At 43.9% G+C, this 143,430-nt stretch overlaps 4 protein-coding genes across 16 annotated transcripts in view; 2 read left to right on the top strand and 2 right to left on the bottom strand.

The window, feature by feature from the left end:
* The window catches only part of tubgcp4 (tubulin gamma complex component 4), a 13,371-nt gene extending 3,058 nt beyond the window's left edge, over window positions 1–10,313 (top strand). The window contains exons 2-18 of the mRNA XM_080883959.1: window positions 3,839–3,967; window positions 4,064–4,186; window positions 4,260–4,313; window positions 4,388–4,444; window positions 4,732–4,811; window positions 5,802–6,003; window positions 6,080–6,245; window positions 6,333–6,457; window positions 6,554–6,604; window positions 6,688–6,793; window positions 7,089–7,196; window positions 8,122–8,266; window positions 8,353–8,530; window positions 8,819–8,953; window positions 9,043–9,159; window positions 9,238–9,377; window positions 9,490–10,313. Coding sequence (XP_080740085.1) covers window positions 3,839–3,967; window positions 4,064–4,186; window positions 4,260–4,313; window positions 4,388–4,444; window positions 4,732–4,811; window positions 5,802–6,003; window positions 6,080–6,245; window positions 6,333–6,457; window positions 6,554–6,604; window positions 6,688–6,793; window positions 7,089–7,196; window positions 8,122–8,266; window positions 8,353–8,530; window positions 8,819–8,953; window positions 9,043–9,159; window positions 9,238–9,377; window positions 9,490–9,496 — 1,923 coding nt within the window. The 3' untranslated portion in view covers window positions 9,497–10,313. The remainder of the gene's footprint in view (window positions 1–3,838; window positions 3,968–4,063; window positions 4,187–4,259; window positions 4,314–4,387; window positions 4,445–4,731; window positions 4,812–5,801; window positions 6,004–6,079; window positions 6,246–6,332; window positions 6,458–6,553; window positions 6,605–6,687; window positions 6,794–7,088; window positions 7,197–8,121; window positions 8,267–8,352; window positions 8,531–8,818; window positions 8,954–9,042; window positions 9,160–9,237; window positions 9,378–9,489) is intronic.
* Window positions 10,314–10,346: 33 nt separating this feature from the next.
* On the bottom strand, window positions 10,347–29,517 carry tp53bp1 (tumor protein p53 binding protein, 1). 8 transcript variants are annotated; one of them, XM_080883951.1, is made up of 28 exons: window positions 29,004–29,517; window positions 28,307–28,385; window positions 28,137–28,221; window positions 27,989–28,056; window positions 27,787–27,891; window positions 26,404–26,458; window positions 26,149–26,318; window positions 25,913–25,972; window positions 24,986–25,112; window positions 24,807–24,901; window positions 24,537–24,724; window positions 21,734–22,796; window positions 21,446–21,562; window positions 21,174–21,365; window positions 21,032–21,098; window positions 20,132–20,224; window positions 18,972–19,230; window positions 18,751–18,819; window positions 18,509–18,661; window positions 17,864–18,084; window positions 16,456–16,883; window positions 16,086–16,277; window positions 14,573–14,752; window positions 13,622–13,810; window positions 12,290–12,384; window positions 11,881–12,077; window positions 10,772–10,908; window positions 10,347–10,680 (listed from the first exon to the last, which is right to left on the bottom strand). In XM_080883951.1, the coding sequence occupies exons 1-28, from the start codon at window positions 29,181–29,183 to the stop codon at window positions 10,481–10,483; spliced, it is 5,064 nt and encodes a 1,687-aa protein (XP_080740077.1). In that variant the 5' UTR covers window positions 29,184–29,517; the 3' UTR covers window positions 10,347–10,480. The 8 variants fall into 8 exon arrangements, with proteins under 8 accessions (XP_080740077.1, XP_080740079.1, XP_080740080.1 ...); XM_080883953.1 differs by having other exon boundaries at window positions 20,132–20,221; XM_080883954.1 differs by having other exon boundaries at window positions 20,132–20,197.
* Window positions 29,518–36,803: 7,286 nt separating this feature from the next.
* On the top strand, window positions 36,804–99,125 carry map1aa (microtubule-associated protein 1Aa). Of its 3 annotated transcripts, XM_080884186.1 has the most exons (7): window positions 36,804–37,131; window positions 37,825–37,926; window positions 87,785–87,867; window positions 89,390–89,530; window positions 89,649–96,552; window positions 96,640–96,866; window positions 98,733–99,125. In XM_080884186.1, exons 1-7 carry the CDS (start codon window positions 36,876–36,878, stop codon window positions 98,886–98,888), a joined length of 7,869 nt encoding a protein of 2,622 aa, XP_080740312.1. In that variant the 5' UTR covers window positions 36,804–36,875; the 3' UTR covers window positions 98,889–99,125. The 3 variants fall into 3 exon arrangements, with proteins under 3 accessions (XP_080740312.1, XP_080740314.1, XP_080740313.1); XM_080884188.1 differs by lacking the exons at window positions 36,804–37,131; window positions 37,825–37,926 and adding an exon at window positions 52,154–52,162; XM_080884187.1 differs by lacking the exons at window positions 36,804–37,131; window positions 37,825–37,926 and adding an exon at window positions 60,428–60,476.
* Window positions 99,126–105,513: 6,388 nt separating this feature from the next.
* Window positions 105,514–135,630, bottom strand: ppip5k1a (diphosphoinositol pentakisphosphate kinase 1a). Of its 4 annotated transcripts, XM_080885693.1 has the most exons (32): window positions 135,512–135,630; window positions 130,894–131,411; window positions 130,151–130,346; window positions 129,822–129,912; window positions 129,608–129,693; window positions 128,564–128,718; window positions 126,130–126,231; window positions 125,630–125,791; window positions 125,419–125,540; window positions 125,236–125,337; window positions 124,557–124,643; window positions 124,403–124,478; window positions 124,193–124,302; window positions 123,226–123,311; window positions 123,011–123,136; window positions 122,649–122,770; window positions 122,309–122,491; window positions 121,136–121,277; window positions 120,794–121,017; window positions 120,163–120,290; window positions 119,958–120,072; window positions 119,764–119,871; window positions 119,017–119,145; window positions 118,789–118,929; window positions 118,406–118,499; window positions 116,558–116,683; window positions 114,559–114,621; window positions 110,889–110,948; window positions 110,081–110,260; window positions 108,597–108,734; window positions 108,382–108,495; window positions 105,514–107,346 (listed from the first exon to the last, which is right to left on the bottom strand). In XM_080885693.1, exons 2-32 carry the CDS (start codon window positions 131,035–131,037, stop codon window positions 106,724–106,726), a joined length of 4,335 nt encoding a protein of 1,444 aa, XP_080741819.1. In that variant the 5' UTR covers window positions 131,038–131,411; window positions 135,512–135,630; the 3' UTR covers window positions 105,514–106,723. The 4 variants fall into 4 exon arrangements, with proteins under 4 accessions (XP_080741819.1, XP_080741818.1, XP_080741820.1 ...); XM_080885692.1 differs by lacking the exon at window positions 110,889–110,948 and having other exon boundaries at window positions 118,789–119,145; XM_080885694.1 differs by lacking the exons at window positions 110,081–110,260; window positions 110,889–110,948.
* Window positions 135,631–143,430: the final 7,800 nt, after the last annotated feature.

Below are 143,430 nucleotides of genomic sequence, written 5' to 3'. Positions count from 1 at the left end.
ATAAGTCAAAATTTAGAATAGTGGGAGACGTGCATTATCCTGGTTATTTTTTTTGGCATATGTGCTTTTTGTCTTTTTTTAGCAAAGAAAAATATCTTAAAATCATCAATAAAACCAGGGAGAGAAGGCTTAGCGTTCCTCCATTTAGCACAATGGATATGATATTTACTCAAAAGTATGATGATGTTAATAATGTCTGAGACATCCAATGCTAGATGATCCATATAAAAAAAATTATGATGTAATTCAAACAGTGGCACATCATTAATATTTAGGGAAATCCAATTTTTTAAGTTGCACCAAATACATTGTCTGATAGGGCATAGGGGAAAAAAAGATGTTCTAGGGTTTCATTTTCATCAGTACAAAAAGAACACTGATCCACCTCAAAGCCAAATCTCTTTTTTTAGAAATTCTGCCACAGGATTAATTTTGTTTAAAGTGTGTTTCTTTAACTTTAGGTATAGGCTATTTCATAAATTTTTAGTAGGCTTTATCCAGTGTATATGAAATAACTAAATTAGAACCATGCCATGTAACCATTCTGTTGTAACTATGAAATATTTTGTCTTTGAAGAAACTACTAATAAATTTATTATTGCATTTTTATTAAACAGCTGACATTGCCCTAGCAATAAATTTGGGAGCACTGATGAGAAATTATTGTATATCATAAAAATTTTAATCAAATGAAGCAGAGGCAGTGGGACCAGTTCACAAAATTTGTTATATTCTCTTTGAGAACAGTTTAGACAATATTTTTCTGAAAAGTCTGTGTAACTTAGAATGACACCGTTATCATCCAACAAATCTGTTATGAATATAATATTTTTGTTCAAACCAGTCACTCTTGAAAATTGATTTTTGATTAAGTGTTATTACCCTATTATTCCATAAGGTTGAATTATGGGGAGAAGTTGTGGGTAAATCTCATTTTCCCAAAAATGCAACGTCTGTTTTATAAAGTTTGATATCTTTATGGGGATTTTATTTGCCGCAAAATCACATTTCGAATAAATTCTAATCCTGTATACTATTTTATTAAACAAGAATCATGGGATGTGGAGCTAAGTAGAGTCTGGCTGTGACAGACAAGATTTTAACCATTTAATTCTAAGGGTGCCAACCATAAATTCTAATTCTGGAGTTTTGATACCACCTTTATTGTATCCCTTCACAAGCTGAGATCTTTCTATGTAATGGGTTTTATTCCTCCACAAAAATTCGAACACATTTCTATTTATGGTTTTCATGGTATTTATCGTTTTTTTATTTTTATATTGTTTACGTGGCGCAAAAAAGGTTGGGGACTGCTGTACTAGCAGGTTGCTGAGTAGAAATCCTTGTAGTGTTTTGAAATATACCACTTTTTCCATCAGTTTCCTTGTCAGGAAACAACTTCCTGTTCAGCAGAAATGCCTCTGGTTTCAGTAGTGTGTGTGAGAGCGTTTCAGTAGTGTGTGTGAGAGCGTTTCAGTAGTGTGCGTGAGAGCTAAAATTTCAGTAGTGTGTGTGAGAGCGTTTCAGTAGTGTGTGTGAGAGCGTTTCAGTAGTGTGTGTGAGAGCATTTCAGTAGTGTGTGTGAGAGCTAAAATTTCAGTAGTGTGTGTGAGAGCTAAAATTTCAGTAGTGTGTGTGAGAGCGTTTCAGTAGTGTGTGTGAGAGCGTTTCAGTAGTGTGTGTGAGAGCGTTTCAGTAGTGTGTGTGAGAGCGTTTCAGTTGTGTGTGAGAGCGTTTCAGTAGTGTGTGTGAGAGCGTTTCAGTAGTGTGTGTGAGAGCGTTTCAGTAATAATGTCCCTTACGGCACCTCATAATCCTCTACCTAATCACACGAGCCAAGGTCACAATCAGCCAGGGTTTCGGGTGAGCTCATTGTGAAACCTGGCCCCACCCTATCATGTGATTTCCTGAGGTCAGATGGCCCAGGATGTGAGTGGGCGTTAAGGTGTCTGGGAAAGATCTCAAAACTGGATTATAGATGGCAGACAGTTGGTGTCGTAAACCCCGCCTTTGCTCAAAGATGGTCGCTCACAGTGGACATAAATGGCTTCTTTCACTCCTTTCAAACCATCTATCCTCTCTGTCCAAAATATGAACATTGGCGGCCTCGAAAGAGTGACCTTTGACCTTCAGATGCAGATGAACAGCTGAGTCTTGTCTCGTGGAGGTGGCTCTTCTATGTTGTGCCATGCGCTTATGAAGTGGCTGTTTGGTCTCTCCAATGTAGAGGTCTGGCATCATACACTACATTATTAAATTTATGTTTAGGAGTTTTGTCTTTCGGGTGAACCAGTTTGGGTCTGAGCGTGTTGCTGGGTCTGAAGTAATCTGGGATGTCGTACTTGGAGAAAACTCTCCTGAGTTTCTCTGATGCACCGGCTACATAGGGGATGTTGTTGTGTCTGTCTTTCTTATCCTCCCTCGCTGGTGTCTGATCTTCTCTTCTCTGCATCTTTGCTGACTTGATAAAAGCCCAATTAGGATAACCGCGTTTCGCCATCTTACAATGCTGTGATTGCAGCCATTCCCCAACTCTCTCTGAGTGGTACTCATGGTTATTGATCAGTGGTTGTTGATCAATGGTCATGAGAATTTGCATAGTCATGATGAAGGAACTGACCTCCCAACCCATTGTTCCTTCAGTGGGCTGGTTTCAGTCATTATGCAAATGTACTGTTTATAAGATTGAAACCTGCAGTCAGCTGAGACTGAAGACGTCACCTGGATGGTGACGAAACGTTTCTCCCACTGAAAACGTCCAGATGAACAGCTTTTGGAGATTCATATATAGATACATATTATCAGAGTACCTGGGGTCTCTGATAAGAAAAACCCAGGTAGTGAGTTGTGGCTGAAATATTCAGTGTATAATTAATTTATTAGACAAGTTTCAAAGATAATCATTAGGGGTAACACAGGGAGGCAACTGCTCCCAGTCACAGTGTTCAGCCAGGCTGCATGTGTGCCTGACTGTATTGGGAATGCATGCAAACATCATGCAAGCTGCACACAGGTCTGATGTGACGGTGCCAGGCTGTGCAGCATTCTGCTGCCCTCATTACAAAAACACAGCATCCAGTAAATAATCGAATACTAGCAACTCTGTAGTGAACACTTTCAGCCACTTCAGGAAACGGGAACGACGCACCAGTTGCAGATTATGTCATGATGTCATCTTCACTGCACATGTAAGACCTGTGCACATACAGTGTGCTGAGTCACAACAACTGAACGTTTTCACTGCAGACATGTGAAATGGTTAAAATAGTGCAAGTAATGATGTCATGGCTCAGTTCTGCTAAAAAGAAGTACATTGATTTTGTTTATTTGTCATTGTTCATGTGTAATGTTGGGGTAGTGCACACTTATCTGAAATATGGTCAGAGACTGTATAATGTATGTACAGGCAACCCATGGGAACTACGAGCTCAGAACAGCAGGAATGACGGTAACAGTAAAACACACCATGAAAATGCATCACGTCAGAACTAGCAAGAGACATACATAAAATGAAGTATCAGTGTTATATTTTATGTTAAATGGTTATATATTTATCTCTTTATCAGCACTTTATTTTTAAGATTGCTTTGTTGTAGGTTACTATGACAACGCCCTGCAATAAATAAAGTTTCTCTGATTCTGATTCAACTTTATTTAGTCATTTAAAGGACAAAGGAGAAGCGATTTACTGATTTAGCCTCGTCTGGATGAAACTGTTGCATTTTACAGTATTAATAGTGACTGAAATCAGAGGAAAGGAGGCGCGTTGGTGTAATCCATCATTCTAACTTTTATGCATTTCTTAGGCACACATAACTTGTTTTTACGTCACCTTCAGGTGTCCCAGGACCTGCCCTTCCTTCACCCCAGTGAGACCAGTGTCCTCAACAGACTCTGTAAACTGGGCTCAGATTATATACGCTTTACAGAGTTTATAGAACAACACACGGGACATGTTCATCCACAAGTGAGTCCTAAAACATTTATACGTGATGATTTTTTTTCTTTTTGACTGCGTCTTAGACACAGTCTCATTGTTCAGTAATACGTCCCTGCTGTGCAGGAGCATCACAGCAGCCAGCCCAGCCAGACCGGGCTTCATGGGATTTACCTGCGGGCTTTCTGCACGGGGCTGGACTCCATGCTGCAGCCCTACAGGCAGGCCCTGCTGGACCTCGAACAAGAGGTAAAGTCAGGAAAGAGCCAAGAACAGCACCGCGTGTGAGACGAGGCTCATTTCACTCTCTTGTTTGTTTCAGTTCCTCGGAGATCCACATCTGACGATATCCCATGTTAACTACAAGCTTGATCAGGTAAAGACTAAAAAACACATGAAGATTTTCTTCTTAACTAAAATCTAATGCTGACTTGGTTTGTGTTTGTTTAGTTCCAGTTGCTGTTTCCATCTGTGATGGTGGTGGTCGAGACGATAAAGTCACAGAAGGTAAAGCAGAGACACATCCTTACTGAATAAAGGAGAGACAGCAGCACTTCTCCAGCATCTGTTCACTGAAAGTCCAAGAAATGAATACTCTTCTCTCTCTGTTTAGTAATGTAGCATACCAGCATGTTTCCTATGGTATATGGACCATAATAGAATAGATAAATGTGTTGTTATCGTCATGAAAATGGACCTTCAGATGAGCGCTTGGTCACCGTACAGTGAGATGCTCTGTAATGCATCAGGAGGGCCTGGCGTGTTGTAAATACCTCTTGTGTCTGCTGAATTAGATCCACGGCTGCCAGATCCTGGAGACGGTGTACAAGCACAGCTGTGGGGGGCTACCTCCGGTACGCATGGCCTTGGAAAAGTAAGTCTATGTTTATCACAGTTTTAGCGTTGGTGTAAAAATACATACGTTATCCTGCCACAGAGACTGTGTGTAACCCTGTGTCGGTGTTTCCTTCATGAGCTAAACATAAACTCATTTATCCCAGCGAGCTATTCAAATTCATTGATGCTCATTCCTCGTGACCTCGACCCGTGCTTTGATTGCTTATTCATGTGAGAGTTTGTCACCGCTCCAAACTACAAAGGACAAAGCACGTGAACTTCATTAACCTGTGGACTGTTTTTAATGCCTAGTTGTCATTGTGGTGTTGATTGTATTATGGTGCCACGCTTTGAAGGGTTTTCTACAGTGAGTTCAGTACTTCCTCTAATAATCGTTCGTTTTGAAGGTTCATGTGTGCAACAGTAGAGCTGATGTTAAAGACAGATTCAAGTTCCTGAAAGCTGAAGCAGAAGTGCTTTGGATCAGCTTCATAAACACTTCACTGGTTACTTTATGGTCTCAATCACCAGCTTCAGGTTTGTTTAGCAGGATTCTGTGAATCATGTCCTCACGTACACTAAACATGTTACACTTTAAGGCGTGGCTGCTGTCTGCACATTCTTCTCTTTCTCAGTCAAATTTAGTTGTATTTATATAGCACCAACGCCTCAGGTGCTTTATACTGTAAGGTAGAGAAACTCTGACAATCATATGACCCCCCTATGAGCAAGCACTTTGGCGACAGTGGAAAAGAAAAACTCCCTTTTAACAGGAAGAAACCTGCAGCAGAAGCAGGCTCAGGGAGACCAAAGACACACAGAGATGAACACTAACACACAGTGTGAGGATAGAACTGGACGTGGTGTAGTTGTCCATTGCTGCTGTTTCTAAAATAACGTTTTGTGGATGTGCATAAATGTGCATTGTCTTGCATGACAGCACGTGCCATAGAATCAGTAGGATGTTTATACTTTCTTATCATTGAACACTGATATCAGCTATCCTTTTGTTTTTTTGAATGTGCAGGATTTTGGCCGTGTGCCACGGTGTGATGTACAAGCAGCTGGCAGCTTGGATGCTGCACGGGCTGCTGCTGGACCAAAGCGAGGAGTTTTTTGTGAAGCAGGGTCCCAGTGCTGGAGGAGCTGCTGCCAACCAAGAGGAGGAAGAAGAAGACCTGGGACTCGGAGGCTTGAGCGGGAAGCAGCTCCGAGAATTACAGGACCTGGTGAGTGGCACGCACGGACGTGCATCCAGCGCTGAACTGCGAGTGTCTTTTAATGTCGGTGTGCGCTGTTGTGCAGAGGCTCATCGAGGAGGAGAACATGCTGGCTCCATCTCTGCAGCAGTTCTCCCTGCGCACAGAGATGCTGCCTTCTTACATCCCCATCCGAGTGGCCGAGAAAATCCTCTTTGTGGGAGAATCTGTCCAGATGTTTGAAAACCACAACCACAGCCCATCCACAGCTGGTACTGGGAGCTTCTGTTGTAACCTATTGGAGTGTGACCTCTTCTTTTTGTGTGGAACAACCCAACATGTTTCCTTTGTATTTTCAGGCTCTATACTGAAACACCAGGAAGACATGTTTGCTGCTGAGCTGCATCGACTCAAACAGCAGACGCTTTTCAGCCTGGTGGATTTTGAGAATTTGATCGATCGCATAAGGAGCACAGTGGCAGAGGTGAGCTCATCAGGGACAGCATCATTTTTAGCATTAAAGAAGGAAAACTAGCGAGCTGCTTTTACAAAGCCCTCATGCTGTCTTACTGATTTGCAGCACCTCTGGACTCTAATGGTGGAAGAGGCAGATCTGCTTGAGCAGCTCAAGGTTTGTCCTCATCGCCCTTGGTTCTGCATCATAAATCAGCGTGAAATGAACCGTGCTGATGTTTGTGTTTTCTTTGTTCCCAGATCATTAAGGACTTCTACCTCCTGGGTCGCGGAGAGCTCTACCAGGTTTTTATTGACCTGGCGCAGCACATGCTGAAGACTCCTCCGACGGCTGTCACCGAGCACGGTAAATATTCTCAAACAGCTTCCCCTCTCTGCTTATTTGTTCACAGGTAAGTTACACAGTTAAACACAGTATGCAGCTGTTTGTCATGATGTGTTCACGTCTTTCGTGCCGTGCTGCATGCCAAAAAAAAAAGAAGAAAAATCTTAATGATAAAACAAAACATTTGCAAGAAACAGACACATGACTTGAAATGTGTGCAGGTTCTGTGTCTCTGCTCATAAAGCAGCATTAAGGTAAAAGCACACTCAAGGTCAAAGCTCTTGCAGCGTCATATCATGTAATTTCTTTTGCACAGATGTAAACGTAGCCTTCCAGCAGGCAGCTCATAAGGTGCTGCTGGACGATGACAACCTCCTGCCTCTGCTGCACCTCACCGTGGACTACCAGGGCAAAGACGGCAAAGGTGGGCTCACTGGGTCACAGTGCAACCTTTGTTTAGGAGCCCCACTCCTGATGTCGTAAAACTCGGCCTGTGGCGGGTGGCGCCCTCTGCTGGCCGAAACTGTTTTTTCCAAATGAAGCCTTCATGCTTTGTCATCAGGTTAAAGCTGTATGTCTACAGCTGCATCATCTGTCCAGTGTTTTATTACAGTTAATACAAAGAATTTATACTGTGACACAGCTACTGTGTTTACTGATCAGATGTCAGATACCCTTATGGTGTACAGGACAACGTGTATATTTTGGCCTATTTTTGAAGTCATAGCAGAATAAACAGAAACGTGGATCACAGAGTGAATGAAACACAGAAGTACAAAGTTCTCGCTTCACTGAAGGTTCGATATCCCAGCTGTTGGGGCTAAAACATTCCCACAAAGGGAAAACCAGCATCCTGCCCTGCAGATGCATTTCAGATACAACATTCTTATGTTGTGATTGAGGCCAGTGTGAAGACGAGGTTTGGAGAACTTTGATTAAAATAGGAGAGGTTCCTTTTAGATACCTACATTCAAACCGTCAACATGTCATATTTATCATTAATCACAGTCATCCCTAAATGTAAGTTCATATAGGCTGAGAGAGAGCTGTTAGTCATTCCAGTATAAAAGCATGTAAAAGGAACAATTAGTCATTTATTTTATTTTAAATATCAGAGTCAGTGTTAAGAGACTGTTAACAGGACTAATCTACATACAAACAAGTATTTATTTATTTATGAAGCACTTAAATCAAACGCTACATATCAGATGTGTGTTTCGCCACACCATAAACTGCAGACTTCAGGTTTTAAACCCTCCCCCACACACACTCTTACAGACAGTATTCACCTGGTGTACTTACACCTGTTATCTCGAGCTGATGGTTAGTTACTGTGCCTGCTTTCTCAGATGCGTCACTCCCCAGAGAAGGAGCCACTCCTCCACAAGACACTTCCCCTCGCGAGGTTCCTCCCACAGGCTGGGCAGCCCTCGGTCTCACCTACAAGGTCCAGTGGCCGCTGCACATCCTCTTCACTCCTGCTGTGCTGGAGAAGTGCGTGTTTTCACCCCTTACTGCAGCTTTGATGTGTTTAGTCCCAGTGCATCCAGTCACCGTCCTCTCCTCGTGTGTGTGGTCAGGTACAATGTTGTGTTCAGGTACCTGCTGAGCGTGAGGCGGGTGCAGTCACAGCTGCAGCACTGCTGGGCTCTGCAGATGCAGAGGAAACACCTGAAGTCCAGCCAGACGGACGCTGTGAAGTGGAGGCTACGCAACCACATGGCCTTCTTGATCGACAACTTGCAGTATTATTTGCAGGTAACAATGCAGCCAAGAATTTGAAACTACCAGCGCACAAGATTATCATTTAATGACTTTTGCAAAAGGTTTTAGGTGCCATCAAAGACTTTCCAGCTCAGGGTCTGAGAGATTTAACCAGTTCTCCCATATCCTACTTAAAAATTGACTTGTGGCTAAATTAAATGACATTTCCAAGTCTGATGCAATCAGTCTCCATTCCAACTCAAGCTGATGTTAAAAACCATCATAGGAATAATAATTCAAGGAAAAAAGAATCACGTGCTGTTTGAATTATTTAAACTGCAGGTGGATGTGCTGGAGTCTCAGTTCTCTCAGCTGCTTCAGCAGATCAACTCCACCAGAGACTTTGAGAGCATCCGACTGGCCCACGATCATTTCCTCAGTAACCTGCTGGCCCAGTCCTTCATCCTCCTGAAGCCGGTATGAGACGCCAAACAGAAATGATGCTCAGCTGCTACATTTCACCCTCCTTACCTGAGGCCGCTCTGCTCACCTACTCTCACTTTCAGGTGTTTCACTGCCTCAACGAGATCCTCGAGCTGTGCCATAACTTCTGCTCTCTGGTCAGTCAGACTGTGGTTTCACTGGACGACAGGGGAACCGCTCAGCTCGATCTGCTAGTCAAGGTAGCGAATACACACCTTTTTTCCCTCTGTCTGAAACTGTAAAGAGATTTTTGTAATGCCAACTCTGTCAAATTTCAGGGCTTCAGACGCCAGTCATCCCTCCTGTTCAAAATTCTGTCGAGTGTTAGGAACCATCAGATAAACTCTGATCTGGCTCAGCTGTTGCTGCGACTGGACTACAACAAATACTACACCCAAGCTGGAGGCACACTGGGCAGGTAGGACCAGTGTGATCGTCATCTATAGCGCATGTCCAGGTGCAGAAAAATTCAACAGACGGTCATCATGTACCACAGTTAATCTAAAATATATACTTCCTGCTTTTTTCAGTGTTTAAGAAGAGCGCACAGGAAGTTATTTAACCTGCAGAAGAGACTCCCATCAGTGTTCTCCACCGAATCTTTGAACAGCCAAATTACAATGATCACTTTCACTGTAGTAATACTGAACTGAGCAGATAGTTTGGGTTTGTTTTACATGCAGAGATGATCAAACTGCTCTGAAGTTAACATGAGAAGCAAGAAAAATGAACGTCGCTGTTTTTGTAGAGCTCACTGCATCAAAAAAAGACATTTACATGTAAGAGAAAGTCTTAACTTGAGTGGAAGTAGTTCAGTGTGGCCCAAACAACCAAAGGAAAAGTCTGTTTGTTCCCTTTGTCGATGAGATCGTGGAGAACAGTCTGATCTTTGTTTGATAAAACTGTAGAATTGATGTAAAAGATGAGATTGTGACATCACCTGGTTTCTGGATTTGAAATGACCACATACCATATATCTGAGCAAGCAAGGTCCTATTTGTGAAAGCAGTAGGTAGCCCTGAACAGACGGGTAAGACAGTTGTCAAAAATAAAAAAAACGAGTGCTTTTTAAACCATCAGATCTCTGTAAATGCGTGTAGCCATGGCGACACTTTGCTATGCATCTATTCTAATTGACAGATTAGCATCCTACACTGGCAGCTGCCAGTGTAGGATGCTAATCTTTATGTTTAGCTTGGCCTAAAGCACAGACATGGATTCAATGTGCAGCCTGTCATCGAACTACGCTGGATCATGGAGGCAGAGCTCACAGAAGCACTGCTGGATGTAACGTGGGTGAATCCTCCCTTTGACTCTTGTATAAACTGTAAATATTAACGGCTTGTTGCGTGTACCATTTTGTGTGGAGAAAATAAACATCAATGCATTAAAATGAAACAAGGGTCACAATTTATTATCTCATAAAAACGGACAGGATCAAGTTATATACAGCAGAAGCATGCAACAGAACTAACGCTCAACATTTAGCTTGGTCAAAGGCATTTTGCACGTGGGGTCAGATTATGAGGACGACGAGGACGAGGAATAGTCGTGGCAAAACTGAGGCTTGCAATCGAAAGCCAGGCGCTCCCCGCAGATGAGACTCTGGATGAGCCACTCCGGAGACACCAGCGGGATTTCCTGTGATGTTGCGCTTTTCTCGAGCAGCGGCGGACAGGCATGGTCTGTCACCACGAGGTCATACTTGCCAGCAGGAATGTCTAAGGATGGAGCGGGAAAGTGAACGCATTAGTTTCAGCACAGCAGCGAGACAGGGTGCATTGTTTGGACATCACTGTGTGGATCCTGTACCAGAGTCGTCTTTGTCTGCTTGGAACTGCCGGACGGAGGAGCCTCCACCCATGGTCATCAGCTGGGCCCAGAGTTCCACCGGCTTCTCAAACACCAGAAGAGCCCGCAGGCCTTTGAAGGGGCTGCAGCGAGGATGCCTGAGAGACAAACAGAAAAGATCAGAAAGAACAAAGGCTCTGTGACTTATAAACAAGAACACTTTGGTTTATTCCACATGGAAATATCTTAAAGTACCATCATAAAACAATGTCACAGCAGATGACATCACTTAAGACTGACATCACTGAATCAGCTGGGATTCTTACACCTCTGACCTCGTGAGGACGAGGAACAGTAGGAGAAACCAGAATTTTATCAGCACGTTTTCACACTGGTTTCCATTCTGAAGTAACATCCAGCTGTTACATTGTAGCAGACGAGACTTTTACCCCCTAATGTGCTGAAATCTGCCACTTTACTGCTCACAAGGAAAGACGTTTATTAGAAGAGCAGAGATCAGCCATGTGATCCGTTTCATTTATTATACAAACAGGTCAAATGACGAGGTGGGTGGAGCTTGATTTTGCCTTTGAGTGTCAATTCCAATAAAGATTTTTCAAAAGAAGATGGTCGTTTGACTTCTACACTGGTGTTAATTTGGACCAAGTCTGAATCCAAACTGCACTGCTGGCTTCATCAGTAAACTTACAGCATTTGGTGCCCACACGTGTTGTTTGGGGTGGCTGTAGCTCAGGTGGGAGAGCAGGTCATCTACTGATCAGAAGGTTGGTGGTTCGATTCCTGGCTTCCCCTAGTCTGAATGCCAAATATCCTTGGGCACGATACTAACCCCAAATTGCTCTCTGATGCATGTGTGAATGTTAGAAAGCACTTAGAAAATGTGTGTGAATGGGTGAATGCACAAGTTGTGTAAAGTGCTCAGAAGAGTAGAAAAAGCGCTGTATAAGAACCAGTCCAGTTACCATTTGGTTGTTTGTTGACTTTCATGTTCCCCCAATAAAAACAAATCTTTTGATGTGATGTGCAGCAGATGTGCTACATTTCATATGGAACCTTTTATTTTTGCACCGTACCGATAAATAAATCCCAAACAGAAAGCAGCCTCTCACCACTCCACTATGGCATCGTCCAGCCCCACGCCGGCAGGCAGCAGGTAGTTCCTGTAGTTGAGCAGTTTGTTTTCTTTGCAGCAGTCTCTCACCCATATGTGCGACACACACGGCACGCCGCTGGCTAAACACAGCAGGTACTTCCTGGTACGGCAGTGCTGGTCCGCGATGAGCAGGCTCTGGTAAGCTGCCTTACACTGAAAAGGGAATCAAACACACACTCATTTACTGCACTGCTTCAGACTTTAGGTGATGTTTGTAACCACGGAGAAGACCACGTGCATATGACCAGCCACTGATATTGCTTTGGTGAATACAGCCTGGAGCTGGACAGATTTATGGCACAGATATGTGTAACATAAACATATCTGTGTGATCACAGGCACATGCTAGTGTTTTCATTACTTACCTGTTCTTCATTGAAGTTTGGTAGGATGAAGCCTCCGCCCGCCTGCAGCTGGGTTTCTGTGTATGACTTGTTATACGGACCCGTCTGCACATAATCTGAAGAGAAAAGCATGAAAGGAGGCAGGAAGAGCGTCAACAATTGTAATTAGGGCTGAGTCCAGTGTGTAGTTAGCCAGCCGCACATACTCTCATGTTTCCAGTGGTGAATGTTCATATTAAACAAAGCCAGTTTCACATAATGAAATAAGTCTGTGCAAAACGCTCGGGATGCTCTGAACACCCACTTTCAGAGTGTTTTTCTCAGAGCGGATAATTATGTTCCCCTCATCTGTCTGTGAGGCAGCTAAGCAGAAGAAAGCTGCCTGGAGCTGCAGCTGAAACAGACTGTTTCAGACAGAGGATGAACTGAGGAGCTGCACCGAGGTCAGCATAGGACGAGGATTACTTTCAGCTGTGAACCATGTAAACCACAATCAGCCCCCTTTAATATCCCGAGATGCACCTGGCTGCACATTATATGCATTTTGTCATTGTTAGTTCATTGTAGCTCATTCGTGGTTGTTTTGATGTTCCAATACTTTTTGGAAATACACAAAAACATTACTTTGAGTGTTAGCTACCGTGAACATTTCTGCAAACCGTGGAGAAAACCGTTTGTGCAGGTCATCACACTTTTTCTGATAATGTGGAGTCCTGTTCAGTTCAACAGTATTTATATTGCACCAAACAATGACAACAGTCGCCTCAATTTTCTTTATATTGTAAGATAAAGACCCCACAAAACTAGAGAGAAAACCCAAACTATCAGACACTTGGCGACAGTGGGAAGGAAGAACCCTCCGCCAGCACCATGACCAGTTGGGGCGTGAGGGGCACCAGCACCACATAGTGGGAAAGAGGTAATTATGGCCCAGAAATCAGCACCACAAAATGATGGGCTAAACTGGACCCAGTGGTGCTACTGGAAGAAGTTTTACTCACTGTAGTTTAAACTGTGATTCTCCCACAGTGGGAACGAGCCCGATAAGCAAGTTTATGCACCAAATGCTTCTCAAAAATGTGGAAACACAGTGTTATTAAATGCACGATCACTGGGGAAAAGCAGTAAGAGTGAGTGTTCATGTTCATCTGTCCAGGCACATGTATGTGATGATATCACTGCTTCATCAGTGAGCAACACTGCTGCCGCCAACAGAAAACCCTGTCGACAGCTACGTTTGGGCTTCCAGACAAATCTTTATGCAACATTAGTGTTTATGTGACATAACTGAAGGCTCAACTCTGGGCTTTGTCAAAATCAAATCTGGAGGTACCGAAGCAGAATCTGTCTCACCCTCCTCATCCTCGCTCGTGAGCTTATTGGTCAGGCGGTCGGTCTCAGACGACGCGGTCAGCATGAAAGCGAAGCCCATAAAGAGGGATGTGTTCTGGGGCAGCGGACCGTGAGAGTCTTCCACGTCCCCAGACTGACCCGGGACATCGGTGCCACTGCCCGAGGTATTGCACACACCGACCCGCTGAGCTGAGGACGCAAACACACGCAGGGCTTAGAGGTTAAAGACGGGGAACAGTGCTGCACTTTCTTTAAAGGACGAGTTCACCCAAAGCCACAATAAAGCAGTTTCTCACTTATTTTAACCATGGAGATAGTTTCTGATGTATTGTTGTGACGTGGGGAAGAGTTCCTGCCCAGAGAATAAAGCAGGAGTGTAACAGCAGCATCATTCCTCACAGCACGGGAAATAACACACCCACGGTGGGCGCACAGAGCTCAGAGAAACTGTTTCTGTGATGTGGCTGAACTCGCCTTCCCAACGTCAAACAGAACAGCTGTGCTCACATAATGCACCCGTGAAATCCACTTCCCTTCCCCTCCACCCGTGAAGAACACCACGCTAAAACTGCGGGTGAGTTATTCATTACCGAGTCAGTCTCAGCAGCAGAGGACGCACACAGGCCGCAGACACAGGTCTTCATTATGCTCAGTACAAAAATGGCATATTACTGATTTCACATGAACAACAACCTGAATCAAGTCTGCATCAGGATGAATAAAACAGTTTATTACACACAATCATTAAAAGTCATCTTAAAACTGTTAAAAATCAGCTGCTAATCATCAACAGTCCATTAAAACCAGTTTGCATCGCGTTTAAAATCACAACTTTAAAATTCAAAGTTAACTGCAATACCATAAATATATGACATTAACCCCAACAAACCACACACACACACACACACACACACACACACAGCCATGGTCACGGCGAGTCGGTCTTCGTACCAGCTCTGGCCCCCGCCCCCCTGCGCCCTCTCTTGGCCGGCCCCTGGTTGTCCTCTGAGGCCATCAGCTTCCTCTTGCTGGAGGTTCCCGGGGAGCGAGGGCTGTTGGAGGAGCTGCGGTTGGGAGTGTTCTGACCTCCAGGGGTTCCTCTGCGTCTCCTCTTCCCCTCAACCAAGTTATCTGAGGACAATAATAAATATCAGCAAACTGAAGGGAACACTCAGCTTGACACAGTAGCATATATTAGGTTTAAACACTGGTCTCACTATAGGTCTCAGTGTATCTGAAGAGCTGGACGACGTCTGTCTGCTGATGATGCTTTGGACACTAATATGAGCTGTAGGATGACACAGGTAGTCTTTACTCTCGGGAGCAATAACACAGGAGGAGTCTGGCGCAGGAACAGAGCTTCTGTATTAGACGGCCACGCCTGCTTCCAGAGCAAATCTTTGTACGTCATCTGTCTCCTGAACAATTAACCCTGATCTCATCATAACTTACACAGGCAGCATAATCTTAATCGTCATGTTTTGAATGGTGAACCCAAGCCTTAAATGACAGAGGGCGGAGCAAAGAGCAAACACACGTGTCTGATCAGAGGATGGTGGCTTTGTTTGTTGCTGTGGGTTTTATTAAATACAGCTGCTGCAGAAAACGATCACTGTTAGGAAGGTTCAGTGTGCCGAGGAAACGCTGCTCTGGTCTCATTTTTCAGTGCAGCTGTATCAGCGGGCACGAATGAAAGGCGCCATGGAGCACTCCTGATGGCGTTCTGTACGTTCTACCATTACATTAAACCAGGGCTCTCAAAGGTGCCTTTAAGCTGAGTTCAGGATGATGCGTGAACACTCCAAACAGGCTCACAGCCCCCTGAAGCAAACCAAGCTCTTCCTAGTGTATTCTTTAGACAGAGTGCTACATGTATGCAGGACTTCTTCCCAGCTCTCTGAGCCTGCCGTTTACATACTACTGCATTTGCCTGCTGGGCCAAACACACAGACTTCCTGTAGTTACTGCCTCTAAGCATTAAAATAAGTGAGGAACCTCTAAGGCTGCATATCTGAGTAAAAAACTAAGAACGGGACCTCGTCCTTTTATAATGACCCTGTGCTGACCCGACTGTCATCACAGAGGAACGCACGGGCCAGAAGAAGATGCTAACACTGGCTCCACACCATACTGTGTACTGTAACAAACACACTATAACATGCATGTTATTGGTTCCTTCTGTCTTCATCATGGATAAGAATGATTGGCTTTGAAAAGCTCTAAAAACAGTGAGAGCTGCGATCAGAGGAACAGACGCATCAGTCGAGAAGAGGATCAGAAGGAACCTGGTTAAACTCAGGCTGAACTTTCTATTGGTCTGTTTCAAAGAGTTTGACCTGTTTAAGGAGGACGGTAGGTGAAAATAAAATCCGTCTTGTCGAGGTTTAAAACAGTTAAGCACAGTCACGGGCAGAGGCGGTACCACAGCCGTGTGGGTCCATCCTCAGCTCTGCAGCTGCCTCACCCAGACTGATGTCGGAGGCCTTGGCCAGGGGAGTGGTGGGCTCGTAGGGCCCGAGGCTGTGCTGCTCCCTCAGCTTGTTTCCCTGCTCCAGCGACAGGATGACCGATGTCCTGTTGTACCACTGCCTCCGACCCTCCTTCTCCACGCTGTAAAACAGCTCCTGGCCCTCTGTTTTATGGCCCTTAACGACACCTGCACAAACACAAGAACCATCGGTCCTGCATGTTTTAGTCTTTCATGCAACGACCACAGAAACAGTCAGAGCTGATGTCACTGTTAAATCTCCTCAGTCTAAACCAGGTCGAAGAAAAGGACAAAAACCAAAATCACCACAGCGATCTTACTAAACTACGCGCGGTCACTTCCTCACCTATACTGAAGTACTCGTCTTCCAGCAGAGCAGTGACCTCCGTCTCCAGCGGGATGGGATCACACAGCAGGATATCCTTCCCGGCAACCTCACACTCGTAGCCATCGTCAAACCGCAAGCGGAATCTCCCCTCGCCGGCGTCTTTGATGATGCGACCAGAGTAGAAGTAACCATTGGATGACCACTTGGCCACCACTCGCAGGCCGATGAAGCTGCTCCCAGCTGAGCTCGCCGCCTCTGGCGAAGACCTGAGGGAGTCCGAGTGGCTGGGCAGCTCGGGGTCCGTGGGGCTGACGGGGAGCACGCGGCTGTACGGCTCATCTTCTGAGGACGACTGTGGCTGGCCCTGAGCCGTCAGTCTCTGCAGCAAGCCACCGCCTCCTCCCCTTTGAGAGAGAACAGTCTCGTATAAAAGGCCTGTGTTGTCCCTATCCAAGCAGAGATGGAAGACATTCCACAGATTCATTTTAATGGAATCAGTGAATATCCTTTAGCTTTAACAGTACGCACAGTGCTGTTTTGGACCTGCTATGTCAAAATAATCCTTATTTGTTGAAACAAACCACGAGTATCTTTAAAGCAGCTTTTATCCAGCTGGAGGTTAGCAGACAAACTAGCTTTCTGTCCCGTACCTCAACTAAAGCTTACAGTCTAATCTGCTGCTGTCTGTGTGGCATGGGAACACTTCAAGAGCATCAGCTACAAACTCTGCAAATGTGATAACACGCAGCACCCCATCTAGCCCCAGATTAACTACGCAGGGTAAATCTGCACGAGGCAGGTTCACGGCGATGCAAGCCGTGGACCTGAATAAGGTTTGAGTGAGAAGAAAATGAGTAAGAAAAGGAAAAAGTGTTATTAAGGTCGTGCAGCTGGCGAGGGCTCAGAGTGTTTCCTGTCCATGGTTTCTGTAAGTGCAGAGCGAGCCTCAGAGAGGACTCACCTGGACAGGGAGGAGCGGGACGGGGGTCGGCCCCTTCTAGCCCTTCCTCTGGGGGTCAGCGGGACGAAGGCCCGGGACCCCAGCGTGCTGTAGCCTCTGTTCAGTGTGACCACTGACCCTGCCCTGTGACCCCTGTGACCCCTCTGTTGATGCCCACCTCCCCTCCTTGGACTGCAGACACACAGAGGGGACGAATGGAGCCGGTCAGGTTGCACAGGCACCGATCTGGGGACACTTTGAAAAGTCACTTCACTGTCAAGTGAGAGCTGTGCAACGACCCCAGATCTACACCTGTGACAACACGGACCTGTCGCAGGCAGGGATCAGTGAATCACTGAGAAATCAGGGTGTTAGAGTCACAGCAGGTGAAGAAGTGACACAGCATGCAACTAGTGCAGAGAGAAAGAGCAGGAAGGTTGAGGAGAAACGGTAAGAACTTTGGGACGGTGGAGGATGAGGAGTTACCTCGTGGATTTGAACCCTCTGCTCGCTGGAATGATGAAGTCTGGTCTGGTGAGGCCCATACTGCTGCTGGTTCCCCCGGAGCTGTGCTGCAGGCTGGACGCTTTGGACGAAAGCGAGCTGATGTCCCCCAGATCACCAGAGGTCACAGAACTGCTGCCTGTGCGGCACGGAGAGATGTCGCTGTCCAAGACCTGACAGTCCACCACGGGCTCCTCGCTCTCCTGGACACGTCGGGCAGTGACACGAACACGTTAAACAGCCAAAATCCATAAATACATTTTCCTTTAAAAACAAAGAGGCCTGATAGTGAAAGAACCACGGATGTCTGCACAGGATTGCATGGCAGTCAATGCTTTCCTTCTCGTTCTGGAGGCTGCAGCTCGTGCTCATGCACACTCAGACCCATGTGATTTTTTAAGAAATGAATATTCAGCAGAAATTAAACGAACACTGTGTTTGGACAAATGATGCAGATTTTAATCACGGTGATGTTTCTCGATAAAATCACATAACTGTGAATTGCACAGCAGTACTGCTCTCTGAACTGTGCAGAGGAGGATTGCATGAACTTACAGCCCTGACATGTTCTGACAGACAGCAAATACAAAAACACAGGCTCCAGGAATCAGACCCAGAGACAGTTACCTCGGTGACTTTGCGATCCACCTCTTTGCCGTCCTCATAATACACATCGGTAATGATCCGAGTGACGGTGGTCCGCACTTCCTGGATGGTGCGCACGTGCCTGCGGTGAGAGGGAACGGCGGTTCTTCTAAAGGACGGGGACTCGGGTTCACCCTTTCAATACAAAAGAAATTGAAGAATGACAAATGAACGATAGAAACGCGTGGTTGATCTCTTCGTCCAAAGAGGCTCAGTGTGCGTACCCGGCCAGCTGGGGAGCGAAACCCCGTTGCATCGAAGCCGGTCTGCTGGGAGACTGTCCGCTGGCATGTCTGAGCACACAGGACAGACTGATTAATATCACAATAACATCAAATAGATTAGATAGAACTTTATTAATCCCTCGGGTGGGTTCCTCTGGGAAATTCGATGATGGAGACCACATTTTTATTCAACTCTGCATCACTGATCCTGAGTTGCATACCTTGCTGGGCGGTGTGGAGGTGATGGTGTTCTCAGAGGCCGGCTGGGAAACCACCTTCTGCCTGACTGTTGTGCTGCTCGGGGAGGTCGGCTCTTGAGCATCAGGCAGTCCTCTGCTGTCCTCAGGCGGCTCAGCAGGGGCGAGCGCATCCCGCAGGTCCTGCTGCGGCGCGGTCGATACATCCTGGCTGTTCGGCAGACTGTTGCATTTCGATACGGACGCCTGAGAGCTCCTCTGTGGTGAGGCGAACAGTTCCCCCCTGGAAAAGACGGTACATAACTATGGAGCATCTTACCAGTGATCAAATTACAGGTCAGCAATCCCAACGAGAACCTTTCTGCTTTTAAACATTCATGTTTAGCTTTTCTAGTGGTTAGTTAGTCCAGCAACCACAAAATACTTCTGTTCACTGCTTTTCACAGATTTGCTGAAAACCTGTTTGTACCAAAGGCTCCAAAAGCAGTGTCACACACCAAATCGTTACCTTTACTTTCCAAAGGTAAACACATGGCATGGACGCGTGTCTTTTCTTAATCAGTCGACTGATAACGAGTCAGAGCAGCCCTAATGTTTCCACAAAGGATCACAGCAGTGTGGCTGTTCCACTACGTTTGCAGAGAACATTCAGCAGAATGACCCAACTTTGTCACACCTTACCACTCTCCATGTCCTGAGAGAATACGCACCAAGTAGAAAAAATAACCACTCAATCTCCTCTGGAAACAAAGTAGGTCTCACTGTCACATGCACACGCAGGCTCACAGCACGAAGCCTATTTCTGTTCTAACACACACTACATCAGGGGACAAATCCCAGGGTCAGACAGACATGTGAAGGACTAGATGATTTATAAAGTGGGAACAGATAGTGTCAGGATGACACAGGACAGCCAGTGTGGTGAATGCTGTCATGTGCATGTGCTAACATTAACACTGGGCAAATCACAGGCTCAAAATGCTAACAAAAGTGGGACAACACTGCTGTGAGCGTGTGGCAGGCTTTTCCCTGCGGACCTTCATGCCTGCAGTGCAAAGTCACAACATTTATCCAGACATATGAACCTGTAATGGCATTCCTTATTGACAAGCACAGTGAAAGGCTTAAACAGTGTCAATCTTTATGCATTTATCTGCCTCTGTGAGACTATGATGTGAGCTTACCTGACCAGTGTAGTGTTTCCTCCAGGCTGGCTGTCCTCCTCCACCTCCTGCTGTCGGTGCACCTGCCTGACCCGAGTGAACACAGACGGGCTGCTGGAACGTCAACAATGGAACAACAAACCTTTCAAGTTTTATCCTCACGCGCCGTAGCTCAAAGAAAACGATTTCTTTAACATAGTAAGCAAACCAACATGCTTGATATCCAGTCACTGCACTGCACACTACCTGCATACGGTAGTGTGCACTACCTGCACGCTCCTCACCGGTCACAAAAGGTTGAAACACTGTGTGTGTGTGTGTGTGTGTGTGTGTGTGTGTGTGTGTGTGTGTGTGTGTGTGTGTGTGTGTGTGTGTGTGTCTGTCTCTCTTCCTGCCACACAATATATGCTTACAACTGTATAACCACATTTCCTGGTTATCTAAAGGTCATCTCCCCACACCCGTATACGGCTTAACTCTAATGGTTCACCATATGCAAGCATAGGCGAGCCCCTAAATGACCGGGGGTGGACATCCCTCAGAAGATAAGGAAACCAGAATGTCACGTGGAATGTGCCTGCAGTTAAACAGCTAATTACCTCCCACAGCATCACAGATGTGTCGGGGAGGAGCAGAAGAATATCCAACCATGCAGTTTAAGGCACGGTTTCCAAATTTAAGTACAACAATGGCAACATTTAACAATTTGAATCCAACATAAAGTTTTGGTGCATACTTTTAACAAAGTACTAAGTTAAAAATGTTATTTAGAGTTCAATCGATACGACGTGAGCACCTCAAAACCTCAAACTACACTGGGAGATGACACAGAGACAGCATGCACAAGTGGATTAGACTGAAATGAGAAGAAGACGACAAATGAAAGAATTTAATTAACGTGCTGAGAGAGCGCCAGCTTACCTGGTTACAGCCTGGGAAATGGTCGTAACCTTGGTGACAGATCCATCCTCTTCTGGTGGCGTCGGCTCTGGGGAAAGAAATGCATCGCTGAGCGTGCGGCAGCGAGACACTTTTTCACAAACAGCGTGGAAGGAGTTCTTACTCTGCAGGCTGAAACGCTCCGAGCTGCCCTCCTCAACGGGCGTCACCAGCTTCATCCTCAAGCTCAGCTTCCCGTCACCTTTGTCAGCTGCGTCACCGCCACTTCCACCCAAAACGATATCGCTGCTGGCCATCACCATGTCTGCAGAGACATCACCCACTGCATCAGACTTTTCAGAAAAAGAGCTGATCTCTGGAGGAGGGAAAAAAATAATATTACTAGGACCGTGTTATGTTCTTTGGCTTTTGGTGAACCGGTGTGGTGCCACTCACCGATGGGAGTGCTGTGTCTCAGCGTCTGCTTCAGCTGGTTGATCAGCGGTGGCGTGGCGCCGACAACAGGTCCAATCAAGTCTCCTTCTTTAGGAAGGGTGAAGTGGAATGAAATGTCTGTAGCAGAAACACACGAGTAGAATCAGGTTAAAGACAAAGATAAAGTAATTCAACCTTTATAAGAGGCCTTTCAGTTCTTTCTAACAGACACTACTGGGTTTTGGGTTTTTACTCTTTGGACACGACTCTCTGCTTACTCTGCAGAAAACACATCTTCAGAACGCTCACCTCCCGAGCTGTCGCTCAAGCTCTTTTCTTTGAGGGCCTCTGGTTCACAGCCCACCCTCTCCGTCTGGGACAGCCTATCGGGAGCTGAGTGCGCCTCTTTCTCCTGAGTCTGGGATTCATGGCCATTGGTAGAGACTGACACTTGGCCTGTGATTGGTTGAGAACTGTGAGTCTTTGATTGTGACGCCACCTCTTTCTCACTGTCTGTTACACAGAGGATGCTGTCCTCTGCCTTGTCCTCAATCTCCTCGTCCATGGGTTCAGGAGACAACAGCTGGCTCTGGGAGAGAACCAGACCCATTCCCGAGGTACCCTCGGCGTTCTCCACCTCCATCGCCACCTCCTGATCCTCCTCTTCACCTCGTTCGTGCATTGAGTTTTTGTCTGTCTGGCTGTTGCACCCCACCTCAGGCTGCGGCGACGACGATTCCACAAAGGGACTTTTTACAGTTCCTCCTGACACATCTGCATCCACAGCAGATGTTTGAGAAATCATAGACTGTGAAGGCAGGCTGCAGGGCGTAGCGTCTGAGGGAGTCTCCTGCACACAGCTTTTACCTGTCAGATCAGCAGAATCAAACTTTGGCTGCGAGCAAGACACCATGTCAGCACAGCCAGCATCTTTGCTGTCAGCCTTCACATCGTTTACATTCACATTTTGTACATTCAGAGAAACTGCTGATTTCTGGGCCAGATCGGTCGCTTCAGTCTCAGCACATTCAACGTGGCGCTTCGGTGATTCAGCAGAGGACAACACTTTGGAGCCGGCGGCGGCTTGTGACTCCAACGGGACGGCTTTACTCTCCTCTCTCTGATCGTGACACGAAATCACAGAGTCGCTGGTGTCGACGGCAAGCGGCTCCTCCAGTTCCTCTATCTGAGTGGCTTGGCTGTCCTCCTCAGCGGTGAGCTGATGACAGCTGCAGCTCTCTGTGTTCACAGAGAGCTGCAAAGGCAAGGTGAAGGGAGCCGACTCAAGATGCTGAGACTCTGTCTCACAAGGCAACGACGCTGACTTTTCATGCGTTTGTGCATCCTGGCTCTGCGTCGGAACAAATACGTCCTAGAAACACAGAAAATCATCAGAGCTGCAGCTAAACGACACGTTTATTCACACACTGCATTAAGTCTATTTAACTATTCATTTTCTACGCATGCACCAACGCATTCACCAAAGTTTCAAAGTTAGTCTGCATTACTGTGCAAAACTTTTGAGTCACCCTTTATTTTTTTATATTTTACCAGTAAAACTGGGAAGACATTTATCGACACGCGTGCAAACGTAGCACATATGAGGGAAGAAGAGCTTTTGCTTTATTTTACCAACACAGCCTCAGCTCTCTTAGGCATTCCTGCTTTTTCTAAGCAGTCTTCAGCACTACTTCTCCAGGGTTTGTTCTGCTTTCTGTCAAAGTGATCCCACACTGTGGTGAACTGTGGACTGGCAGTGTGCCTGGCTACACTGAAAAACCTGAAGCCACTGTCAGTCAGATGCTTTCCATGTTCATAATTCCACCTGGTTTGGCAAAATCCCTGAAACGCAGCCTCAAACCACGTCAGAGCCTCCACCCTGTTCTACAGGTGGCTGGGCTGTAGGGTCACTGCACACCCTCGCTACACATTTACATTCATTTGAACCAGAAATTGTGCATTCGTCACTTTCCTGATTTTCAGCCCAGCCTTTGTGTAACTTGGCTTATCTCAGCCTTCCACTGAGACCGTTCCTGACGAGGCTTCACTGATCAGCCGGTGGATCTAATACAGAGTCACACGTGTCTCTTAGGTCCTGCGTCAGGCATCTTAAAACATGACTTTCAGATGTTCATCTGCTGCCGATAGTCTCAGACCTGCTGTCTCTTTTGTCCAGTTTCCTCAGATTATTTTTGGTGCACATCACGCTGGGACATGAAACTTGAAACAGACTGTTATCATTGGTATTCTTCATAGGCTCAACAAAAGAAAATGATGGGAACACATTATGTGTTTCTGTGACAGACTTCTAATAACCAAGTGGCAAAAGATACATTAGACAACACTGGCTCACCCGTTAAGTTAGGAGCCTTTTATGCTTGAATTAATCATAGGTTAATGTTATGAACTAAAATGAGTGAAGGGAAGGAAAAACAAAAACAAAACCAAAAAAAACAAACAAACAGCAAATGTCCAAAGAAACCTTTGGACCTTTAGAACGTCTGGAAAACTGTCCAAAGCTACAAGAAGCTGTCTGCTTGAAAGAACAAGATATACAAAACCCAGATGACTCAAGACTTTTGCACAGTTATAAACCAGAGATTCAGCCTTTAAACTGGACGTTGCAGGATGTGACAGAGGACATACTGCTCATCTGACACAGAAGCAAACTCTACCTGCTGCTCAAACTCTCTTTACGAGGGGCAGCCAATCAGACGAAAGCTGTTTACCACGTCTCCCTTCATTTCTGAGAGTGAAAGGAGGAGCGGCACAAAGACCCGGTGTTAACAACCAGCAGCAGTCCTACACTGAAAGTAACGGTTCTCCTCCTCAGAGGAACAACTACAGTCAACATGGTTTTCTTTATAAGGGCACAAACAAAGTTGGTGCTGAAATCAATGAACTCTTCAACCAGCTGGTCAGCTGACCTACAGCCGACCACAACATCATCTGCTGATCTTTGCATTTTTTATTGATTAGACAGGTCAAACGGTCTTTGTCACTGGGCCTAGCACTCTATCCTCTGACAATTTAATACATCACATATATAATCCATATTTTCTACTGGGAACATTTTAAATAGGCTGCTGAAAGTAAAGAGTGAAGGACATACATGAGAGAACTCGGGCTGGGACGGTACAGAGAGAGTTCGTTCTAAAGCAAAACCAGGGGAACTTTGGGATATGGGAGTAGATGCAGATGGTTGTGGCTTGGGGGCGGCCTCGGTTTCCATTGGCTCGTCCTTTTCTCCTGCTCCCCTGTCATCCGGAGGCAGTGACGTATCCATTTGTGAATCAGCACCTGACAACGCAAAGGGACGTTAGCTTTATCCACCAGCTGATTCCATGTCTGAACCCAAACTGAGATAATAAAGCAGATCTACCATTTTCATCCTCTAGTTCGGTTGGTGAGCTGGGAACTATTAAAGGGGTATGGCTAAAGTTGTCTGGGGTGGGGGCGACATAATCAACAGAGCTCCTAGAGGGGAGAGAAAAAAGGACATCAGCTCATTTTTCAGGGATTTATTGTGTGTGAATGATGCAAGAGCAGCACGCCGCTTACTGGGACAGACTCTCCTGCACCAGTGTTCCCTGTCCCGATAGATGCAGCAGCTGTAGGGTGTGGGCGGGTGTGGAGGTGGGGTGACCCTGCTGCTCCGGCTCAGACACTGTACTGTCCACTGCAGCACCTGAAAGTAAAGAAGCAGTTAGAGTAATTTCAGATCATTTTCTGTTTGTACGAGAGAAACAAATCAGGACTGTTACTCACAGTGAAGGAAGCACAAACTGGGCTGCACACCTCTACTTTCAACAACTTCTCATACAGCGAGTTATTTTTTCACAGTTATTCTGATTTAAACACATACACGGGTTTATATGGGCCTGTCTACTAAGCCTCACCCTATGTTAGGAGCACACCAGCGTAGCTGTAAGGGCTTAGAGATCGCTGAAGACGACTAGAGCAAAGGAGGCTTTGCCATTCAGGGGCATGCTCACTGCGCCAACACGTTCCATGCGTTTGTGATTATTTGTGATTTAACAAAAAACAAACAACCACGTCAGGTGAAACCTTGTCCACGATGATTTCCCTGTAAACTCATTTTTACGCTACGTTCAACATCTGTTGGTTAGCTCGTCACCAACTTAACAGCAAAATGTAAGCAGGGCAAATCATTTAGGTAAATAACTGAGTTATTGTGTCTCTTCCTCACAGTGAGGAACTTTCAAACACTCGTCCCTCCAACAACCCCTGGGTTACTATGTGTGAGGCAGTCAAAGAGCATACAGTCATGTTTGGGTGTGGAAGGCGTGGAGTGAGATGAGAATGAACAAATAAGCAAAATACAACAGGAACTAAGACCCTTTTTTATAGTTAATGATTAAAAAAATATTAAACTAAAAAAAGACCTGCATTTTTAAATAATTTAAATTACAAGGCTGACACAGTACACCTCTGCCAAAATGTGTTTTTCAGTTATCCACAGCCCACCTGTTACAGAAATGAGTCCTGAAAGGTTTGTCCAAATAGCGCTGACTGCCAGACGGCAACCTTCCAAAAAAAAAAACAAAAAAAAAAAACAAAAAAAAACAAAAAAAAACGCCACAACTCACACTTAAGGCCAACATTTCTGATGTGACAGTTTGTCAGTGTGGTCTTAGACAATATGAAGGTGATGGGCTTAAAAAGACAACATGTGTAATCCTTCGAGTGCTACATGAATGTACCTGTCTTGTCAGCATCGAACAGATCGTCCTGTGAGGACAGGATCTCACAGTCCTGCTGGTCCTGCTCAGCAGAGTCCTGCAGGTTCTGCGAGTGCAGCAGGACCTGGACACTCAGCTGCCTGCCTGACTGACCCAAAGACTCTGATGAGCTGCTGGAGCTCACCTCAGACCTGGAGAAGAAAAGAAATTTCAGTGCAAAGCCAAAACACGCACATCTAATGAATGCAGACTTTGAAAGGTCACATGGAGCTGCACCTCAACGCTTTGCTGTCCTGACTTTCTGAAGTCCTGGAACTGATGTTCTGCTCTGCTGGGAATGAAGAGAACATTGATTATTTTGTTTAACTTCATGGAGTCACTGGGAATGCTCTGAAGTAAAACGTAATTATACCCGTAATTATACCCAGCACCCCTCATTCTGCATCCAGAGATCAGGAACGCATTTCTGTTGCAACCATAGACTGTATATAAAGGATGGCAGCACACAAGGCAACATCAATCACCATGTTTGTGAATCCTGTGTCCAAGACTCAACATAAGCATTTTGATCTCTGCTGTGTTGCTTATTTGAAAGCAGAAGTAGGGCTGTTTGCTTCGACCAATAACCATCACAATGTGTTTGTTCAATAACTGCAATTTCCACTATTTATGATTATTTAAAATCAAAATCAAAAAAGGGGTGACCATGGTGATGAATGTAAGAGTCATCTGGACTTGATGCTGTTGACTGTAAAGCCCTTTTAGCAAGGGCAACCATCAGCTCCTGCTGGCCCAAAGTCTTCACCGTGGGATGCACGATGGTGTCAGGTGGGGTAAGGAGACGCACAGCAGCGGCCGAGGGAGCAATAAACAGCAAACAGCTGATCAACAGCAGAGTGACGTGTCACTGAAACCAGACCAGTTGGGCCACTAATGATCTTTCTACAGGTGCAATCAGTGAAATCTTTCACAACTTTTTCAACACAAGTCTTGTTGACTAACGACTGTGTGTCATCGTAGATACTGCTGAACTAAATCATGTGTGTATTTACGTTGAAGACGTGCAAATCGAAAGGTTGTGCTTGATTTACCACAACACAAAAACAAGCATTTAGTAACAAAAAGTGAAAAAAGGACCCATTATCTTGTTTCCACTGGAAGCCAAAATCATGACATCAAAATTTAAACAAAGGCCCAGCGAGATCTAAAGTTGTAAGCTAGCACATAAGGTGGCCAGCTTTGTTAGCAAATCACCTGTCCATGTATGAATCACAGTGAAATAGATGCCTGCTAATGAGTGCTATGAAGTGCTAATAAAATAGTATTTCACTCCTCCTTGGAGACACAGCCATCATTATTTTGTCAGATCATTTCATTAAAAGTGCAAAAAACAGTAAACAAACAACAACAGCACAAACACGGTCATGAACCTTAGTTATGCTGGTCGCATTAGCAGCCCAGCAGACAGATGTTAGTTGCAGCTGTTTGAAAAGCACAGCAGCTCTGCCTCCATGTTTTGCCTGTCAGAGGCACGCCACGAATACGAGGTAAACCAGAGCGTCACCGCCCCGACGCAGAGCGACAAGCAGCTGAATGCAATCCTTTATTAATGTGGATAATGACAGTGTAATACAGACACGTGGATAAAAGTCCTTATACCCAATTTGTTGCATTTGTCTCCGTCTTCCTCCTGACTGTTCACAGCTTCCCCACACAGATCCTGAGTCTGAGAAAGCTCAAGAAAACCAAACTGAGAAGCTTCCCCTGAAACACAACACAACCCGTAGCAGTTACTTCCAAGCACGACATCAAACAGACCGGCAGATGCTTTTGGAACTTAATGTGTTGGAAAAATGCGTACCTTCAGACTGAATACAGTGTGTAGTAGAATCAGCACCGGAATCCATGTCAGCGTCCTCTGGTACACACCTGAAAAATAAAGTGAAACCTTTCATTGCCATCTGACCCTGACCACAATCAAACTGCAAAAGTGGACAAATCAAACACACTTTTTGTTGTTTGGAGGAGCGCAGATATTTAAAACTTGACTGTCCTCCTGGAACACTGAACTGGGGTTGGCTGCAGCAAGACCGTCTAAGAAAGAAGCAAAAGCGCTGTTTTATCTTCATTCAGGACAAGAAACACTTAACTATCTCCCACTACACTGGAAAACACTTACCAGGCTCAGCCTGGCTGTTGCTCTCTGATTGGCTGCCGGTCTGAGAGCACCTGCTTCCTATTGGTGAAGATATTAATTCCTAGAAGAGAGAAGGTTGTAATGTAAATGACAGAAGTTGTCTTTTTTATACATTTTCAACTTTCAACATGCAACATTTGTTTTGGGTTTAAACTAATTCAAAGCTGCACAACAACTACTAACCAACAGTGGTTTACTGTTACAGATGCCTGAGTGTTGTATCTCACATGAACTGTGCTTCAGTGTTTCCCTGGAGGTTTAGTGCTTTAGAGCGTGGAGGAGAGATCGCCTGCCAGCAGGTCTGAACAAAAAGCCAGCACAGGCCTCTGTGTGACGAGTTTACTCTTTACATCTGAGCTGCAGAGTCCTCTCGACAGCTCAGATGTGAGTGTGAGTCAGTTTGCTTGTAACAGATTACCAGCCTCTGCCAGTATGTCCAAAGTGTAGCCTGCATTTTACCCAGTTTTTCAAAGTGAGCCTGACTGATTAATGGGCGGATGGATAGCTGAGGAAATGAACTGGACCGTCTGTGGTCGAGTTGAGTGCAACGTCCGTGAAAAAGCCACTCGTCTTACCATTTTACTCAAGTATAAATCTGTGCTTATTGTTCTTTATCTGCTCAAGTAATCAGTAACTGCATTACAGAGAGGAGAGCTACTGAATGAGATCTTCTCCTTACCAGTACCGGGCTGCGAGCGGTGGGCTGTAGACTGGACAGGCGACGGGCCAGCAGAGCTCGGTAGCTGCTCTCGGGGTCGTCTTCTAAAGCGACACTGTCCGGCTGGGAGTCCTCCACTATCAAACACGGGTTGTCTGGCTGAGGCAGGCTGGAGTCCAGTTCACTTCCACCGGGATCCATGGGGTCAGGCCGAGGGCAGGAGACGGGCTGCTGTTAGCTAGCCGAGCCGTTGTGAAACAACAGAGGTGTCGCCATGTGAGTCCCTACAACCGGCTATCTGAGGTAGTCGCTGCTAGCTAAATAAAAGGCTAGCAACTAACGCTCCGCCCAAAAACAAAAGGGTGCCGCTTCCAACGCAACAGCAAGTATGCCCGAGAGGACCTTAACCATGCCCCCAGTGACACAGGGTACATTTACCTGTAAGCCAGCAAGGCCATTACGTTTTGGTTCGCGTGTGTATTTAGCAGCTTCTTTACATTTTCTTTGGAAGGACGAACATGGACACGCCCATATTTCGCTTCCTCGCGGTAAAATTGCTAGAAGTAATTTCATTGGTTCAGCTGCGATAACGACGTCACACGACTGGTTCGACGGTAGCAGGGTGGCTATAATGGATAGCATGTGTGGTACACATTCACTGTATCATTGTATTGATGTTAATATAGCTATAATTACAGTTTCTATGTGTACCGTATGTATTGGATTTTAAGGACTCTACGTAACACGGTGGAGTTTCACAGCCTGTGGTGATAAATCGTATCAAAGACAGAAATATGGGACACCAGGTCCCGCACTGGGATCTCGGAGACCTTCATGGGTCCTTGTGGGGTTTTCAGGAAGAGATAGGTTCACTTTTTTTTTACTGTAATTCCCCTCAAGAGTTTGTGTGCACAGATTATATGTTACCTGACATCCTGGATACAGTATAGTCTGTGTTTTCTGTATTTTGGCAAACAAGGATTTTCAGAAAAGGGGAACCCTGAAACCAAACCTGGGGGCATGGTTCAATAGACTACACGTGCATCTCGGGCACTGCAGGCCTGGGCAGTAATCGTAAAAGAAACGAGGCCCTGTGATCACATGATGATTCTGGGTGATTAAAACTGCAATGAAGCCCGGGTTTATAAAACACGCTTTGTAATGAGCTTTTAATCTTGTGCTGCGTGCTTGCAGGTTTGAAGATTAATATTAAGTGACTTTGTCATATGACAGCTCCAGTTTCCATGGAGACACCACATTACCAGTAACACCGCAGTCTATGCTAATGTAGATCACGGTTTGGCAGAGGAAGTACAAAGGACCAATAATGCGCTGTAAGAGGCTCCCATGAAGGTGGGGTGCACGGCGACCTTTAAAACCAAACTAAATGATATCCACACCATGTTCAAGAGTCAAGAAGACCCTCCACTGCAGTCATCACAACCATGAAAGGCCAACAGTTAGACATTAGAAGGGTGCTTTGGATATCAGATGATCCTGTGAGTGATTTTATACCGATAGTGATGACAGCACGAGACTAACGAAGCAGGATGAGGTCACTTTAAGCCACTGCGTGCTCCAAGTTCATTCATTTTTACTCCAGCAGGCTGGAATAGTCTCTGCAGACTGGTTTTTGTTCTTATCTTTGTACAGCCTGTTCGCGTTTGATCTCACCCTCTACTCGCTGTGATCTATTCTGCTTAGCTTAAGCCGTGTGTGTGTGTGATGCCAGACAGAAGAGATGGGCCCTGGTCCTCTGATACAGGGAAACAGCAGCAGCATGGATTCTGACCGGCATTTCAATATGGAGACATGTGGCTGGCAACAATGCAATAATGAAGCCCAGATTGTGCCAGATAGCTCGCGGTGCTTCTATTCGCGGTAACAAAAGATGAGGAGGTGTGATCTTCACCCCTAGCTGGATGGATGCTGCTGGGCATCAGCTTCCTGCAGCCAACCTTACGACTGACACCGCAAAGTTCAGCGTCACGTCGTCATTTCTGCAGGTCGGCCTGACACCCACATTAAGAAATGCGCAGGCACTGCCCAAAATGTCTAATGTGAGCCACCTCTGCTGGAGCCCGACAGACACACGCACAGACACGCCGTGGACGCATATAACGCTTCGCCCTGACAGCCCCATCACTATCTGCGCCCGCTTCTTTACCGCAGTGCTAAGAGAAACAAAAAAGAGCTTTACCTTTCGAGATCAATATGTCTGCTCCTGGGCTTCCCAGTTTCTCTCACCGTCCCGTTGCTTGCAATAATAACGCGTCCAGCATCGCTCAGTTCCTCCTTACCTCTGTTTTGCTGAGAGTCGGGGTGTGGGATATACACGCATGGCACGTAAAGATGCAAGGGCATTTTTTAATGTGGATTTCGCTTGAGTCAAACGCGGCAACGATTAGACTAATTTAGAAAGATAAAAGTATTTTTTACCCTCATAAACCAAAAATAAGCCCAGAATTTAATGTCTCTCAAATTTATGCTCGACTTATTTCTAAAGTCATTTGTTCTCTCGGTGTTGTACTGAACATGTGACAGATACGGTTTTTTTTTTATGTTTCTCTGTGTATTCATACTGTACAGCCACGAACTTTGGAAGTGTGGCAACAAACAGACCCAAAGAATAACAATAATAATGCAGATGAGTTTTTGTGTGTAGACTGCAGTCACAGGTCGTGACGACAAACATCTGATTTATTAAAGTAAACAGACACGGTGTGTGTGGGTGTGTGTGTGTCTCTGTGTGAGGGGTGTGTCTGTGTGTGTGTGTGTGTGTGTGTGTGTGTGTGTGTGTGTGTGTGTGTGTGTGTGTGTGTGTGTGTGTGGGTGTGTCTGTGTGTGTGTGCTGAACATATTAAATGGAAAACATAAATAATCCCTGAGGAGCGATGCTCCTAAGTCTGGGAATATGTTGGAAGTGACACAGAAAGAAAATCACTGCCTTATATTCATGTATGTTGAACAGATGAAGTTTGGTTTAGACGGGAATCTACTTCCTAACCAGAAACTCCTCTTATCCGTACACGGCAGCCTTCCACATTACTCACTGATGCAAGTGTCTGTTTGAGAGATGGAAAAGTCTAAAGTAGGGTACAACAATCATCCGTTCATCATATGATTCTCAGCTTTCCTCGCTTAATATGATTCCCAAACAGATTTAGTCTCTCCTGCCCTCCTGTGTGTTTCCGGACTGTGACGAGTGTAATCAGTTTCACAAGCCTGTGCATCCTGTTGTCTGTGAATGTAACTTTCTCACATGTGTTCCCTTTTTCATAAAGTGACTGGTCAAAGTTTGGAAGTCGACAGCTCCTCACAGCTCAGATACATCTCCTGCGGTTTTCTGCACATTCAACAGTGTGTGACATGTTTCTGTGATTTGGGGGGTTAGGAATGAGGAACATCTGAGGTACATCACTGAGACAGGAAGCACAGGCTACATTACTGTTAAGATTAGTTAGCAAACTCACAACAACACTGCTTAAAAATGTCTTGTTACTTTCTTGATTTCAAAAACTGATGTTGGACCTTTTGTCTGCAATAAAGCAGAAGTGAGGAGGAGCGGCAGTGCAGCTGAGACATCTCCTTCATCCTGAAGTCTAAGCTGTGTTTTAGTCAGTCCTACAAGTCCTCATACAGGCTGAGAGACGCTGTCTCTGTGCATGTGTAGGACATTTAGTGCTCTTCATGTCTTCATTATACTTTGGACAAAAATTTTCACATCATGTTCACTACTATTTTTATTTTTTTTTGTATTTATCATTTTCTTCCTTCACTTACTTTTGCAGCTTACCGTAAATGGTTTCGTTATGTTAAACAACTGTGGTCCAGATTTGAGCATGAGGTGGGTGTGGCTGTCATGTTGCGTGCTCCTGTGTTTGCCCACGCTGACTGGTTCTCAGTCAAACACAATGATGTGGATGAAGCTGTAGTCGAATGCTGAGTGGTTGGAGCAGACTGGACAGTGTTCACTGGAAATAAGAGAAGGGATGCTCTCTATGAAAAGCTCTCGGTTTCTCTTCATTCTCTTCAGCTCCTGACTTCGCTCTTCTCGGTGGCTGGCTGATGACCAACAAAAGCACAAGCAAGAGCAGACCACAGAGCGGTTGTATCACATATTTTTGACACTGCCACCATCTGTTAACAGATGCTCTCTGCAGGTAGACAGGCAGCCTGCAGCTGCCCACACACTAACATCACTGAGCCATTCATTTCCCCTTCACAGAGTAGAAAAGCACTCTGAATCAGAGGACTAACTAATGAAACTCAGAGATTAACTTTTACAAACACTAACCTCATTCAAACAATAAATGTATTACAGAAAATAAACAAACACATAATTCAATTAAAATCAGTTAAATTGTGTTCCATGTTATTTATACAGCTCCGAATCACCACAACAGTCACCTCAAGGCATTTCTTGCATTGTAAGGTAAAGCCCCCTGCTGTTGGTGTTCAGGGGAGAGAGACTCAGAGATTAATGAGAACTAATGATTAAATGCAGAGTGGTGTAAAAACACATAGCGTCATCATCATGGGAAGCCCCCAGCAGCCTGGGCCTATTTCAGCATAACTAACACCTGATCCAGCCCTAACCTTGAAAGTAGAGATGTTTCTGTCTCCTGAATCCAGACTGGAAGCTTAAGGCTCTGCATCCCCTTCTACTTAACAGTGCTCCATTCATTAGTATTTTGTTTTTTCAGTGAAATAATTTTTGTTATTGGTCCGCAAACAGGAAGTGTACTGGGGGGCAAAAAACTGCTCTTGTAGCTCTTTTTTCTCCCAGCAGAGGCCAGCAGATACGCTGGAGTGTTTGACCTGGACTGCTGACTCACTCCTGGTAACACACATCTTCCCTAAGAGTAAATTACTCTGTGAGGAGACAAATTAAAGCCAACAATGAGCAATCACTGGAGCAGGAGAAGTAAGAGCCTCCAGTCACAGTCATGTGCTTCAATTTAAAAATAAAAAGCTTTATAAAGTATTAAGGGTCCAATAAAAACCACAATTATAAAAGCTTTTAAGAGACAAACAGATGAGAACATCTGTTACTCTGGATCTTCTGTCAGGAATGCAAAACTTACAAAGATGTGTATGTGTAGGAATAAAAGTCACAAGAGAAATCTGGCTGGTACTGACTGTTTGCATTGATTCAGTTTTGGTTTTATGGAGGAGGTGGTGGGGTGGGGTGGGGGTGTCAAGTTGCAAATCCATGCATCCTCTGCAATATTAGAAAGACTGATTTTTTCAAACTATAGAAATGATGTCAGAAAACACCTTCAAATACCAAAAACATCAGCAATAAGAATCAGAAGGAAGGGAAAAAAGCAGACAGTGGACTGAAGGATCTGTGCATTCTTGGGCAGCCTGGCTGTGATTTGTTAGACATTAGATGACTTTGTTTTAATGTGAGCTGTGTGCATTCATCCCCTGTGTGTATGCCAACGTTACCTTTCATTAAAACTTGTTTGTGAAGCAAAGAGTTCTTCAATCACATTGTCTAACAGAAATGACAAAACAAATACAGGCTCTTGTAAACTTGCAGGTGTTAAGACATAAAACCTGCATGTCTGCCCACAGTGTACTCATATCTGCAGTGAAGGGCACACATTCATCCTGCAGCCTTCCCTTTAGGCGTTATCTGAAACAGGTTCACATCATTTTCACATCCATTCATGTGTCAATAGTTGTTGGTATATATGCAAACAAAAGGCAGCAGGAGAAAAGCTGGAGTGTCCAGAAGACTCATTCTGTGTCTTTATGTTGAAGCTTTCAATATATTTGTTGTATTCTGTTGTGTTTGTACTTTTCTGCAGTCTTCTTGTTGCCATCGATGGTCTGTATCTTGGTGACTTCCTTTACTAGTTGTTTTCTAACATGCTTGTTTTTTTTTTATTTCCTTTCCCTCCTCTCCTTATTTTCTGTCTCAGCTCAGTTGTTCCCACCCAATCACATCCTGTGTAGATCTAGTTTTGTTTTCATTGGATGTTGGGTTTTCCACCTGTTTGACCGCTTGCATTTATTCCCAATGTTCCACCTAAACTTCATAATTTTACATAAAAAAATCTGTTATTGACATTTAATAATTCTGTTATCCATCCATCCATCTATCAGGTACGCCCACGTGTAATCACATCAGTTAACCTGACATGAAGTGTGAAAGTAAGCTTACAAGAAAGACACAAACAAAAACCTCCTTTTCTGATTTCTTAGTTTTTTGTATATTTGTCACCCTTATGTGTTTCAAATCATCAAATACATTTTTCAATACAAAAAGCAGTTTTTAAATGATGGTTTCATTTATCCAGGGAAACAGGCATCTAAACCCACAGGGGCCTGTATGTTAAAAAGCAACTGCCTCCTAAATTTAATACCTGGTTGTGGCAACAACTTGGCAGTTTTCACATTGCTATGGAGGAACTTTGGACTGCTCTTCTTCGCAGAATTGTTTTAATTCAGCCATATTTGAGGGTTTTCCAGCAGACCTCAAAAACGTATTCACCAGCCTGGTTCTGCCAGAAGTCTCTTCCTGTTTTAAGAAAGTTTTTCCTCCCCACAGTTGCCAAGAGTTTACTCTTAGTGGACAATATAATCATTTTCTGTAAACATAAAAGTTGAACTGACAACAGTGGAGTTCATATATATGATATTATAGAGGAATTGTAAAGACCCACACTATAGACAAAAATGTCTTGATGCATGCTCAATCAGGAAATCCCAAAAAGTTGATTCTGTTCATCTGGACGTTGTCACTGGGAGAAACATTTCATCACTTACTTTACGTGAAAAGGGAAAGACCATCTTTGAATGGAGGAGGGGGCCTAAGGGTGCATCTGTCACCATCTGACGATTGCAGCCATTCCCCAACTCTCTGTGGATGGGACTCATGGCCATTGATCACCAAGCACTGATCAATGGCCATGACAATTTGCATATTAATGATGAAGAAACTGATGTTCTTCCAGCCCACTGTTCCCTCAGTGGTGCTGGTTTCAGTCATGTGCAAATTTCCTATTTATAAGATTGGAAAATGCAGTCAGCTGACACTGACGAAGTCACCTGGATGATGACGAAACGTTTCTCCCACTGAAAACGTCCTGATGAACAGAATCAACCTTTGGGTATTGATGAAAATCTCACTTTACTGCAATTTATTGCATCTCTTCAATGATTTGTTAACAAGTTGTAGAATAGGAGCAAATGCACGCCTCAGCAATGCTAATACTTTTCTGCAGATTTGTTGTCATGTATAAGGACAACTTGCAACTTTAGTACTGCTTCATCATTCAAATGAAGCCTAAAATAACAGTTTTCTGTGGTGACTGTGAGCCTTTGTTGTCAGTGTTATTCTGTGCACAGATGAAGCATTGTTCTATTCACAATCTGAACACAGACACGTCAGTTCAGTAATCAGAGGCACACTGCCTGGTGCTCACAGTCACACAGATATAAATAGACGCTTTGTTTGCCACAAACTTTTTAGTCCCAGACACCTTTGTCTAAAAAGTTAATACAAAAACACTATGAGGGCTATTGTAAGTGCCATTGATTGGACTCAATACACACCAAAATCTTTGGTTTGAAAACAATTATTTTGTTTAATCAAACATCAACAGTTTTATGAATATTTTCACACATTTGAAGATGATAAATCTCTCTTTTCAAGAACTCTGTGGAAAAGCAACTGACACTTTGATACTGTAAAATCTTTTTTTAAGCTTCAGCTGCCTCATATAGGAAATATGATCAACATCAATTCTCATATCCCTCTCTTCTTTCTGTCCAATGGCATGCTGCAACATCAAATAGCAACATCACCTGGAATCCAATCAAGTGTTTAGCTTCTTCTGAGCCACGCCCGTCACTCCTCCCACCCCATCTTGCACTGTCATGGTGCTCGCTCTGGATGCAGTTGTCATGGAGATGGAAAAGGGCTCAGCGTCCATTAGTGGCACTGTTACCATGGAAATCTCTATCTCAGCCGCTGCCTCTGTGGAGCAAACAGAACCAGACGAGTCTGTTCAGCACCGCGGACAGCATCACCCTGGAGCTGCGTTCCAGCATAGAAACTATCGCATATTGATCGTGATTGGAGAGATTTCCTGCAGCCATCATCTCGAAGCTGCCAGGAGACAGATCACACAGGGTAAGGCAAACTCAAGTGGTCGGTGACAGCGGAGCGGGGCGATGAAACGGCTTGGTGTTTACATAGTATCTGTTCCCACTTAGTTTCTTTAATGAACTCATAAAAACAAGAAGTCCGATATTTATTGGTTAAAAATCCAGACGCAGTCCCGGAAAGAGCTTCAAATTTTAATTAGCTGCATAAGAGTGCATTAACTTTTAATAATTCCCCTCAATCTAAAAGCACTGCAGTGCAAACTTAGGTAAAACTTCCATAACTACAAATCCAGTTATTGCTAAAATATTCTTTGTAACAAATGCACAGAATGGCACCTTTCACTTTTTTATTAATCCAGCTATTTTATTATTGAAGAGTGCACATAAGCAGCATGTTAATGTTGTAGTTTTCAAATGTTAATGCAGCAATAAATAAAATGTACCAAATACAATATTAGAGGGAAATGTGTGCAGTAATTAATTTTACTTATTCTTTCATTAATACTGCTACTTCTTCTTCTCCTCATAAGAACAATGAATAGCTTTGTTTGTTTGTTTTTAATTGTTTGTTTATGGCAGTTTTGGTCTTCCATAAATTTAGAAAAACAAACAAACAAGCAAAACTTTTCTCACTGTCAGAGAAATGTAGTAAATTGTTGTGAGGGCATACTGAACTCTTGATTCTGAGCATTATTGCTGCTGTGTGTTCCAAAAACAGGTTTACGTTCCTGGAGCGTTGAGCTGGCTGTTTTTGACCTGGATAAAGAGCTGCAGCTGTTTGAAGCCAGGCACACTGCACAGTTTTCCTCGCAGGTCAAAGGTCAGTGTGTTCATTGTTATCTTCAATAAAGTTGACAGCAAGAGGGATTTTTTGGATTTTAAAGGTGAAAGTGTGACACGGACAGAGTGTGGCATGCTTTCACCAGCACGTACCGAGTCTATACTTGCTGCTGTTTGGGATGTGCCGGGCTTCAGGTGAACTTTGCATGGACTTTCTGAACAGTGTAATCGCAATAAGAGCTTCACTCGCCTGTACCTGTCATGCAAAGAAATACTGGGATGTCAGCTAGAGCAGGTCATCTGCTATTTGGAAGGTTGGTGGTTCAGTCCCTGGCTGCTCGAGTGTCCTCGGGCAAGATGCTGAACCTCGGGTTTCTCCGATGTGCTCAATGGAGTGTGAATGTTAGATATAAGGGACCAACATGAGTGTGTGAGTCATGGGTGAAAACTGAGCGTTCGTGTAGAAAAACACTATAATAAGAACCAGTCTGTTTACAGTAAACAAGCAGTCCATCATTTTCCCCTTTACTATATCTCTAAAGTATGTGCAACTATATTTCTATACATAAAGGATATCAGCCAACATATTTAAAACCAAAACATTGTAAAAATGAGTTTTGTCTCCAGCTGAGCTCTAAGAGAGTTCATCGGGTTATCAGTTTGCATGCTTCTGTTGACTGGAACCCTGAGACCTGTCTCAGTGATACAAAACCATTAAAGCCCGTTTTTGCTGGGTGCTTATGATGAATGACTCACAGACTTTGGTTCTTTTGAATGATCTCTGTGTCGAATTAGCAGAGAAGAACCTGGCTGTTCGTGTGTTATCAGACAAAAGTGAGAACAGGACTCTTCAGACACCAAAATAATTTTTTTTCTAAATAACAATGTCGTCAACCATGATATCATCTGCTCTTTTGGCCCATGAATAAACCCATATTGCACAAGGGTAAACTGCATTGAATTCAAGTTGACAGATTAAGATGTATAGATGACGTGTTCATGAAATGAAATCTGTGGAACCTTGAAGTCTTTCCAGCTCCGCATCTTTTATGGCTACATTATAAACTCTACATAAAAACATAAGTTTGTGATGCAATGCTAAGAGCATGCTCTCATCTCTTTGATTTCTTTACTGATCCATTGGGATATATCCTAGGAGCTGATGACAACATAGCTCTTATTGATGATGGTCTCACGTGCAGACTGCATGTCACACTTGGAATCAATAAAGGCTGAATCCGAGAGGTTTTACCCCCTGCTGGGGTGATCGAAGATCAGGACGTGCCATAGGTGATGAATGTGACTCTTGCTAGGAAAGTATCTGCTTTCTGATTCGCTGCTTTGCATTCACAAAGAAATGTATCCTACCCACACTCAGCTTTCACTCAAGCCTAGCAGGGTCAGATGAGCTGTTTGGAGGAGAAGGTGTGTTGGCTAAATAAATGGAACTCAGTGTTCAGCGTGGATTTTAAACATGGATCCTCCCACACAGTGTATTGGATGGTAGTCTTATGTGAAGAGTGGAAATATGTACATTTACTACTACAGCACGCATACACAAATTTGGCTGAATTTTAGTCATATGGCCCGAGCTCTATGACACATTTCACTGGTAAATGGACATGTCTTCCAAATGCTGTGCCTCCCAGCAGGCTGCAGGTTACTTAATGCTTTTCTCTACTAACCCAGGTCTGCATGACTTCACATTATTTCACTGTGTCACTGTTATAAGTCACGCAAGATGCATAAATTCCCAACCAGGATTTTTCTGTGTTGGAAGGTTGGAACACACACCAACAGGAAGGAAGAGTGTGGCTGAGATACTTTTTCAGATTTACAACCTTTCTTTGATTTCCTTCTTCTAAACCTGTTCTCCTCTCTGTTAGTCGACACACTGCTTTGTCTCATTGCTTGTTTTTATGTATTTTCTTGTACGGACATATTTTACTGAAGTCTAGAAAGATCGCAGCAAGAGCTGCAGCGGAGCTTCATCTGCCATCCAGCCTGAGGAGGAGAATTTTTCTGCTGCTGGCAAGGAGCGATAACCTTGCCACTCCTGGGAGCAGTCTTATTTCAGCTATATTAAATTATTAAATCTGTATCTACTAAAGTGCCATATTTTCTACACATGTTTGAGCTTTATTTCTGTTAGTTTAGCCTCAAAAGTCAACAATTAGAACTAGACTGCCATGTCACTTTCACTCATGCCTCCCATAGGAGGAATCTGAACGTGTTTGATGATGCCGTCACTTGTCATGCATCAACAACCAACATGTCAGTTAACCTCAAGCAGATAAAAGAGCTCAGCTCAGTTTAGTTGTCAGCCTGACCTAAAATTTAAGACATTCAAGGTTCTGACTTTGATGATCGTTTGATTATCCTCTTGTGCCACAGTGAGAAGCAGATTCTGGTTCATTTCCAGAGTATTTTCTGTAGAGCTGTCAAAATGTAGCAGAACAAATCACATCCCCACCCCATCAGCTGCAAAGCCAACACATAAAAATGGAGAAAAGCGTAAACTGTAGACCTGCTAAACATTAGCATCAGAATCATGACCATGTTAGCATGCTAATATTAGCATCTAGCCAAAAGCAATATGTGTATTTTACTTGTTACCTGGTATAAAGTACAAAGTATGTGCTACCTCTTCAAATATGACCGTAGGAGGAAACTATTCATATCCTTTTACACAGGCAAAGTGAACAATAAGGACAACATCAGCACTCACACGCAGTCAGAGGGCACACTAGCATAACACAGAGAGCTAAACAGCTGATAAAGAGGAAGTGTAACAAAGAAGTAAAGACGCACTACTAGACGCATCTTTTATGTCCCTACGTACACACACACACACACACACACACACACACACACACACACACACACACAGGATTGTGTTTCAGTATTTGCTGAATTTGTCTACAGCCTGTAAAATAATATGTGTCTGTCAGATGTTGCCCATAAGGTAACTGAATATGGTCTAAGAGCTTATCCATGCATTCAGTCCTTCAGAAAACTGCATTAAAGCACATTACAGAATCCACTCGCTTCCACTTTCAATTATTGTATCACAGGTGGTGTTCTGATAATTCCACTTCTGCTTGTGTGTTCTGTGGTTAATTCAACCTAAGGGTAGGCTTACCCTCTGTGCCCGATGCTCAGTGTCTCAGTGGAAGCAGGAAATTACGGGAACATGCTTCAGTTTAAGAGATGTCGGTTGTCTTGTGTTTTCTCAAGAACACAGAGAGATTTTTAAATCCAGAGGTTTTTGTTATTGGGCCAATGTGAGGAAAACAAAATGAGTAAAAAGACCTTTATGTGCGCTAGAGAGACATTTAGCCTGTATAGCAGCATTCACTGAACCGCTGACAGCAGTAGCACAGCCTTCAAACAGCCTAACATATTAAGACACAGTCCTTGGTATTATGTAGTTTTGATATTTATCAGTAAATCCAAATAGATTTTTATATAATTTCAGTTATAATACAAAGGCTGTCGAGCCGACTGGAAACCTTTACAAATTTGACCTGGAATGGATTTGGCATTGACCGATATCCAGAGAAACACTCTCACGTGTGGGCATTATTAGAAGCAGCCTGTACGCTTACCTGCATATCTTAGCACCCAGATTCAAATTCACAAGCCAGGGACATGAAATAACCCCTCAGGTTGGGATTGTCTTAAATTATAATATATAGCTTCTCTTAATGAGGTTACTTTGATGGATTGGGAATTGATTTGTTGATACACACGTTACGCTCTAATGAGTATTTATGTATGTTTTTTATTTATTTTTTATGTTTTCAAATTTGACATTTAAGGCAAGGTGCTTTTTTGATTTCTTCAGCTTGGTCAGTCACAGGAGCTCGTTCAGTGAGAGACTGAGATTACCGAAAAGCACCACTGAACGACACAGGAAATCATTCCTGCCTGTGGCCATCTCCCTGTACAACGCATCCACTTAACACACTGTTTGCTGCTACAACTACACATGTTTCTTTTCCAAATATTTATTTATAAGTGACTTATGTATGTATGTATGTATATATATGTATATATTGTACTATTCTTAGTTAGCGTATTGTCTGTCTTGTCTTAATGTTGGTTTAAAATGGAGCACTGTAACAAAAAATAATTTCCCCCAGGGATCAATAAAGTATTCTGATTCTGATTCTGATTCTGATACACTGGGTACACTGACATCAGCGGTTTACTTCAAAATAAGTCAGCCCAGGCACTAATCAAGCTTTGCATCGAGAGGAGGGAGAAGGTACTGAAACTTTGTTGTAGATACTGTCTGGTTATAGTGGCCATTAAACAGATGCGTGTTGTTCCTTTTCCCTTCGAGCTCTGAGAGGAAATGTGTTGTTTTATGTTTTTGTTTCTTGTGTTGATTTTGACTGTGTAATTATTGCTGGGGATTTTAACATTCATGTGGACAACCCTCAGGACAAAGGGACTAAAGACCTGAGTAACACTCTGGGCAACTTTGGGCTGACTCAGCATGTAACAGAGGCCACACATAATAGAGGACACACTCTTGACCTACTGATCTCCAAAGGCCTGAGCATTTCAAAGGTTACTGTGTCTGATGTGGGCCTGTCTGATCATTACTGTGTTTTCTTTGAAAGTAAAATCTCAGCCCACACAAATATATCAACAACAGTGATCACAAAACGGTGTATAACTGAACACAGTAGTGCAATTTTTAACCAGGTCTTCCCATTAACACCTGACCTGCCCAGAGGGTCAGTCAATGAGCTCGTCAATAGCTTCAATGCTAACATGTTAAATGTAATGGACACTATTGCTCCCATTAAGGTGAAGGTTATCTCTGGAAGGAAAAAGTCTCCATGGAGAAACTCCACACTGGTGAAAAATGAAAAAAGAGAGTGTAGGAAAGCTGAGCGCAGATGGAGAAAAACAAACCTCCAGGTTCATTATGACATTTATAAAGAGAAACTTCACAATTATAATTTACAACTGAGGAATGCAAGGAGGTCCTACTTCTCTGACATCATCACTAAAAACAGCCATAATGCTCGGGTCTTATTTTCTACAGTTGACAGGCTAACAAACCCTCCTGTGTCAGTGGCAGCTGAACTTCATTCGACCATGGCCTGCAATGACTTTGCCAAATTCTTCACTGAAAAAATCCAAAAAATTAGACAAGCAATTGGTACATCAACAGCAGATCCAGGATATGTACTGTGTCCACCAAAAAACTGTTTAAACACCATGAAACAGTTTCAACCTATTAACAGCAAAGACCTGGAGGACATCTTAGGTCAACTGAACTCCTCCTCCTGCTGTTTAGAAGTCCTGCCAACAAGTTTTTTCAAAAAGGTCTCAAAGACTTTAGAGTCAGACCTGTTACAGATCGTCAACTTTTCTTTATTATCAGGTGTGTTTCCAGAATCACTAAAAACTGCTGTAATCAAACCTATACTGAAAAAGGACAATCTTGACAAGACACAAATGAACAACTACAGGCCGATCTCAAATCTCCCGTTTTTAAGTAAGATCATTGAAAAAGCAGTTTCCCAACAGCTCAGTTACTTCTTAAAACAGAATAATTGCTACGATGCCTTCCAGTCAGGTTTTAGACAGAACCACAGCACTGAAACCGTTCTGACAAAAGTGTTTAATGACATATGTCTGAACACAGACAGTGGAAAAATGTCAGTCCTAGTTTTACTGGATCTCAGTGCAGCATTTGATACAGTTGACCACAACATATTACTCAAACGACTGGAGAACTGGACAGGTCTTTCAGGAACTGTACTAAACTGGTTCAAAACATACGTAGAAAACAGGAAATACTTTGTATCAATAGGTAACTTCACATCTGAGCAGACAAGTATCACATGTGGAGTTCCCCAAGGTTCCATCTTGGGACCCCTTCTGTTTAACATCTACATGCTCCCACTGGCACAGATTATAAACAACAACAAAATAAACTATCACAGCTATGCAGATGACACACAAATATATATCACAATGTCACCAGGAGACCGAGGCCCTGTACAGGCTCTTGGTAAATGCATTGAGGAAATCAATGACTGGTTGTGCCACAATTTTCTCCAGCTAAACAAAAACAAAACTGAGGTAATAGTCTTTGGCGCCAAAGAAAAACGATTACAGGTCACCAGAGAACTTCAATCTATACATCTAAAAACCACAAACCAGGCGAGAAATTTGGGTGTAGTGATGGATGCAGACCTAAACTTAGAAAAACACATTAAGACAATAACAAAGTCAGCTTACTATCACCTCAAGAATATATCAAGGATAAAAGATCTGATGTCTCAACAGGACCTGGAAAAACTAGTCCATGCATTCATCTTTAGTAGGCTTGATTACTGTAACAGCATCTTTACAGGTCTACCTAAAAAATCAGTCAGACAACTACAGCTCATTCAGAACTCTGCTGCTCGAGTCCTCACTAAGACCAAAAAAGTGGACCACATCAGTCCAGCTCTGAGGTCTTTACACTGGCTGCCTGTCTGTCAGAGGATAGACTTTAAAGTTCTGATGCTGGCCTATAAAGCTCTGAATGGTTTAGGACCAAAATACATCAATGACCTCCTGACCCAGTATGAACCATCCAGATCCCTCAGGTCATCTGGATCCGGTCTTTTATCAGTTCCCAGAGTCAGAACCAGACACGGAGAAGCTGCATTCAGCTTTTATGCTCCTTATATCTGGAACAAACTCCCAGAAAGCCTCAGATCAGCTGAAACACTCAGTTTATTTAAATCCAGGTTGAAGACTCACCTGTTCTCAGCTGCATTTGAATAAAGCACCAAATCCACACTTTAAGCTTAAATTTCAAAACTTACATTTAACTACTGATTTTATCTACTGTTCTGATTTTATCTGTTTTGATTTTATATACTGTTGTTTGTTTGTTTGTTTGTTAATTAGTTAGTTAGTTTATTTGCTTGTTTTATTCAATTTTAAATCATGCTTTTTATTTGTTCTTGTTTCTAATGTCTCTGTAAAGCACTTTGAATCACCTTGTTGTTGAATTGTGCTATACAAATAAACTTGCCTTGCCTTGCCTTCATCTTGCCAAACCTCTGGGAAAGCTCAGCTCACAGTTCAGCTGCTTGAGGATGAACTGTGCTGCTTGCTGGTATGCAAAGGTCACATTGGGAAATCGATCAGACCCAAGAAAAAGAAAAAACAAGAAAAAGTGTGTGTTTTCAAAAGGTCGAGGCTAGAAATCGAAGGTCTGTCTTTCCGAGCTGTCCTTCAGTGGCTTTTCCCCAAATTCCCTGATTGTGTCTCTGATTTGTATTTACCTTTCAGGAAAATCGCTCACACCACCCACAAGGTGTTTGCAGGATTGGCTTTCCAACCCGTCATACTCCAGCTCCTCCTCATCTGTGCCTTGAATACTAATGTGCAGCTGGTGGAGGAGGAGTGCACAGTCATCATGGCTGAAAGGCTCACACACTGAAAACACAAAGGAAAATCTATAAGAGAAAGAGGCTGGACTTCTCTGATTGGTTTATATGAATGTTTTGAGAGATATTTTCAGATGTTCATGTCTATTATTTCTTGGATTCATATTTAGTCATACAGCAGCATGGCTTTATGGCATCATTAGCCTGTTGTCTGCAGCTTTGTCCATCCATCCATTTTCTTAAGCACTTATCCAGTTCAGGGGGGAAGCCTGTACCAGCTGTCACAGGCCGAGAGGACCTGGACAGGTTCTCAGTCTTTTGCATAGCTAACACAGAGAGGCAGACAACCATGCTCACATTCACTCTTACAGCCTAAATGTCTCATCAATCAGTTTTTTGATGGATCACCAGAAACTTCATACAAGATGAGGCCTATGATTCTCCGACATCTTTGCCACTGTGTTGACATTTGCCTGAAACCAGCATTTTTTCTAATATTGGTGCTCCTTCTTCCTGATGTTGCTGTCATTGGGAACCACTACATCGATCACTACGGCCGTCTTCTTCTGCTTGTCTACCACCACTATGTCCGGTTGGTTAGCCATCACCATTTTGTCCGTCTGTATCTGGAAGTCCCACAGGATCTTAGCTTGCTCATTCTCCACCACCCTCGGGGACGTCTCCCATGTTGACCTCGGCACTTCCAGGCACAGATGTTTCTGTAACCATCAGAGTGGCAGACAGAAAGGATCCACGAAAGGGTCTCCAGTATGAAGAGTTGGACAGCACCAGGCCCCGACATGGTTCACGCCTACTGGCTGAAGAACACAAGCGTCTGGCAGTAACAATAAACTGCAAATGCTAGTAGATAAGAGATACCCAGAGTGAAGGGACTGATATAGTAATATAAGCAATGACAGAACTGACAGCCCCAAGAAGGGACCGGTCCCCTCCAACTACCGGCCAATAACCTACCTCAGTTCCACATGAACGCTCCTGTCAGAATCAGAATCAGAATCAGAATCAGAATACTTTATTGATCCCTGGGGGAAATTATTTTTTGTTACAGTGCTCCATTTTAAACCAACATTAAGACAAGACAGACAATACGCTAACTAAGAATAGTACAATATATACATATATATACATACATACATACATACATACATAAGTCACTTATAAATAAATATTTGGAAAAGAAACATGTGTAGTTGTAGCAGCAAACAGTGTGTTAAGTGGATGCGTTGTACAGGGAGATGGCCACAGGCAGGAATGATTTCCTGTGTCGTTCAGTGGTGCTTTTCGGTAATCTCAGTCTCTCACTGAACGAGCTCCTGTGACTGACCAACATGTCATGGAGTGGGTGGGAGGTGTTATCCAACATTGTCTTTATCTTGGACAGCATCCGCCTCTCCGACACCACCTTGAGGGAGTCCAGCTCCATCCCCACAACATTGCTGGCCTTATGGATCAGTTTATTAAGTCTGTTGGCATCTGCGACCCTCAGCCTGCTCCCCCAGCATGCAACAGCATAGAGGATCGCACTGGCCACCACAGACTCATAGAAAATCCTCAGCATTTTCTGGCAGATGTTGAAGGACCTCAGTCGCCTCAAAAAATAGAGACGACTCTGGCCCTTCCTGTAAAGTGCTGTGGTGTTTTTAGCCCAGTCCAGTCCCTGTCAGGCATCATAGCGGCTAAGATGAACAGGTACATGGGTCAGTACATGAATGGGGCACAGAAAGGGATGGGCAATAATACCAGAGGCGCAAAACACCAGTTACTGGCAGACCGAGCAGTCAGCTGAGACTGCAAGACTCGGCTGACCAACCTGTGCTCTGCCTGGATTGACTACAAGAAGGCCTATGACTCAATGCCCCACACCTGGATCTTGGAATGTCTAGAACTATATAAGATCAACAGGACCCTGAGAGCCTTCATCAGGAACTCAATGGGGATGTGGCGGACAACACTGGAGGCCAACTTCAAGCCCATAGTACAAGTCACTATCAAGTGCAGGATCTACCAAAGAGATGCTCTGTCCCCACTGCTGTTCTGCATAGGCCTGAACCCCCTCAGTGAGATCATTAACAAGACTGGCTACGGACACCGACTATGGAATGGAGCAGTTGTCAGCCACCTCCTGTACATGGATGACATCAAGCTGTATGCCAAGAGTGAACGAGACATCGATTCACTGATCCACACTACCAGGCTATAGCTGTATACAGCAATGACATTGGAATGTCGTTCGGGCTGGAGAAGTGTAGTCGGATGGTAACAAAGAGAGGGAAGGTAGTCAGAACTGAGGGGATCGAACTACCGGAAGGCAACGTTGCAGACAACATTCATTGGAAAACCATGAAGAGGCCGCTGGGAAAGCTGCAACCACCAAGTACCTGCAGAGGGTCAGGCAAGTCCTGAGGAGTCAGCTGAATGGGAAGAATACACCTACACTGGTGATCAGATTCCCCACTGGGATAATTGGCTGGAACAAATGAGGAGATCGAAGCCACTGACATCAACATGGAAGCTCCTGACCATGCATGGAGGGTCTCACCCCACATCCAGCACCACAAGACTGTACGCTGAGCAAAACAAGGAGGCCGAGGAGAATTTCACCACTGATTTATCAGTGATGTCCGATAAATGGATGACTGAATATATAGCTTATAATTTTAACAATGTATTCTATAAAATGGAACTATATATGCCAGATGTGGTGTGATGCTTCATCAGAGATCTGCAAAACGTTACAGTACTCGTACTTTACCAAACGTTTGGTGGCTAGGTGTGCAGTTCATGCTTTAAATGCATTCACTCTTTAGATTAAGAAATATAAGAGATCAGAGTTTGAAGAGGCACCATGGTGTTTTAAAATGAGGGAATTTACATCAGTAGTGTGATCTGTAGTCTTAGCAGAGAGCAGTAATATAAGCAGCGACAGGACTGACAGCCATTATTGTCTCAGTGTGATAACACCTGGACCGATGTGTTTACAGACATCATTTAATTGTGATTTTAGAGGCTGTAGGTTGCAGCCGTTGCTCTAACACTGTGTAAATGTAACAGCTGTTATTCCAGTGTAACATCCCTCTGTAAACTATTAACAGTGAGAACTACTACAAACTATCTAATGTATGAAATGGCTGTTACTTAAACCATTATATCATCTAATAGTGTCTAAATAACATCAAATTGAATTTAAACATACTGACAGAGTTAATTAACACTAGTCTTTACAAAAGAGCATTACCTAAAAATCGACACCTTCTTTTATTCTGAAGCTCAACAAAGATGCAGATTCCCAGTTGTCTCTGCAGTATTGACACACTGCTGAGGCTCTTCCATCATGATGTAATGGATATGACGCAGGTAATCAGAACATCCATCAGTGTGTATGCATTAGTGTCTCATTCCCCAGCGTCTGCCCTGCTCAGTGGTGATTACTGATTGACCCGTGAGGCACACGGACAGTCTGGCAACGTGAACGATCGCATTTCATCTCAAGAGAGGAGGAAGATGATGAAGGAAGTGCCAGTAATGGTGTCCATGAATGCAGCTGTCGCCCACATGGTGCAATTAATAAAGACTGGGTGAAGCTGTGCTTCTGACTGATGGCGGTGACTCTCAGGGGAAATGCAGTAACATTTAGTGAATGTAATCTCTGGGTCTATACACACAAACATCAACACACACACTGTGTATCAGAGGTTTTACAACCATGAATCCATACTTATGCCAGTACGTTCCATAAATCCATGATCCAAACATCACTGGGCAGTAATTCACATTTATGGCAAAGATGATCGCACCAGTGCAGCTTTCACAAATAATCAAATTCCAACCAAAGACAAGAAGTTACAAATTACAACCAAATTTCCCCTTGTGGGACAATTAAAGGATTATTCTATTCTATTCTATTCTATTAAGTAATAATGAATTAGATTAATTACTCTTTCAGTCAGCTGAATTCCATCAGTTTATCCCAAATACAATGTAAACATTTTTAACGTCTTAGTTAATAAAGCCTGTGTTACAGTAACTCCGCTAAACACTGAGACATAAACAGAAACTTATTTTTTTCCATTTTTCTTTCTTTCACCTAAGGGTCACCTGTACCGTATTTGGGCAAAGACCACCACAAACCAAATCCACTTGTTATTATTTTTGATATTTTTGGTTGCCAATAGATGTGTTGAAAGCACTGCCCCTGAGTCTAAAGACTGGTGTTGGATGGAGCGCTGAGTGACCAGGGTGAGGCGGAGATGGGGATGAAGTGCGATACATGACTGATGGTTTGAAAGGTAGAATGACCACCGTGCACTGAGATTTAAAGCTCGCAGAGTGGAGGCTGATTGGTTCAGAGATGGCTGAGTCTGACAGCATGGGAAAGTGGAAGTGATGTAAAGAACAGACAAGCACTCCAACACTCAGGAAAGCAGGCAGATGACAGAAACAAGTATTCGATCACCTTGAATCACCTGATTTAATACTTGGTGGGGTACGAGTTAGTGGCCACATCTGTGACACATCTCAAACATCAAACACACAGGGATTGTCCTGTTTGCAGATTTTGTTTAAACCCTTAAGGGTTCTAAGTAATCACTTGGATGCACAAAGCTTAAGCTGTCTTTTGAGCTGCTGTGTGGGATTAGAGTCCAAACAGTGGCTGGGCTGCTTCTTTGTTGCCTTGGCCGTATGATTTGGGTTATTGTCCCACTGGAAGACCCACCCACAACGCATTTTCAATGCGTGAAGCGAGGTTCTCATCACAGGTTTTTCTAACCTTCCTTCCTAAAATGAAAGGCAGTTGCTCTGTAACCTTGGCAGAACAACATCTTCAAAGCGTAGGGATGGTGTTCTTGGATTTAAAACTTGAGTGGCATCTAACCGCATCTCCCAAGCCTCATTGGACTCGCTCAGGTGGTCATTGGCAAACTTGGTCACATGGTCATTCCTGAGCAGCGGTGCTCTGTGGACACTGCAGGATTTCAAACTATGATGACATAATGTGTTTCTTGGTGACTGTGCTCCCAGCTGCTTCGAGACCAGTAACAAACCTAATATTGAAATAACAGACTGCTTATTACTTTGTAAGTGGTTGAAATTAAATTCAGCAGTCCAAATACTTATAAGATAAGATAAGATAAGATAGAACTTTATTAATCCCTCGGGTGGGTTCCTCTGGGAAATTCGACTTCCAAAAAGCACAGCAACGACCGAAGTTACAGTTACAGAATTGTTATATATATATATATATATATATATATATATATATATACACACACACACACATACACACATATATAAATACAGAGACAAATATAAATAAAGTATACAAAGGGGATAAATAGAATAAATAGGAATAAAAGATAAAAATACAAGTGAATTGCACATTTCAAGTATTGAGTCTATTGCACTGTTGACTATTTACAAAAAGTATTGCACAAGGTATTGTACAGTGAGGTGAAGAGGCACTACAGCTTAGTTGTTCCCCCCTCCTTTGTCCTCCTGTTTCCCCTCCCTCTCCCCTCCAGAGAGGAGTTAAACAGTCTGATGGCGTGTGGGACAAAGGAGTTTTTAAGTCTGTTAGTTCTTGTCTTGGGGAGAAGCAACCTGTCACTGAACAGACTCTTCTGATTGTTTATGGCCGTGTGCAGAGGATGCCCAGCATTGTCCATAATGTCCATCAGTTTCTTTAATGTCCTTTTCTCTGCCACTGTCACCAGAGTGTCCAGCTTCATGCCGACCACAGAGCTAGCCTTCCTGATCAGTTTCTCCAGCCTGGATGAGTCCCTCTTTGCTGTGCTGCTCCCCCAGCACACCACAGCATAGAAAAGTACTCCAGCAACCACCGACTGGTAAAACATCCTCAGGAGCTTCCTGCAGATGTTAAAAGACCTCAGCCTCCTGAGGAAGTACAGTCGGCTTTGGGCTTTTTTATACAGGTGCTCTGTGTTGCATGACCAGTCCAGTTTATTGTCCACCCACAGCCCGAGGTACTTGTACTTGTTGACCACCTCCACCTCCTCCCCCTCTATCTGAACCGGCAGTGGACCTTCTCTGGACCTCCCGAAGTCCACAACCAGTTCCTTAGTCTTTGAGGTGTTGAGTTGCAGGTGGTTTGTGTGACTCCATGCGACAAAGTTCCTCACCAGACTTCTGTACTCCTCTTCCTGATCATCCCAGATACACCCCATGATGGCCGTGTCATCTGCAAATTTCTGAATATGGCATAATTCAGAGTTGTAGCAGAAGTCAGAGGTGTACAGGGTGAAGAGAAGAGGGGACAGCACAGTTCCCTGTGGTGCTCCTGTGCTGCTGACCACAGTGTCAGACGTGATGTCCTTCAGCCTGACGTACTGTGGTCTGTCGGTGACCACAGTACCGGTGACCACTTATTTGCTCATGATGGAGAAACCATCTGTATCCCAGAGAGAGAGAGTCTGCTTCCAATGCCCCTGAAACCATTTAAGATTTTTATGATCCAAACTGATAAAAACCGGGATACACATAGACTCACTAGACCTCCACAAACTCCTGCTAGAGTATTGCCATCATGTTTATGTGCTGTTCATCAGAGAGTTCACAATCTAATCCAAATCCATGAAATGTAGATCTGGAAAATGAGGTCTCAACAGACGACTGGAAGCCTGTGCCGCAGCTCGTTGTAGAAGAACACCTGGGGACTTGTTGTAAACTGTGCAGTTTTTAGTTTTATTTCGTGTTTGCCTTTAAATATGAGAAATATAGATAGTTGTTGGCTTTCCTTTTGTTCCGGTGGTTAAACCTTTGTTTGTTTTGGTGCAGATTAATGTACAGATGAATATGTTAAGGAATGAAGAGGAAAAAGTTGCAAAGGTAATTCGAAAATTCGCTACTTTTATGATACATTTTGTTGCCATGTTGACAAGCTGTATGTATTCTTTTCAACTTTTGGCAAACAGGTGACTCGAATCTGCTCTCTGATTGGTTTCTTTATAAAAGTGGGACAATATCAAAAGGCTCCCAGCAAAACAATGAATGTCCACACACCCACCGGTATGTGCCAGACTCTTGTTCCTGCGCAGAAAGCATGTGGAAGAAGCGAGCAGGCAGTTTTATCTCTAACTCACTAACAGTGCTGATAATATGGTGCAGTTACAGGCCTTCTCAGCTGGTAATGCAGACCTGCATGAAGGAGATTTCTCACTTAATAAAAGCTTAACACGACTCAGAAAAACTCCCTGGAAGCTAAAACGTGTTCATGTGGGAATTTATAAAGCGTGAGACTCTTTGCACTGGCCTGTGAATGAACTCAGCGTCCATGTCAAACGTGCCACCCTGCTGTACACAAACCCACACTCGGGGTCTGAGTGGGTGTTTACAGACTGTGACGGACAAAACAGCAGGTTGAAGCTGACAGGCACAGATGAGTGATGCTGCTGCACACACACACACACACACACACACACACACACACACACACACACACACACACACACACACACACACACACACACACACACACACACACACACACACAGTAATGCTGTTTTAATAACCAGCTTTTTTTCTCTTCTATAATCTTTAAAACGTTTGATTGTGATAACGATGCTGGACCAACAGCAGGGCTTCTCTCTGCACAAACACTCATCTGTTTCTGTCTGAGGAGGCCCGAATACACAACAAATCACAGACGGACGTGCTTTGAAAAGCAATGCATGTAGACTCCACCAATGAGCAGGAAGCTGATTCTGTGATGTTTAAACTGCATCACTGTGAGTTTAACATTTTTATGACACAACCTAAAAATCTCTCTGCACGATAGACAGGGTTGAGTGCAAGCAGATTAATAATTCAGCCGCCGTCATTGATCTGTTCCTCTGCTTCTCTGAAGCAGCACAGAGGGTCTCCTGGTCCCTGTCGACAGCACACACCCACATACTGACACACAAGCTTGGAGGATGTCAGTTAAGCTGTTTTTCCTTAAAAGCTTTTGCAAACAGCTTTATGTATTAGGAATATTAGAAATTAGCCGACTATGAAGCTTTGTCTTTAACTAAATGACGGCTGATGGGAGCTGCACGATGAAAGATGAGAGTCTATTGATCTGGTGATGTTGTCGGGTTGGAGGGTGAATATACTCTGGGCTACAAGTTAATAAGGTACAAACACTCCATGTAGTGTACTGGAATCCGGTCCAGTCGCCCTGCTGTGTGCAGTCAGACTTTCAGAAGCTTTTAATGTTGCTTGTTTTGTGGAAAATCTTTTCTTTTATATGCAGCAGGGATACAGAGAAGGGCACTTAGAGAGTGCAGTTCTGGACCATGGCCAGTGCCCTGGCTCATCATTTTAACCAAAGATATCTGGAACAGAACCAAAGTTTAATGGCTTCCTCCTTTCCTCGTGTTCCACCTCTCCTCCAGGTTTCATGGATTTCAGCGTCATAGTTTTTGTGTAATTCTGCTGTCAGACAGGAGCACAGTCAGCACAGGCAATAATAAATCTGTCGAGCCTTCATATTCTTAGTATTGGAATAATATTACTGTGGTCCTAATTTTTTATGTCAAGAGTGAATAATAATATTTAATCTAGAAGATTTCTAAAAAGATAACAAAGCACCTCTGTACTTCAGTGTAGCACATTTTACCATGTGAAGACGTCTGAGAGACTTTCAAATCAAATCAAATCAAATCAAAATGTATTTATATACCACATTTTTTAAAAAACAGTGTCATTCAAAGTGCTTCACAAATTAGGAAATAAATAAAATAAGATAAATTTACCAAACAGCAACACAAGACAAGACAAACTTAGAAGCCAACCAAATGATAGTCAAACTAACTTAAGTCGGAGTAAAAAGAGTCTTTAAATGAGATTTAAAAGCCTGAATCGACTCAGAAGAGCGAATGGCAGTAGAGAGATTGTTCCACAGTTCAGGAGCTGCAATAGCAAAGGCACGATCACCTCTGGTTTTCAGCCTAGACTTAGGTTGCATTAAGAGCATCTGGTTCGAAGATCTTAGTGCTTTTTTAGGATTATACAAATGGAGAAGTTCTGTTAAATAGCTAGGCGCCATATTGTTTACGATTTTATAAGTGAGTAAAAGAATTTTAAAATCAATGCGAAATTTGACAGGAAGCCAGTGTAAGTTAGCTAAAACCGGAGTCATATGATCATGCATTCTGGCAGCTGATAAAAGGCGTGCAGCAGCGTTCTGTACTAATTGCAAACGGTAGAGAGAGGAGTGAGGGAGGCCTAAATAAAGGGAGTTACAATAGTCCAGTCTAGTGGTAATGAATTCATGAATAAGCTTTTCAAGGTCCTTGGGGAAAAGAAAAGGTTTAGCTTTAGAAATCTGACATAGCTGATAGAAGCTGGATTTAACCACAGTAGATACTCGTTTCTCTAATTTGAAGGCGCTATCCAAGAGTACCCCAAGGTCTCTTACAATGTGGGAGAGGTAGCTAGCAAGGGGGCCAAGGGTATCGATTAGTTGGTTCAGAGGGATATGGCTGTCAAAGACAATAACTTCAGTTTTACTGTCATTCAAAGTAAGACAGTTTTGAGATAGCCAGGTTCTGACATCATGAAGACAATTAAACAACGTATGCAATGGATCTGCGACATTCAAACTCAAAGGAAAATAAATTTGAGTGTCAGGTTCAGGTAGAAATACTGGGTTCTGTGGTGTGTTCCTCAAGCTTCTCTTGAATGGTTTTGGGGTTGGGGGCGATCTGCGTTATTCTGCTCAGGAGACCAGCACATGGGTGTGCTTGGACTGCAACAGTGTATACTGTAACTGGATGGTGACCCAACGTTTCACAGCAGATTTGATTAAAACTGCAATTTTCAGTTGTTAACCACACACGTAGGTTGTTTATTTACATTTTATTGAATTGTTTTTCTATTGATATGCTAGAACAACATTACAGGTAGTAAAATTTTGGATGATTAATCAGAATCAAGGAAGAAAAAACATGAAACAAAGCATGGTTCTGTTTGGTATTTAACACTATCAGCATGCTTCTCTGTTCTCCAGGACGCTCTAAAAATAATTTATTATGTAAAAGCTCAGCACAGCACATTTAAAGAAAGCCTTGTCCTTGTTTATGTCATGATCCTGGGCCATGTTGGCCCAGCATTCTTAGTTTTCATGTGTTTTTGTATTTTGTTCTTTATTTAGGCCATGGTTCCTGGGTTGCTCTGTTAAGTTGTTCCTTATTTGATTTCCCCCTTGTGACTTTTACCCCCTGTGTGCCCCTCTGTGCCTGTGAGCCCTCGTCTCCCCTCCTTGTGTTTTATTCCATGTTTCCTGTGCTCTCCTGTCTCTCTCTCTCCTCCTGTCTGCACCTCTGTGTACTTCCTGTTTTACTTTGACAGTCTCCCGTCAATGTTGTGTTACTCCTGCCGTGTCTCGTTATGATTATCTGTGTCAGCTGTGTTCCCCGTGTGCTCCCACTTCCCTCGTTAACCCTCTGTGTATTTATGTGCATGTCTCCCTCAGTTCGGTGTTGCGTCGTCAATGTCTCCTCTCCGAACCTGTGTGCTTTTCTGTGTTCACTCGGTCCTCAGTTAGCATTCCCAGTTTAGTTCTGTTTCTTTGTGAAGCCTGCAATAAAGCAGTGATTTTGAGTTCAGCTTTTTGTCTCCGTGAGTTTTGCGTTTGGGTCCTCGTCTGCCTCCACGCAGCCAGTTCATGACAGTTTTATTTTTATTCTTAGATCCCACTAGAGTAGCTTTGCATGTTTCACAATTCAAAATAATCCTTACCTTGTACCTCTCCTTATTACCTTCACTTGTATATGTGCCGATGTCGCTATCTGAAACTTGGCTGTCTTTCCTGTGGGCGTGCACCACTACAGCAGCATATATCTGACAGAGAAATCATGAACAGCGTAACAGGTTTACTTTAAAGGAAAATTAATTGAAAATGAAGTGAATTTGACATGTTTCGTCTTGTCCTGGGCTGTGACACTTCCACATGCTCATGCACACATGTTAGAAAGCTCAGGTTTAGTAACTGTGTTCTCACTCAGAATATTAAATAAACTATTTCACCCAGAATAGAGTTAAAAGCAATACTCAACTATCTCAGAAACACATAGACCCCCACACACTGAAAACCCATGTAACCTTGGCCAGCTGCCCTGTGTGTGTGTGTGTGTGTGTGTGTGTGTGTGTGTGTGTGTGTGTGTGTGTGTGTGTGTGTGTGTGTGTGTGTTTCCATTTGTCAGAGAACTGAGATGATGTCAGAGGGAGGGAGAAGAGAGCTGGAATAGCTAAGACATTTCAGGGCAGAGGAAGGCGGCTCGTCTGGAGAGAAGGGCGCGGCAGGCCGGGCATCCGAGCCGTGCGGCTAACAGCTGTCTGACATTTAAAGGAGCCTGCCGGTCATCTGAGAGGATGCTGCATCAGTGCTGTGGCTGTGATGCACTTGAGTTGCTTTAACAGGCTTTTTGCGCCGACATTAGAAGAACAAATGCGAGCTTAGGCAACACCCTCTTGGAAGAGCACTCAGAGTAAGCAGAGACCAGCATGCCCGACCTACATAAACATATGAAGGTGTTGCTCTTTTGAAGATGTAGCAATCAACATTTTAAACTTTATGAAATAATACGTGGCTGTATACATTCACGGGGCACCATTATATACTGAAAATGTCACAAATGAATTCATTAAGCCCACTCCTTAGATACTGTTGCTATGTCAATCAAAATTTCAGCTATCCGGTTGTTCAGTGATGACGTGACGAATCCTACTTCTGGGTCTAAAGTAGTCTGCGTTTAATATGGCTTTTGTGTTGTTAACATGTTTAATGTTATGTATTTTCTTCTATTTGATCTCAAAAAGCTCCTAAAACAGTCAGTGATCCCTGTTGACCTCCCTTGGCTTTTATTACCACTAATCATTTATTTAAGCTCAGTTTTTAAAACCTTAGGATGTAACTACAGCCCAGCCCATGCAGCAGTATATGAATGACTAACCTCGTATTGTGGATGGATCATCTCAGTTGTTCTCCTGGCTGAAGTTTGGTCCTTTTACAGAATCCTGCCATGCGATTACATTTGTTCCTGACCACCGACAACACTCACGTTAACTTTTATCGAGTGGAAAAAAAGTTTGCTTGTTTATATTATGCTAACATAGCTGTCTCGCTAGCTGTCACGTAGCACATCATTATATACCAGCTAGCCCAACTTCAGTAACCCTACAAACGTCACTGCTGTTTAGTTTTCTGTCTTCATTTATGCTGGAAGTGATAACAGAGCTGTACGTTTTCATTTGTTTCCAACCCCCCGCAGTCAGGACATGCTATATTGTATTTAGATGGAAGCTAGCGAGCTAACTTCCTGCTAACTTCTAACTCCGTTAAATGTCATAAATTCCGTTATCATGGATGCCTGGATGTTAAACTCAATTGTTACACCTGGTAGAGCAGAACGCTGATCATTTTATTAAAGATGAAAGACTTTAGACAGTTTTTCAACTCTCAGTAATGCCACAGTGATCGTTTGATATATGGACCTGCAGCGGAGTTTAGACCCAGACACGGCTAGTGACGTCAGACTGAACAACCGGATAGCATTAAACACATTTAGCTTAGAGAATGGATGCAGCTTTTTCAGTGTAACCTGTAAAACTATTATGAGCTCATCAACCATGAACTGATCTGTTACTAACGGAGCATGAGCAAAGTTTGTGCAAGCAAAAAAGGTCAAGCTAAGCCACGCCCCCACCCCAAATCTTCCTTTGTTCACTTCTTTGCTTTGGTTTGGCCCGGGAGGAAAAGCAGGTCGTCTGTTAGGCAAAAACACTTGATTGATTGTATGAATGAGTTACCCATATTTGAGGCTCATATAGGTTAGGCCATGTAGGTGCCATGGCAGTTCAGCCCTTAGAGGGCCTTCTGTGGCCAACATATAATAGGCTTGCCCATAAAAACTCATAGTTACCCCACAGTCCTACAGTTCACCCACACCTACCCACTGTGGGTCCACGGGGGCACATTCACTGGCAAATTATTAGGAAATGTGACTATTGTGGACATGATGAAACTACAGATTTATTACATTGTCAGGAAGACGACGCTTGAAGAAAATGATTGATTCAAAATCTCAGTAACATGGAAGTTAAAAGAACCCCGGTTCAGAAATCTGCCAAATCAAATCTGTGCTGCTGCTAATGTGGGAACCCTTGTGAATAAGGGAGCATTTGAAAGTAGTATTTTTTCCATATTCCATATCAGTTGGTGGTGGTAATGTACCATGGTGCACATCTGGACTCCAGTACTGGCGTGAAATGGAGGCCACATCTGGGCCCTGTAGAGTAGGGCGGCTGAGTGTGGGCACACTGTGGGTATGCTGCAAGCCTACTGCCTGCTTACACTGTGAGATTTCACTGCTTTGTGTAGGCAGCCCACAGCCAACCCACAGTGCAGGCCCAGATGTCTCCTACATTTCACATCAGCACTAGGGCCCACAGTGGGCCGCCTACTGTGGCTCTACACAACTTCCAAGCAGACATGTATTCTGGGTATTATCAATGGGTTCCTGCACAAGTTCCACAGAAAGTTCTTCTGTTTTTGTGGAAACTCTAAACTACTTTGTTCATGTGGCTTTATTTACGTTTGAGTTGCACTAAATCTTATGGCAGTACAAAGTGCTTCAAATACTTATTATAGCCCCTGCAGGGTCGAGTACTTCTTTAGTCATAGCAGTCCAAAGACGATGAACAACAGTGTCATCCTGTTCAAGTGTCATGTAGTTTTTCGTCATCAGTTTTTTTTTTAATCAAAGAAAATCATTTTATGTTTGATCTAAAAAAAAAAAGAAAAAAAAAGCTGCAGACGTGTTTTTGTTTTGTTTTTTCGAAACAAATCATTAGTGAAATGTCTAGACTGTTCTAAGGGTCAACGAAGCACACCGCTGAATAGCATCAGTCTTAGTAAAGTGTTGTGATTCATGGTTTACAGTGGCTCAAGCTGGCACAGCTCAGAGTCTATTTTAGTTTGTCTCTGTCCCACCCAGCAGCTGCTGTTTGAGTCACAGCTGTTTGAAAGATCCCCTTCCCAGAACAGACTATCCACTTGTTTTGCATTAAATGATAATGTTTATTGAGGACTATATCTATTCTACTAAACGCCATATATAGATCGACCACCTCACCAAACTTGGCAGTTGGGAATGTAAAGCAGTGAAATTCAATGTTGTAAAAAGAGAAGCTGTCTCAAGCTAAAATTGAGTGGTGACATATAATGACTCATTATTGCTGCTAATCTTAATATTATTGTTGTTGTTCTGTCGAGTCGAAGCTTAGTGACATGTAGCAGCCAAAGTAACATTTTCCATTCAGTTCAATTCAGATTTATTTTTGTCACATTAACAGTCGCCTGAGGGATTTTATAGAGTAAGGTAAAAACAGCCAGACACGCCCTATGAGCAAGCGCTTGGCAACGGTGGGAAGGAAAAACTTGCTTTTAACAGGAAGGGGTCTCTGTAGATGCTCAACACTAAACTACTGCAACACAAACATGTTGCATTGTTTTACAAATTAGACTTGGATGATGAGTGGTGTTGGTGACACGTTTGTAAGGCACGATAACCTGAGCGCTCGGTGCCAGTGAAGAAGCCAGAGCAAAATTTATTATGAAGGTGTGCGAAGAACCCCACAGTGGGGATGCACAGGTATCACAGTTGCTATTATTTCTCCTAATCCATCCAGGCCAGCAGTATAATGACGTTTACATTATGAATCCCTGCTGGGTCCCTTGAATCGCTTGTGTACGACGGGCTCCTGAACGCAGCAGCGCGGCGGTTAGCTCGGTGTAGGTGTTGAAGTGGAGCAGGCCGATGCTGCTGCCTCCGTCCTCATCCGCAGCAGCAGCACCAGCGCCCCTCCCTCTGCTCCATCCACCCGCTGAAAGACGGTAGGATTCTTCATCGCTTGTTCTCGCGTCAGGCTCTCTCTCTCACTCACATTCTGCTGACTTATCCGCTTCTCGTTCGCGCCCGAGAGGCTTCTTAGTTATCCGTCGTCCGCGATGCTGTAGACGGAGAGGATGCTTTTGGAGAGCGGTGGTGTTTTTAGACACGGCTGCTTGTTTGAGATCCGCAGACGGTCGGAGCCGCTGGACGAGACTCGTCTGCACTGACAGTAACTACACGCGAGGCCGTGGACTGCAGCATATCATGTGAGTAAATACTAATACTGCATAGCATATGGCTGCTGCACAGCGTTTCTACAAGCTGAAACACTATCATACGCATACGGTGGCTTTTTATTGGAAGGATAGAGGTCATGCATCCTGGATTACACCTCAGCTGAAGGTGACCAAACGACTTTAGATTTGTGTGCGTGTGTGAAAATCCTAAAACATCTGCTTACAAATGCAGTTTCCCATCTGGGTTATTCATAGTTTTAAAGGAATTTTCATGTTTTCATAGATTTTATTGGAGAACTTCAGAATTCCTTCAGAAAATATCAAATTTAAGAATAAAGACTTAAAAGTCCAGATTTAAACTCCTGCTCATTTTGCTGAACTAAAATTCACCAAACCAGCACCTAGGCCATGACCTCGGTGTCTTCAGCAGCATTCAGCATGGCATCACTTCATTTTCTTATCAGAGGACAGTGCCATTTGTTTTGATCCAGAGTACACTGTCAGTAATAAGGGTAGAAGATACAAATGTAGCCATTAGGGCTAATCATTGGACATCCCAGTAACTATGTATATGTTTTCAAGGGCCACAAAGGCAGATGTGTTTCCAGCCTCAAGCCTGCTAGCAGCCTGTCTTACTCGTGTTTACATATTAACATCCAGTTTATGCTCATTTGTTAGTGAAGTGATTGCTTTCAATTCACTCGAGTAAATTTGGATGACCTGATTTTTAAGGTGAGGAGAAAAAAAAGGCCCAGCTCATCTTCTGACCTGAAGGCAGCAGCTGAGGCTGGCTGTGAGTCTCTCCTGTGGCCAGGCTGCAGCAGCTTTGTTAGCTCATGTGAAATCTGTGGATTAGACTTCACTCTCCAAATAACACCACGCCAAAATGATGCAACAAGCTAGACAAAAATGGCCTAAAATTAGAAAGGTACATGCAGACGCACGGACAGCTGTTTTAATCCAGAAACAGGGAAGGAGAAGAAGATTAATTCCAGCCGTTAAGCTGTTTTACTTACATAATGGAAATGCTCGGCAAAGATAAACATGTTTCTTTGGTGATACAGCTAATCCATGGATATCCACTCCTGCAGTTTATTAATAATTGAAATCATTTATCGCACAAATATATCCCCTGTATTTAACCCCTTTAGGTTTCTTTACTGTTCGTCGTAGCAGAGCCAGTGGTAATAATTTAATTATTAATCATCCAGAAACTCAAGGTAACATATTCCATAGTGGATTCATATTCAACAGACAGCCACAGATTGGTTTCCAGCCCTTCAAATGTACAATCTGTTTGTTTAATGTCACACTAACCTGAATATCTTTGGGCTAAACTAAATAATCATTTTCACTTCTGATTTGAAAATTCTTCCTTTTATTTTGATATTTATCCTAGAAAATGTAACAAAATATTGACATTTCCTAGAACACTTTTCCTGACTTTCTTAAACCCTGCAGACAAACTGGACAGAGCTACTGTGACATCACCCTTTGGATTGGTAGTTATCATGTTGAAGCCTAATTGTTAGTGCTTTGACAGTTGCCAGTGTTTTATCAGCTAATATCAGCAAGCTGCTCAGACCACCAGTGGGCCGATGTTATTGGCTGACCTATTTATTGGTCTATCGGTATACACATTAATGACAAACAATGGCTCAAAATTAAAAAGTAAAGAGGAGACAGGAGGGAAACCTTTCACTCATGGTGTGAGTGTTGACATTGCACAATTTGTCACCGATGCCACAAACACAAAATCTAGCTGATCTCAGCACAGCTGGACAAGTACACAAATCATTAAATAACTACAAATAACAAATGTTAGTTTATTTTCTGTGTCTGAAAGAACGAAATAATCATTTGCTGATATATTTGAATATTGGATTTTTAAAAAGTCTTAAAAATCTTAAAATTCAGTCAGGTGCCCCCAACTATAGATGGGCTGGCTGTGAATTCATCACACAGATGTCATTGGTACTCCAAAAGGCACCAGCAGCAAACACGGAGACAGGTCTAATTTAATTACTTGAATTAGCTCTACACATGGCCACGCCCCCAACGTTAAAGGTTTACAAAGGAATTAAGGTGCATACAGTTTTTATACCAGGCTCTAAACGTGGTTACTTGTGCTGTAAGTCGGGGATTTGAACGTGGAAGTCTGTGGGGACCGGCTCGTTTTTCTGGATCAGTCTCAAGTAGGGCTGCCACGATTTGTCGACTAGTCACGATTACGTCGACTATCAAAATCGTCGACGACTGATTTAATAGCCGACGCGTCGTTTGAAGCTTTGTAAGATCCCAAAAGACGCAGGAATAAGTAGCAGGATTTAAGAGTGTAATAACGGACTGAAACAGAAGATGGCAGCACTGCATGTACAAGGATGCCAGCTGCCGTTAAACCCCGAAGAAGAAGAAGAAGAAGAAGCAGCTGTGTCCCAGAATTCATAGCGCGGCCCAGCTCAGTTTCCAACAATGGCGGTAGCTAGTTAGTTTTAATATTACTCTTATTATTCTTTCTGGGTCAGAAAATAAACGTTTAACATATTTTCAGCCGAGAATGTAGCTGTGTAAACCTCAAATATCTGCTCAGTTTATCAAGACACCACATATTTTCAAAAGCGCTCCGACGTTTTCGGAGACGTCTGTTACCCACCAGCTCGATAGCTAGCCGGGGGCTAGGTCACTAGCGCGGTGAGAACACCGGACTCCCGGCAAATTGTTTTCAAACCCACCGCCGTCTTTCGCTACTCAGGTTAAATATATTTGAGTCACTTAGATAAATTAAAAATGTTGTTGTTTGGCTTTTTTTTTTTTTTTTTTTTAGTATTTTATTTGTTCCTGAGTAAATCGGTTTGTCTGAGATTAAAGTTATAGTTTTTACACAGCTGAATAAACGTCAAGCAGACAGCTGATTATCAGAAGTGTGAGATGCTGGAGAATTTACTCCGTTGTCCTGTTATATTTTAGATAGCAAGGAGTTTATTAAACTTCACCGAAACAATCTGCAAATTTCATTAAAATTGAATAAACTACCATCTTGTCTTTATTTTTAGTTAGCACAGACCTTAAAAGCTTAAAGCTGTAAGCTAATGATAGTTATATAAGAGCAGATGCTGCTGGTGCAATAAGCTGTAGTTTTACGTCCAGTGGATGATGATCTGATTAGTCGACTAATCGCATAAATAATCGGTGACTAGTCGACTATCAAAATAATCGTTTGTGGCAGCCCTAGTCTCAAGTGGCTGTTAGAGGATCTGCATGATATTCTCTGCTATTTAACTCACTGATTGCACAAACACATTGAAGTTATGAGAAATTGTAAACATCATTTGTGTCAACTAAACAAGTTTGTTGTATAGCTGAAAGCTACACTGCCCTGTTAAAACCCTGGCCTTTACTGCGCTCTGTGTCTTTGAAACGTCCTTGAGCTGCTTTTGTCCTGCAGACTGCAGGATGTCCACACGCACACTGAGCACAGCAGCTCAGGTCACTGGGGACCAAATGCCGCCGGATTCTTGTTTCATAATGTCCAAATCCAGCGGATCAGGTTTTATTCTTTGGGTTATTAGAGGTTTGCACAGACTCACCGTCCAACAAAGCATCCCTTCCCCAAGTAACCCCCACACTGCCCTGCACTGTGCTCTGTGAACTCCTGTAATGCCTTAGCGTGCGTGCTGAGATCAGCAGGATGGGACGGGGTGCGGTCACACTGGATGTCCAGCAGTGGGGATAGCACCACACTGATAAAGCTTTGGCTCAGACTGACTGAGACTCAGCTTCTTTTACAAACAGACAGTTGTCAGTGTCATACATTAAAACAGCAGAGGTGCAAGGGTGCTGCTACTTTGCCTTCACATTCAAAGATCACAGGCAAAGGAATGGGCTAAAAATGAGAGCCCAGATTCCACACCCACATACTAAAGACCACAATGCATTGCAGCCAGGGGCATACTAAACTCCTCAGGTAGCAAATTGTAATTACCTACCGACATTTTAGCATCAGCACAAGAGCCTGGTGCTGATTAGGCAAATAGTTCATTACCTGCATATACAGGAAAAAGTTAATAAGATGCAAAACGTAGAGACGAGCATCAGGGGTGATTTGCAGCAAGACTGAGAGGGAAGGTTTGTAATAAGGGACTGAGACCAGCTATGATGATGTGCTGGAGGCACACAAAAAACAGATGAAGGACGGCAGTGCTGAAGACCAGGAATGAGGAATGATTACTTTTTGGCAAAAAACAAAATATTCTGTGACTAAAGCTGAACCTTTATTGGAGACACACGTGTAGACAGCAAAGACACTAAGACACGGAACATGGAGTGCAACTAAATACGTGACATCCTGCCCAGGGCTCGCAAAATCTCTAGCCGACGTCCCGGGGTTATTGTGTCTTCCAGTCGGGCTACCAAAATCTATCTCAGCCCTGCCTGTCGGGTTTTCATAGGAAAGGAAAATATATGTCAATGCTTTTGCTTTCTTTCACAAATTTAACTGGGAGTTTCCCCCTGACTCGACACACGCCTTTGTTGCTGGGACCAGTAATTTTAGGAAAGACCCCATAAGAACCCATGAGAAATACAAGAAATGCATTATTGCACAGTCTGCAGCATCTTCCCCAGAACAAACACCAATAAAAAAAAAAATACTAAAAATAACCCAAGCACAACAAGAAGTCCTGAAAAATCTGTTTAGAACAGCGTGCTATGTTGCAAAGAGTGAAGTACCACTGGCAAAATGTAGCAGTCTTTGCAAACATCACAAAGCAAATGGCCTGGATGTTGGTTCCTCGTACCCGTGACGTCAGATTCAGGATCCGACACAGACTGATTCATGTTCTTCACAGTTCTTACAGGTTCATAGAAATTTCTGTTCAATTAGAACCAAATATTTGAGTTGATGATTGTAATTTTTATACAGTAATTTGTGTTTAACGATTTTTTGACTGATGTTTTGTTTCTTTTACAATATTGTACATTAAAAATAAGCTTGTTTTTATTCAGGCTACTTAAATTTATTTTGTTTGCCAAAATCTAAAGAGTGCCTGAAGGGCTACCAGGAATTTCAAAGTTTTGCGAGCCCTGCTGCCACAAGTACGCACTCACTGTGGGTAGATTGATGCTTTCTCCTGCTCAGTGATATGGTTGTTGGGTGTAACTGGGTACAAGAAGAAAGTTTTAGTTTTTTACACAGATTATAAAGGGAGGGGGAAAGTATAGCAGTGAGAATAGACATAGTGTTTCTGGCAATCAAAAATAAAGCAGTGGTGTCAGTCGGTAACTGCACATGTGTACCTAACGTGCTGTACAGTAATCAGAGGAGCTATTTTTAACTGCTGTTGCTGTTGAACTAGAGCTGGGCGATATGAGATTTTTTCATATCACGATATGTTTTTTTCATTTCAGGCGATAACGATATCTATCACGATATAAGCCAAATAACTGTATTTGTAAGATTTAAATGTGCCGTTGCTCACAAGTAAAATGTGAAATAATCAGCAGCTTGTTTTTAAATATTTATTTCCCATAATAAGTTCAACAGGGTAGATGTACTTAAGGAACATGAGACTTTTTCAGATAAATAAAGGCAAATATTGCAAACTACACAAAAGGCAGCCGCTAAAGCGTTTAAGTTTCAAAATAGAACAAACGAAACAGACTAAATTGTCAATTCCACTTAGAAACAAAATATTAATTCTAAAAATAAATCTTAGTTTGTTTTACAGAAGAACAGACAAAACTGACTAACTTTTGTCAATATCTAATAAACTGAGAACTAAAAGGAAATTCTCAATCTCTCCTTGTTGTATAGCTGAGCTTTTCAAACAGTTGTAACAGTTACTTTAGTCTGACAAAAGCCGAATGACGAATTAGCGCTTCCAGTCAGAGACTGAGGCTACGTCCACACGTACACGGGTATTTTTGAAAACGGAGATTTTCCGTTTTCGTTTAAAAAAATAATCCCGTCCACACGTAAAGGCAGAAATGAAGGAAAACGCTGCTATGAACATGCCAAAGCAGCAGGTGGCGCTAGATTCCTAACCGTGCAGAAATGTTGGCCAATCAGAAGTCTAGAAGCCTCGGTGGGAAAAAGTAAACAAAGCTGGGGCATAGAAGCAGAACCGAGTCGTATGTGTGGACGGACAGTAACTGTGTGTATATGTAAGCATTTAAACACTGCAGAGAGTAGAATTAACAGTAACAGTATTGTAGAAATTCATTTCACCAAAACAATAACGTGGCGCACAGTGTGACGCATGCACCAGTTTATTGTATTTCCAGACTTGCTTTCGGCACAATTTACAGTGCACGCTACTCTGTTTTTTGTCAGACTTGAAATAGCCGAAATACCTTCACACTACGGAACTTCTATGGCTCTTCCGTTCGACAATCTCTCCGGCATTGGAACCATCATCTGTTTTCTCTTCGGTCACGCTCGGTTGATTTTTCTAGTCGGCACACTCATTTCCTCCATTACCCGCTGGCTGCTTCCCAAACAAACACACGTGCGGCTTGGCACTTGTGCTGTACGTAACAAGTCACGCGACGTGACGCTGCGGCTGTGATTGGTTCGGCTCTACGCTACTTAATTTGGATTGGCTGACCTTTTTTTTTTTTTTTTTTTAAGAGGACAAGAGCGGTGAGGTCTATCGCGATAGCTTAATTTCTCTATCGAGTAAAAGTTATATCGCGATACATATCGTTATTGTTCTATCGCCCAGCTCTATGTTGAACATAGTTTCTATAAGTGAGAAGAGTCTTTGTTGGCAGTGTAAATGAATTTCTGCTAACGAGCTCTGTCTCTCGGTTTCCTGAGGCAAGATGTATTTTCAGCAGAGGTGAAATGTGATGATGTCAAGAAGAGGCGATGTGCAGGTATAAGATCAGGTTCAACAGGTACTGGCTTTTGTCTCTCCCAGGCTGGATACTGTAAACGCAAATGTGGTTTGAGAGCAGCTTTGACAGAGAGCTCAGGTTGGTGCCTGATGAGCGAGCGCATCCTTCTAACAAAGCATGACAAATCACACATTCAATCAGCACCATGTTGTTTGGGCTCATACTGCTCTGTTTCAAAGCTTTCAAAGGTCTTTTGTTTTAAGTTAATGATCAACATAATTAACAAATTATGATTTTTGCAATCAAGGATAAGGCGGTGAGATAAATGAATTCAGCAGCAGCAACAGTGTTAAGAGAACATTCTCATCCCAACACATCGACGACTGGTCACATAGCGTCGGTACGTGATGAGCTGCGATAAGAACGTGTTGGTATTAACGGTGTTAACAAAGCTATCATGTCCAAGATTTGAAAATCAATTCACTGACTTGGATTCAGAGCTCACAGCTGTTGCTAACCCCAGACTCTCAGACTATGTCTGTTTTTAAATTGTTCTCCCAAGTCTTGGCAGTCAGGGAACAATTACAGTTACTGTATACTAACACACATCAAAAAGGTATTCAGATTCTCCAGAATAAAAGGTTCACCTCTGACCTCTAAGGGTTAATGAAAGTTTGAGACCGTTAACATGAAGGTCCATCTTTTCTTGCTTAGATAAGTTTAAAGTGTTTGCTCCTTTCCATCAACATGCTCTGTGACACCGTTTGGTTGGACATAACTGCCCTCAGGAATATTTCCACTTCCAAGTACTCGTTCACACATTTTCGAGTCTGTACGGCGGGTCGAGTAGACTCAGACTCACTTTTTACATCTGGATGTCCCTTTTTGATACTGTGCATTCTGCAAATTCATCATGGACCTTTGCACAGAGACCAAACATTTGCCCAGCGTCAGGTGAGGAGATCTTCAGCACAGTTTCATGCTTGTGTGACTCACGAGTCTCGGGCCTGTAACTGTGCTTCCCCAAAAAATAAATATCACTCTGAAGGGTTGCATTTTGACACCCCAGAGGAGATCCATGGTGGAGGCACATGTGCAAGGGGACATTAGGGGACTTTGGCTAAGAAGTCTAAATGTAGCACGTTAGCAGTTTTAGGATTTTAGCCTTTTTCCAAAACTCATGAATCTCACCTAATGCTGTATTCTGATGCTTTACAAATACTCTTGAATGGAGCAAAATATATTCTATCACACATCTACAGTTATAACCACATTAATATCGATAGAGTCAAAATTAAAAAGTAGCTTTTAATATCAGAAGGACTGCTGCCGTGCCACAGGCTCAGCAACAACTGCGCTTTGATTATTTCCCCCCAGACTTGCCTGGAAACTGCATCAGTGTTAATACAACTGACAGGAGACGCAGCAGCTACAAATCAGCTACACTTCACACTTATGTCCCTCTGAGGAAATGAAGACTGGAGTGATTTCTTACATAACTCTTGGCCCCTAGAGCTTGGAGTCATGATTCACTTAGAATTGAATTGTCTGTAGTTACAGCAGTGCACTCCTCTCTTAGTTTATGTGAGAGTACAGCATCTGTACAGTGTGATGGATGGTCGCACAGTCACTCGTGATCCCCCGAAAGAAGAAATATCACTTATGTTTCGCTTAGTTGGAGCGAGACTGTAAAACGCAGTTTGAGAGAAACATGAAGGGCCTCAAACTCTGAAGTGATCATTCTCATTCAAGCCAAACTACCCCAGTGCCAGCTGGAGGTCACAGCTTAGCACAAACAGCAAAAATGTCACCAAATATAATTAATAGTAATTAGTAAGCTACATTAATACTTGACATATGTCTTCAGTTAGCAAAGTATGTGAAAAACAGCCCATCGAGCACTCGCAGAAACAATTGTGCTGTATAAATGAGCACCTTTGTTTCTAACTGAGAGTCGAGCGCTGGCTGATGGTCGAGCATCTCACAACTGTAGTTCCTGAAGCTTTTCACTGCTAGCTCGCTGTAGGCATCTCAGAACGTGGTCACAGGTTGTTGAGCTTCAGTATTACATTCGGAGCAGCGGATACTTTTATTTTGTAGAACAGTCTTTACTCTGTTTGAACCTTTGTCCAGTAAATCAGAAACAACTGTCACTCCTCAAAATTTGTACATTGCTCTTATATTTGGCGCTTCCAAGTCCAATACTGGGTTTTAGTACTGTGTTACAGATAAATGTAATGCCATTACAGTAATCCATTACATCCTCAGTAAAACAGTACTCTATGTTGGTCTGTTGCTTTCCTATATTACACAGACTCTGTGAGCTTTCCTGTGTAAATATTCTGAGATGACACAGTGCTTTCATCGGAAGCAGTTTGTATGAGATAATAATTGCAACATGATGAAACCAGTAACTGAACTCATTATGTTCTTATTTAGTTCTCACTACTCTGACCAGTCATAACAAGTGCACCTTATTGCTTTTGTTACAGAGGGACAGCATCATTTATCATGCTGCTACTGAAAAGAATAAGCTTGTATGGTAGCCTATAAACATAAGCTGCTGACAGCTGAAAACCTGCCAGATACTATAAGCAGCTTTTAATTGGTTTGTTTATAAGAGCTTCAGAGCAAAAATCAGAAAGCTGCACTTTAATGGAGAATTTAAAGTCTTACTGGAAGTCCAGCAGAACAAGGTTCTATGTGTCATCACGTCTGTGTGCTTTCTTTGCAACGGAAAAACTGAACTGCCACTGGCAATGTTATCCTGTTTTATTTTTAACCACCGTGGTTAGGGTGTAGGATCATGCTATGTGGAGGCACACAGAGTGACATATATGGGACGTGGTCTACTTTTACAAGTAAACACACAGCCGAGATCACTTAGGTGGCATTTTATGAAAGTGTGGCCCTCGGCTTGGAGATGATTTGGCAGTAAATGTGCCGCTGCCTGCATGGACGATAGCAGATGCAAAGCACTTCCTATCATGGAGACGGGAGCGTGTAGGCTGGTGCTGCTTTGGATGTATTCCTCAGTGCTGTGAGCACCCACTCACTATCGGACATCTCACTCAAATTTTCAAGTGTAGGGGGAAGCTTTACTTGTGCACTCTCTTGCAAAAACAACTTGCTACAAGATTTTGCAACATAGAGGTTGCACACTAATATAAAACGCTTCATAGCAGTTCTTAAATATGGATCGTTTTAGAAAGCAGGACGCTTCAAGATGTTCTGATGGATTATCAAAAAGAAAATTTCCCATGAAAAAGAAACAAGTTAAAAGAAAAAAATCAACATAAATGCTGTTTTCTAGAAATACCCACAAAAACTTATTTGGAAAGGACATGAGAAAAAAATATCAAAGCCAAACCAAGCAAGTTGTTACCAAGCAGCAACTTTGGGGAGTAAAAAACACTCAATTACATTTATACAGCGCCAAATCACAGCAACAGTCGCCTCAAGGCACTTTATATTGTAAGGTAGACCCAACAATAATACAAATAGAGAAAAACCCAACAATCATATGACCCCCTATGAGCAAGCACTTTGGCAACAGTTGGAAGGAAAAACTCCCTTTTAACAGGACTGACTGACAGGTGTCCTGAGTAGGAATGGGAATCAATAAGAATTTAGCTTTTCTGATTCCATTATCAATATCACTTTTCATTTCCATTCCATTTTGATTCTGTTATCAGTTCTCATTGGTTTTGCTTTGAAAGTCACTGCCATCTCTAAGCTGCATATCAAAGACATTACATTCATGCAAATTAATTGCATGGTGTGTGGCCAAATGTTTGTGCATGTTGGTGGTATTTCCAATCTTTCTTAAAATTAATGCGTTACTTTACTTAATTACTCCCAGGAGAAAGTAATTCATTACACTACTCATTACATTACTTTCATGTTTCTTCATAAAATAACCTAAAATTCATTGTCGCATAATTACTGTTAACCAATATAAACACAAGCACAAAAGCCTATCCCAATGAGGAAACACATACAGTTGTTCTCTTAGTATTTAGTTATGAGCACAAAGCTAAGAACACAAAGGAACGATGAAAACCAGAACAAAGAGATGTTAAAAGAAATCACCATGGTGGCTTTACTTCAGAAACATGTAGACAGGTAGAAATGGAACCTGACTGCTCATTAGTTTGTTACCTGTTGAAGTTCAGGGTCTGGCTGCTGGGCTGGGGTCGGCATTCACTCTGGGTTCTTGGCTAGCTTAGCGTTAGCATGCTATCTGTGAAGGTGCTTGCAGAGAGCCACTGTCGTGTTAGCAGCATAAGCATGCAAGAAGCAAAGCAACATACAGGAGGTGTATGCACAGAGGTCTGATTAGCAAGTGAGGTACAATTGGAAACAATTATAGTGAGTTGACAATCAGGAAAGGATGGAAAACCATCAGACAGGAAATATAAACTCCAGACGCATGGCTAAATTTACCTTTAAGATAAAAAGACTAAAGAAAGAAGCTTGAGAAGAAAAGGAAACACTGAAACCTGTAACAGAACACAAGAACACAACAAAACTAAATATAAAATATAAAAAGGCCTTCACAACACCATGGTGAGGTCCATTTGATATAGAGTATTAAATTATTCTATACAGCCAACATCCTGAAGCTATATTGTTCTTCTCCATCCCATTAGAGGCCACAGTGAACAGTCATCATGCAGTTGTTATTAGAAACAGCCAGAGCCAACGAGGCTGATAGACTGTCACATTTCTACTGCAGCACCTACTCTGCTTCAGTTAATCTTTCTTTATTAGTGCATGCTGCTCAGCCAGATCACAAGCATGAGCCACAGAGGCCCACACTACATTTGGGCTGCATTTGTTTCCATGATAACAGTGTGAGTGATGTGTGGGCACAGAAGTGGCCTTACAGGAGATTGTCCTCAGACACGTTATTAAGTACAAATAAGGGTGAGGAGTGTGAAGCGGTTAATAGGCTTCTCAGACATGCAGAACATTTATATTAGTGGGCTGGAGTGGAAGTGTTTCGTCACACACAGAGGCAGCAGGGAAGAATGATGGGTAATGGCTACAGGATGTTTGTTTCACACACACACATATAGAGAGAGCGAGAGAACAGGCACACAGGCTTAAACACAGACGACTGGTAGAGTCATATATCACAGATGGTTACTAGATTTTTAAAGGAATTTTTCGAGGCAGGTTACTGGTGTTGGTTGAGGATGGGGCTCTGAATGCTTTTCTAGTTTGTTGTTTGGACTAACCAAGATATCTGAAACTAGCATACAGTGGTGTTAAAAGGTGTTTGCCCCCTTCATGAGTTACTGAGTTTTTTGTAACTGTTTCAGATTATCAAAGAAATTGAAATATTAGAGTAAGATAACACATGTAAAGCCATATAATGACCCATCAAGGACTCATTTTAACCCTCGTCTCACATCTTCCCCGTGCTAACTTAGCCTGTGCTAAGGCTAACCAAAGATCTGTAGGTAGCCATGAAGTGATTATTGAAGGTCAGCAAGCTGGACTTTTGTCTCTGTTTTATCTTATGTCCAAAGCTATGCTGTAAATTTTTGTTTAATTTAAAAATACAGTAGAAACATTTTTATACATCAACTAGCTAGCTAGCTTACTGCTAACTTCTAACTCCATTTGACATCATAAACCTTTTTCATAAACTCCCGGACATTTGACTTTATTGTAAAACCTGGATTATACCCTGTTGCAGACACAGACAATGATAGCTGGAGATCCGACAGCCGAATCATTCCTAATATACATCTTTGAGGCATCCGAGCAGATTCTAGCGGAGTCACGGACGTGGAAAGTATAAAACCCACTCGACACATGGCAGAACAGCCATACTGATAATTCTTTGGAACTAAAATCTAGAATGTTGTTTATTCTGATGGTATCTTGGTGCTTGTTTTCCTATTAGGAATGAGAACTCAGAATCAGATATGGCTAGTGATATCAAAATTAACAGAAGCATTAACATTATTTGCAGATAAGGAAAGGTTCAACTCAGAGCAGCTGGGGTGTGTTTTTCTGTTGAAAACACTTTTAAAATGTTGAGTCATTCAAATTAAAACATGGCCAAAGTTAAAAAATGAGGATTTTTGTGATGATTATAATGTGATAATAGTTAGATAAACAGAAGAGATAACGATAGCTGGGGTTAATGTTAGGCTCGACTGTACCATCAGTGGTCCTGATGTGTTTGCTGATGAACCCATTGTGACTGTTGTGACATATACAGAAACCTAAGTTTGAGCACAATTTCCCTTTGAGCTCCACATGAGGGAACCTGTGACCACGAGGAGCATTAGGAGGTGGTCAGAGGAGGCCTTAGCGGAACTACAGGGCTGTTTCGAGGTGACCGACTGGGAAACACTCTGTGAGCCTCACACCGAGGACATCAATAGGCTTACTGAGTGTATCACAGACTACATAACTTTCTGCACCGACTCCATTGTTCCAGCTCAGACTGTTCATTGTTACCCAAATAACAAGCCGTGGGTGACTAAGGACATCAAAGCCCTCCTCAACGACAAGAAGAGGGCTTTCAGAGGGGGCAATAAAGAAGAGGTGAGGAAGGTCCAGGTGTTACTAAAGGACAAGATCAGAGAGGCTAAGGATAATTACAGCAGGAAGCTGGAGTGGAAACTCCAGTAGAACAGCATGAGAGAGGTGTGGAGGGGCATGAAGACCATCACTGGATTCAGGCCAACCAACAGCAGGGCAGCTGAGGGAGGTGAGAACAGAGCTAACGAGTTGAATCTGTTTTTCAATAGATTCGACACCACAGTGTCTGCTCACACCCCCACAACCTCACCTGTGGTCAGCCTGGAATCCAGAGCCACACCACTGTGCCAGCCTCTTCTTCACATGGCGCTGTTGCCTCCTGTGAGATTTCTGAAACCCCCCCATCACTTTTGGTCAAGACTAGGTTCAGATGCAAATGAGGAGACTTCACTCAGGCAAGTCTGCTGGACCAGACGGAGTGAGTCCCCTCGTCCCCAAGGCCTGTGCCCCCCAGCTGTGTGGAGTCTTTCATAAACTGTTTATGCTGAGTCTGAGTCTGCAGAGGGTCCCGGTGATGTGGAAGACATCATGCCTCGTCCCTGTACCAAAGACGCCACGTTCCAGTGGCCCCCAGGATTACAGGCCCGTGGCACTGACCTCCCACATCATGAAGACCCTGGAAAGGCTCATCCTGGACCAGCTGCGACCCATAGTAAGACCACATCTGGATCCCCTTCAGTTCGCTTATCAGCCTCGTCTCGGAACTGAGGACGCCATCATCTACCTGCTCAATCGTGTCTACACCCATCTGGACCAGCCGGCGAGCACTGTGAGGGTCATGTTTTTTGACTTTTCTAGTGCTTTCAATACCATCAGGCCGACCCTCCTGGGTGATAAGTTAGCAGCGATGCAGGTGGATGCTTCTCTGGTGTCCTGGATTGTTGATTACCTGACAGGAAGACCACAATATGTACGTCTCCCACAGTGTGTTTCTGACAAGGTAATCAGCAACACAGGGGCACCACAGGGGACTGTCCTCTCCCCCTTCCTCTTCACCCTCTACACCACAGACTTCAGCCACTGCACAGAGACCTGCCATCTTCAGAAGTTTTCTGATGACTCTGCGGTGGTTGGATGCATCAGCAGGGTTGATGAGACAGAGTACCGGGCTGTGGTCGACTCCTTTGTCACGTGGTGTGAACAGAATCATCTGCAGCTCAACGTGGCAAAGACCAAGGAACTGATCGTGGACTTCAGGAAGACCAGGAAACACTTGACCCCTGTTTCAATCCAGGGGGTCAGTGTTGACATTGTGGAGGACTATAAATACCTTGGAGTACACATGGACAATAAACTGGACCGGGCTACAAACACCACAGCACTTTACAGAAAGGGCCAGAGTCGTCTCTATTTTTTGAGGCGACTGAGGTCCTTCAACATCTACCAGAAAATTCTCGGGATTTTCTACGAGTCTGTAGTGGCCAGTGCAATCCTCTATGCTGTTGCATGCTGGGGGAGCAGGCTGAGGGTCGCAGATGCCAACAGACTCGATAAACTGATCCGTAAGGCCAGTAATGTTGTGGGGACGGAGCTGGACTCCCTCAAGGTGGTGTCGGAGAGGCGGATGTTGTCCAAGATAAAGACAATGTTGGATAACACCTCCCACCCACTCCATGACATGCTGGTCAGTCACAGGAGCGCGCTCAGTGAGAGACTGAGATTACCGAAAAGCACCACTGAACGACACAGGAAATCATTCCTGCCTGTGGCTCCCTGTACAACGCATCCACTTAACACACTGTTTACTGCAACAGCTACACCCTTTTTGCACGTTCTTCCTTTTTCAGACATTTATTAATAAGTGACTTTATGTATATATATGCCTGTATATAATAATAATAATAATAATGGATTGGATTTATATAGCGCTTTTCTAGGCACCCAAAGCGCTTTACAATATATATTGTGCTATTCTTAGTTAGTGTATTGTCTGTCTTTGTTAATGCTTGTTTAGCACTGTAACAAAAGAGAATTTCTCCTAGGGATCAATAAAGTATTCTGATTCTGATGTTAGAGATGTGAAATAGAAAAACACATAAGAAGCGAAGTGGCACTGTTAGCTCACATCAGAAAGGTCGTGGGTTTGAATCCGCCATCTGGCCGGGACGTATATGTTTGCTTGTTTTGTCCGTACACTCTGGCTTCCTCCACAGAACAAAGACATATACTCACCTCCATCCCAGCTGGGATCATTTCCAGCCCCCCCACAACCCTCAGTTAGATAATAGCACTTAATCCATTCAGATTTATTTAGCAAGCTCCTTGAGGGCACCGACCCACCGCAGGATTCTGTGCAGGACCCAGGTCGAGAGCAGAGTATAAGATGAAGGTTGATATTGGCCTGTCCCACCTGTACCTTGATGCATTGCAGCCATTACACTGAAAGAAAAAAAGGAAATGCATAACAAGTTTGCCTTGGCACAGTGTGGAGGTACACCAGGCTACCAATTCACTGCGAGGTTCCAACTGTTCCCCCAAATTTGGGATAAACAGGTGACAGACTTCTCAGCTGTGTAATTCAGTCAGTTAGAGATGTTCAGCAGTCTCAGGAGCTTGGAAAGAAACAGATGACCTGGATGACTGAGAACATACACAGATGTTCAGCAGTGTTAATTAAATAAAAGACTGAAAAACAGTTTCCTTCACAGCTGCATGCTGAATGTGAGCAAACAAAGCTCTAAGAGGCTCACAGTGATTCAGCCAGGATTATTAAACTGTTCGAATGCCTGTGGTGAGTTCAATTAAAGACTTGAAATTCAGAAAGTGTTGCAGTTCAAATGTTTATAGATCTATTTTGGTAGATTTCATGTCAATAAAATACATGCACGGTTGTGGATCTCTTGGAAATCAAAGAGCCTACATTCTCCCTTATTCATACTGAAAATGATATAAAACAAGAATAGAAATATGATCTTTCATTGTTCTTTCAGCACCAGTTGGCGAAAATGCGATGCTCATGATGCTCCTGCTTTGGTGCTTTTACACTCTGCTTGCTTGATCAGCAGCTGAGCAAATGCAGATTGTTCACAGGTTTGACATTATGTGAAAAGCTGGAGCACATGTGTTTACTGAGCAGACATGACACTAGCTGTTAGTTTGCTCCTGACTACGACTTGAACATGTCGATGGATTATCTCTGACCCTCCGTGCATCCTTATAACATTAAGGCATGTCATTTTCTCCTTGAGTGCTGCCCCCCACCCTCACTAACCTTCCCTTTCCAGCAGGGAAAGGACCCATTAATAGCCAGTGTCAGCTCCTTCACGTTTTCAAGGTTGAGGAGCATCTTTTGTGCTAAATATAGATTCTCGTGGCCGAACCGCCTACATGGTTATTATACTGCTGATGCTCTGTCACTGGCTTTTACCTCCTATACTGTGTAATGCTGCTTGCATGCTAGCGTGCAATGCGAGCCTCCCCTCCCTCTCACAGAAATGCTGCAATGCGTCTCCCTCAGCCAAGACTGGGTCAGTGTAACTCAGCAGCAGGAGCCAGTGAAGCGTGCCCATAGCAACAGTAAGACTTGTGGCTGTGGATTTTTTTTTTGGCAATATTGTTGTGATTGTACATGAGAAAGATGTAGGATTGAACCCCCACCCCTCTGTCATCAGGGCTTTAGTTAGTGGCAGTGAAGAAAAAACCCAGTGTGGAAAACAGAGGGCGGAGCTGAGGATGTTAAGGATTGTTGCTGCAAATGTTGAAAGCAGGACATTATATTATCACCAGCACTTTGCTCCATTCTGACACATTTCACTCAGTTTTGTCGCAGTGTTTGATGCAGATGTAATGTAATAATAAGTGTTTCAGTTCGGTCGTCACCCCGACCATAGTTCAGGGGGCGACTGTGGTTCAGGGGGTTGGGAAGCTTATCTTGTAACCGGAAGGTTGCCGGTTCGATCGAGCTCTGTCTGTCCTGGTCGTTGTGTCCTTGGGCAAGACACTTCACCTACTGGTGTTGGCCAGAGGGGCCGATGGCGCGATATGGCAGCCTCGCTTCTGTCAGTCTGCCCCAGGGCAGCTGTGGCTACAACTGTAGCTGCCTCCACCAGTGTGTGAATGTGAGAGTGAATGAATAGTGGAATTGTAAAGCGCTTTGAGGGTCTCGAAAAGCGCTATATAAATGCAATCCATTATTATTATTATTATTATTTCATCTCTTCATCTTCAAACCTTTAGCCTGTTGATGGGACACAACAGATAAACAGTACCCACTCATATCACCGAATGCCATTTTATTTGCAGATATTAGTAAAGAAGGTTGATATTGACTCTATATTCATGCAGTGCTTTGATGTATGAGCCTGTATGTTCCCAACCAATTACATTTCCAGCAGTCTCAGCTGATATACATGTAGCTGTGTTAGAAAATGCTAACTTGCTAACACGATAACATGTCCTAGCATGACAGCATGTTAGCATATCTGGGTTTTGGAACAAACTCTGAAAAAAGCCTTCTGCTACTCTCAGCTGTACACTGACTTCATTTACAGAACTACAAACTGTTCTCTAACTTTCACTCTTTTTACTTGTTTTGTGTTTAAATATTCTTTTTGATATGTGTGTAAATGCTCTGATGTCGATAGTGAGATTTCAGAAGTAAAAATCCCACCCATATTCTCCACAGAGACTTTGATTATGAGCTACAGTATAATGATGTAACTGTCCAGCGTTTCTTTGGGCTATGACTTTCTACCGTCATGTCCTTGGTTTAACAAAAAAAAAAAAATTATTAGCAGTTTCATGGAAAAGAACTAGTCTACTGACAAAAACTGAAACAGCAATATCTGTGACTGCATGGTGGAGGCTGCTGTAACCACAGATGTGTTTAAACCCATGACTGTGAGGTTACATGCAGAGCGTGAAGCTTCAGAAACCACAAGTCTACGTGGGCCGGGTCCTCAGAAGGTCGGGTAGGCCGGACGTAAACGGCTGTGAAATTGGATGGTCTAGCCTTCAGATTAGAATCACCGCTGTCTCGGTGGAGTTTAATAAACTCAGCCGTCTGCTCCTTGCTATCTAAAATATAACAGGACACTGGCGTAAATTCTCGACCATCTCACACTTCTGTTTAATCAGTTTTCTGTTTAACGTTTATTCAGCTGTATGAAAACCACCCAGGGGATTAGATAAAATAAAACTTTATTAATCTAATCTAATAACTTTAATCTGAGCCAAACCGAACAAATAAAACACTGAAAAAAGCTGAAAACAGCTGAAACAATAACATTTTTAGGTTATCTAAGTGACTTATTACATTTAACCTGAGTAGTGAAAGTCCGCAGTGATCTGAAAATGATGTGCTGGGAGTTTGCTGTTCTCGGCAGCTCGAATGACCCTCGAGCTCCCGGCTAGCTATCGAGCTGGTGGGTAACGGACGTTGGAGCACTTTTGCAAATATGTGATATCTTGATAAACCAAACAGATATTTGAAGTTTACACAGCTACATTCTCGCCTGAAAAGTTTATTTTGTGACCCAGAAAGAGTAATAAGAGTAATATTAAAACTGAGTAGCGGCCGCCATTGTTGGAAACTGGAAATCGGCTGGGCCGCGCTATGAATTCTTGGATAAGATAAGATAAGATAACCTTTATTAGTCCCACACAAATTTGTTTTGTCACAGCAGGAAGTGGACAGTGCAAAAGTTATGAGGCAAAAATTAGAATACAATAAGAATAAATACAGTACACAACTGTACAGAATAGAATAAAATAAAATACTATATACAGTAGAATAAAATAAAATAAATATACAATAAGATAAAAATAGAATACAAATACAAATACTATATACAACTGAGTAAAAATACAACGATGATATGATAGGATATGAACAGCCTTCGTCATGTCGCTGTGACGCAATTGGTCAGGAGGATGCAGCCCGTGAATTTGGACACCCCCTATAACTCGGCTCTTCTTTACACAACAAATCTGTTCATGGTGACGATTCACCTCATAGCTGGTTATCCTTGTTGGAGGATTGTCTGGAATGTCAGTGGAGAAAATGAATCTGAGCTCTGGAAGCAGAACGCTTAAAAAAGCTCTGATGTGACTTGTATAGTTTATGTAAAGCACTTTGAACCTCATTGTCATTGAAATGCTCTTAAATTCCTTGAAGATGGCGGCTTGAAGTAAAGTTGTACCAGAGAGTGCTAGCACGCCAGTTCGCTGATTTTACACTGATAACCCACAATTAAAGCTACAACACGGATATTAACTATTTGTAAGTCTGGGATGTGCATCAGCAACTACCTTTTGAAACAGTCCGACAACATGCCGCAAAGGAAAGCTGTAGTGTCTGACACCACGGAGGGCCCCAACCTACAGAGCAGAGAAGCTAATGAGAGGACTAGCATGGGAGCCGACGCGCTGTTGGATATTAGATCCGAACCAGCGGTCCGCGAGGTGATCCGGGAAGTAACTGTGAACCTCACTAAAGTTATTGAAGATAAACTTGGACGGTCTCTGCTTTTACAAGCACAAGGAAAGCAGCTGGAGGACCACGAGACACGGATAAAGGAAGCGGAGGCCCGGATCTCAGTTTTGGAGGATGCCACCAACCCGGCGCTGGATAAGCTCCAGTCACTGGAGAAACGGGTAAAGGAGCTAGCGGAGCACGCTGATGATTTGGAAAATAGAGGGAGGAGGAAAAATATTCGTATTATTGGTCTCCCGGAGGGCGCAGAAGTTAGCAACCCTATCAGTTTTTTTTTTTGAGTGCTGGCTGCCTGAGCTTCTCAATATCAAAACAAAAGCAGGTCGAGTTAAAGTGGAAAGAGCGCAGCGCACAGCAGCGCAGCACACAGCAGCGCAAGCCCCGTCCTCTGGACAGAGAGCATGTCCTGCACTGGTGAGACTGCACAACTATCAAGACAAACAGCGGATTATGAACGCAGCATGGGCGATGAGCAGGGACAACCAGCCCTTGAAGCACGGGAATGCCACAGTGATGATTTTCCAGGATTACTCAAAAAATAAATGGCTGGGCCAGCGTTGCACATCGCAAATTAGCTCGCATAGACACATTAGTTGTGCCTCTTCTTAATGACGGTATCTTAGCTAACAACCCCAACTACCAGATTCAACTTGTAATTGGCTAAAAAAAACTTAGCTTACTGGTGAGAGGGACGTTGCTTGCTGGCAGTTTTTTCAAGCAATGCTGAAATTTCCACATTCCAACACTTCAAATGCTTCAGCAGCTGTCGGCTCAGCGCAGCATCAGCACCGTGGAAATACACGGATACATCTGTAGACTAGAGACAGAATTCACAATGTGTTTTCGGGACTTTCAGGTGTATGGACCAATGTTTTCTTTTCTCATTGAACCAGAAAGCTTTAATGAGCAGCTGGATTTGTCTTGCATTAACTGGCTGAGTTAATGCCAGTTAATGCAACATCAAAATGCAGCTGATTGAACTGAAAAGCTCGACTCTGTGGGGGTCAAAGTTTGCGAAAGCAGCTGGAATCCACAGCTGTGCGTGTTCATGGAGCTGCATGTTCACCTGCTGGACATCACTACCTGACAAGTTTAACTGTCTTCAGAACATTGCAGAGGCCTTATTGACAGTTTTTGGCTCTACATATCTGTGTGAGCAGATTTTCTCTCACACGAGTCCTCAGGTAGCCGTCTGAATGCTGGACACTCGGAGACCTGTGTCTCTGAGTGGGAGACCAGAGATCACATTAACATGTGTATCTCTGTATTAACAAACATGCCATATTGGCTCAGTTTATTTTTCTTATCATTGTTTTGAGGAGACCATAGATAGCATTTGTCTTTTTATTTTTTTGTTTCAAAATAGCTGATAACTATTCGCTGATAGCTGCCAACATCTGCAAACAAATATAATCTATAAAGTTGTTCTATATAGTGTGTTATTAAATTTATTGCTACTGCAGTCATATGGCACATTGACTTCTGAGGAAATTTTAGATGGCACTCATCATCAGAAAAGTTGCCGACCCCTGGTATAAGGGATACCGATAGTGAAATGTGTTTTATACGGAGAAGAAATTGCCATTATGAATATTTACTGTCCCCCTGGTCACCCAGGAGACTTTTTGATTACAGCCTTCACAAAATTTGTGGACTTAAATGTTAGAGACTCATTCATTGGAGGGGACTTTAACTGTCATTTAAACCCAATTTTGGATAAATCTCCTCAGGGTAAACTGTCTCTCTCACCTCAAGCCAAGACCCTCGTTACCTTATGTAGGGAACTGGATTATGTTGAGGTGTGGAGAGCACAGCATTCAGCAAATAAGGAATTTACCCTTTTCTCTAAAGTACATACTTGTTATACAAGAATTACTACTTCTTCGTCCCAAACCTTATTTTACCATCAGATCTAGCTTGATTGGTAACATAGTCATAGACCATGCGGCAGTTTTCATTCATCCGGTCGTTAAGTGATGACGTGACGAATCCTACTTCCGAGCCTAAAGTAGTCTGCATTTCATATGGCTTTTGTGTTGTTAACATGTTTAATGTTATGTATTTTCTTCTATTTAATCTCAAAAAGCTCCTAAAACAGTCAGTGATCACTGTTGACCTCCCTCGGCTTTTATTACCGCTAATCATTTATTTAAGCTCAGTTTTTAAAACCTTAGGATGTAACTACAGCCCAGCCCATGCAGCAGTATATGAATGACTAACCTCGTATTATGGATGGATTATCTCAGTTGTTCTCCTGGCTGAAGTTTGGTCCTTTTACAGCATCCTGCCATGCGATTACATTTGTTCCTGACCACCGAGAACACTCACGTTAACTTTTATCGAGTGGGAAAAAAGTTAGCTTGTTTATATTATGCTAACATAGCTGTGTCGCTAGCGGTCACGTAGCACATCATTATATACCAGCTAGCCAAAGTTCAGTAACCCTACAAACGTCACTGCTGTTTAGTTTTCTGTCTTCATTTATGTTGGAAGTGATAACAGAGCTGTACGTTTAAATTTTTTTCCAAAACCCCGCAGTCAGGACATGCTATATTGTATTTAGATAGAAGCTAGCGATAACATGCAAATTTTGCAGAAAAAAAGTAACGCAGCCTCAGCTGCAAAAGAAAGGGAGCATGCATGGCAAAACATAGCCGACAGAGTCAATGCGTGAGTGTTAATTTAAACACTGATCTAGGGATTTCCACCCATTTAACACGTTATTTTATTATATTTTATTTCATTTTTTATTTCATACATTTTATTTTGTGATGTGATGTGAGCGCAGGTGCAACCCAACAGGCCCCAAACGTTCCTGGCAGCAAGTAAAAATGAAATATAAAAATGTAGTCCAAACAGGTATGGTGTAATTGTATTATGAGCCATAGTGCTTGGTCTGTTTGTCCGATGTAAATCAATTGCAGTTAGAGGCTACATTAATTTCCCCTCTGTAAGCACTTATTGAAATTATCTGAGCACATTACAAGTACATATTTGCTTACTCTGTATGCTCAAATGCGACCCGTTATAGCCAACAGAAAAAAAGCGGAGGCCCGAAAAACAGGTGGGGGTCCTCCACCACCACCACTCACAGAGGCTGAGCAGTTGGCTTCCACATTTGTGATAATGTTGGCAGCATCACATATGATCTTCACAGTGCAGAGAACACAAATTAGCATCCATTACGATAATGAAATAATTTGTTAGTTTGAAATGCTACAGGGAGCTATGTACCTGTACATTAATGCTGTGGAAAGACTTCCTGTTCACATAGTCTCCTTCATTTACTGAAGGAGCAATGATTGGAATGTGAGTGCCATCTATACAGCCAATCACGCCTGGGAACCGTGAGAATAAATGTAAAATTTAAGTAGTAGTTCAAATATCACCACATCATGAATTAAGTTTTGTTCATCCTGATACCTGCAATTTTGTGGAATCCCTCTTTGATAAATCGTGTGGGTCTATGACCGGGGAACACCACAAACGAGTACAGGAGACGTTTCAGTGCAACTGTAACATTCCTGACTGCCCGACAGACGGTAGCCTTGGAAACGTGCTCAGCGTCACCAATATTATACAGAAAGCTCCCGTTTGCAAAAAAACGAAGTGCAATACAAATAATATGTACAGAACTGAGAGAATGTCCGCGATGTGTCACATGAGCAATATTAGGCCTGAGGATGTTATTCAAATAAATTATAGATTGTGCTGAAAAACGGTAACGTTCACACAGGAAATCATCAGGAAATGATAAAATGCGCTCTAATCACTCTCTCCCGGCGGAGAGCTCTGTGGAGAATTTGGGCTTCAACATCTACTGGCTCTTCAAGGAAGGAGCACGCCATGTCTGACACTTCCTACAGTCAGGTTTCCGACAAAGAGGCGGAGAAAGTCAGGGTTAGTTGAAGTAAACCTGCTAGGGGGCAGGTTAGCTTCACGGAGTGTGTCGTCATAGTAACTCACTCGGAATTAATCTAAACTCGCTTTGTGAAACCGAAAACCCAGAGTTTTCGTTAACTCAGGGTATACTTACTCAGAGTTTGCACTAAACCGGCTTCCTGAAATAGGGCCCTGGTGTGGTGATTTCCCTTGATGCCGAGAAAGCATTTGACTGTGTCGAATGGTCTTACCTGACTTTTTACACTACACCAATTCGGTTTCAGTGGAAACTTTATAAAACTGGATTAAGTTACTTTATAACAATTCCTGCTCTGCAGTTCTCACAAACAGGTTTCGGTCCTCCAACTTCCAGATACTGAAGGGAACCAGACAAGGCTGTCCCCGCTCCCCTTTGCTCTTTGCCTTAGAGCCACTGGCAGAGGCAGTACGAGCTCAGGCAGACATACATGGTCTATCCATAGGACAAAGACAGCACAAGATACGCTGATGATGTACTTGTTGTGTTGACTCGGCTGGAATCATCAATCCCCTCTCTGGTTGAAACTATTAATAAGTTTAGTGAAATCTCAGGCTATAAAATTAATTATAAAATTAATATAAAACGATAAAATTAAGCAATGCCATTGGGCAGTCTGAAACAAAAACCGGGCCCCGTCTTCATTTCCCTTCACTTGGTCCCCACAGGACTTTACGTATCTGGGAATTAGGGTCACACCCGCCTTCGACCAGATGTATAAAAGTAACTTTACAATAGGGGGGTAAAGTCCTGGCTCGGTCGTATCGCTCTTCTGAAAATGAACATTATACCCAGGCTACTTTACCCAATACAGATGGTGCCAACCCTCTTCCCACACAAAACTATCCAAACTCTAAATGGCTGGTTTAGCTCCTTTGTTTGGGCAGGGAGGAAACCTCGTCTTAAAATATCCACGTTATGTCTTCCATCCTCAAAGGGGGGCTTTGATTTCCCAGATATAAGGAAGTATCAGCTGAGCACCCATATGCGTATAGCTGCCGATTGGGTACAACAGCCTTCTCCTGTCTGGTTGGATATTGAGAGCTCTATGTCCAGCTTCCCTTTGAAAAATTTGCTTTTTGTGGGAAAACTCAAGACCTTAAGGATGTTCTGTAGCAACCTACTTACATTATCTACTGTTAGAGCTTGGCGAATGGTTCAAAAACTAGAAGGAAGGTCTCACCTAACATCTCTTTTCACTCCGTTATCCGATTATCCTCTCTTTTTGCCTGGAACCACCGACCCCGGCTTTTGGAACTGGGCTGCGAATGGTATTTCTACCTTTTCTGACTGAATGGACGGGTCTAACTTTTATGTCCTTTGACCAGCTAATCGATAAATACAACATTCATAGGACTTATTTACAAGTGAGGGACCACATCCAAAGGGCTACAACAATACTTACTAATCAAACCGTCTCTAACTGTGAAAAGCAGATATTTCAGCCAAATCTTAGAACCTCTATAAAAATTTGTTATGGCCTGTTAACAGAATTTGGGGTCATGGACACAACTTATTTGGGAAAAGGAATTACATATAGAGATTAGTGACGAGGTATGGGACGAAGTCTGGGAGAATGCTAAATCTCTGAGCGTCTGTAATAAAGTAAAGGCAATCCAAATTAAAATTTTACACAGCGCTCGCATTTCACCTTCTCAACGCCATAAATACAATTCAGACCTTTCTCCGCTGTGCCCTAAATAGGGATGGGTATCGTTTAGGTTTTATCCGATACCGGTGCCAAACCGGTACTTTTGAAACGGTGCCAGTGCTTAAACCGGTGCTTAAAGAATGGAGAACACAAAATTGGTCCAAAAACCTCTCATGTTCAGCTGGGTTTTTTTGTAAAAAGATAACAATGTTAGCCTTTTCTGCAGCTATAGGGGATTTATGGCATCACTCTTGGCTGGAAGCAGTGCTTAAACAATGGAAAAAACAAACTTTGTCCAAAAACCTCTCATGTTTAACTGTTTTCCACTTTTTCTTTGGTCATTTTAGCCTTTTTGGCCAGGGTGAAGGGAGCATCTACCATCAAACAAGAAGACAGCCGCATGTAGCTATGATGATGTTTGCTAGTTCACCTTACATGCATTAATGTAATAATGTGGTTAGCCTACTCAACGTAAATTACACGAACAACATTAAGCTACTCACGCAGAGAAGAACGGCTGCTGCTGCCGTCATCATCCGTCATCATTTCTGCTACACTGACAGGGCTAGGGGCCAGGACTCTCCTCTTCGTGTTTTTGGGGGATGTTGCTAACTCCGGGTCCGATAACAGGCAACCCACCCACAGTAGATGTGCTCGGTGTGAGGTCTCGCAGCAAGCTATCAAATACGGCGCATTTCTCGGCTTTTAAAAAAACGCTATGCGTCGCCAGGTGTTTCATCGGATTTGAGGTGTTACCTCCTTTGACAGTATCACAGTATCAGCTTAAAGCACTTGTTGCAGGCTGCTGAGTTTGCATATTTTGCTGTGAAGTACAGCCAGACTTTTGACCGCTTTGCCTTGGTCATTTTTAATCTGTAGCTCTGCTCTAAAAGAACGTACGTACCTGGCCCCGCCTACTATCCTCGGAAACGTAAAATGATTGGCTAGAATCTAAAGTGTATCACAGCTCAGGAAAAAAAAGCACCGAAATAAAGCACTGAAATGTGCGCTGCTTTTCGGTCTGGTTACTACCGTTTATGTCAGAACCGGTGCCATCATGGCACCGGATACCGGTACCCATCCCTAGCCCTAAATGTAAAATAGAGGTGGGCAACCTCACGCACTGTCTATGGTCCTGCCGGAAAATACAACAATTTTGGTTTGTCATAAAGTGTGAACTGGATAAGATCTTCACCACTGACACTGAATGCAACCCATTGTGTATGCTACTTTGAGTGGCAAACGACACAATCAGGGGGAAGTTTGGAAAGCAGCTCTACGCACTGTTTACATTCTGTGCAAGGAAATGTGTCCTTTTGAACTGGATCACGGATACGGCCCCATCTAAGAGTCAGTGGCACCGGACGGTACTGGAATATATGTCACTAGATTTCTTAATATGCAAGTTACATAGTAGGGACAAAAAGTTTAATAAAATATGGGACCCATTTATGGCGTATGCCGGTTTGGATATTTCTGCTATTTTCTCACAGGCCCTGGTATAATGCAAGCATGTCACTGCTATTTTACATATGTGTATTGTTAATTGTATCTCATAATCAAAGTGTCTGGATTTTCCATTTATTTATTTGTATTCTTGAGCCGGGTTGTTTGTTTTATTTTGTTTTGTCTATTTTGTTTTGTCCTGTTATGTTGGTTTTGTTTTGTTTAATGATGGTGTCAGTATAAAGTTTAAAACTCAATAAATACATGGAAATGCTCTTAAATATTAACTTGCATTGCCATGCTTATCATCCAGAGTTACGGATGCTCTACAGTCCTAATATTTACTTGACAGAGGTACATGTGAGACTCTGCATTTGTACTGTACCAGAAATTCTAATCTGTTTGGCTTTAATCAGCTGATGGTTTGCTTCTTGTTCCCGCCTGGTCATCAGAAGACCTTTTAAGTTTTTATGTATCTGTTCCTGCAGGCCAGAGAATTCTCCAGTATCAGAGTGATGTCCTCCAGACAGTTGTGTTGGTGAACCCATCAGAGGAAACTGCTGTTTCAGAGGTGAGTCACATTCAGAGAGCATACAGGAAACGAGTGCGTGGCGATGATCAAAGTGTTTGGTTCCTATTTGGAAAAGTTTTTTCATTTAAGTCACACTGAGGAGTTCTGGGCCAAAGTGTTCAATGTGATCTGAACTCAGTTTGTCTTATGAAGACCGTAGCAATACCTGCTGTTCACCAGGGATCCCAGAGTTGGAGGTCCATGCCTGTCCCAGGCTTCTCTGATTAGCATCAGTACACTTTGTCAGCTGAAGGACCACAGTGTGAGTCACAGACAGTGTGTTCATGTTATCTGTCTTTGACTGCAGATAACAACTTTCATACTAGTTTTGTTTACACAGGTCGACCTCATAGCTTTAATTAGTCACTATAAACATTTAATTAGTCCTTCACGAGTAACTTGCATCTGTAGATCAATGTGGAACTACTGCCAAGTCTACATCTACAGGACTGAAACAGCTGGTCCCTCAAGCTGCCCAAGAAACTCACAGTTTTGTGTGTTTATTCTCCTTTTAATCATTTTCCTTAGGCCTCCGGAATCTCAGCTTCTCAGCTACTTATGACTAAATCGAGACTTTAAATGTGCCTAAAATGGGTCCTGTTTGTCGCAGAAATAGAAAATACTTTTTCAAACATTCTATTTTGGGTGTTAAGTGACAGGCGCTCATTTTTAAACTGCTATATTTAGATTTGTAAAAAGGAGCAGGAGTTTTTGCAGCCTGACTGACCTTTTTTTCTTAAACTCATTTTGTTAGAGCAGCTATTTTGATTGGACATATTTAGCGTTCCATTCATCACACAGAGGACAAACTGCAGCTATTTTACTCATTTCCAGCTCCATGTAGGCTACTCTGTTCTACATTTAAGCAGCTTTGTATGATGACTTGTTAGCTCCATAGACAAAAAGGAATAATATTGAATATATTTTATATCAATTATTCACAAAAAGAAAAATATCCATTTATTAAGAAAATAAAGAACATTTAATTACTTTGTAATCGTCCTGCCTGAATTGCTTAACAAACATCTGTAAAGCATTTTTCTTTCCTTTGCTTATCAGCAGCAGTTGGCCCTGGTAGTCCAGGAGCACAGCAGTCATCTGGCTATCCGTTACTTATGAAAGAAAAAGAAAACAAGGAGCCTTTTGTGCACAAGTAGATTGTGTTTCTGGTACAGGCTAGGCCGTGACACACCCTTTCAGTTCATCCTAAAGGTGCCGTTTTAGGTCCTGTCCCTTTAAGGCTAGCTTTCCTTCCCCTCCCCCCCCCGCCGTGTCTGATTAGCTGCTTTTCACACACAGAAAGTTGGAATTGCAGGTACATGTGGGATAAAATGATCCTATAAGTGTTTGGATGTCTGCAGCTTTGAATCAGTCCATCACATGTTTGGGTACTGAAAGATTTTTCATCATCCTTATGTGCTGCCATTTGACTATTTTGTTTGTATTTCTGGTAGATTATTGATGATATAGTATTCTAAATATATCAGTTGTTGTTACAGTCGTATTACTATCCTCTGCCTAGACTCGCTCACTGATCACCGACTCTGCTGCAAATAAGTTGCTGATCCTGAGCGGCCAGAGCTCTGAGCAAGGTGGTGACATCCAACTGCAAAGTGGAGCCTTCACCTGGCAACATTTCTCCGACATCATCTCCAACCCTGAAGTAAGCTGCACGTGCGTTCACTCTAAATGCTTTGTTTCAGTGTATGCGTGTATAGATCAACGTGGAACTATAAAAATGATTTTGGGTCATGTTTCCCTCTTCCTGTGTTTGATTGAAGGTGATTGAAGTCCTGTCCAGGGCCTCTTCTGAGCAACCGTCGAAGCTTACCGTTTCCTGTCAGGGAGAAGGGGGCTGGACCTCCCTGGGCCAAAGCCAGGAGCAGCAGTCACTCCTAAATCTTCTGGAATACCGCCTGAACCCCGAACCCCACCTCCCCAACATGGACGGAGTCACAGAGTTTACAGAGTATGTTGCAGAGACAGTGGATGTGCCATCACCCTTTGACCTTCTGGAGCCCCCAACCTCCGGTGGGTTTCTGAAGCTGTCCAAACCCTGCTGCTACATCTTCCCTGGAGGCAGGGGAGACTCTGCTCTGTTTGCTGTCAATGGATTCAACATCCTGGTGGACGGTGGGTCTGAGCGGAAGTCCTGCTTCTGGAAGCTGGTTCGGCACCTGGACAGGATCGACTCTGTCCTGCTTACCCATATTGGCGCAGATAACCTCCCTGGCATCAATGGGCTGTTCCAGCGAAAGATTGCTGAGCAGGAGGAAGAGAGGAACCAAGACTCTGGCTCCAGCAGCAGCGGTGACTGGATGAAGAACCTTATTTCCCCCGAGCTCGGGATTGTGTTTTTCAATGTCCCGGAGAAGCTGCGGATGCCCGAGTCCACCCTTAAGGTAAAGCGAAGCATTGAGGAAGCATCTCTGACACTGCAGTACCTCAACAAGCTTGGCATCACACCAGAGCCTCTTCATAGGGTAGTAAGCAACACGATTGAACCTATCACACTGTTCCACAAGCTAGGTGTGGGAAAGTTAGACATGTATGTTCTAAACCCCGTAAAAGAAAGCAAAGAGATGCAGTTTCTAATGCAGAAATGGGCCGGAAACAGCAAGGCCAAGACAGGGATCATGATGCCGAACGGAAAAGAAGGAGAAATATCGGTCCCCTATTTAACGTCAGTCACAGCTCTCATCGTGTGGATTCCTCATCGTCCAACAGAAAAGATAGTCCGTGTGCTTTTCCCAGGAAATGCACCACAGAATAAAATATTTGAAGGCCTAGAGAAACTAAAGCACCTGGACTTTCTGCGATACCCAGTGGCTACCCAAAAAGACATATCATCTGGCGCACCACCTCCCATCATAAAACAGACCAAAATAAGATCAAGAACTGATAGCAAAGAGAGTCTGAAATCTTCGCCCAAACCACATTCGAAAACAACTAAGAAAGAAGCCAGTGGACCGGAGGAAGAGTCAAAGAGCGATACTGGCAAAGAAAATAAGGCTGAAAAGAAAGAAGAGAAGAAACCCAAAAGTGAAAGTCTAAAAGCCACCAAGCAACAGAAAAACAGTGAAGTAGCCCCTGGAGTTAACAAGATGGAAAAAAAGAAAATATCAAAGGAAAAAGCTGCCAAGCAAGAGAAAGCATCAAAGATGGATGAGAAAAAAGACAAAGAGAAAAAAGAAATGAAGAAAGAGAAACGCGAGGTAAAGAAAGACGAGAACATACGAAAGGAGGAGAAGAAAGAAAGCAAAGCCAAGGAGGACAAAAAGAAAGATCCAAGTAAACCTGAACTGAGAAAAATCACAAAACCAGACCTGAAACCATTAACCCCTGAGGTGAGGAAAACTTTGCACAAGGCCAAGACTCAGGCTAAACCTAAAAGCGACAAAAATAAAGCAGTGAAGGAGGAAGTGAATGAGAAAAAACCAGTTTTAAAGAATGTGCCTGAAGAGGTTGAGGCAGCAGCTCTGGCTGACAGATCCATTGTGTCCTCACCCGAAGACCTCACTGAGGACTTTGAGGCATTGAAACAAGAGGAGCTGTCCAAACACAAGACAGAACCGATCCAGAACGATGTCATGCCTGAGCTAACAGTGCACTCTGACGCTAAAGTTTCTTCCTTAGTTTTCCCTGAGGAAAAAGTCACAGCCTCAACCACTGAGACAAAGTCTGCTTTGCCCAAATCTCCAGTCAAACAGGAAGAACAGGTGGTGGCGGCTACTCAAAAGAAGAACTACGGCGATGATGGTTCCAATAAAAAGTACGAAGAGGAGAAAATGGAAAAATATGATAAATACTCCATAAAGGATGATGTAAAAGATAGATCGAAGAAGAGCGAGAGCTCAGAGGAAGAGGGCGATGTAATCGAGAAAGCTGACCTTGAAGGGACAGAAGACGATGAGGTCCTGAAGTATAAAACTGAGGAGGTGAAAAAGGAAAAAGCAAAGGAGTGGGACACCAAGCCATCGCAAAAACCGTTACCAACTGCACAGGCAATAGCAGCCTCTGCCTCAGAGCAGTTCTCTTTTATCCAAGATGAAACCATACCCGGATACTCTGAGACTGAACAGACCATCTCTGATGAGGAGATCCATGAGGATACCGAGGACAGGATTCCACAGCTGCACTATGATGTGGGCTCTTATGACATCTCTGTTCCCGACGTTCCCGGCACCTTTGATTCGATGCACGGTATAAAGGAGATGAAGAGTTCCGCTATATCTGACGTTGCCGATGTCAAACCCAAAGCCTTTATGGGAGGTCCCGAACCTGAGCTTGCACCTTACCCCACCATCATTGCTGCTCCTCTTGCTGAAGAGGAGCACATCTCCTCAGCCACATCCATCACAGAATATGACAAACTGTCATCCTTTGCCACATCTGTAGCTGAAGACCAGTCCGTTGCCTCCGTGACAGCGCCCCAGACCGAGGAGGCTGGGCGGAACTCTCTCCTGCTGGATACCATCAACAGCATCCCCTCACGTGCAGAGGCTGCCCAAGGGAAGGACTATCTCCACTCAGCAGGAACCATCTCACCCACCTCCTCTCTAGAGGATGACAAGTGTTTTAAGTCTCCTTCCTCTGATGAGTATCAGCCCCACATCCCTGAGATCGAGGGTGAAGTGAATGTCCCATCAGTCCAGGATGAAGAAGATGATGACGAGGATGAGGATGAGGACCAGACCCCAAACGTTGACATCCCTCTGGGTAAACTTCAAGAGGGCTACGAACATGCAGCCTCCATGATGCTCCAGGAGAAGGAGAAATCGCCCTCGTCCACTTTTTCTCCTCCTCCCTTCTCCACTACACAGTACTCACCCTCACAGTCTGTCAAAGAAAACCTCTTCATTGCAGAGGGATTTAAGACTGGTGTTGAAATAAAGCCTGTATCACCCCCTCCTTCATCATTCTCCCCAGGGCTAGAGTCCCACTCCAGGCAGGAGAGTGAGGAAAGATGCCTAAGTCCGGACGATAGCACCATGAAACTTGCATCACCCACACAGTCTGTGCCTACCAGCAGCGGCTACTCTCCAACGGAGGAGAAGCCCTTTAGGACAGAAGACAGAGACGAGGCAGTGACCAGCACGAAAGCTGACATCCAGAAAACAGAGAAATCAGTCACCATCTCAGACAATACCTCCTTCATTGGTGTGTCAGGTGACAAGACCATGTTTGAAGCATCTGAAGAATCTGAGGAGGAGGAGGATGACGATTATTATGCCAAAAAGGATCTACAGCCTACCGTCAAGGCAAAGCTTATGGAGGCCAAAGAGGGTTGCTTCTTAGATGATGACTTTAGTTTTGATGCAAAATCTGCAGGAACTCAAAAGGAAGTTGTGAGCTCAGGCAAAACAAATGTGGCCTTTGCCACAGAGGAGAAACCCAAACCTCACGTGACGTATTCGAACAAAGATGAAAAAGATGACGACTTTCCAGTTAGGGTAGGGTCTCAGCCTGTTTTGAGTGATCGCGCCGAAGCTGACATTACAAAAGACAGCGCAGAAAAAGCAGATATCACTATTAAAGAGCCTGAAAAAAGTGTTCAGTTCAACCTGTACGAGTTTCCCGAGAAGGAGGGTAAAGTAAAGGCCTCATATGTAAGACAGGACACTCCCTATGTGCACGGCAAAACGTTCTCTTATAGTGACATTTACGACAGCAAGACAAGCTCAATTGACTCTGACTCATTTCGTCAGGAGTCCTTAGAGGTCCTTAAGGTGGACAAAGACGTAGCAAAGGACAGCGCAGATCTGCTAAAACATGAGCCTCCCTTCACAGTCAGGGATAAGATGTCAGAAAACGAGGGATTTGCTGTTTCTTATGGAAAGGAGTCCTTATCGTGGCTAGACTCCAAGAGCACTCCAGCTACAGCTCAATTCGAAAAAGAGGTGAAAGAAAAGGAGACATCTAAACACAGTGAAAGTAGTCGATTCCCTTCAATGGCTGACAGACCTGAGGCATGGACCACTTCTTTGTCATCAGAAAAGGACGTCAGAGTCCCGACTGACAGCACAGAGGCCTCAGCGTCGGGTGTAGACAAGCTAGCTGCCTCGGCCTACAACGAGAAAGGTGCGTGCTTGGAGATTGATATGCGAAAGCTAACGGCGAGAGACGAGGAGGACTATGATGATGATATTGTTGATGACGACGAAGAAGAGGAAGATGACGAAGAGGAGGAGGAAGAGGATGAAGGTGCTGTTGATTCTGATATTGAGAAAGGTGCCAAAGAGAAATCTGAAAAGGAAGTGAAAAGTCCGGTCAGTGAAACGCTTGGCCAAGACAAGCCTGAGTTCATGGTTTCCATGGCTGGATATGGTAACAGCGGTCAGGGGAAGCCAGTTATTACAGGAAGCAGTTCGAGCTCCCTCACAACTGTCGAAGATAAAACCAAGGCCGACTCGTCATCGCTAACCGGAAAACCACTGGATTTAGGGGCTGCAGGTTTCTCTAGCTACTCATCAGGATTTGAATACAGCAGCGGAAGTGACGAGAAGGAGACGTTTGTGCCCAGTCAAAGCTCAGACAAAGCAAGAGAGAACTTCACCTTGAAATCAACAGACGGCAACTATTACCAGAACGACAGAGCTGATTCTGATTTTGAGAAACAAAAGACACCAGATCTTCTGAGTAAGAGATCATTGGACACAAGCTTCCAGTACACCACAACCACCGCTGCCCCTGGGTTCTCCTCCTCTTCGGCCTACAGCTACTCCTCCTCCACCTCGGGGTCTCTGTCCACCAGCCGTCAGTTCGGAGAGGAGCTGGAGACACCTGCCTCAGCCGAGCCTCTCTTTGAGTACTCCTCCTTCAAAGATGAACACTCGCCCATTACGGATTCTCCATTCTCCAGCTCCGCTGTCGCAAAAGATGACTATTTAGAAGTGACTGAGAAACAAATTACGGCTACGAGTGCAGCTGAGACTACCTCCAGTTTGGCCCGCTTCTCACCTCTCAGTCCTTTTGAAGAGGTTAAATCATTCCCCTCCCTCTCGTCCAGTACCTTTACTGATGACAAGAAGGAGCACATGACTTCATTAGGTGGACTAACAGATAAAGTCTCTCAACCTGAGTGTTTTTCTAAGCCTGAGTGGTCTGAAGGGTCCCAGCTGGACACAGCTGTTGGATTTGGGGCCACAGCAGCGTCACCATTCTCTCAACTTTCAGAGCTCTCCAAGGACAAGGAGGCAGCTAGTGCTGCTCTGTTTGGCGTCACGTCCTCGCCTCGGCCAGACATAGAAGGCAAACATTACTTTGAGGAGACCGAAAGCAGCGAAGAAGAGGACGAGGAAGCGTATATGCGTGAGATGACTCGGAGGTCTCCTTCTAGTGGCCTGGCTAGTAGCCTTTTATTTTCTGACAAGCCTGTTGCTCCACCCATCGCTGAAAAGCCAGGAGATGCGCTTCCAGATGTTCTTGGCTCCTACACTCCCTCAACGCTTCAGACCAGCAAGCCTGACACAGTGAACGGGCCCACGGAGGTCAGCACGAGTTCCATGCTCCCACCTGCAGCAGCAGTAACTGGTGCAGCTTTAGGCTCAGCCAAGCTGGTGTCACACGAGGGAGCAGCAGGTTATGTAAGGAGCTCCTATGAGTGGGAAATGCCAAAATCCCAGATGGGAATGGTGCCAGGAGACTCTCCCCCTCATTACCGTCACGATGATGAGTTTGAAGAAGAGTGCGAGATGGAGCCAGAGCATCCTGCCCGCCCGCTCTCACTCTCCTCAACTGATCAGCCGTTCCGTTCACCGTTCTACGGGGAGGAGTGCAGCCGGGGAGGGCAGGATGACGAGGACGACGATGACGACAGCGATCGGGATGCACCCATAGGAGCCACCTCCTCCTATACGAGCCGCTCCTCTCCCGGATATTCGTCTTCTGAGTACAGGCAACGCAAAGAAGACCTCTCACCTTCCTTCATCAACCCTTGCATGCGGCAACTCTCCAGTGACGAGGACGATGAGGAGCAAGGCCGCAGAAGTGATCAGTCGCAAGAGGGTGACGAGCACGACCTCTCAGTCAAGAGAAGGGCTCACAAACACGCCCATCAACACCAATCCCACAGCAGGGACAGCAGTTCTCTGCACCAAACTGGTGGGATGTCAGCAGGATTAGGCTTGGCCACGGAGGACACTCCACCCACCTCGGTCAGCGAGTCTCTGGCCTCCCAGTCAGATTCGGATGCACCCCCGGGCAGTGAAGAATACCCTTCAGCTACTGTTGAAGGCAACATGGACTCAGATGAGGATGCTGACTACATGCCAGTTGATAAAGCTGCCCTAGGAGGAGGCAGCCACCACTTTAACTCCAGGAGGAGCCACGATCCTTCTCCTGCTCCCCTCATGGATCCTTCCCCACACCCCCCACGGCCAGACGTTTGCATGGTGGATCCCGACTCTTTAGACAACGGCTCCCTGAAGAAAGAGCCAAAAACTAAGAGCTTAAAGAAGACTGCAGGCAAAACCAAATCAGGATCACCAGCTAGGCGCAAGCGGTCTCCTATGCCTGTCAAACAGACGCAGTCTCCTCGTAGTGCTTCGCTGAAAAAGAAGGAGGCCGACAAGAGTTCGCGGATGTCTCGTCTTTCAGATGGACAGGGCTCCAAAGATGACGACCTGTCCAGGTCAAGCTACAACCCTGGCAAAGGGCTGACTAATGGTGTCAAAAGCAGTTCAGGTGAGCAAATGTCATTGAAAACATAACATCCTAACTCTTTACACAACACAAAAGGGAACAATGGTTTGGCCTTCTTTACCCACACAGGTTCTCAGAAGTCAGGCTCTGTGGCTGCTCCCGGCCAACCCATTTATGTGGATCTGACTTACATTCCCAACCACTGCAGTGCCAAGAATGTGGACCAAGAGTTTTTCAAACGCATTCGTTCTGCATACTATGTGGTGAGTGGCAACGATGCAGCGAGCGGCGAACCGAGCCGAGGAGTCCTTGATGCACTGTTGGACGGCAAAGCTCAGTGGGGATCAAACCTACAGGTATTATTTACGTGTGTTTTAACCCATCGATTTAAGTCATCACTGATGACCCTAACCCTGACTCTAACCTAGGGTTAGTTTTTAATACATTGTTCTCTATTAAGTTCTGGCAATTAGGGAACAAAGAATATAATCTTTCTAATTGACACACAGAAGAAACTATTCTTTTTTTCCTGACCTCCAACATGTAGAGCTAGGTTAAGGTTAATACTGGGGTTATCGACTTGATAAAAAAATATAAACACAATAATTTTCACTTTTAAATCTCAAAGGTTTGTGGTGGCATTTATTGACCACCTCAATCTCTTACTCGACCTACGTACTGAGGTGTGCAGCTGGTGATGCTTTTGTTTTCCACTAAGCCCAAATTTCCTTAAGTTGGACATCAGCCAGTGTTCTTTTGTGCCAGAAACCTGTTTGATGTCTACAGACATTTAACAATCTCTGATTGCTGTCAGAGCCAAAGAGGTGACAACAACAATCTGCGCTAGGCCGAAAACTAGATAGCCAGCATATTCTCCGTGATCCTGCTGTTCAGCGGTTGCATTCACTTCCTGTCGGGTAACATGAACAATCAGACATCAGAGTCATTTACCTCTTTGTCCTTCCAAACCAAAACGCTCAACTCCGGTGGCTTTGGCCATGTTTTATATGCGGTCTGTTAGGACAGCTGAATACTACTACAGCTGCTAGCTTCATAAATAGGTTAAAACAATTACATTTGCCAGCTTAAGTGACATCACTGAGCTATATGAGTGTAAACATACGTCATGAATTTGTACAATTGTGGTCAAAACTTGGCATGAACGTCATGGTAATTACAAGCTTTTATTGATTTGTTTGCACTGTTGTCTTTCCAGGTTTGAAGAATGGTGCAGCAGTACATCTTTAATAATCTCTAATACATTTAAAGAAGAATAATTGGGTTAGCTGAGGGTAAAAAGTACATATACACTCACACTAATATTTGGTTACTTCTCAGCAAGTTGCTTCCTGACTCAGTGGTTTTGGTAGACACCAGCAAGCTCAGGGCATAATCCTGACTGAATATTCGATCAGTTGTCCTGGCAGAATTGGTAGAGCTTATTTAGGCTACGTTGACACTAATCCGGATAAATTGGAAAACTGCAGTTTCGTCTAAAAACACTCCGCGTCCACACTATCGTTTTCAATCGTGTTCATCCACACTGAAAACGCTACGTTGCTGTGCTGCGTATGCGTGAAAAGTACGATGATTGACCTGTGTCTTTTCCGTCTGACGTTTGTTTATTTTCCGGCTCTTTGAGACGTCGCGGCAAAATGTCGAGGAAAAGTGCCGAGTTTTATCTGGAACATGTACAAACTGATATTAATCTTTAATAGGGCTTGAGAGCAAACAAAACAAATGCTGTACGATGCCGTCCGCCATCACAGTGTGGACGGAACGCCAAAACCGGAGAGAAAAAGATGCGTTTTCAAACCAAAATGTATTAGTGTGGACGTGGCCTTAAACAAGTTAGTTTGTTGGCACAGACCCAATCCTCTAACGATGGTACCCAGGCCTGTGCCATGAGGACCGTTCAAACATCCACCCAACTCCTGTTTGTTAAAGTCATTGCAGATGCGTGCTGCACAATCACTCCACACTTGAAAAAGAACAGTTCAAAGAAGCCCCAAATTACCAAGACATTATTAATGTCTACGATAAGTGTTTACAAACTTTTGACCGCAACTTCACATTATAGCAAGTACTGCTAAAACTAGACCGCACTCACCGCATCAAAGCAAAAACACAATCCTTCAAAGTGTAACAAGTTTAAAAATCTTCTAGGTACTCTCAGTTCTGGTGACTACACCTCCGCACTTTCCTTTGTGTTTCCCTCTCAGGTGACGCTCATCCCCACCCACGACACTGAGGTGACCCGTGAATGGTACCAGCAGACGCACGAGAGGCAGCAGGAGCTCAACATCATGGTTCTGGCCTCCAGCAGCACCGTTGTCATGCAGGATGAGTCTTTCCCAGCTTGCAAGATCGAGTTTTAAGATCCAGCGTTTGTCTCCTCTCTCCTCTCCTACTGGCCTCCCCAGTGTACATCGGTTTTTATTTACTCTTCTCTATAGCCCGATATGCAAACATGTATCTGCCCCAGTTATTTGTATTTGAGTCCATTTGTGTGAAACAGATCTGGGTAACTGTCTCTGTTTTCTAGATTTTTATTTATTTCTAGGGTTGTTGTGGCTATCACCATTTGTATAACAGAGTCGTTTTTTTTAATTGTTCACTGCAATCTTAATACTTTGTCGTGTGAAGGGAAGAGTTTTATTTTCTGTCCCTTAACCAGATTTTTTCCTTATTTTATATAACGCAGTGATTTTTGCCCCTTTGTATTGTCAAAACAATACTTAGAATAGGTTCTAATTGAAGCACAATTAAAGCCAACAACAAGCAAGTCAAACAAATCACGTTTGTGGTATCGGAGAAGATCTACGATATTTTCAGCTGCTCCGTTATTCACGGGCGGGTCGCCACAGACGCTAGCTCCACATTTGTTCATTTGGCATTTTCATTTCCGTTTGATTCCCTTCCTTACTGTTAGGCAGTGTGTAAATCACCACACAACAGAGTTTGTGATGAATTTCCTCTGTGTTTCCATTTCCGTCTCTTCGGGGCTCCCGCTGACGTAGAGAAACAGAAACCCAGAGGTCCACTCGGGCTTTTCAGTATATTTGCTGTAGCTATAGGGACGCTCATACTCAAAGATAATCTGTCTTGTAGTGACTTGTGCTCTTTCTAAAGTCCTTTCAAAGTGAAAACCACTTGTTCCAGTTTCTCAGTGACTGTTTTTCCTACAGTGAATTTGAGAAATCAGTTGTCTGCGTTTGTTTCTGTAGTCTTTGGTGTATTTCCAGTCAACATATCGTCACAGAGGTCACATAGAGAGCTGTAGGTGGAGGTCATGATGTAGTTTAAAAAGAATCATCTGATCTTTGGTATTTACATATTTATATCTTTACATACAGAAAATAGCACTCATTAGAGTAGAGTAACCTCATACCTGTTGCTGTGTCGATACAAAGGTTGTGTTAAAGAATGTATTCCATTACAACGATAGGAACATGTGGTTGTAAGGAGAGATTGCGCGTTCGCCTGGTTGACGGTCGCCCACATGTGCCTTTCTGTCCTGCTGTGCTGGAAGGGAAGAGAAAGTGATGGTAGAAATGTTAGGCACGCCTGTGTGCGATACATCGCTGGCTCCTCTGATGTTTTCTTGTCAGCGCACAAAAGGTCAGAGTTGTACATAGTGAGGGTAAAACGGCACCTTTCAAAGCACCCAATCAGTATTTCAGCTGCCACTCAAAGAAACACAAAGGAGTGTGCTAGACTTCAACTGGACTTGTTTTATTAATTCGCCATCATAAATTGTGCAATTTCTTTATTTTTTGTTGAATTTAGCCACAATCAACTTGTTGCATTTGATTTTGTATTAAATTTTTTCCGGCCATAGCTTGGTGGTCATTTTTGGATAGCACTTCATTACCTTAATATTAGACGTAGATGTGATTTGGTCGAGTATTATCGATGATGATTTCTATATTTTGATACTTTTTGGGGCAATTTAATAGATTTTAACCAGGAACTAAACCAACAATCAAACAGATGTAAGGACCAACAGGCCTCACCAGGGTTGCTACTTTATGATCCGCAACGAAAACGCAGATTTTCCCCTCTATGTCTCCTCGGCTCAGCTAGTGACGCGTGTTCGACAGACGCTGGCGTCATTGGCTCATATTTACTTTGAATGTGAAGATGCAGATTACCTTTACGTTCTCCGTGGAGGACTTCGATATCCGGGTTGCCTTGGTTTTTGCTGCGCATCGTACCGTACACCCGAGTCACACTCGCCAGATCGGCCTCACCGTAGCCTGAAATACATCACATCAGCTGTGTGCAGGCTAAAGTCAGCGGTTTCTTTCTTTGAATGACAGGACACAGTCTGACTGCCATTCTGTCAACAAACAACTTACAGAAGTGACAAAGATATGGAGTCGAGGGTCATATATAATTTTATGTATAATTACATTTAGCCTACAGCTGACTAGGGTAAACTTTCCTGTTAACTCTTTGCGCTGCCGGGTCATTCAGTGACGCTGACATTCCTGCGGTAAAGGAATATTATAATCACGCACTACTCACATATAAGCAAACCACTCAGACTGCCAGACACGAGGGACTCAGTTCGCTCACGTCACTATATTTTTTATCTATAGTGGACTTCCTGTTACTCACATTTCTCTCAGTCAAAGCTTAACACACACACAGCTAACTGCTCTATTTTCATGTGCAAAAAAACAAAAGTTAAAAAAGTCAGTATCTGTGGCATTCATACTTATCTGCAGTGGAACGACTCATAAATCATAAAGACTGTTGGTTTCCAGTGAGCCCTGCTTGTGCGTGCATGTGTACCTTCCTTCTGAGTTCTCCTGTATCGTAATAGCTGAAAACAAACCTGACTTAACATAGAGATGCTATTTTAAATTATGCTAGTTAAGAAGCTAAGCTGCCTGGTACTGAGGAGGCACTGTGCTGTAAGGAAAGCCTCGTGATTGTTTCCTCCCTCCTTTTCTGCTTCATGGTTTTACTTCCATCTCTTGTTTTAAGTGCAATATTCTCTTTATCTCTCTTTAAACGCGTAAACAGGTCAAATAGAAAAGTGATTTATTGTTGAAAGGGAAAAGTGTTGTGAAGATCAATAAAAATATCATTTACCGAAAGAAAATGTGTCGGCTTGTCATTTTGTGTCTGCTGGGTGTTTTTTCTTCATACACTCACATGTGTTCGTACACCACTCTGCATCTAATCATGAGTAATTATTGATCACTGGCTCTCTTCCACAGTGGGTCTTTAGCCCCGCCCCTCCCTGAGCCTGGATCTGCTGCAAGTTTCTTCCTGTTAAAAGAGAGTTTATCCTTCCCACTGTCACCAAAGGTCTTGCTCATAAGTGGTGATATGATTGTTGGGGTTTTCTTTATCATTTGGAGCTATATAATTAAAACTGAATTGAAGACTTTTAGAAAACTTGACCTCTCACCTTGAGGTCACAGATTTGAACTCGTTCAAGAGTTTCAGGAGTTACATGGATGGGGTGAAACTCCAACCTCACTTCATTCTTCAGCCTCTTACTGCAGAGGGGTAAAAATTCTATTAAGTATATTTTGGATTCTCTGAACTTCGGCAGTGTTGGTATTTAAAGGTTGAACGAGCCTGATGTTGAAACAAAAAAACTACAATGTTGATAGAAACGTTACCATGGTTTATCCTCTGGGGATCATGACAGTCCAGCTTGTTTATGGGGAGATGTTTTTCAATAATTGGGAGTCGTCCTCTATGAAGACATTAATGTATTGACAATTAGTTATCTTGGCACAATAAGAAAAGGTCAGAGGATCAGTAGAGTTCATCACCAGAGAACAAAGCTTTCAGACTGCCCTGTCAAAACCTTTTATTTCGGTCTGAATCATGCTTGCGGACCAGCTCTGGCTGCCCTCTCAGTAAAAATGGGTGGAAACCACCAGATAACACCACTAATGTCAGACACAGCTTCTGAAACAACCACATCGTAATCAAACCATTAAAACCTTGGTTCATCCAGTGATGCCCCACATGATACACCCCACGTGCTGTTAAAGGGTTTCTAACTCTCAGGTGCAAAGCAGTGAGAACCGCGAGCCATGGAAACTGGTTACTGTAAAAGCTAAAAGAAATCCTAATATATTCTAATTAAATAGAGTCAGTTTGTTTAAGGCTTTACACTTTTATATGCCTTTATAAGTGATGAATGGTTAAGTTTATGAACCACTCATAGACTACTTTTCCTTCCTCGTGGCCTTAGTGTGGATTTAGCTATGTTGATTCATCTTGACACTCTGCGGTCCAGACACTGGAACAATCTGGGCTTCGTTCTGCTTGATGAACCCTTTAAAAAAAAAAAAAAAAAAGTTTAAGAGCCACAAAGTATGCTGGATTGGAGTGCCGAGGCCCTCCACTGGTGATAGGAGCCATTTATCAACCAAAACAAAGCAAACAGATACGGCAGTGATTCCCAGACACCGTGGAGTCTGAAGATGGTACCATCCTAGGGGAAGGAGCAGCCGGAAGCTGGAGGACAATCCTCGCTGTGAGAAGCTGATGAATGGATGCAGCAATGACATCACTCGCTGGGTCACAGGATCAGGCTGGAGAATAGAGGGAACAATAGATGTGGATGTTTCCCTTTGCTTTGGAGCTGGAAAGAACCACGTACTCCTCTGAAGCAGATTTGTGCCTAGCTGGTTACTCTAAGCCTGTTAACTGTAAACCGTCATATCTGACCTGTTAAAGGTCAGTGAATCCACAGACAGCATGATGTTCCCATTTGTTTTGGAAACTTCAGGATTTTGTCCAAATCTTGTTTTTGGAGGCAGAAGTTACCTTACAAATGAAAGTGTGGAGTTAGCATGCTAGTTAGCAAAGCTGCATTACTAAACTGCACAGGTGCAGCAGACACATATAGGCTAATTAATACCAAGTAACAGACAAATTATACTCACACAAAAGTCTGTAGCACACAGCAGGTCATAGTATTAGTCAGATAATCCAAAACCCGAAAAAGGTCCAGTTTAACGACTTGAAGTAGTGGATGAAGCCCAGCAGACTCCAACGGGGACACCAGTAATTATCATTAAAGCCTGAACTGCTCCTGTACTGGGCTGTAAGACTTTAACTACCATTGTAACATAGACTGACGTTTGGAGCCAACCTCGAGCAGCACAGAGTAAACTACAGTTTTAAATAAATCACTAATGTTTCAGGCCTTGCATGGTGATGAATGTCAGAAGATAAGTTGACGTATATAAAACAGCTGATACAGAAGCACTCCTTCAAGTTTACACTGGGTGATTTTCCTTTTTAATGCTTTGGTTTGACTGAACGGGGTGCCGAGCTAATAACTTCATCCAAATATAGTCACTTAGCTCTGGTCCTGGCTCTGCTAGAGGATAGATAGACACAACAGTTACAGGCAGGCAGGCGGATACATGAGGAACTATATTCTAGGTCCTAGAATATAGGACTTCAGGAAAATCTAATGTTCAAAAAATATCGGGTCCTTTCCAGGACGGAGGTGCAACAACTTGCCAAAGACCGATGGGCTGAACCAATGAGAGCAGAAAACATCTTTCTACAGTCAGTGAAGGTTCTCAGTCATCCAGGTCATCGTAGTCTAAGGAGCTTGGACTTCTTTAAGTTGCTTGAAGCTTTTTCTCGGATGAGAGGTGAAACATCTTCAAGCAACTTAAAGAAGTTCATACGCTTTTCTATCCAAACTCATTGGGCTGAAAATACTCTCAACAGAAATCCAAAGGAAAAATCTAAAGACAATGGCAGCAACGCAACAATGACTTTAAATACACCTCACTTCATGGACTTTCTAACACATCACCTGAACATCGCAACCCTGGACATTAACAGAACTTGGTGACTGAGAGGTCTTTGTATTCCTGAAAAGAGAAGAAGTTTTTGAAAACATTTAAGAGAGAATCGTGCTACTCTTTACCTGAGTGTGTTCATCAAACACCTGGAAATGGTGCAGATGAAATTTTTCCATTCATAAAATATCCCCATCGCCTACGTTCCTCTGCACTTCTGTTCTCCGGCTCATCACTCACAGCGCTGACCTCCACAGTGACAACATACACTGTGAGAACGGTAACTCCAGGTGTCAGGACACATCTACCTTTGACACATTTACTTAGCGAACACTTCAGAGCTCATTTATTCTCAGGAAGAGACTCAGAGTCCTGGAGAGCGCTGGAGCCTCTGAACCTTCCCCCACTTTTTTTTTTTTTAATTTACAACGTGCTCCATGCATAGAGAAAAAAATAATAAAGAAACAACATTGTGTTTAGAGTGGAACAACCTGCAAGTCCTGACATCAACTTGAACACCTTGAATAACGGCTTGGCAGTAGATTGAAAGCATCTTCTTAGGTATCCAGTTTACAGTCGCTGGGGGGCCGAAGCCACCCCGGTTGTCTCAAGTCAATTTAAATTAACAGGCATTTACTAACACTAACACTATTACACCTTTTTACCACAACCAGCATCGGTCTTTTTTTTTGATTGATTGATCATACTTCATTCATCCCGAGGGAAATTGGGTTAAGGCTGCCAGCCGTGCCAGCGCCATCTTTGATGGTGCAGCAGCTCCTCTGTTGGATTGGAGCATTCGGCCTTCGTTCCCCATTTGCATGAATGATCCACACAACCACATTCTGTTCTGCAATACGCCGACAGCTTCATGTTGCTTCAATTATTGTTCTGGGAACGCATCAGTGACCATGGAGAATAAACTTCTGGGGGCACTCGCCCCACTGCCAAGCTGGGACAGCTCGTTCCTGAGTGGTCGTTAGTTTGGAGATTTAATTCTCTTTTGCTCCCAACAGTTTGGCTACATGCAACTTCAGCTTCAATGTGACTGTGTGGAGTGAAATGGAAGCTGCAGAAAGCAAAGATGACGTCCTTATATCTGAGGGATAGAACCTGCACGCTATAAGTAAGTCAGAAGGACATAAATGAACCCATCGTGCACAAAGAACATGAGCTCAAGAAGACAGCAGGGCCACACTGGTGTCACGTTTTTTATTCTGCACACACAGACAGGTCAGAGTTTCCCAAACTCACAGTCATGGATTTCACAGTACTCACAGTACTTTGTGATGTAACATGAAACCGGACTGATTGAACACGCAATTGCACATCAGCATCCTCGACTACCTGAATCAAGCGTGTGCGCCTGCCTCCACGCACACGGCTGCTACATAACTGGTCGCCACATTAAAAAGCACACAGAATGTAAAATGCCCCTCCCGTTTGTTCAGTGATGACATAAAAGATTAGCTTTCGGATCCTTCCTGCATCACGTCGTGACTTTACAAAAACACAAATATACACAGTAGCTGTGGTACAATTCCATATCCGATGTGTGGGTATTAAAAATACAGACTTTTGTTTTTAGATGCCGTTTCAAAATAAATATTTCCTCTATCATTTCCTACTGATTATATTAACTTTGTAATGAGGCTTGAGGACTTTGGCAGTAAGCAGTGCACACACGGTTTGACCCGGAGACTGAACACTTCCACTCAGCTTCAGCCTCTTTAAAAATCAAACATGCAGTGCCACGGACGCCCGGCACCGGAGGGACGCTGCAGATTGACGAAAAGCAGAAGATTTGCTGATTGTATTTTTCAGAGTCTGCGTTTGATCTTTTAGTTCCTGTACTGAGGAACAAACAGAAAGCTCGCTGATCGCTAACGATCATTAGCCACACCAACATGCCCTGAAAGCTGGTACTGTGAGAGTAGATATACATCCAGCACACGTAACACAATTTAAAGCTCCGTTAATCAGTAACTTTATGGTCACAATAAATCAAGAAAAAAAAGAAAATCATCTTGGACAATTTTCTGCAGCTTTTCAGCCTCATTTAGCTCAAGCTTTTAGCCTAATAGCACATTTAAGACCCCGTGTCTACAATCATTCAAACAAAGGCATTTATAACAGCGAACAAGTGACAGTAACAAAAAGCTTTTCTATTTAGCTTGACCTTCTCCAAGCTGTCCCATCTTCACCTGTGGATGGACTGAACCAGAGGGCCGAGCAGGCGATGAACAGCATGTACGGCACTGTCATCTGATTCTCCAACACAGAGCTGCCCGAGATCACTCATCAGAGTCACAAGAGAGAAAAGGGAAGGCCTGGATAGTTGTAGCTCAGTTCAATACTACGCTGTTCATATTAATGATGAATGCTGGAACCACAGCAGTTGCCCCAGTGTTGCTCTACGGCTCGCCCATGTTAGTGCGTCCAGCCTCCAGGGGCGTCTCTTGATGTGGGAGGCTTTCTGGACTGTCCATCCACAACTCCATGGACTCATGGGTGTCAAAGAATTCGTCAGGCCCCTCTGGGGACTGGGGTGTCTGGGAGCTGGAGCCTGCCTCGCTGCTGCTCTCTCTGAGCTCCAGCAGCACAGGCAGGGAGCCCGGGAGGCAGTAACCCTCCATCCGACCCAGAGAGAGTTCAGCTAAAGCCGAGCATGGAGGTCTGAGGCTGGGATCCGAGGGATCGGCAGCTAACGAAGGCCCCTCTTCCACCTCCAGCGGTGGCGCAGGGTTGTCGGGCTTCTGGTCGGTGACTGCACACGGCTCCGGATCATCTTCTGGTGAGTTATTTGGAGTCAAAGGGACTTCGGCGAGGTTTAGAACAGCAGAGTCGGTTGATTCGTGGGCTGGTGACGCAACCGCAGGTGCCAGCTGAGCAGAAAGGTTTTGAGATGAGTGGGTTTCCTCGCTGCTCTGAGGAGTGAGGGAGATCTTATCGCTGAAGCTGAACCTCGGGGAGGTGTCAGCCGTGGTGGGAGAGGAGGGCCCAGCGCTGGATACGGTACTGGATGGACCGCTGCTGTCTGCAGGGACAGAAAAGAAGGTCTGATCTGCAGAGGAAGCCTGTGCACACTGGTTCTAGGGATCACTCCTCATCAGCCTGGGTGACTGCTGTGGTTTGTATTTAGCAGTTTTCAGATTACAGTTGCTAAGGCTATGCTAACATCTCTGTCTCTCCTCCACAGCATGTCTTTATCCTGTCTTCCTTCTCTCACCCCAACCAATCACAGCAGATGGCCCCGCCCCTCCCTGAGCCTGGTTCTGCCGGAGGTTTCTTCCTGTTAAAAGGGAGTTTTTCCTTCCCACTGTCGCCAAACTGCTTGCTCATAGGGGGTCATATGATTGTTGGGTTTTTCTCTGTATGTATTATTGTAGGCTCGACCTTACAGTATAAAGCACCTTGAGGCGACTGTTGTTGTGAGTTGGTGTTGTGTAAATAAAATTAAACAGCAAAAGGGTAAAATTACGCTAATGGCTAAGTTAGCCAGTAGCCAAAACAACTGCAGGTAAACCACAATTGTCATAACAATCATTTAATATATGTTTTTTTAATAAAGCCATGAAAGTGGTAAAAAAACAAAGAAACAGTTAAATATTATGAAGACCAAGAAAATTAGACGCAACATGAACACTTAGGTTCATCGTGTAAAAGGGGCAGACTTAGAAGGATGCTAATTTTTATCTGTTGTTCCTGTCACACTCATTGCTCAATATATAAATATCATTACTACTGATACTACCAATTTCTATAGTTTTAAATAGTCTATTTCCTCCTTGCTGTTCACATGCATCACAAATGATTAAAGTTTTATTTGAATCCAAGTATATCGACCCTGAAAAACCCACATGGGTGGGTCACTGGTCGGTTCACTGGGTTCTGCAGTCTTTATTTATCACAAAAATAGATAAATACAAAGACAGACATAAACTGTGAGCTTAGTTTAAAACAGGCTGTAACTTGGCTTCCATAAATAATCCCCAAACGTCTGGAAGTGACACAGCAGAGAAACCTAGAAATGTCAGATCCTGAGAGATGGAGGATGTGCTGCGATACTCACACCAAGGAGGCCTGTCAGAACGAGATCTGAGCGAGATGGAGGAAGAGAGGACCCTTTGAGGGATGTACGAGTCTACTGACGGCTGGCTGTGTGCACCAAACATGGCTGACAAAGCTACAAAGAGACGGAGGGATCGCAGGTCAGGCTGAGCGTAGTCAGGTGTGGCTACGATGTCTATAAATACAAACAGGAGTGTGTCGGTTTGTGTGTCTTACCTCTGGTGGTCCTAGTGTGTGGATCCCCCGCGTTCTGGCACACGCTGGTGAGGAACTCGCTAACCTGTTTCAGAGACAGTGAGTTGTGCAGCGTCTCCAGAGGATAGATGGAGGGCACCATGGAGCATCCTTCAAAGCCTGCGGCAGAAGAGAGATAGGAAGCCAGCAGGCCCATCAGCCCTGAGTCTGCCCAGGGAGTCAGAAGAAGAGCAGGCAGAACCACTTCAGCTGACACCCAACACCACTGCCCCCAACGCCACCCATCACTACACCTAAAAAAAAAAAAGTGCTCTGAAATCCTGCTCCTGCTTCAGTACAGGCTCTAACCCCGTGTGGACTCCCGCCAGCCTCCGTGGTATTTCGACCCAGGCAAGTTGCAAAAAACCATGCTGGACGCCAAGACAACATGACACCATATCAAAAACAGAAAGAGTCTACGTATCTCAGACGTCTCGCGGGATTTGCAAAAGCAAGCAGGTCGCAAAAAATACAGAACGTCAGCCCTTCTGCTCAGTCCTGTTACACAGCTGCGACAGCAGCACGTTAGCAGTCAAAGCCGTCCAGACCGCAGCTCAGCCCCGACTCGTCATCCAAGGCGCTTCATCCGCTGTTAGTTCACAACCAAGCCGCAATTCACCAGAGCCGTTCACAATCACAAAGCATCAAACTGCAGCCTGCCTCGGCCTTCCACAACCTCCACAGAGGGTGTTCGTACTGCGCTCAGCTGCACGGGCTGGGGGGAGGGGGTGGTGAGTGTACGCCACATGTACAGCAAACAAGCAGGAATCACATGCTGGTTAAGGTCAGGTGGAAGGGCGTCTGGCATTCCCACGAACCCGAACAGCTGACCCCAAACGCACACGTGTGGCAGTGGTCGTGTGTTGTGATGGCACATGGAAACCTGAACAGACAGTGCAGTACAAAGAGGGTGCTGCACAGGCCTGCGCCGTCAACTCACCTGTGGGAAAGTCTAACAGTGTTGCTGCTTATTGGAGTAAATCTGGTGACTGACCAATGAGAGGACAGTGACCAGAGGCCCACGAGCTGACACTGAGACTACACAACTTACTGAGAGGAGGGCAGGCTGGCATATGGCAATCGCAGTGCTAACTGTTATTAACATACACGAGAGATTATTTAGGGCTGTTAGGTGAAACCTTACTTTTAACTTGTAGTTTCAGCTAAATTGGAAAAAATGTGATATTATTCTAAAGAAAAAGGCAATCAAAACCTGAGAGGCAGCAACCACCTCAGAGAGGAAGGACAGTAGCTGCAAAACAATGATGCCCCCCACAAAACCCCCGACAGCTCACACGACTCCAGCTTGCAATCTGCATAACCACAGAAACAGGCAAGCATGCAGAAACATCAAGAGGCAAAGCATGAGAGTCAACCACAGAACAAGCACAGTCCCAACTAAACCGCGAGCTGTGGCTGTAACAGAGCATGAGGCTGGGGTATGGAGGGCGGGGCCAGGGGCTGACCGTGGAGGTACTCTAGGGGATCGTGGCCGGAGATGAGCCAGTTTCGGAAGAGGCGGAGGTGGTAGGAGCACTGGTGGAGGTGGTGGGCCAGTGCCTGGTCCAGAGAGAGGTGGCGGCCCAGGCTGAGGTCGGTGGAGAAACGCCTCAACAACTGGGCCACGTGGTGCTCCTCCAGGGGCTCTAAAGAAGAAGAGGGAGAGCGAGAAAGGACAGAGCAGTGGTCGGAGAGGGGAGGGGGGTGGGAGCAGTACAAAAGACATGAAACGAGAGGTTTTAAGCAAGGAAGGGGGGAGAGAGAAGCACTGAAGTACGACACAGATGAGAGGAGAAATAAGAGCTCGGCGGGAGGCGGGTGGAACAGAGGAAAGATGTGTGCATGAGGGGAAACTCTAAAATGACAAGCAGCAGCCAGCAGCGTCTCCTGGCTGCCACACAGCCAAAGGTCGGGAAAAAGAAAAAGCGGCAGATCGTCAAGCGTTTTAGTAAAGCTTAAAGCAAGAGAAAAAAGGAAAAAAAGGAAAAACAAAGCAATAACACACAAACACACATGTTGCTCCTTTGCGGCGTCTCAACATTAAAACAGCTGTGGTAACAGGAACCATGAGAACCCGCGAAGGAGCAAGAGTGACGCAGGACGTTAACAGGAAGCGCAGAGCCCAAATCTGACACCACCTCTCCAAAGAAAGACGCCAGGAGCTGTTAAATGCTACGTCTACTGTCTGCAGCAGGGCCACCCGGCCACGCCGCTCGGTTACTCTGCAACACAAAAACGCCAACGCGGGGCGGGGGGAGTGCGGGGTGCTCGTACCTGCCGCAGTGCACCAGCGTGATGGGGCCACTGCAACGGTGGAGGTGTCATCTTGTGTTCCTGTGGTGAATGACATACTGTATGTGAACAACACCAGGAGAAACTCATTCAGTGTCTGCAAGAAAGTGGGCGATTTTAAACGTTTAAATAGAGTCTTCGTGTGTGATGTTCACAGAAACCTGCCACCAAAGCAACAACTCCTTCAGCCATCGCACTAGTTACACAAGCAAGACGAAAGAAACCGCTCAACCCAGATGAGAAATCCATATAAATCCCAACTACAGGTCTATTAAACCCATTTAAACCAGTTCCTTGGAGGACAGAAAAGCCAGCCGAGCACACCAGCATGTGGCCCAGAGCATGAGGTGCTAGGGTGACTACAGCTCCCCTGACTCAACACCCGTCACAAAGCAGTGGAAAAGAAAGTTTCAGGTTTTGTGAGCAATGGTATCATCTGTGTGCTAATGAATTTAAAAGGGAAAACCCAACAGACAAAGGAGATGGGATGAGCCAAGCCTTAAGCCTTTCCCAGTTTGCCAGTAGGAGCTTATCCTGGTTTGATCGGCTGTGACTGGACGAGCAAACCAGGAGGAAAAGTCGCAGGTTTAAAATCACCGAGGCAGAGCTCAGAGGAAAGAAGGGACGGGTTAAACACTGATTATTGTTTGAACAATGAGCTCAGCTGACAACCTCTATGATAAGGACCACAGGTGTATATGTTACGTGTACGCATGCACACACACACACACGCACGCACACACACCTATTGACTGGGGGGGGGGGGGGGGGGGGGGGGGGATTAAAAAAAAAAAAGGCAATAACTGAATTATTGGGGTAATGGTGATCAATCTGCAGACTGTATGTGGGATGTTAAACAGGGTTCCCACCCTGAGCTCTTTACAATCTTCTGCTGCTTTCTAACTGAGGAAACTGAGAAGGTGGGAAGATCATTTAGTGAACTGCAGCTTTTTCTTTTTAACAGCTGATTAATGCTAGAGAATGTAATGTACCTCAGCACCATGTTACAGTGTTAACACAGATTTGACAGATGTTTACCAGTCAGAAGTTGCTTTCATGTTCTCTTTAGGAATGATCCTATAGAGGCGCTGAACTTTAACCAAAAGCTCCCTCTAATAATGCCTTCTTGATGTCTGATTGCACTGATGCTAGATTATAGAGTCTGGTGTATTCACAGCTAGCAAGTGCTCTTCATTATGCAGATACATTGGCTAGATGTCAGCAGACTGCAGTCAACTGAATTGTGTCTTCTTGGCCCCTTTAATTCAAGCTGAGCGTCTGTTTACTCTGAGACATGGAGTCCAAAATGAGAAGACGAGTCAGCAAAGCTCATTTCTGTCCAATGACAGTGACGCTGAGGCGTTTTGTTGAGAACATCCTGAGCTTGTCGCTGAGTAAGCGGTAAGGCTTTTTGCCAGTGTGTGAGTCTGTTAGCCTCTGTTAGCTGCTGTTAGCTGTTATTACAGGCATTAGATCCTTTTCAAAGACAGTTTCACTAACATTGTTGGACTTTTACACTTAGTAAATAAACTCTGTGTATCAAAGTGTGATGTTTAGGACACTCTAGCCCAACGTTAGCTGGCACCATGTTAGCTTACTACCAGCTTTTGCAGCTTTCTCCCTCCCACATGTCCAATTTGCTGACTTTAAGTAGCAATATTGGCAATAACTAAGCTGGCATACTACGTATGTGGACTTGTCCATATCTGCTACTGTGTTCAAGATGGCGAGGAAATGTGACGGCTTTGGCAAACTGGTGCCCACTCCTAAGTGTTTTGGATGAATGGATAAATTCCAAGTTAACGAGAATGCATTCATTTGTTGGAAGATGTATTCATAATATACAAACACATTTCCATTCAATAACCTTAAAACATAAATAAAAGACTATATGGTGTATTCCTCACTGTGAGGACGAGACTGGGAACTGTTCTTTTCTGTGTAAAGGCCATGAAACACCAAGCGTGCTGCAAATAAGCAACAGGAAATTCTCTAAATATGCACAATTCTGGGTTCATCCAGTTCTCAAGAGAAAGCAGCAGCAAGGAGAATTTAATGGTTTGATCCAGGAGTTGAAACTGCCTTCATGCATATTTCCTGATGTCAGTGGGGCAGTTTATTTGGGACCAAATCTGAGGAGGCAGAGAGATTGTTTCAGAGAGTCAATGAAGCCGGAGCAGCCTCTCACGGAAAATGGTATTATTTTACTATTCAGGTAAATTCAATGTTTTGAGCCACGCAACCAAAATGAAGAAGAAGAAGAAGGTGGTGCACAACGATGTTGGAGGACTGAACAGCAGCATGTTTGCTTAAGTTGAAAATCGTAGGCTCTGCATGAGCAAATAAACGGTGGAACGCACGCCGACTTCAGCTCGACTTCTACATCGTTCTTCCAACTTTGTAAAAAAATAAGATGAAACATGAAAAATGAATAAATCCAAGAACTTAAACACTGAACTGGGTTAATTTAGTAAGATATTAAATGACAACAGGCCCAAAATAAAAGACGTGAGAAGTTTAAAACATGATTTGTGTTCTTACTGTTTTAACAGTATCACTGCTACACGCTGTCTTCTAATTTAACAAACCTGTTCCACGTGAAGTTGAGCTGACAGACGGATGAAATGACATAATCCAGAGTTGGCAACATGTGTGACCAATCAAAATCTTCCTAACGAGTGCTACACTGAACATGACGACAGAGAGAAAGAGCATGCGATCGAGATGAGGAATGAGGAAAAGAATCTTGGAGCTTTGTCAGATGGATCCTATTTCCTGACTCCCGCAGCTCCGGCACCTGAAGGTGACGCGGATCTATCTTCTGTCGTCTGCTACAGACAGACCCTCACAGGGAGTCGTGAGACTTTGGCTGGTAAACATCTGACTGGTTCTTAATTAGCTGAACAGAAATTGCAATTGTGGCTTTTTGACCTACAGTAAAAGATTCTGCTTCATTTCTGAGCCTTCTTTGTCTGTTGCAAGTCCTCAAAACTTTTTGTAATCCAACAATAAATAAAACAGCCCTCTGATAAGGCAGGGTTGATGAAAAAATAAAAAAAAATTATTTGTGACTGTTGTCATTCAGACGTTTTTGTTTCACCTGGCCCAGCGATCTCAAACCTGTGAGTCTCCTGGTCAGGACCAAACTACATCAGCACTGCTGGGGACCTATATAAACTGATATGTGCTGTTCAAACAGAAGGCAAACTGTGCTGCACAGTCTATTCCCCTTCTCCTGGACATCCCTCCTCTACTTGGTAGTTTGAAAAGCAGACCAGCAGCAATAACAAGATGTTTTATTTTTCAGTCCCTATTTGGTTTTTCCCACATGTGTGTGAGGTCTTTGTATGATTCTCTGACATTCCCTGTCTCTGGATTTACTTTACTATATTTTACAAACTAGTGGGAACCCTGGTTAGAGAGAGAATGTCAGGTAGTGTTAGAAAAGTCCAAAGTGTATGGGTAAACAAAAATATAATTAAAATAATTAGAAATAAAAAGATAATGGAAACCTGGAATGTTGGAGGGCCATGTGGAAAAAACAAAATAAATTTAAAAAATCCAAGGTAAAAAAAAAAAAATTATAAAAGTTTGAAGACATGCAAGACAAAGGTAGGTGAAGTGGAAAAATACTTGAAAGAAGCAGACGTACCATTAGTCGGATGCTTTGCAAACGACACAGAAAATCGTTTTACTGCCGGCATAGACAACAACTCTGAGGAAATAAAAAAAAAAAAAAAATCACTAGTGTTACTATGAGCCACAGTAAAGTGTAGATTAGGTTTGATCATTTCTTGTTCTTGTCTAAGGCGGACGCAGTGCAGAAGAAGAGTCATCAACTACAAATGTGTGGTTTAGGAATCAGTCTGTGAAGCGGCCCTGACTGAAGGTGCTGTTCAAACAGGATGGTTAAAGATGGCTGAAGATGGCTGTGGGTCGAAACACTGGCACAGCATCTTCTAATAAAGTGAAATGACATGAATTTAACTTAAAAACATGAGGATTCACGAGCCCGATACTCACGACTAAATGCTGCTTTCATTGCCTCCAAGTTTAACTGTGACAGGTGCAGTCTGACTGGGTTGTGTGCAACAATTTAAAAATGACCCGCATTACGATGCTTCAGCATAGAAAATAAATATAAATATGACCCCGACTACTCTGACACGCGAGCGTCCACTGGCTGAAAACAGAAGGGAACCTGCAGTCTTGAATATGAGGTGGAACAAGATGGATGACAAAAGAGCAAACTGTGAGACAGCCAGGAGGGTGGATGCTTTATGATACCGCACTGCCACCTGGTGGACAACATGACAACCCTTGACATACAGCACTGAGATTCTTACTTTGGAAGAGGGGCAGTTAGCTGCTCGGTGATGATGTTTCTGTTGCTTCAGCAGCTAAACAGAAACATAATGATAGACTAGGAAACTAAAAAACACGTTGGGATGTAAAAACGTGAAACAGGTCGTCTGCCATGACCAGTCAGGCACTGGGAGAGTGATGGGGACGCGTATTACTTTATTCCATTTATATCGTGCTAAGGCACTATATAAGTGCTACCTTACAGAACAAAGGACCAAGGTGCTTTATATTGCAAGGTAGAGAGCCAAAATAAAAAGGGTCCTGCAGGTTGGTCAGTACTGCTACCTGGTGGCTGGATGAAATCCTGGTACCAAACCTGGCTTCGGACCTTAGGCACTGTCCTGTGTCCCTACTGGTGCAGGACAAAGCCCTGCCACACGTGACCAGAGTGGGCAGGCAGCTCTTAGCTGAAGGCATCGATGCCACTGACTGGGATCTTATGCATCGGTGCATCCAAATCCACCAAAGACTGTCCAGGAGCTCACTGACGCCCTGATCCAGGTAATATGAACATCTGTCAGCTCATTGGGAGCTGCCCAGATGTCAGTGGGAGTGTATACAGGGACACGAGGACAATACACACCATTTAACCACATTATGACACAATTTGGATTGTGATTTCAAAGTTTAACTCAGATTTTTGGCGAGATTTTGAATCGATCGTCCACTAAAAGCTGAATTCCACAATGTAAAGAAGTTTTTTGAGCAGTGTAAATGGTTATCTACCTACTAATTAACTAAATTAGCTCTCATGTTGCAGTGATATTGGTTTTAACTGACATTCTACAAAGACGTGTGAGACTCCACAAACTCAGAGTACATCTACTGCCACGCTTCTCTCAAGTGTATCCTGAAAAACTCATTTCAAAGCAGCCGTGCTATTCTGGCTAAACCTTTCTGCATTTCCTGTTTGGCAAATATTAAATAGTTTTGGTTTGGCCTGAGGCAGGAATCCTAAAAAGGAGCACATCAAGTTTACTCAAAGCAGTAAAGGAGGAAAGAAAAGAGTCAGTGGATATGGTGACTAGAATGAATATGGAGTTAACAGAAATATGACTAAAATGTAAAAAAAATATTCTATACATGTATGGGCATGTGTCCCAGTCCACTGATTATCTAACTACTGTAATGACTCCAGCTTAAACATGTTTCATGTTCACGTGTGCAGCTTTCAGGCGTCATCGCAGGTCAGACAGATATAATTTACACATTACGACACAGAGGTGTGTGCTGATTTGCTGTTGTCCTGTGCAGGTTTGTGAAGGCGCGCGGTCTCAAACACGTACCGTCTTTGTAGGACAGACTGCTGGTGGAGAATTTTTTGCGGTGCGCGCGTGCGTAGTCCTGCAGGTTGGGGGCGCTAGAGGACCCACCCAGGACAGTGGTGCTGAAGAGCCCAGCGCACTGAGAGCCTGTGAGGGGGGCGGGCCGGGTTAGTCACTACTACATCACATGCTGTTACTCAAACAACTGACCAGAAAGAGACAGATTCAGAGACACAAAGAGGAAAAAGAAAGAGACAAGCAGAAAGAAGGACTCGTGGGAGACCGTGCACTCACGAGGGGTCGCAGAACTAAGCCACATTAAAGGTCCCATTTAATGTATTAAGTGCAACTTTGTAGCTAAGGCTAGAATTCTTCGTCCCCTTCACATGTTTAATTCATACAGAAAGCTTTAAACATCAATAAGAACATCAAAGAGTACAGAAAGAGGAGAGGCGTTTAAGCTGCGTCCACACTGGAAACAATTCGCTTTGAAGCTGACGCTTGGCTGGCTGCAGACACTAAGCCCCGATTGCCTAGGTAACCCTCTAATGCATGGGGTGTCAAACACAAGGCCCGGGGGCCAGAACTGGCTTGCGAAAGACTCCAATGTGGGCAATGTGAAGGAGGACAGAATGCTTAAACTTTTACCTGTATTTTCATGCGTTTACAGCTTGTCCTAATGATAAGCACCTCCCCCATGGCCATTCACACATTAAAATAACCGTCTAAGAAATATATGATTTTCACAGGAAAAAACCCCAAAATGTCCATTTTATAGCTTGAGGACAGGCTGCACAACGAGCTAACAGAACGTTTCTGTAAGTTTACACATTTATTTCTTATAATTTAAGCATGAAGCAGCATGTCTTTATCATGTAGAAAAACTGTGCTGATGAAACTGCACTTGTTTTTCTTACATTAAAATAACTCGGGGAATAAATGTTTAGTTTAAATGTAGTCAAGTTCTATACGAAATGACAGAAATGTAGGAGGAGTCTGAAATCCCCGCTCGAATGTATTTACTACCAGATCTGTCAGTTGACAGTATCCTCACGCTAGCGGCCACTTCAATCGCTCTGCTGGAAGAGAGAAAATGTTCTGCGGTCCTGCTCGATTCATGTTGCCAGCAGTTATTCTGTTGAAGTCACTGAGTGTCTTTCACCTTCGGTGGCCTCTGGTCACCACAACGCTCCAAACTGCTTCCAGTGCAGACGCAGCGTAGAAGTTAACTGAGAAGGATTAACAGCATCATCCATGATGTTTTAGACTTTAGCTCAGACTGTGCCTGATGTCATTCACACATCATTGAAAGACAGAGTGACAGAGAGGAAACATTTCAGGTGGATTTTACAACAGCTCAATCACAGTCAACCCCTGGAGTTGCTCAGAGGCAGAGAAAGCCCCGGAGGCTTCATGGGCCTGCATAAAGGTTCACTCTTTAACTCGGAATACAAGATTCACACAGACACTGGTGACCAATCATTTTCATCATGTTTAGTTTGCATGAATGGAGCAGAAACAACCTCAAAATGACTTCCTTTCTGATTTCTTGAAATCATGTCAGCAGCAATTAGCAACAGTGTCAGACACGTTTATCTGTGCAGAATTGATTTTATGTCAGGAAACTAGGCTGCCCTGCTACAGAGGGATGTTTTACCTCTGAATGCTGACGAAGTCACAAACCTGCAAAATGCTCAGCTCGAAAAAAGCTTGTGTGCATGTCTCAGAGCAATGAGCACCGCCCTCATTCTGTGTCATTTCCATTAATAAAAATGTCTTCCCGAGATAAAAACTCTCGTAGCTGCACCCGAGCCTCCCACTCAGTCGTGTCATACGGTTGCCGCAGCAACAGAGCATTACAATACCTACCTAATCCACTTTGTTTCATCTCCGGGGACTGACGAGAGCAGAACGAGAAAAGGCGGTAACTGCCGACTTTGGAGGACGATGTTTCCGACAGGACCTGGTGGAAAGAACACGCCACACATACCACAAGCATGTTTTACATCACGTATCAGCCACCACTACTTTATTTAGTGAAATACAGCCGTAGATAAGACCAGAGGCTAAAACCACAGGAACCAAGTCTTCTGTGGATAAAACACAGGAAAACGTGAACGATTCTTCTCTGCAGAAGCTAACAGACAGAGTTCAGTTACACTGTTTATAGTGTCTACAGTGAAGAGCTGTTGAAACAATTTTAAAACTCCTATTCTGGGTCTGCTTCTTTCTGCATTCAGTGCCAGTCTCACCTCCATGGATCCGGTCTTATGGTTGCGAATAAGTGGGGACTTCCTCTGAATGGTGATTGGCTCAGACAGCGGCACAGCACGGTCGGTTTCATCCCGTGACAGGTCCTCCAGGCTGCTGGGGTCGGGTTGTTTTTGCCCGTTCTGGATTGAGCAGACATACGGTATAAACCTGACGGCAAACACTGCCACCTGCAGAAGAGCAACGAGGAAGACTCTTTGCAATCCCACCTGCCGTGCTACCTCTGCAGAGGCGGGCCTGAAGCCAAAGCCGGTGGGAGCGTTCTCCTCCTCTTCAACACCTTTCACCCCGGGGCTGAAGTGAAGCTCCACATGGAAGCGCTCCTCAGAGGAGATGTCCTGTAGCAAGATAAAATCGGTTATTAGAAATTTCTAATTGGTGAGCCTTTAATATAAAAAATTATCGATTTTTGGGGGGTGTTATGACTTTGGCTTACAATTGAAACCTGGGATCTCAAATTCAGTATAAACTGTATAAATACCATGGATCTCTATGTAGGTCAGTACACAGAGATCCATGGTATGTTTAACCACATTTATGGCAAAGGCTGCTGACCTGACGGTTTTACAGATGATCATCATCATGAAACACCCAAACCACAAACAGGTCGCTGTCAAAGCAGCCTGAGCTTCACCTCAAGCCGACTGCAGGGACACACCTTCAGCTGCTTGTTGTTTTTAGACCGATCATAAAAATATTCTAACATTTTGAGGTTTCTGATTTGCCCTGCACACCGCTCTGCTAGCTACCAGGTATCAGCTGAAGCATGGCTGGGGGGTCTGACTAATCGCTGGTGTTCAATTAGGAGAAGATAAAGATGGCTGCACTCCTGAAACAGCTGTGTATCGAATTTATTCAAATAAAAAGAAGAAACGCTATAAAGCTAGCATGTCACAAATGGAACCATGTGACTGCACGTCTACCACAAACAGAACATCAGAAGGAAAGAAAAACACCTTATTGTTGTCCTCGTACAGCATGATGACAATCTGAGTCATGTAGTTGAGCTCGGAGACAGCACTGAGGTAATCCATGGCACGCTTCCACTGCTGGTCCTTCTCCTCCTGTTGCACACACACACACAAACGTATACAGACTTTGTGCCTCCTCTGAAAACATTCAAAGCTCAGCCAGATCGACATTTGCTTACATCAAGCAAGCCCCCGTAGCGGAAAATGCTGAGCAGGGAGTGGACGTGACTCTCACTGGTGAAATACAGACGGGTCCTGACGTGGCGTCCAGGAGACATCACTCCTCGAGAGTACCTGCAAACGTACAACCGAGGTCAAGTTCAAAATATTCTCCGGTCGGTCGGAACGCTATTTAAGTCACGCAACTCCTAATCTTAGACCCACAGAGGGTGCAGCTTGTTGACAGACTCGTCCTCGTGAGTCCTCTGCAGGTCCAGCTGGATCTTTCTGACCAGTGGGAGGCAGTAGGCGTATGCTATGTCCAGTTTCTCCACTCTGTTTATGCCATATTCCTGCAAAAAAACAACAGACAAATGAGCTTAAAATACTACACGACTTTAATATATACTCAGAGTATATCAGAGTAATTAAACTGTGTGATTTTCAGGTGCCTAAGAAAGTTTTACACTTTGTTACAGTGAAAATATCAGCTGTGCACAGACAAAACTTTCCTTTAGCTTCACTGGTTTTAGCAGCTATACAGCACATCACAGCACTACCATCATCAATCATATTTGACATATGTGGGCCTGTATATAGGTGTACAATAGCACTCAATATACACTGAGTGTTTTTAAATAAAGTCAACATCCGGTGTGGAGTCCACAGCTGTAAAGTGCAGCACAAAGGATTCTGCTGTCACATAAAACCTTTAGCCTCAGCAGCATGTCATCTTTTCCTTGCACCTGGAGGAGCTGCTTGTTTCATGTGTTTATTGGCACATCAGTCATATAAAGACTCATGCATGGATCTGTCACTCTGAACCATCCTTATTGTACCCCCCCCGCCCCCTCACCTGTGGGATGACGATGTCAGCCAGAGCTCGAGACAGTCTGAACAGTTCCAGGGTGTCCTCGAGGCCGAGGGTGGCGTTGTGGATGACGTCGTACTTGACGCAGTCGTAAATGTCGGGGATTTTACTGATGTCGTAGCGGCCGTTCTTCATGCGGAAGTCTCTCTCTAGCTTGGACCAGCGCTGCAACATCAGCTCCAGCGTCTCGCTGTGGTACAGCTGCAGGTCTGGTGAGCAACAGATGTTTTCAGCTTTTCGCTGCACCTTTCAGGGACTCTGAGCTCCAAAAGCAAAATGTTGGGTTTTTATTTGAGCTTCAGAAAACGCGCTGAGGCCTGAGCTCACCTGCAGACTTGGGGTCTTCCATCCTTTTGCGGATCTGGGAGGTGAGGCTCTGAATGAGGGCGTAAACCTGGTCACATGTGGCCACTGGGTTCTTAACAATCTTCATTGAATTCACCAAAGAGGCGCTACAGGTTGGTGCTAGCTGTAAGAGCCACATGGAGAAAAGCAAAAGCTTTTATTAAAAAGATGCTCACTCAACCGAACGACTACTTTCACTTTACAAAAGGCTTAAAAGAGCCAAACTTCCAACCACACAAAAAGAAGTGACATGAAAAATGAACGATTAATACTGAAATATTTAGTTCAAGGAACACGATGCATGTGGTGACACACAGGGAGGTACACCCTGTGTCACTGCCACAAACACTGAGGAAACATGTCAGAAATGTTGTTTACCCAGTAAAAATATGTTGTATTGACTGATTATCACTGTTAGTTTGATCAATACTGAGATCGTACGAATTCATTGGTATTAGTGACACAAATACTTGTATTGGACTCGCACACACATGCTGTGTGACATCCCTGCTAATGTATAAACGTCATTAATCACCTAAACTCAGAGAATTGCTTAAAAAACATTATCTTAAAAAACATCCTGAAACCTTTGTTCTCACACTGGTTACTGCACGTCTTTGGCCAAATGCAGTGTGGCTTTGTGACGTTTACAGATATGCTGACGTGCTGTACGGGCTCGCAGTTATGGAGATCTGACTCGGACGATTCACATTATCACCACTGCACCTCCCGGCCTGCATGCACGTTCATCACGCTGTAGTCTCCGCTGTGCTGTCAGGCTGCTGAATAAGGTCGATGTGCTGCTTTGTGGTGCAGGCACACCTCTGCAGAGCTCTTTGCATATGATTTGTTCCTACTTAACATCACCTGCCCTAAATCCAGACATTTCCAGACAGCAGCTGATGATCCGCTTGTAGAACCAAGCTCTTCACCTCCTGTTTGTCCCAGACGTCAGACTCTTGTTTCTCCCATCATCACTGCAGCGCAGAGACTCACCCACTCAGCCACACCATCAGGCTTACAGAATACTCGACTTGCTTTCACTTTGCCATTAAGATTCGGATTATTTGTGCAGCCCTACTACCACACATGCTCTCCAATATAACCACACAAACTGCTCTGGCACGTCAGCGCTAAACACAGCTGGTTAGTCACCCTGTCGTAGTCCTCGTCGGTGAAGTCTCGGTCCTTCTGCAGGATTTCATGGAGCCGAGCTTTGACACGGTGTTGGCAGCTGCTCAGCGAGTCGCTGTCGTTGTCCAGCAACCCGTTCATGTTGGCGCTCTTCACCATCTGAACCAGGATGGGAGTCAGCTCGCCCTCCAGGGCCAGCAAACCCTGCCCACACAGACACATTTCACTAGTTACTGCACGTCCAGTATTTGGAGGGTGTGTGCCGTGGCTTGTACCAAAGCTCAAAGACCTCAGCCTTCCTGTTTCTGTTATTACACTTCTGTGCTGACTGAAGCTCTTAGAACAGCAGGATGCTGCGTACCTTTGCAAAAGCAGCAGCTGTCATCTGCACCCTGCCTTCATCAGACGCATAAATCTTCAGGTCGTGTCTGTAGGTGCTGTGTAGGCGCAGTAACCCGCAGCCTGGAAATCCAGCATAGTCTCCTACAAAACACAGTATGCATGCACGCACGCGCACACGGACACACACACACACGTGCACACACACGCACACAGGCTTGTTTTAAATCATTTCTCTGTTTAAGACCTTTCATAACATGTAACTGGTGAGTGAACAACACGGACCTGAGGTCTCAGCATGTTCATTTTTCCATCACCAGCTTATTGCTCAGAGTTACAATGCCAGCAGCACTGCGTGTGGTAAACATGCTGTGTGCGTCTCACCTTGTCCTCCGGGGTACATACAGCGGAAGGCTCTCCCCAGTTCTTCAGCCTGCACTCTGCCAGCGGGGGTCAGCTCCCCCCCCCACTTCAGCACCAGCAGCAGCGATGGCCCTTCCTTACGAGTGTCTGGAAATGACCACAGAGGCGGGCAGTCAGCACTCAGCTTTAGCTTGTTCCTTTGGGAAGAAGCTATTAAACAGTCTTTGTCTTCCTACCTTCCTCTTCACTCGAGGTCTTGGGCTGCCCATGGGGCAGGTAAGTAAGCTGCACTTTTCTGTTGATCCCCGAGAAGTGACCGTACCTTTGTTACGGGAAAAAAGCCAAAGATACTTATAGTTAGCAATGCATGACAACTCACTTCTGATAAGGAAAGACGGGCTTGCTTTTATGACGACTACCAAAATACAGCCTTGGCTGTGACTGTAAATATTTTCAGCAGTGTTATAACAGAAACACTGACTTTGAAAACTTATGAAAATGTAGAAAAGAAGTGAACTGGTAACTTCTGAGAAACCCATCTGTCATAAACACGGAGAAAGATCGACACCTTCAACAAAACAAGAAGCTTTATAAAAATCTTTGGGAACGATCCCCATCCTTTAGAAAGATTCGTTTTTAAGTTCACTCATTATTGTTCAGAGGGTGTCAGACTGGTTTTATATCGAGGTCCAGACTGAAACGCTCCTTCCTGTCAGCATAAAGAAGTTTATTTAATCCCAGAGACATCTGAATATAAGAAAAAGAAGTGTGCTTATACCTCAGTGTGTCTCAGTGTTTCCACGTGATAAAGAAATGCTGCTGGACTCACTGACACAAATGTGTCGACACGACTGTTTTAGTTTAAACTGTAACAAACACATGTCAAAGTACAGGAAAGAAACCAGTTCACTGACCACACTGCCCAGTCATTATAAAACTGAACTTGTAGAAAATGTAAAAACTGAAATTTGTAATATCAAATCTTGGGTTCTGTTGTTACTTACTGTGAATGTTAGCAGAAAAAGTCGTAAAAAGTCAAAAATTTGAAGGCCTCCTTCACATTTTCTAAAGTCACCTGGTGGGGCAGCAGGCCCCGGGCCTTATGTTTGACACCCCTGCTTTAGTCAAACAGTTTGCCGAGCTGAGCCAGAAACAGATTAAATGAATATGAGATCAGGAGTCAATAAAATGCTTCTCACTTACATCTCCAGAACCGTCTTCAGCTGCTCCAGTTTGGACTTCTTCTCTTCTATCTCACAGTCGTTCTGCTGCCCGATCTCTGCTAACAGCTGCCGGGTGATGTCCAGCACCTCCTGTCGGGGTTCAAAGTCACACACACATGTTCACACACACTTTGTCCTCACAGAGGCCGCAATGACAAATGAAACCTTGGCTATTGTTTTCTTCTTTTACCTGCAGTTGTTTTGGTTTTTTGAGTTTTAATTTCCCAGTTTTGTATCCTCCATATTTCTCAAACAGATCAAAGAACCTGAAAGCATCCGAGACGTTAATCAAAGATCTTTAACCTGCAGGAAACAGGAGCATATTAACAGAGAGGCAGGCCTACATTGGGTTGCGAACTTCCATCTTCATTTTCTGCTTGGGCGTTCTGTCTCCGTGTCGGATAACGGCGATGACACAGCGAAGTTCCATCCTGCAGAGCGTGAGTAGAGATTTGAGTTGCATCAGTATAAATCTGTGTACATGACACGTTTCTTCAATGAAGCTGTGTAACTAATTAAGGCAGCACCTTTGCTATGCAGCTGAGCTTTGGGGAGTGTGATGGGCTCAATCAGGACGAACTGTGTGAAAATGTGCTGAATGCAGCGCACGCTTCAACCAACACTGATGATTTTAGAAATCTGTTTGGCTTTAGTTGGTGTGCTCAGCTCAGGGGCATGCTTACTGTCATCTACTGTAGCTAACACACAGTTATTATGTTAAACTGAAGAAGCAACTCTGCTTTTTAAAAAGTGACAGAATTTCTTATTTTTTTGCATTTATCAAACTACTTTTACTATATTAGGCAAAAATGGAATAAAATGTAGTTTATTTATTTATTTAATTTTTAAATGATTGAATTGATTAAGTGGGAGAAAAAAAGTGACCCACACCTTTGTGGCTGTATGTGAAAAAATAATTGGCCCTAAATCTAATGACTGGTTTTGGCAGCCTTGGCAGCGCGAGCTGCAATCAGGCGTCTGTGATAAGTCTAGTCCTCTATGTCTGCTCCTGTTATGACTCACATGGTCCCTGAAGTGGTGGGAACAATGGGGATGTCTTCAGCCTCAGTAGGGATAGACCAAGGAATCTGAAACTGCGGAGCCAGTTCACGCATCACAATATTCCTGCAGAGAAACGCAGACTCCATCACCAGATCAGAACGAGACGGTGAACACCAGAAAAGAGAAAAGAACTAAAGGTGGTACCCGAGGATCTTGGCACAGTCATCGTAGTACTTCATCGAGTTCTTCACAAAACTGAAACCGTTGACATCGCACACGTAGGAGTGTCCATTGGCCCGCAGAAGGTCAAAGCCGCACACTGTTTGCTGCAGCGACAGCAGATGAGGACGAGGTTCATACTCCACGACAAGAAACCAGAAAACTGTAACACACCTAAGGTATCAACTGCACATACCTTGAATGCCAGGCAGACCTTACGAGCCACCAGTTTTTCCATGGCTGACAGCATGACGGGGTAACGAACCTCCTTGCCCTCGCTGTCTCTCTCCACCTTCCCGTCCAAAGCAGGAGACTTTCGGGCCTCGGCATGAGCGTAGTCCGGTCCCACCGTGTACACCTGACATGAAATGAAAACACCCACAAAAATCTGAGGGATGACCCAAGCGGGTACTCCCCTCCTCGTGTGACTTGATAAAGTTTTACACTGGAGGCCTTTATTGACACAACGCCTAAAGACGATCTGTGCCTCCAGCTGCCCGACAGCCACGATAGAGAGAAACCCTTGAGGTCCTCCAAATCATATCAGCGGTTTTACTGAACACACCAGCACAGTTCAGGTTAATGTGGATTAACGTGACAGTTGATGAAATCCTTTCTACAGGTGCTTTATTAGCATTAACAAAGTGTTCTTTGCACATATTTTATCTACCATGTACTCTGTGACAAATACTCTACCTTAACATCTGTGCCATCTGTTGGCATGAACTCTTCATAGATGTAAGAGCCCGTCTTCCTCACGCTGCTCTCTGGCGAGTAGACGCTGCTCCGGCTCCCAATCTACAAAATCCAGAGAGTCGCTGAGTGGCCGCTCTCTGTTAATGAGGTTCACCTCTGCATGGTTTCCATAAAACCCATCAAACTCTAAATTAAAGGCCACACTGTGTTTGACAATGCTGCCATGGATCAAAGACAATGCAATTACTGATGAGCAGCAGTAGTCCCATATCCAAGGTTCATACGCATTTTTCAGGGTCAAATTCAAGCACTTTTTAAGCACTTTCAATGTCCATTTTCAAGCTTTTCCAGCACATTACCCAAAAAAAAAGAATGCATGTTTCACTTAGCATCACCCCAGTAAGGCCATGTCAAAATTAAATCATTTTACGTCGACTTAAATGTCCTTTGTTCCAATTTTGTTAAAACTGAAAAATGCACCACAGACAAAAACTGAAAAAGGAAATGGTGCAATATGCACTCGCTAGTGTACAAACTCAAACACATTTCTCTTAAAAATTAAGATTTGAAAATGTGAACAAATCTGCACCAAGCACCACAATAATACACAGCAAGGCCAAATTAAGAAGTCTTCTCATCAGATATCGAGGCTTCTTTCCTGTGTGACACAAAAAAACAAAAAAACAAACATCTGTCTCCTAACTAGTTAAGCACCCACGCCCCCAAAAATGGGGGCAAAAGGGAGGAGATCATGTTCAATCTGTTATAACACAGGGTCAGAAAGTGCTGACACGATAAGTGTCACAGAAACCTCTGAATCTCAGATAAAATCTCATATAAACCATGTCTACAAACACCAAACAAAGCAAAGACAGCAAACAGTTAAAGGAGCAGCTACATCACCATGAATCTGTGGACAGGCTGTGCGGGGAGGGGTGGGGTCACACATTGAAACAGACTGATCTGCAGAGGCGCTCGGCAGCCCAGGCGGAGAAATTTTGCTTTTAGACTTTGCGACTCATCTTATTTCTCTGTCTGATATGAAAACTATTCGGTCAGATAGTTATTTGTGGTGAAAGAAATACAGTTTCAAGCACTTTTAAGCACCACATCTGAAATTCAAGCACTTTTCAAACCTTGAAAAGACAATATTACAATTCAAGGATTTCAAGCACCCGTATGAACCCTGTATAGCAGGGGTGTCCAACTCCAGGCCTCGAGGGCTGGTGTCCCGCAGGTTTTAGATCTCACCCTGGGTCAACACACCTGAATCAAATGAGTAGTTCATTACCAGGCCTCTGGAGAACTGCAAGACATGTTGAGGAGGTCATTTAGCCATTTGAATCAGCTGTGTTGGATCAAGGACACATCTAAAACCTGCAGGACACCGGCCCTCGAGGCCTGGAGTTGGGGACCCCTGCTATATATCATTAAGAGAAGAACCTTAGCCTTTCAGCAAGAGGTACTTCACTCCCACCATGAGCTACAGCTCCCCTAAGACGTCGCTCACTGGCCAGTCCAGCTCCTTGAGGGTTGAAAATCTTAGGGAAACATCTCCATCCCTTCTGCTTCTTCTGGATGGGTGTCAAACATACTCAGGCGGGGCTGACCTCACCTCCTGCAAGCAGGAAATGGCAGAAGCCGTTTGCGAGTGTCGAAGCCGATCCCCGCCTTTCTCACGCCCCGCGGAGCCCAGCTGGGCTAAGGCCGTTTGCATATTTAAACAGTTTTCTAACATGCACCTCCAGCAGAGGGGAAGCAGAGAAAACAGCCTGTGTAGGCTGGGCTTCACTTATACCAAGAGTGTGTCATGAGTTGGGGTGCTGTTTAGGGGAAGGGCTGTGAATGGAACCAACCCAGGCTGCTACGTGCACATAAATAACTGTGCAGTGATGGTGGTGGTTCTGGCTCAGACTCAGGCAACGGTTGATCTGCCAACAAGACACCGACCCTGAACACATGGCCAAAATAACAAAGGAGTGGCTCCAGGACCACTTATGAATGCCCGACTGAACATCTATGAAGGTGCACCAGTGCTCCACATCCAACCTGATGGAGTCTGAGAAGTTCTGCAAAGAAGAATGGGAGAAATTGCCCGAAAACGCGCTGAGCTTGTAACAGCAGACTAAAAGAGATCTGAGGCTGTACTTGAACAGACTGTGAATATTTGTCATTACAGGTTATTGTTTCTAACATTTTGAGGTGAAAAACAAATTGAATACTTTGCTGCTGCACTGTAAACTGCACAATACATCAGCCAATAAAATGCACTCTCTGTTTCGTGTTCTCTGATTGGTCCATTTCTGACACTGGGTTTTTTTAAAATTCTTCTGGCAACAACAAAACGTTTTTGTTCTTTCTTTCCATACTTTAACCACATTGCATGGAACGCTTATTTCTAAGGAAAAAAAGCCACAAGGGCCAAATCAGAGACCTTTCTGAAGAGCCGCTGGCTTCCACCACCAGCCGATGTGGGGTAATAGATGTAGACGTTGTGGTCCTCGGCACACACGGGCTTCTCAACAAAAGGCTTCTGGAAGATTTCTCCGTTCACCTCCACATGATCCTCTCCTTCTACGAGGTTGCACTCTGAGACAGACACACACAGATCAAATGCATCTGTTTAGCACGCAGCCTCTTTTCATTACCACCCAATATTACACACATGACGTTCCACCTCGCCGTGTTTACTCTAGCGCCCTGTGAAGCAGCTCTACCCTTTCGACCACGTGATACTCATCACTCATTTAAAAAAAAAACAGTCATTAGTGTCAAGGATAAGGACACTTAAGACATCTGACCGTTCATCAGTCAGGAGAGTTTGTGTCACTGTGTTTAAACGGGAATTGGATGACAGAGCCAACATACCACAGCACTTAAGTATGGGACACTTGTGACTGCTTCAAATTTGATGCTATATTTATCCTTCAGCTAAGAAAAACACAAGTACAGCCTTACAAAGCAGACTGAAGGATGCTGCATGGACAACGGGAGCTTGGGCTGTTTTTCTGAGCTTTTTAAAGTTTTAGAATTAATGGTGGCAACATTTTTATCATGCATGAAACGCTGTTATTGGCAACCATGAAACAGACTGTAACTTTGTAACAACAAGTGAGACCTGCCCCGACTCCCTTGGTGAACTCCCACAGCCTGTGGAGTTACTTTTTAGGAGCAAATGATGCTTAAGCTTGCTTCTAAAAGCCTTTCCTTAATACTTGCCCAGAAAGAACAACAACAAAACAAATAGCCATATGACCTTAACTCATTCACTTCTTGACCTCTAAACAAGTAGAGGTCAAGAAACTATATACAGTAGATATGCAGCATCTAAAATTCTGTAACAAATGGGGGGAATAAGGTCCAGCAGAGACCTGACAGGACCTGAAAGAGGCCCTTTAACTGAAACATGTACTCTTTGCATCGTCACAAATGTTCTCAGTGCATATATGTAGTGACTTGTTATCAGCAGGAGACTGACCATCTGGTTTATCGGGGTCACGGTTCAGCACAGCATAGCGTGGTAGATCAATCCCTTCCTCCTGCAGGATGCGATACACCTCTCTCCTGTCAAAATCAAATGAAGAAACAAAAAGAGGAACAAGCACTGGCTGTTTATTTTCACATATCCTGATTCTCTTCACGTGTATTTAGCTCAAATGATGGAAGTAGATAGTTTCAGTAAAAGAGCGCACCTGTCCTGTATGTAATACTGCATATTCAGATCATTGATGAGCAGAGGATTTCTTAGTTTGGCATAGCTCACGGCCTTATCCAGCGGAAATCCTGTTTTACACAAACATGCAGAGAAACCTGAAACAGACTCTTAAACCATAATCTTCACTATAAGACAGCCACTCAGCTCAGTGTGCGAATGCTTGGGAACTTTATAAGATGATAAACACAGCAGAATGTGTGCTACGTCACACAAACATCATCAATATGTGACGAAGCAGGGAAGCAAGAAGCACAATGAGTCTGTTGTGTTTTTGCATGTGTGTTTCAGTTGGGGAGGGCACTGTACCCTTGGAGTGGAAGGAGATGAGGCAGTCACAAAGAGGCCATTTGTCCACGGGCTCGTTGAGGATTACGTCCTCTGGGAAGATGACCACAGTGATGTACTCGAACCTGCAAAGCCTCTCCAAGATCTGGGTCATCGGCTTGGACTTTGACTTCTTCATCATGCAACAGATCCCCACGACAATCTGTCGCTCTGGGGGCTGAACGAGGAAGAGGAGAGCACGCCGCTTAAACTTTCGGCTCTACGTACATTAACTGAAATCAACAGCAAATAAATTCTCTAAAAGTGCATCTGTAAAAAGACTAAATTATATATTTTTTTAATATCACCAACTCTGTGACCTTCATTAAGTTCTAAAATTTACTTTACTTTCTATCCTCTGTCAGCATCTGGCCACCTCACTAATTCATGCATAGCTACATGTATTTAATCGAAGCTAAATACAAACTATGGTGGCTTTTAGAAACTTCTCATCTCTTTACATGTATGCATCTGCTAAAGAAATTAGCTAATTATACTAAACTGTAAAACCTAACATAAAGGAGAGCTCTATTTTATATTTGCATCAAGTATCACTACGTCCAAAGTCATGCTAAGTCCTAATGAATCAATGACTTGATTATTTTGAAGTAATCGACTGGTCAAAAGCCATGGATATACGGCTGCCATGGTGACAACATGATAGCTTAGAGCTTCCTGCTGCTGACTAATCAGTGACAATCAACTGTGACGGGAGAGTCACCCACCGAGTCTGTGTCTTCGCCGTCCTCATACAGCTCCATATCTGTCCTTATGCTATCTTCCAGGACCTCGCTCTCATCGTCCTCGCAGCCCACGAAGAATCTGGGAGCGCCACACCGGCTCTCGCCCGGGCTGTTGGGCTCTGACATCACAGTCCCCCACGGCAGCCCTCAGCATCCCGCCGCGCCATCGTACACCAACACGCCGCCGGAGCCAGGCCTGGGGAGAGGGATGGGACTTCTCTGCCGGGGCGACGCAGCAGAGACGGTGGACGAAGGCGGGCAAGGCTGAGCGGCAAGGCGAGACTGAACAAAGGGCACTCCAGCATAAAAGGTTCTGTAGGAAATTATGGTCCAGGCCGGTCCTCCGTGGTGACAACTTCACTCGAGGATTTCATTCTTCATTCAGCAAACTCACGTGTTAAACAGCTCGCTCGTATTTCACAAGAGTCTCCAGCAACGAGCTACGGCTCCACTTGTGTAATGACGGTCCCGTCGTCCATTTGTACGCAGACTTGACAGTCCTGCAACAAATGAGAGCACAACATGAAAGCTACACTTATGAGATTGTGCTTCACAGTGCAGACCAATGCTCATCTGCACTGCCTGTAGTCTGTTTGTTACAAGGTTACAAATATTAGCTGTTATAAATGTCACACTATGTTTAGCTCATGATTTCATTTCACTTTCGTGGTGGTCAGCATGTCCTGGAAGCGTTGTCCTAATAAGCCAATTTGCTGAGTGCGCAAAAACACATAGAAACTCTCTTTTTTTTTTTTTTAAACCAACATGAAACAAGATTATTAAATGAATCCAGACATGTTAAACTGGCTAAATCCTTTGTTCATTCCCCCACAGGCCCAATATTCAAACAGTGGTTTGATTTAAATGTTTTCATTTTAGTCTTTCAGCTCCATAACAACTTTGTGTTTATTAGAAAAATTAACATCAAGCCTAATGCTCCAAATCTCACCCGATATTAAGCAGAATTAGCCTCGTCATTACTGGATTACACATTAAAGTGACGCTGCAGCCTGGTGCTGGCCGTCAGCTCTGTTCTGCCCAACATAAGCCGGTCACGGGCACAGGAACGTCAGCAGACCACAACTCCTCATTACTCCCTGGCGCACTAGATGACACAGCTGAACAACAAACCACTTCAGCAGCAGGCACAGTCACTCAGGCAAAAGCTGCAAAGGCTCCCAATGAGAGTACGAACCAGTACTCGATTACACAAATGCCTGAGGATTTCAAAGTCAGGGAACACACACAAAAAGGCCAAGCTCTCTCTGCAGAGTGTGGTTGTTTATTTTAAGCCTCCAGTGACCTGAAAACTCACTGCTCTTACGTAACGGCTTTCATTAATTAACACGACAGCAAGCAGAACGCCACAGAGATTTTGTTGTTGTTCAATCGTTTTAGGGACAGCTCGTTTGCAGCTCGGACTCCCCTGGAGTTGTTCTGCATGCTAAAAAATAATCCATACTAATGGATTCCATGGAATACTATATTATAGTATACCATACTATGGAATCCATACTAATGGATACTGATCTTCACTGGAACATAATGTGATGGTAATAATGCCCTTCAGTTTGCCACCATCTTAAACACGCTGTTTAATCTGCCTGCACCATCCTTTTAAAACAGCTTTTTCTTTTTTAAATTGGAAACTTTAAAACAGCAGGGTGAACCCAGATGACCATATAAGGAATATCAGCTCTTACTGACATCACATAGAACCCATTCAAGAAAAAAGAAGCATTTGAACTGAGTATTCAGAGCATTTCTTATATTGAAAAATATACTGGGTACTGGTTTTAAATATATATTTGTGGACATGCGGTAAAAAACAAAATCACAATTTTCTGGGTGTCCTTGTAATGTTTTATAATAATAATAATAATAATAATAATAATAATAATAATAATAATAATAATAATAATAATAATAATAATAAACTGAGCTGTGTACTGTTACAAAAATTAAGCTAATTGAAAAATAGGGACAATCTTTGAACATTTTACACATGAAATATTAAGATAATAATCCACAAACAGATACCCACAGAGGTACTCACAGATACACATTTCAAAGACAGCTTTGCATGACTGCAGCACCTGTCGAGCCTGTTTCTGCTGAAATTCACTCTCACGCTTTCATTATTTAAATTAAACTGTTTTCATACCAAAGCGGATGAGTGTGTGAGAGCCTGAGCATTAATCTGCTCCTTTCACCTGCTTACTCCAGCTACCAGCAGGGCTGCAGTTCCCACTGAGAACACCAAGGTCATCAAGTCCTTTGTTTTTTTCATAAGACTATTGAGGTGATTTAGTCTTAGTTTAAATTCCACAGTTTAACAACGAGCTGCTGTGAGCTGAACCCTGCTGCCCCTCATTTTACACAGGTTTTTAAATGTGACAGAGCTTTAGTTTTCATTACTGATTTATTTGACAATTTTCCTTAACTAGTCCATTTCTACGGCCTGAAACAGGACTGTCTATAACGGTCCTGTATAAAAAGAACGCTCCAAATCAACCAGTGATATGTAAAGACCCCGAATATTTAAAAAAAACATGTAGGAAAGCTTTAAGCCTGGGAATACGTTTCGTTTTTAAATCTACAAAGATAAAAAAAAAATACTGTTGTTGCTTTTTGTTTTGGGGGCAATGAACTGAAGTCATTAATAGATTATTCAGAGCAATTCTAATACTGCACCACCAACTCCGGATGGGAGGAGGAAGCTGGCTCAAATTCAACAAAGCAACCAACAAAAGAATTCAATTCAGCATTATTATGTTTCTTCATAGTTGCCATTTTCCTCATTTTTGGGATTTGCCAAAATTAGAGACTCCCCAATCTGTTTAGATAAAACTCTTTTCATATCAGTGAGTTTCCAGCTTCCTTTAAATGTTTAATGGGGAGCAAAGGCACTCGACAGTGGAGGTTCACACCACTTAAACGACATTGTAAGCCTAAGACTGTGTGTAGATACTTTTTACTGCCAAATGCTGATGTTGCTGATAGCGGCACAGCTGAAGAGAATATAAACCTTCGTTTCTTCTCTATAAAGGGAGCAAATGTTCTCCTCTTGACTTGGTTTTATTTATTTTTTGAACGGGCGTGATAAATTGAAAAATTTCCTGACAAATCTTCACCCCCTGCGGTCAGCAGATGGTTATGTATGGAAGCTTTGAGATAAACTGCTGCTTAGTAACACTGATTGTATTACCAATAAGTTAGCCTATAAAAAAAGAATAAACCAATATGTCTTAAACAGGTGACACTTGAAGTACAGCAAACAATACTGATGTTCAATTTCTGAACAGAAGAAAAAAAGGGCAAAAATATTTCTTGGTCCCTTCTAGTGAAATATGAGAAGTTGATGCTTTTCTTTGTAATAACTGATAATAAACACGATGTCGTTCGTGCCAGTCTGTTGTCAGGGGAAACTAGACCTTTGTCAGGTCATGTTTTCAGTTTATAGACAAGCTATTAGATCATTTACCCACCATCAGCTGCTGCTCTGACCTAAACAAATGAATTTCAGTATCACATTAGACATATTTAATGAGACAAGTACATTTAGTCGGGTATTGTACTAAAGTACACCTTAGATACACTTACAGTTCTACTCTACTGTATTTTGTGAGTATATGTTGTACTTTGTGCTCCACTTGAATAATTTTCAAGTTATTATTTTGCTGACCTGTGATCCAAGATTATACTGGCAAATAGCTCGCTCTGCATTTACTTTACACTGTACTTGTATTAATGCAGTTCTGCTTGACGCTGTAATTTTCCACTGCAGTGTTGCTACTTTGTTCCTCAATGATTTAAATACCAGTTTTGCACAATAGTGGAGAAAGTATGTATACAAAACTATTTCCAGCGCCCCTTTTCCTGTAATATCATCGTTACAAGGGCACAGCACAGGATATCGAAAATCAATTTGAATGAAAGTAATATGTTTGAATATAGTTTTCTTATTTACAGTGGGCTCCACCAAACCGGTTCTTGGTTCTGTGTGTCAGTAAAAACAACCTGCTCGCCCCTGCTTTACCGACACAGCTAAACACAGTGATACTAACTACGTGAAGAGATTGCATTATTAGCATGGAGAAAGACGTTTTAGTGGCTCGGGTTCGAGTTGGAAGAAGGCCTGATGGGTTTAACTACATGAATATAACACCCAAGGCGGGAGAGAGCCAACTGACGGACAGCTCGCATGAACGACCCCTGACATGTAAGGGTCCGACTTTAAATACCATTGTATGCCAAAAGGACTTGTTGTCCCGAAATGTAGGCTACATAAACGTGACTCGTTATTAATATCCACATTTAAACCCCAAACCGCGAAAGCTGGTTGAATACAAAAGCCTCACTCGGCGAAGAAATTATCGTTAGGTGCCGTTACTTTTCTCATTTTTCATTTTGACATTTAGCTAATGTTAGCATTCAGCTAGCTGGCTCGCCAATGTAAACAAGTCTCCCCAAGGCCATTCTGTCTGCATCTGAAGCACAGTCCAACCAGCCCGGCAACTATCGGTGGTAACGCCTAACACCAGCTACATGCCAAGCACGTTCCCGTTCTCAGGGCTTCAGGACAAAAGTGTGAACTCACGGTGTTACTGGAAGATTTACCACTGCCATCGGCTCTCTTCCGTCCCTTGACAGTATGCATGTGAAACCAATCTTTTTATTTTTCTCAGGTTGACATAGGCCGATGAGCGTGTGAATCAGCCAATCAGAAAAGCGAACTTCCTGGGAGGCGTAACGTAAAAACAAATCACGTGTGCCAATGAGGGACACTCAGCCCAACGAAAAAAAAAGGATCGTTAGCGTCCTCTAGCGTTGATACCAATAAATCATATTACACCCCATGAATTAAGAAGGGGATGTCGCTCAGGTCGATATGTGTGTGAAGGCAGACCAGCAAATACTTTTGTCAATTATCTTAAAGTTTTTTTTACCTTAATGAACTCTTTTTATGTTTTTTTTTCCAGAGCTTAAGAGGAGGAGACAAATGTTTTGTCTGTCTGATAAGATTGAAATATTATGTGATATTTACTATAGTATTTAATTTTTGAAGCAGTGGTTATTTTTACTGGACCAGCGAGGATTCTGGGTAAAACTCCATGGATGAGGACTTAAAAGGACTCAAAAACATCTCTGATGGTCAGCGTCTCCCACCCCATGCATATAAATGCTGCTGAACTGCAGAGCTGCTTCAGTGCCAGACTGCTGCATCCTCGATGCATGAAGGAGCGTTTCCGCAGGTCCTTCCTCCCTGCAGCTGTCAGACTGTACAATCAGAACTGCTCCCAACAAACATAGATGTTTACATCAGCGCTGTAACTTGGCACTATTTTATCAACCGATTCACACTATAACCAGGAGTTGCCTCTTATCTGTATTTAACTTTAGTTAATTTAATAACAGTACAGTACTCTGTTTTTGGTAACCATTGTCCTTGATGTAAATATGTAAAAATTGTGCGTGTTTCTGTTCTGTGTCCTGTTTCTTCGTATATGTGTCTTTCTTGCTGCTGTCACACCCAAAGTTCCCCTTGTGGGACAATTAAAGGATTATTCTATTCTATAAAGGTCAGCCTCTTTCTCTTGTCACAGAAGAAGACTTCCAGCAGGAGAGTAGCCTTACGTGCTCCTGTCACTACTCTTGTTGGCAGTCTTTTCCCCACTCCACTGGTACCTTTTGTGGACAGAGATTAGAGGAGGCTGCTCCCTCAACCCCAGACCTCTGCTTTTCAAAAAGCAGGAATGGGAAAGAGGACTGCTGGGAATCCAAACCCTTTACTCCTCCATAATGAGAAGCATGAAAGAGAGCTGCACAGAGCTGGTAGAGGCAAAGAGGAAGAAGGTGAGTTTTGGCTAAAGGTCCCACCCTAAACTTCAGGTCAACAGGCAGGAACACAGAGGAGAACTACTGGGAGCAGTAAGCCTCGACCTCAGGCCTCAACTTCACAAACGGGAATGGGAAAAAGAATGATCTTCTTCAGTTCCTGTCCTAATGGAGGGTTCTAGGAGAGGCCCTTTGGGTGCCTGTTGTGGGCTGATAATACAAAGTGACAAACATGTTTGATCTACGAGTGGAAAACTGGAAAACCCTTTGTGATTGGCAAGGTTTACAAGGTTTTAGTATCTAGCAAATACCTGTTCCTCTGTAATCTTGGAAGCTGGTTTCTGAATCCAGCAGGACCACTGAAGCCACAGGCTGCTTTCTCATGAGTCTGGCTGGGTTGGCAAGCTACATGCACTGGGGCTTTTTTAACATTTGTCTCTTTTTTAATTGATTTTGTTGTAAATAAAAGTACTAATATTTAATATAATTTTCATATTCTGTGGTTCTTATAGCTTGTGGAGGTCAGTGTCTTGTTCTACAGCACTTACTGCTGATGGGATCTAGCGTCAGCTGAGCATTGGACTGCTCAGACTGTCCAGGCTCATGGAGAACATGGAAATTCCACATAAGGCTACTGAATGAAGGCATCAAGCATGAAACCCAACAGGAGTCAGGACAGGAGGACATACAGAAGATGATCTAAAACCATATATGTTTTTTTTTAAAGTATGAACTTTTTGCAATTTTGCTTCTGTGCACCACCGCAGTGAATTTTAAATCAATCAAGGTGTGATTGAAGTGCAGACTTTCAGCTTGAATTCAAGGCTTTTAAAAACACCTTCCAGGAATTAGAGATGTTTAATCCCTTCATTTCAGAGGTTCAGCCTTTTTAAAAGGTGACCCTCACATCTTGCAGGAGCTTTCCTCTCCTCAGGAGCTCCCTCTGCAGGAGGGGGAGATACAGGAGAGGTGGAGGAAGATCTCAGCCTGAGTGTTTATTGTCTTATGTAGTCTGGAAGATGAGTGGATGGTGGGGTTGGTGCAGTTTTCTCTGTGGTGGTGGTGTTGGGTGGACTGTCCCGGGCTCTGTGGGGCCGGGAGGCGCTGCTGCACTGGGCCCCGGTCTGGATGGGCCTGGGCCCCCTCTCCCTGGCGGGTCGCGGAGTATGGGGGTGCCTACTGGGGTCAGCGGGGGAGCTGGCCCCAGGGAGGGGTCACTTGCCCCTCCCTTCCTTCCCTCCCCATCTCCAGCTGCCTCCCTCTTCCCGCTCCACCACAACCACCCACACATGCAGGACCTTGGAGTAGGGGTGTGTCACCAGGGTGCAGAGGAGGCTACCCCCCCCCCCCCTCCCCCCTCTGTCCCCTTCTGGCTGCCTCTGCCTCAATTTTATCCCACAACTTAGACATTCACATTACTCACACTCTCATTACACATACATATAGGATCTTGGGGGTGGGCACGCTACACGGAATCCAAAGTACCATCAGGGTGTACACCCCACCCCTGGCGTCGTTGCCCACCTCTCAATTTTAAATACACGTAGACATTGAGGGCTAGCAGGAGGGACCATGCGCTTACTTGCTGCTCTCTGGCAGGTAGCTCCATGCCCTCCTGGGTTTTAAATGCACCTTAGAACACACATGCATCAACACTACAATGAGTGGGTGGAGGGAGGTTTGGACTCTTCTCTCACCCCCATTCTCTGCGACCTGCTGGAGCGGGGGGGCTAGGAGGAGGAGTTGGCCGTCCGACTGCGGTCTGGAGTGTGGGGCCTTCCTGCTGCTGCGGAGTCGGGGCGGTCTGCCTCCCCCCACCGCAGGGAAAAGGGTAACACCACCTGGGTCTGGGTGCAGTTCCCCCTCCAGGGGCAAGGGTACCTAGACCCGGTTTGTAGAGTACGCTTGGGGAGTGTGATCGTGTGTACAACGTCTCTTTATGTCTGTCTCCACGTTGGTTGAGTGTGGAGTAAGTGCATATGAGAGCATGAGGGTGGGAATGGATGTTTGTATCTGTGTGTGCCTGTATTTCTGTGTCTATATGTCAGGTTGGGTGTCAGACGCCACCTCTCTGGGGACATCTCAGGCCCTCCAAGGTTTGGAGGCCTATCTCCCCCTACCACCACTTCCCCTGCCAGTGGCGGACTCCCTCAGACATCGGTGCGTTGGTGGTTCTTTGTGTCCGGGGATGGGCGTCCAGGTACACACCGGCTCACTCCTTGGCGGCCGCTTATCGGGGCCTGGAGCCTGGGGCTCGCTCGGGCCACTTCGAAGGTGGGGTGCCCCCGGCCTCTCGGCCTGGGGCTCGGTCACTCAGGCACGGCTGGCTGCCGGCGGAGCTCACGGGCGCGTCACTGCAACTCCCCCTGGCTTCTGCTCCGCGGCTGCTGAGTGAGCCCTCATCTGGGACTCTCCTCAGCTCTTTCTGGGACAGTGGCACGGCTGCCCCTCTGTTGGTCTTCCTTGGTCTCTTGTGTTCTGGGGGCCTCTGGATGTCTGGAGTTTTGATCTCCTCCATACCTGCTTCATGCCCTGGAGGACGGGGCTGTGGCCCCCCCACACCCTCTAGCAGATCATTACATGAAGGAACCTTTTAAAAAAACAAGCGCGTCCATGCTCACAGGTGTACACACGGGTGATCACACACACAAACTACACCCTTTTTGGCTTCTACCTCAAAGCACACTGTGTTCTGTTGATCTTATGTGCTGCACAATAATGTTTAATATTTAGTATTTACTGTCATATTCCCATATATCATTGTGATGTTGTTTATTCTATTACTCTTGTTCTCTTCTGCTTGTTTTCTTTTTTCTTTCTCAGCAGGTGACCCAGGTGATCGATATATGCATTTTTTTTTTCTCTGCCCGTTCTGTTGGTTTTTGTCTTTTGCCCTTCTCCCCCGTCCCTCTTCTCAGCTGTTTCTCTTTCCCTCTTTCTTTCTCCCCTTCTTTCCCCCAGTCAAGTCTGTCCCGTATTCAGTAAGTGAAAATAAAATAAACAATAAAAGGTGAATCAAATGGACCATTACGGCAAGGCTGGGATGGTCAATTTGATAAAGTAAATCCGTTGGGCATCTTTGTTTGCCTTTAGACAACAATTCTGATGGCAAAAGAGCCAAACGGGACAGGCCAAAAAAAAAAAAAAATAAAAAAAAAAAAAAAAAAAAAATAAAAGGTGACCCTGCACTCTTGGAACAAAACCTCCGTCCTGCCGCTGCTGTTGATGTGAGGGCCAGCTTTGACGTCAGTGTTTCTCTGAGCCACTGTGTGCAGACAGGACCCTGTAACCACGGGATACTCGGTTACATACTTGTGTCCAGGCCAATGGGCGGTTGCAGAGGACTGCTATGAAAAGAGCATTTTATTAACAGCAGGCTCAACAGGGTGGTAACAAGGCTCTTCTGTAAGCGAACGTGCAGAGGAGTGGGGGCGCCCACATCCACAAATATTGCTGGTAAAAAATAAAACTACCTTTTAGTTGTCAGTGTATAGAGTAAAACGGGCTGTCAGGTGAAGAGACATCTTTTGTCACACATTCACTCAAATAAATCTAAATGATCGTATTCTCTTTCACTACTACGAGCGTCTGCCACAAAGACCCTCTGTGAGGAGGCCTCTGCTGCCCTCCACCCTCATATGGCTTCCATTTGCCGAAGTCAGGGGCGTTACACTCTCTGTGACTTACAGCAGTAGGTCAGCACACGTCAAGAGGTTTCATTATGAATGCAGATCCAGTCTTTGTGCCGCTGGACACCAGCCTGCTGCTGCTGTGCTTCCTGTCTCCAAGTCGCTGAACGAGATGATGGATTTCCTCTTTTTATTAGAAAAACACAATCAATGTATCCTACCGTGGATTTGGAGATCATAGCACAAGTTGATTGCAACGATAAGCTTCAGTTCATCACTGATAGAGATGATATCTTGAAATGAGCATTAAAAAATCCCCCAATAATGATTTAAATATCTGACACCTCAGAAGTTTAATTCCACTAACTGACTGTTGTTCAGAAACACCAATTAACCATCTGTTCTATTATAATTTCATTATAATATTCTCATAAGGATTCTGGCCATCGCAGTAAACCAATGGAAAGTGAACCAGTTCACATAGACTCTAGTATTAAAATGTCAAACACTCCTCAGTAGGTAGTTTTCCTCTTAAACTGTTCAACGGGTGAATTTTTTTTTTTTACGAGATAACACAAGGTAAGATATTTGATTTGTCCCAAAAGTTCACAAGTCTACCATTTGGATACTGGTTAAGCTTATTGGTTTAGCTGTGGCCACTTTGATGGGTGTAGACTAGCTAACAGCTGTTTTCTAGGCCTTTTTCCATGAAATTGCGGCTCTGGGCCTGCTGTTGGTTGATTTTTTAAAATGAATTATAGAACAAATGTTTGACATATTGTGGAAGAAGATTTCTGCTTTTTGGTGAGTGAAAGTTAAGCATTATATTTGTATCTTACTTAGCTACTCTGTTTATGTGTGTCTGTGCATGCACCCTACATGGACGCACCACTTGCTAACCATTGTTAGCATCAGCTAATAGCTTAGCACTCCACCCTTTCTTCCAAACATGCAGCCATTTATGGCCGAAACAAAATACCAGGTCAGAAACGTATTTGTGAATAATCAGGTCTGCGGTAGCCATTAGTGATATCGTTATAAAATTACCTGAAATCATTTATGTTTATTCATTACTGTGCCTGTGTCTAAACAGGTAGAGTGACTTCCTCATTTATATTTTTTGCATATACTAGAAAAAAAGAAATAAAATAAAAATAAATACAGGTGAAAATTGTGCTAGTTATCCAAAGGGTTCCCTTTATGAAGAAGCTAGAGTAGCTTTAAGCTATTTTGCCACTACCTGTAAACACATCCTGTTTGGCCCACTTCAATGAGTTTGGGGTCAGAAAGTCATACAAAACACTTATAAGACTTCTTGTAAAGGGTGGGGACACATGTCTCAACAGTAGTGCCTTGATAGAGTAATCAGTGACTCTGGGAGTGGACCCAGCAGTGGTCTGGCTGAGGGAACTTGTGTTTTATTAGCTGTGATTTTGGCCCAGCAGAAGAAGGTCTGCTCTGTCCTCCACAGGACACGCAGCTCTGTGACAAACACCATAAACAGATTAACTACCCAATCTCATTTAAACGGGAAGGTAGCTGGATGTTTAAAATGATATATTGGCTGACAAAACTGTGACTACACTGTCATGATGACACATTAAAAAGTATTTTTAGATTTAGGAAACAGTCTCCATCTATCCCTCAAGCTGGGGTCCTCTACCAGAGGCCTGGGAGCTTGAGGGTCCTGCAGTATCTTAGCTGTTCCCAGGACTGCGCTATTCTGGACAGAGATCTCTGATGTTGTTCCTGGGATCTGCTGGAGCCACTCGCCTAGCTTGGGAGTCACCGCACCAAGTGCTCCGATTACCACTGGGACCACCGTTACCTTCACCCTCCACATCCTCTCCAGCTCTTCTCTGAGCCCTTGGTACTCCTCCAGCTTCTCGTGTTCCTTCTTCCTGATGTTGCTGTCATTGGGATCGATCACTACGGCCGTCTTCTTCTGTTTGTCTACCACCACTATGTCCAGTTGGTTAGCCACCACCATTTTGTCCGTCTGTATCTGGAAGTCCCACAGGATCTTAGCTCGGTCATCCTCCACCACCCTTGGAGGCGTCTCCCATGTTGACCTCGTGACTTTGCGGCCATACCTGGCACAGATGTTTCTGTACACTATGCTGGCCACTTGGTTATGGCGTTCCATGTATGCCCTGCCTGCTGGCATCTTGCACCCTGTTGTTATGTGCTGGATTGTCTCTGGGGCATCTTTACACAGCCTGCACCTGGGGTCTTGTCTGGTGTGATAGACCCCAGCCTCTATGGATCTTGTACTCAGAGCTTGTTCTTGTGCTGCCATGATTAGTGCCTCTGTGCTGTCTTTCAGTCCAGCTTTGTCCAGCCACTGGTAGGATTTCTGGATATCAGCCACCTCCTCTATCTGCCGGTGGTACATACCGTGCAGGGGCCTGTCCTTCTATGATGGTTCCTCGTCTCCCTCCTCTTTCTTGGGTTTCTGCTGCCTGAGGTATTCACTGAGCACTCGGTCAGTTGGGGCCATCTTCCCTTGAAACCTGGATCCCCCGTAGCCGGTTACCAAGATTACGTGAAGTACCCTCAGAAGGTCTGCTAGATGATGTTAATGCAGCACTACGGGCAATATATATATATATGTGTGTGTGTATTTTTATTTTTTGCACTGCATTTAAAAAACCCCCACATGAGTTCAATCATCATCAAATGTGCCTGACCCAGATTTGGTAGCGTCCCTCTAAGAAGATGATCAAGAAGATGCCTAATGCTACTTTGGGCTGCCTGTTTTGGACTCCTCCCGGGATCAAACTGGGGATCCATTGATCACACAAATGTGAAATAAAACGTTTCCTTTTATTTTGATGTGGTGTGCACATAGTTTTCTTTTAGTAAATGTTCTCCCACTGACTAAACACTTTGTGTTCCTGTGGACTACAGAGTCCTTGGCCAAAGTCACTTCATGCCGGTGTTTGTTTTTCCTTTTAAGCTTGATGCTGTAAACTCTGCAACACCTCAGTTCCTAAAAAAATCCAAAAATAAACACAAAACATCAAATTTAACTTGTTCTGTTTGACCGGAT

This window comes from Rhamphochromis sp. 'chilingali' (genome assembly GCF_963969265.1).
Source record: "Rhamphochromis sp. 'chilingali' genome assembly, chromosome: 6".
Lineage (NCBI taxonomy): Eukaryota > Metazoa > Chordata > Actinopteri > Cichliformes > Cichlidae > Rhamphochromis > Rhamphochromis sp. 'chilingali'.
Note: the sequence above shows the minus strand (reverse complement) of the source record. Positions and strands in the feature narration are given on the sequence as shown.

What these genes read in the sequence shown, in the direction of transcription:
- ppip5k1a (XM_080885692.1), bottom strand. Translation starts at nt 131,037, where the DNA reads ATGTCAGAGCCCAACAGCCCGGGCGAGAGCCGGTGTGGCGCTCCCAGA. An exon ending in GTCAACAAGCTGCACCCTCT is followed by an intron (nt 120,073 to 120,162) that starts GTGGGTCTAAGA and finishes GTACGTTTGCAG; the next exon opens with GTACTCTCGAGGAGTGATGT. An exon ending in ATAAGACCGGATCCATGGAG is followed by an intron (nt 118,500 to 118,788) that starts GTGAGACTGGCA and finishes TCTTTCCACCAG; the next exon opens with GTCCTGTCGGAAACATCGTC.
- tp53bp1 (XM_080883951.1), bottom strand. Translation starts at nt 29,183, where the DNA reads ATGGATCCCGGTGGAAGTGAACTGGACTCCAGCCTGCCTCAGCCAGAC. An exon ending in ATTTCCCAGGCTGTAACCAG is followed by an intron (nt 20,225 to 21,031) that starts GTAAGCTGGCGC and finishes TTGACGTTCCAG; the next exon opens with CAGCCCGTCTGTGTTCACTC. An exon ending in GGAAACACTACACTGGTCAG is followed by an intron (nt 19,231 to 20,131) that starts GTAAGCTCACAT and finishes CGTCTTTTCCAG; the next exon opens with GGGGGAACTGTTCGCCTCAC.
- map1aa (XM_080884186.1), top strand. Translation starts at nt 36,876, where the DNA reads ATGGTGCTCGCTCTGGATGCAGTTGTCATGGAGATGGAAAAGGGCTCA. An exon ending in GTTTTCCTCGCAGGTCAAAG is followed by an intron (nt 37,927 to 87,784) that starts GTCAGTGTGTTC and finishes CTGTTCCTGCAG; the next exon opens with GCCAGAGAATTCTCCAGTAT. An exon ending in TGGTGTCAAAAGCAGTTCAG is followed by an intron (nt 96,553 to 96,639) that starts GTGAGCAAATGT and finishes TTACCCACACAG; the next exon opens with GTTCTCAGAAGTCAGGCTCT.